This window comes from Rutilus rutilus (genome assembly GCF_951802725.1).
Source record: "Rutilus rutilus genome assembly, chromosome: 2".
Classification (NCBI taxonomy): Eukaryota; Metazoa; Chordata; class Actinopteri; order Cypriniformes; family Leuciscidae; genus Rutilus; species Rutilus rutilus.
The window spans coordinates 27,941,828-28,086,006 of NC_140210.1; the positions used below are offsets into that span (position 1 = coordinate 27,941,828).

The 144,179-nt window shown below is 39.4% G+C and overlaps 3 protein-coding genes across 6 annotated transcripts; 2 read left to right on the forward strand and 1 right to left on the reverse strand.

Moving 5' to 3' along the window:
- The first annotated feature begins 4,756 nt into the window (after positions 1-4,756).
- On the forward strand, positions 4,757-38,557 carry anos1a (anosmin 1a). Of its 2 annotated transcripts, none has more exons than XM_084402835.1 (14): positions 4,757-5,159; positions 8,877-8,924; positions 17,627-17,689; positions 21,659-21,881; positions 23,324-23,508; positions 23,922-24,051; positions 24,223-24,419; positions 26,371-26,512; positions 26,654-26,770; positions 28,588-28,676; positions 29,170-29,341; positions 32,679-32,899; positions 37,649-37,793; positions 38,131-38,557. In XM_084402835.1, exons 1-14 carry the CDS (start codon positions 4,980-4,982, stop codon positions 38,178-38,180), a joined length of 1,962 nt encoding a protein of 653 aa, XP_084258961.1. In that variant the 5' UTR covers positions 4,757-4,979; the 3' UTR covers positions 38,181-38,557. The 2 variants fall into 2 exon arrangements, with proteins under 2 accessions (XP_084258961.1, XP_084258960.1); XM_084402834.1 differs by having other exon boundaries at positions 4,932-5,159; positions 32,682-32,899.
- Positions 38,558-82,064: 43,507 nt separating this feature from the next.
- sts (steroid sulfatase (microsomal), isozyme S) lies at positions 82,065-114,717 on the forward strand. Its single transcript, XM_084402838.1, has 10 exons — positions 82,065-82,513; positions 83,043-83,196; positions 83,511-83,632; positions 84,569-84,691; positions 95,664-96,078; positions 104,601-104,737; positions 109,385-109,522; positions 109,680-109,839; positions 110,131-110,252; positions 113,181-114,717. Exons 2-10 carry the CDS (start codon positions 83,051-83,053, stop codon positions 113,552-113,554), a joined length of 1,737 nt encoding a protein of 578 aa, XP_084258964.1. The 5' UTR covers positions 82,065-82,513; positions 83,043-83,050; the 3' UTR covers positions 113,555-114,717.
- A 10,072-nt stretch (positions 114,718-124,789) lies between these two features.
- On the reverse strand, positions 124,790-135,943 carry pnpla4 (patatin-like phospholipase domain containing 4). 3 transcript variants are annotated; one of them, XM_084402840.1, is made up of 8 exons: positions 135,857-135,941; positions 135,702-135,765; positions 135,399-135,580; positions 132,870-132,964; positions 129,287-129,422; positions 128,159-128,224; positions 127,259-127,411; positions 124,790-125,167 (listed from the first exon to the last, which is right to left on the reverse strand). In XM_084402840.1, exons 2-8 carry the CDS (start codon positions 135,706-135,708, stop codon positions 125,036-125,038), a joined length of 771 nt encoding a protein of 256 aa, XP_084258966.1. In that variant the 5' UTR covers positions 135,709-135,765; positions 135,857-135,941; the 3' UTR covers positions 124,790-125,035. The 3 variants fall into 3 exon arrangements, with proteins under 3 accessions (XP_084258966.1, XP_084258968.1, XP_084258967.1); XM_084402842.1 differs by lacking the exon at positions 135,702-135,765 and having other exon boundaries at positions 135,838-135,943; XM_084402841.1 differs by lacking the exon at positions 135,702-135,765 and having other exon boundaries at positions 135,766-135,943.
- Between the last annotated feature and the right edge of the window lie 8,236 nt (positions 135,944-144,179).

Here is a 144,179-nt window from a genome sequence, read left to right on the forward strand (position 1 = left end):
AACTTAATTTAAAAACTCCACTATTATGTGAAAATAATAATAATCATAAATATAAGAAAAAAAATCACAGACACAGTGCAGTAGTTCTGAATATCAGATATCAGCAGATGTAGAAATGTCTCTGCAGTCAATTGTGTCCATCAAATCAATTATCATTTCCGTTAATTATCAGGAGATTAACTGAGTTGAAAAGATTAACAGGGCATGTGATAAAGTTAAGTTATTAAGTGCTCCTCCCTGACTGTGATCAAGATATTGCTCTTTGGATAGATGAAGGACATGGAACTGAATCATGAAGATCCCAGCAGATATACTGTAGGTTGCCTTCTCACACATGTATGTAAATCGTCACAACTATTGAAAAATAAAGAATGTGAATACTGACCACAGATCATTGTCTATGATGGTTGTGGCCCTGAAGTCAGATGCAATTTTACTGTTTGTTCAAACTAGAATGAAACTTCTCTTTCATATACACAGTATTAAAGGGATAGTTCACCCAAAAATGAAAATTCTGTCATCATTTACTCACCCTCAAGTTGTTCCAAATCTGTATGAGTTTCTTTGTTCTGCTGAACACAAAGGAAGATATTTGGAAGAATGTTTGTAATCAACAGATCTCGGTCCCCATTGACTTCCATAGTAGGAAAAAATATATACTATGGTAGTCAATGGGGACCGAGATCTGTTTGGTCACAAACATTCTTCCAAATATCTTCTTTTGTGTTCAGCAGAACAAAGAAACTCATACAGGTTTGGAACAACTTGAGGGTGAGTAAACGATGACAGAATTTTCATTTTTTGGTGAACTATCCCTTTAATATTGATAAGAAAAAAGGTGAATAAAAAAATATAAAGCATACCATCACAAACAATGCTTATTTTTGGGAACATTTTAGATCAGAGACAAAGGAAATGTTGCTCCATGTATTTGAATTTAAGATCTTCCAATTTTTCAAATGATTTTAGATTCTTTGTTGTGTGTTTTCGACAGCAATGTTTTCAAATAGTCTAGTTCTAAATTAAGTCCAGACTTCATTGTCTCAGTGATCTACAGACATCTATGATGACTTGGATAATGGAAACCTTAGAATTTATGGTCAATACTGCATCCATTAGTGACTGCATCATAGTGCATTGAGGGTTTTGCTTTCATTTAACTGATTTTGTTTCACTGACAGCATAACCGGTCCTCTGGAAAACATCAAAATGTACTTCTGTAATGGCATTAATGCCCACCAGATGTCAGCAGAGTTCTTAAACAAAGACGACCAGGATCTCCTGTCAGGCCTAATAACCAATTCTGAGCTGACAGACCTCAAAATGTCTTGCTTTAACACAAAAATGAGTTTCCTTGTGCCACTGCCAAGATTCCATTTATACTTGATCAGAATATAAATAAATCAAAGTGGCTATGATGAAATCTCTCCCTACCTCCCCTCGTTTATTCCATTTTGATTTTATCATAGTTTTCACTTGCCAGATGGTGAGTAGTTTCATCATTCTGATCAGTTTAAGAACTGTACATTCTTCATATTTGAAAAGCAGTTCATTTTCATTATAATGCCGGTTAACTTTAGACAGATTTTTTGCTCTTGGGTAAATGTGACTCATTTGTAAGCTGACATCAACATGTTCATTCGGTTTTCCCAAAATAACACAATAAAAAGTTATTCAGGCATATTAGCAGGTTGTTTCCTAACGCTGAGGAAAAAGAGGGAAATGACAAAATCAACCTACCTCATGCTCCCCTACTAAGCCCAAATAAACTGCAAGGATCTCCCTGTACTCCGTATTTACGAGCTGGGCTCCCCAACGGCCGAAGCATTTCCCTGGAAGCACAAGGGGGTTATGGGAAATACCATTCAGTAAGGCTGCAGGAGAAAAGAGGACCCCACACCAACATGTTTTCCATGTGTACACACACACCAACCACCAATACTACACACTATCCTGCTGGAGTACACACACTTGTATAGACGCTTACATAGAAATTCACAGCTGTGAGGAAACCACAAACACGTCACAGACGGCTAATTTTATGTGTAAGTAACATAGACTGATGCTTAAAGGCTTTTTTAGGAGGAATGACTGACACCTCACCTCCTAAATGTTATGGTGTGTGGTTCGACCACCAGGAGCACCAATCTGGCCAAGTGAAATGTTTCTTTTATTCAGAGAATACTCGCATGTGTAGTGTGGAATCACAGGCTGTATCCAAATATGCATACTTCCCTACTATACAGTGGGCAAAAACACAAGGCCATAAGGCCACAGGAAAGAGTGAAGAGATGCAACTGACACTGGTAGGTCAAATGAAAATAGCAACGTGACGAATATAGCATGTCTGGATTACATTCAAATTACACACATTCACACGATATCGAACACATTCTGAAATGGTTGCGAAGTAAGTACATATTTAAAAAAATTTACCCCTCAGGGTGCTCCCGAGTTCAACAGTCAGGGCACTGACCAGGAAGTCTGGCATTTTATGGGTTGTCTCAATCGCAAAATTCTTGAGATTGAGACAACCCATAGAAAATCGCACCATAGAAAATCCCACAATGCACCACAAAAACCAAAGTATCAATGCTCATTATGTTCCTTTAACGGGAATTCTGAAGCACAAAACATAACTCGCACGATCCAATAAACAATGTGACGAAGATTTGAAAAAATAAACTGTTAATTTATTATATGTCAGTATAACATCGCTAGACATGTAATGAACACAATATAGTTCATATATTTTAAAAAAAAATACAAATTCAGCTAAAATGTTGCAGGAATATGTAACAGAACAATCCATGAATTTTTCATAACGTACATTAAACAGTGATAAAAAAATGTAAATAAAAATGTCAGAAAGATATCGGTCCTGTCTGTTCTTGATAAATATGAGTGGTGGTGACATTTTGCAACGCAAGATGTCCCAATACCGACACTTGCAGTATTGAGAGTGTGTGCACGTGACAGGAAGTGTGCAAGACTGTCCCAGGTCTGAAAAATGGCAAAGCTAAAAAAAAACCAAAAAAAAAACCACATTATTCATCTCGCTCAGAAATTCACCCCAAAATTGCAAGATTTAGAGGAAAAAAAGGACTGTTTTTTTTAGAAGCAAACAAACATTTATAAGTTTATTGTAAAGCACTGAAAATCAAAATGTGTAAATAAAGCTCAACAAAACTTTACTTGAATTTTTACAACACTATGCACACTTCCGGTCTTCATGTCCACTTGTCCACTTGGGCAAAATACAGGAAATTAGTCATGTAAGTAGACAAGTTGTCAATTTCAAAGAACGCAAGAGTGGGTGTTGGGAAAGACCCAATGTGCAGTGAGTCAGGGTCCGAACCCATGTACACAGTGTCCCGATTCATGACCTAGGGAGCAAGTGGGCTGATTTCGACGCACCCACAATCTTACACAGCATGAGATTAGTAATCAGATGTTGATAATTACTACTAACTTGATGTCAGCTCAGCCTGCTAAAGGAAGCCATTGTGATTCACCTGTTAAAAAAAAAAGACCTCCAAATTGCTGACAGCACAGCTGCCAAAACACCAGGAAGCTTCTCTACTTCATAAAACCCAGTAGGGAGGAGGACGGGCGTCTCGTTAACACCCTGGGATCTCCCTTGTGAAGCACAATCCATTACAGCAGCTCGCATGACAGAGTGAAAAAAGCACATCATTTAGTTCAATATTTCCAACACGTCATATTTTCTCCATTCCTTGGGCGAGGGACCAGTGCCAGTATGTTTAGAGATACCTTGTGGTATATGTTAGTGGTCGTTTTAAACGCTCCGCACATAAAACTGTTGTTGTTCTCAGCTACCAGTGAAACCTTTTAATAGTTGTGGGGTTCCCTGGATGCTTCCTGCTCCCCTCCAGATGGGCTCAGGGTTTGGTCCATGATGTTGTGGGGTTTCTATCGGACACACACGTGCACAGCTGCATTTCAACAACACAGACTGAGTGGAAAATGTGTGCATTGGATGGCATGTTGGCTGAGATTTTAAAAGGCCTGGTAAAAATGAATCTAGTACTTTGGGTGAGAAAGTCAAGGGCGAAAAATCTTTCATCCATGATGACAAAATGGTAAGACTTTCTTTTAGAAAACTTTCTTTCTGTAAATACTATGTTTATACATACAAAAAAAGAAAAGAAAATACTACTACTAATAATTGTTGTATTTATTGTGTTCATGTTGTATTGCAAAACACATTTGCTGCTATTGATGTGGGATACGGGTAGGGACAGATTAAGTGGTATGGGTAGGTAAGGGAAGGGTCAACATTGTAATTATAGATGTAATTACAGATGTAATCACATGAAGGTATTTTTTATATAAAAAAATTACAATAAGTACAATGTAAAGTGCATTGTATCAAATTATTAATTTAAATGTTAGTACATAGTAAGACACTTAATATAAAGTGGGACCAATTAAATAGATAGATAATGTGGACCATTATTTCTGTATCAAATAAATTAGTTCCATGTGCTATTTTGTGGTCTACTTGTGTCACCAAAAGATGGCAGCAATGCCAAATGTCTCTAACTTATTAATGCTAATTAGTTTGAGATGGACAAATCAACATAACATATAACCAACAAACTAGTTGATGTAATGTTTGATGTCATGTTTTATTTGTTAAAATGAATAATACCATTTCACTATTGCTACCCTGAAACAATGTCACAGCCAAACAGTTGTGTTGTGTTCAGCCATGAAGTGAGCAATCCACAGAGAGCATTAAGCTGTGTATCTTCACTGAGCAGCTGCTGCGTGCGCTCGGTGCACCTGATCCCGCGCGTCTCACGGGCGCAAACTCTGTCCAATAGCAGCGCGCGTCTCTGTGGAAGCCCCGCCCACACGCGCTCATTGAACTTTCATTATTTGCATCAAGCACCCGCACATCCACTTTTTCTTTCAAGCTCTTCGGTTCAACAGGGCACTTTCTGTCCGTCAAGATGCGCGACGCGCTCATGGGTTTGTGCATTGGGATTATACTGTTATTAAACAGCGGGTTTGTAGTAATGAGGAGGCAGGACTCGTCTTCAGCTCTTGGCAGTATTTTCCGTACGAGGTGCGCCGCCAGGTGCCTGAGCCTTCACAGCACGCGCATCGCTCTCACTCCAAGACATTTCCAGGTAAGTAAGAAAAGAGTTGACAAGTAAATATTTATTGTGTGTTGTACTCAAATGTACTGCATCAGACAGTCCCTTGTAAACGAGTCAGTGCCTTTTATCCTGCCTTATTTATAAAACAATACGCTTCATTATTACTAAACTTATATTGAACTTCATTTAACTAAACTTATATTATAAAGCAACATCTTGTTTTTCTCACAACGGATACAGATTGTTTAGCTTTATTGTATTGCTTGTTATTCATATGTTATTTGTATTAGTATTAGCCTATTGTTTTAATTCTGCTTTCGAATCAATAACCAGCAGGATTAAATTGAATGAAAACATAATAAGCATATTTATTATTATTATTGCCATTATATGTATGCAAAGTAGATTTGGGATCTAAATAGTCTCAAATTCATCAAAATGGCCAGGAAGAGTAGAGAATAAATGACTGTAAAAGTACAGAAATTATACAAATAATATATTAAATAGCCTAAGTTACTTTTCCTTTCAACCTTTGTTGTTGGGTGCCATTTTTTTCTGTACAAATATCATCAAATCGATTATAGGTTGATCTAATAATAATAATAATAATACATTATTTATTAATTGTAATATTTAAAACTCCAAATAGATCATTCAGTGGCTCTATTTGATAAAGAAATGTTTGTGTAAATGTCCCCAATGTCCCATCACTTTTGTTAGTTAAATGACTATAATTTTTTTAGTGCTATATCTTACCCAGTGAACACAAGCAAACTCACTCATCAGCTCATCCATTTCAAATTCCTAACCATTCACCCAGAGGAGTTCTATCTATAAACAAACAAATGCATAGAATTGGAAAACTGGAGACACAACTGTACAAATCTCTGCCAGCCTCAGTCTCAACACTGCGGTTGGGGTTTTCATTAGACGTTTTAAGTTACTTGCTTCTCTGTTTATGTTGGTTATGACAGACCATGGGAGGGTTTGGGGTGGGGGGGTGTAGAAGAGGAGTGTGTTTTAGAGACTTCCTCTGTGTATGTGTGTGTGCACGCCTTATATGTTTATGTGTGTTTGTATCTGCGCAGAGGCATGTGGAGGGGGATCTTTGTGCGTGTGTCTGCACTTTTTGTCTGCTGTCAACAAACTCCCTTGTTACCGTGATTATATTCATCCTCATGTCCTTCCTGATCTTTATCATGAGTTTGCACCGACATCCGACCCAGAAACAGACAGCTAGATAGCCAAATTCATTTACAATTGTTTTGCGAACCTTTAGTAGGAATGATAGAGAAATTATGTAACACTGCAGGAATTTTGTTCAATGTATAATATAAAAAAAAAAGATGATTTAGTGAGTGTCAAACATTATTCAGCATCAAAAGGGGTTTCATGAATAAGCTATACTAGTTCACAGTAATAACAACTTAAAGATGTTTTTGACATGGGCTATATAATGCATCAACATGAGAAAACATGTACTGTAACTGAACCAATGCATGTAATTAAAAGCCCAATGCCCATTCAAAAGTCCCCAATACAAATCATCCAGATCTATTTACCCATTCAAATTAAATCATCTCCTATCTTCAAATGCCCTGTCTGCTCATCACAGTGACGGCCTTGTTGTTATCTAATCCAGACATCAGTGCAGAGGGAAGCTATGCACATCAGTCTCTTTTATCAAATGCTTTATTCTACAGCAAGCTGTCCATCTGGAGATGCTATCAAATTAGACACTGGTCTAGAAGTTGTCTCAGCACCGATTCCACAATGGGTTCAAAGCGTTCCAGAGCTCTCCGACTCAAACAGCAGCTAGTGTTCCTGAACAGCTGCTGTCATTCTGATGTCCGAGCAGGGAATAAACCAGAATGAACGCTTTTCATATCTGCTGATCATTGTCTTCGTGTCCACATCCCTAAAGCCCACTTACGCTGTCTCCCGAGGGGGGAAGCCATTTTGGCAATTATCCCCCTTCCTCTAGTATCAAATGGAGACCGGGGTCATGGGTTAATTTAGACGGGCTGAGCTGAATGTCAAGTTATGTTGTGGCGAGGCATAACATCGAGCTATGAGGAGCTATCACTGATGATTAATGATTATGGGAAATTAGAGAGCATTTGATGTGGTTCAGAGAACGTCTGATCTGTCAGCGTTATGCAGACAGTTACGGGGAAATACACAAATCTTTCAGCTGTCTCAATATCCTGTTTGACTGCCATTGTTTTCTTTGATCGTCAGTCTTTGCCTCACAATGTCTTAAGTTTTTCCCAGGAACCAATAGTTATTTTGAAGTATAGTTTTATTACTTCATTATATAAAAAAGGATAGTATAAAATGATTTAATTCATTTAGGAATTGGTTAATGATGTGACACCTTTTTCTGCCCCATTCATTTATTCAAATAATCAATAAAACAATAAAAAAGAATACACTTGAATATTTATTATTATTATTATCGTTATTATTTTTTAGAGGGACAAAAATGTCAGGGTTATACAACTGTACTGATATCATAAAAAGTGAAAAATCCTAATTAAAAGAAGGACATCATATAAAATGTGTCTGCCAAATCAAAATCATGTGGAGAGACCAACGAAGTCTTGTGATCCAATCAATATGAAGAAACACACAGGAAAAAGAAACGTAGGAAATTATATCATACGGAATTCAGAATTGGATTTTTTTTTTTTTTATATGACAAGACAAGGTTGTAAAATGTCATGTGGTGCAACTTCCACCAAAAATGGAATTATATTTATGAAGTGATTCATAATAATTGTTTAAAAATACTTTTTTTTTTTTTTAACCCTCTTTTGTTTTGTTTTACGCACATGTATTCAATGTGTAAGGAAAATATATATTACTTTTTGGTTACATTACATGACATTTTAGAGTCATTAAATGTAAAATTTCTTGATAATGTTAGAAATGTTTATTAAAAAAAAAAACATACAAGACCAATATGAATACAAAGTAATACAAGTACGCTCTTGTATTACCCAATAACAGTTCAAATTTGTCTCATATACCTTTAGTAATGAGAATAGGTTTGTGTTGCTCTGATGTGAGCACTTCCATAACGTGCATGTGAACTAACCATGCTAATGCTGCCGGCTTGATCCATTGATCCCACCACAGGCCAAAATAGATTTGTAGCTCTATTCCCCATAGTGGCGTAGTTGCAAGATCTGGTAGCGATAATATTGTGGTTACTTTAGAGTCCCCACCATGTTCAATAAAATATACAGTGCACCAAAAAGGTTTTGCCCTTTCTTTGTTTTTGTGCTATTCAATAACCATTATTCGGAAGACTGGCCAGGGGCGTTATCCTGTGGTCTGCCAATCAAATATCCTGCATAAGCTTAAAACAACTAGTTGTTATTCAGATAAGCAAAGCGCTGTGACGATTCCTGACACGCTACAGAACATTCCAAGATCTGCTATGCAAACAAGTTGTGTGATTCCAGGTGCTGATGAGTGATTTCTGATGTTTCTGTGCTCAGGTGCCCCGGCTAGTCTTTTTAATAAGGGAGGGGGTTCTGGTTTATGAGCAATTTCACATTACCGTAGTCAGGGCAGTGTTTTTAAAAAAGAATAATGCGTTCATAATAGGAAATTTCCTTTTTAAAGCCTCTCTGCTCAGCAGGGGCACATTAAAATAACACGATTCAAATGAGCCTGTCTGATGTGACTGGTGATTACAGCATTCTGACACGCAATTCCATCTGTCTCTTCTGTCCGCAGAGTAATGGATCCCTTGGATGGTGTCAGAGCCATAAACAGTGTGCAAAGGTAATTTCTGTCAAAATTACACAGCATTTCACAGCAGCTTGACATAAAAGCCAACACAGATCTATCACTGTAAAGCATTGGTATGCCTGTGCACCTCCCGTAATGACATCATACATCATCGTAAAAGCTACTGTATTTGTCAGCTATCGCCTTGGACTATTATATCCATGCTAGCTTGTTGTCATACAGAAATGAGATTATGATTCACTAGCAAAGCTAGAGGTCACATCTGTAATGAGACTGATACAAATGGAGTAGAAAGGCTATGTGTTTTGATTCACATTAAATTATACAGCCGGTGTTATTTTTCTTTTTTCACTTCAAGGCAAAATGCTAATTTCAGTAAAGAACTCAACCCACTTTTCTTAATGAGGACATTAACATGCTCTAGCAGCCTAGTCATTAAATAACAATAATGTGCCAGTAGCACAGGGGGAATTGAGCTGACATGTTGCCAATGCAGATTTTCCACACATTTCACTGTGGTATTATGTAAAGCTCCCTTTGATGTATTGTTCAAGAGGGCTGCTTTCCTTTCAATGCTCTGTGCTTGCATTCCTTTACATATCAACCAGCTATTGCAGTCCGCACAATGACAGTCTGTAGAAAATGTTCTTGAATGCACATCTGGACATTTTGAAATATTTCAAAACAGTTCATGATTGTACATGTTACAGTTAAGCGCCTAAGCAGACTTTTCATGGCTTGAGGGGCAGCTTTAGGGATTTGAGATCTTTAATGCATTGATGTATGTGTGCATATGGTTGGAAATGGTGCAGCACGTGTTTTCATATCACCCTCGGGGTGAGTTCACTGGAACAGCCAGGGTTTTGACCTCTCTTCTACGATCCATGAAAACATTTGGCCAACTGGTTCATGGATTTTTACTGCATTCTCCAGAGAGTTTCTTCATTGGCTTCAAACAAAGACAGTACCTTTTAAACTCTTTCTTCTCATTATACAGGATCCATGCACATTCAGTTAGAAGTCCAAAAGCTTCAGGACAATGTGCTTTTAAAACTCTCTGTCAGTAATAATGTATTAAGTAATACTCTAACTAAATAATGCATGTAGTCTTCATCATGTAGCAGGAATGTGCAGAATTACATATTGTCATTATCAGTTAGTCTGTGGGTTTTCTGAGTGTGCAGCTTTTCAGTAGGATAACTAAAAAAAATTGAACAAATATATAAGCAAAAAATTGGGGATGTCCAGTATATGTTCAATTACAAGCACAACACACTGTCAAAAATCATTTCCAAAAACCCAAGAAAACTAATCCCCTTGAAAGTACTGCAGTTTAAAATATTAATCCTGTCCTATCCTTACAATGCAGACACATCTACATCAGTCTAAAGCAAAGTAATGAGTCCCTTAATTAATTGTTTCCTTGATTAAATAAATAATCATAATCTCTTATTGAAATATGGCCCATGGGAATCATAGGTTTGATAAAGCTAAACTTGTTTATCAGTCTCTGTCCGGGATCCGGGATAAGATGGACTTCCCTGCATAACATCGGGGGTTTGCGCTGGAATTTTAGACTGCGTTCACTCCTGTTGGCTTTCATGCCACGTTCAGGTGACCAGGCCTCTAAACGTAACCAATTCTTCAATCTCACTACAAATTGTGCACATCTAATTAAAGAGCTGTATCATAACTGCATACAGTACGTACACAAAGCAGACTGCAGCTTTTGTTTTACTGACCTTGTTTACCATACATTCCAGAACTAGCATTTGCATTCAGCTTGTGCACACAAACATCCATTGATACTCCTAATAGAGTGTTTACCAACTAGACATGTAAATGAAAATGCCATCTTGGAACTAAAAATATCTTAAGGCCGGAACACAATAACTGCAAGCGTCCGTCGGGCTAGTTTTTGCAGTGTGTTCCACATGTAGGCTCTCGTCAGGCTCACATCGGCGACAGCTTACCCGATTCAGCATGTTGAATAGGCGTCGGGGCCGTTGATGAGAGTGGGAACTTGAATGTTCAGTTTAGCGAAGGAGTCAGTGCACAAGAATTAAAGCGAAAGTGATGAAAGAGAGCAAGTAAGTCTGAAGTAAGACGGCACAGACAGAAGGCTAATCTAATGTTATGTTATCCTACCCGAGCAATCCAAAACGCAAATATTTTCATAACAACATGAGCCGCTTAAAATGAAGAAAGTTATCACCATAACTGATATTCAAAATGGTAAGCAAGCGCTGCATTGTTAAAGGGTTAGTTCACCCAAAAATGAAAATTCTGTCAGTAATTACTCACCCTCATGTTGTTCCAACCATGTAAGTCTTTCGTTCATCTTCGGATCACAAATTAAGATATCTTTGATGAAATCTGACAGCTGTCTCACTCCTCCATAGGCTTTCAGAGGGACCGAAACTCGCCGGCCCAGAATAGTTATTAAAAACATCGTTAAAATAGTCCAAATGACTACAGTGGCTATACATTAAGTTTATCATGCGACGACAATACTTTTTGTGCGGAAAAACAACAAAAATAACGACTTTATCCAACTATTAGTGTTCTTCAATGTGGGCCTCTGACGAGAGTTCACGGGAGATGACGTCCCGACATCATCGAGACCTAAATCACAATAAGTGTCGAATTCAATAGCTTACATACAGCACGCGTCTTCCTCTGCTTATAAACAGACCGTTTTGCGCTTCCGGCAATGTCGGGACGTCATCGTGTACAGTAGATGGCGGTAATACTCCCAAGGAGTGAGCAGCCAGTAACAAGTAAGTTAGTAGTAGAAGAAGAACGCCGTAATCTTAGTTCTCGCGCATGCGTCCTGGCGCTCCCGTGAACTCTCGTCAGAGGCCCACATTGAAGAACACTAATAGTTGGAAAAAGTCGTTATTTTTGTTGTTTTTCCGCACAAAAAGTATTGTCGTTGCATGATAAACTTAATGTATAGCCACTGTAGTCACTTGGACTATTTTAACGATGTTTTTAATAACTATTCTGGGCCGGCGAGTTTCGGTCCCTCTGAAAGCCTATGGAGGAGTGAGACAGCTGTCAGATTTCATCAAAAATATCTTAATTTGTGATCCGAAGATGAACGAAAGACTTACATGGTTGGAACAACATGAGGGTGAGTAATTACTGACAGAATTTTCATTTTTGGGTGAACTAACCCTTTAAAGTTTTGTATATCTGCATATATCTCGTATGTAGTTGTTTCGGTTTCTCCTTTTGAATAGATGAAAATAGACTATTGATACGACTTATATAGACAGTTAATTCCTTACATGCAGAACATACATGCTAGTTTGCAGTCGGCTGTAGTCTGTGCTATGTGTTCAAGCACAGCTTTTTGGTCCAGACGCAGCCGACACAAGGCGACAACACCGTTGGTTTTCGTCTTCGCTAGTTCATTGAAGTCGGCTTGGTTTGTCCCAGGCTTTAGATGTCCCTGCTCTGAAGCTAGTTAGCTTCCAAAGGCTGTTAACTTGATACTTCTTGTTTAGGCTGTTTGCCTCAAATTGACTGTTAACCCAGTGGCCTCCTCTCATCGGCACTTTTTGATTCATAATAACTATACTCAGACAGCACTTGGAAAGCTCTTCACTTAAGTACTCTTCAAAGCGATTAGCATGATAAAACTACACCAATTCCTCAGTTTTCGAACGACGTCTACAAAAATGTTAAAGTACACAGGCGGCCCTCAAATCAAAGATCTGCTCTTGAATATTATTATGCTTCTGCAGCACATGGCCTTTAGGCATTTGATATTCAAATGCCAGAGAAATAATTAGTGTGCCTTGACAGTTCTCTTAGCCTCCAGTTTAATTGCTGGTTCAAGTATTAGTGCTGTGGCACCAATGCAATTGCAAAACCGAGAGTGCCAGCAATTTTCATGACATGGGCAAGATTTCAATTACAGTTGCTCTACATAATTTGCTGAGGCTGGCAAAGTGAGTGTCTCAGTGGTAGATTAAACAACGCTTGGAAACTCCTTAAAGCAACTACAATTTGTCCAAATGTTGGGTCCAGACATGGGTGGGATTCTTGCATTCCGCCCAGCATTTAACACCCAAAGCATGCATTATCCAGACTCACTTACTCTTAAAAATAAAGATTCTAAAAGGGATTTTTTTTCTTCTTCTTTTTTCGCAGCGATGCCATAAAAGATCCATTTTTGGTTTCCCAAAAGAACCTTTTAGTGATCAGTAACCATTTTTTTTTCTTCTTAGAGTAAAGAACAACCTTTTTCCACTCTAAAGAACTTTCTGTGCAATAGAAAGGTTCTAAGGATGTTAAAGGTTCTCTGTGGAACCATCAGTGCTACTAAAGAACCTTTATTTTTAAGAGTGTATGGAGGGAGCGGTCTCATATTTTATTCAAAAGAAACAGGTCTTATTTTTTTACGTAATGCTAAAAAGTAAAATATTTGAATAACTGTTTCCCGGTTTGTGTTATTTGTTCAAGGGCAGTGCATCTTAGCTGAACTGGAACTCACCCAAGGCTTCTTCTCAGCTCAATCTCCATGTCCGCAGCTCTTAAATAACCTTTATTTTGTACGGTGGAAGGGAATGCTTGATTTGAGACTGAAATGGGGCGGAAAACTAACTGGCGCTGGGGTATAATAAAGACACTGGGAGAGAGCGCTTTCATGGAGATTACAGGTGCCTCACGGACAAAAGCGGAGTGGGTTTGGAACAAGCCAAAAGGTTGCTTTAGAAAGGTGAAAGCGATTGGATTGAAATACTTTAAGTGATTTATAGCTTAGATCTATGCTGTGCTTTTTCCACCAACATGCAATGCATCATAAAGGGCCGTTACACAAAGGGCCATTGAGTGCTGTATTTGAGAGACTGATAAATGAGACTAAGGTTGTGAATGTGGCGTTCCTCAAAACAAGCTATTGTTTACAATGGTTGAGGTTTAAGGGTGAGGCTGAATGAAAATGTATAAAGAGGACAATGAATCTACTTGTCATATAAGATATGAATAATATCTGATCATGATCAATTATAAAATATGTGGGTAGGAGGTCATTTCCCTGCATCGACTTCAGCATCGCACAAAAATGCATTACCTGCAGAGTATTGAGCGAGGAGACATGGGTGTTTATCAATAGATTGCATCATATATCACATCTATCACATATAATGCTGCATAATCAAGGAAGGACTCTCCAATTTTTAAGGGTATTATTTGTTTTAAGACTAAATCTGGTAGAAAATAATAAATGGCAAAGTTAATAATTATGTTAATAATTTATGTGTGGGTCAAGGACAAATAATGTGTCCATGAAACCGAGTCTACAATAAAGAAAAGGAAGCATTCTGAAAAACTTTTATACCATTTGCATCAAAAGTTTTAATTTAATGACTCAAAAGATTTAACGTTGTGTAATCTTCAAGTAAAATGTAAAAAGGTAATAAAGTGAATGTACACATCCTAAAAATTATTTTCACTTTTTTTTTAATTTTTATGAAAAAGTATATTTTTTTACAAATAGGTATACATTTGTAGATAATTATTAATAAATAAATATCATTATGTTTTTTGATATTTTAAGGGAATTACTGGCCTTGGAACAAATATCATTTTCTGTTTTATTTATTTTTCCTGCAAATGGTTTTCCTGGTTGTACCACATGACTTTGTTGGTCGCTCAACATGACCTTGATTTGGCAGAGAAGCAGTTTTATTAAAATGTTTCTAAGAAGTAATTATAAAACAATATGCTATACTATTTAATTAAGTTTTCTTTTCAATGAAGGCATTATGCTTCATTATGATATTAAGAAGGAAGACATGAAGGAAGGATAAATAAATAAATAAATAAATAAATAAATATGGAAGTAAGTAAATAAATAAATAGTCACATGTATTTACACACGCGCTTTATATAATATAGATTGTTTCAAAGAAGCTTTACAGGGAATTGGGGAAACAGTGTCAATGTTACAATATTCTTCAGTAAGGAAACAATACATTTGGTAATCTCCCAATTAAAACTTTAATTTCAATAAAGCAGCTTAACGGGAAACAATGGTATGATTATTTTAGCTCAATTCAATTTACTTATTTTGTGATCTGTTAAGTATACAGCTAAATTGATTTTATTTATAAGTATTAATATATTAAATGAAAATAAAAAGATAAATTAATAGATCTGGACACACTAATGCAGTTTATTCACCAGTCATTTAATACAAATTTCTTCATGTACTACAGTAGTACTGTACAAACTGTATTGTAAGTTAATTAATTATACAATGCTTGTTTTATTAAATGTGGCATAATGCAGTGTGCATGTTGAGTTGATATTTTCGTGCATGGGAAATAGAAGCAGGCAAAGCATAATTCTCTCAGCTGCACATGCGACTCTGAGACAGCGTTTCGTGTGTTAGAGCACACAAGCTTCAGGCGATCTCAGCAGGGCTCTGGCCATTCTGAGCTCCATAAAACTGCCTCCTCTGCCGCCTCTAACTGCCCTTGTGCCTCTTCCATTATTCATAGTTTCCGACGACTGCACCACCCCAAGCCCGCGCCGTCTTTAAAAGGTGTGCGTTTTTACTGCCCTCCCAGATAAATGTGTTTCCCACTCTCATTCTTACTCAGAAACATTGCCCCAGGATAACCTCAGTTTCCCCAACACAAACACACATATATTAACAATTTACACAAACACGCACACACGCACACACACACACATACGCACACACACTAACGGAAATGCGCCTCAACCTTATCGTTTCCTCCTGATACTAAATCCCTGGATTAACAAGCATTTTAATGCGAAACTTTCTAACTGACGTCTGCAGAATCTTTCCTTCTGAAGGAAGTGTACGTTTTTCCCAAGCTGGTGGTAAAGGCCCATTCATGCTGTTCTGAAAATGGGACCATTGGAGTAAAGACAGCTCCTAGATCAGCATAATGTGTAATGTTCACATCTCTTCCCAGCATACTCCTGCAGAGCAATGTTTAGCCCCAGCACCACAGTGACCGCTGTGTCTCATCATGGCATGAAATTGGAAATGCGAATTCCCCAGAGGCAGCCACGCTCACTCATGCAAGGAATTGAAGTGTCAATTTTAAGGAAAGGAGAATAGAAGATGAGAGAGCGAGTGAACGAAGAGAAAGAGCCAGGGAGAGAGTCAGGTGTACACAATAAAAGGAAAGAATTTTGGCATGTGATTTAAGTGCTGAATGCAAATGTCAGTGATCAGAATACATTCAGGGATCTCTCCGCGGACTTTTCCAAGTTGCAGAGAAGGTAATGACAGACTCTGCTGACAGATCAGCAGAAACAAACTATTCAAAACTAGGGCTGTCATTATATCAGATTTTCACTAAACAAGTATTGTGGCATAAAGAATTCACAATAATGATAATATCGAGCTCCCTTTCGAGGGAACTTGTGCTGTATGAAAGCGTCTGAAGCATGTGTGAAACTAGTCCAATCTTAATGGTTCTGCGTCATGACGTGGCATGTGAAGGCATACACGGAAGCTACAAAGGGCTACAGAGTTAGCTTCTGGCCAGGCCTGCATCCACATCCACTGAGGCGGTGCGGCATCTCAGGTCGTGGGGATCGCAGATGGAGCTAGCAGAGGCACTCGACACTTTGGGAGTCTCTCAGTCCTCATCGGGCAGCTCCGATGCTCCCAATCGCGACGCAGAAGCCCGTGAGACGGTGGAGTCGATTGGCGAGAGATTCGGCCCAGTGGAAGTGTATTTGTTCGCATCTCAGGAGACGACCCACTGTCCACTGTACTTACTCCAGAATGGGGTGTCTAACACCCCACCTTTTAAACTTTTCCTCATACTGGCTAATCATTTAGTGTGTTTTTTTATTTTTTTATTTTTTATGACAGGTGGCAACCAGTGTTAAGATGAACCTCTATGTTGGAATGTAAACCAGATAGTTACCAGGGCTAGATTATTTATAATAATATTGTATGTGTAGCATTAAAGATACATTAGGTAACTTTTGGCCTTCTAATGGTTGAAGCAAAAAAACAACATTGTTTTGGTCATTTTGTGAGTTGTGCTTTAGCTCCTTTATTCTGCGCAGACGAATCTCATGGTTTGAGGTGCACAGCTGTGCCCATGGTTACAGATGTGTGCCTTATAAGTGTGAATGTCACTAACTACATCACTATCTACTTTCCCAAAAACGAACGGTGGATATCTGAAAATTCCCTTATGAGCGGTTAAGTAGCTTATGACTCATTGAAATCAATTGTTTTAAAACGATGTTAAAAAAGATTGGCAACGCTGACACTAGGCATAATGATTGCAAATTTGAGGTACAGTTGTTGTAGCTTCAATCTACTTCAACTGCATATAGAAGTAGAGGCCTTCTTTCCTTTATTAAGGGATATGCTGTAAACACGCACAGTTTCTCAGGAAATCTGTCCCGACAACTCTAAAATATAAACAATTATTATAGGCTTACCATTGTAATTTAGGGTAAGACAAAAGCACTGTTTGTAAGGTTTTGTGATGTATTCACTTGTTACTTTTGAACTAATAAAGTTATAACATGATATCAGTATTTATTTATTTTTTTAAATATGATGGTTATCATTAATATCTGTATATTGTAACATCCCAACTCAAAGCAAATGCTTTTGACTTTAACATATTTGGCTGTGATTGTTTGAACCCCCCCCCCCCCCTCCCCCTCATTTGAGACTGCTTGCTGATACTAAAACTTCTGCTGTCTGTTCACAGTGCCTGGAGCCATGCAAAGACTCCTGGGAGTTGAAAGATGGACCTTGTCGAGATTTATGTGAGGTACAGACCACAGCATTCTTAACAGATCTAGTAGTTTCTGGGATGTGTTCTTAACAAGAAGATGGCTGACCTTGATGTTCTGGTTTTCCAAATATTAATCCTCCATTGTTTTTCTTGACAGACTTGGCTACCATATATGTGGTCTACTATTGTTCAAAATGATAATGTTCTGCTCTGATCTTCTTTTTAAACAGTCTTAGAATATCTTTGAACATTTCCATTTGATCTTGAATCCTGTTTCTGTGGATTCTCTACATTTTAAAACTCTTGGCCTAGTAACATCTAGTTTTTCCTGTTTCTTTGGCTATAAATGCAATGTTGAGGGCAATGGGGACTTAAAACAATGAATATCGTTCTTTCATTTGCCAGCACTGATCAGGACCTTCATCAATCATTTTAGACTTATATAAGAGTAAGAAACATTAAATCATTCACAACTCACGTAAATGTGAAATGTTATAATCATCTTGTTTTGAACATAGTGCCAAAAGCAAGAAAAGCCATTCTCTGAGGCCAGCTGAAAAACAATATACACCTTTCATATGGGCTTAAACTACACATGAACATATAGGGCCCTATCTTGCACCCAGCGCAACTGACTTCGTACACCGATGCATATATCATTCCTATTTTGCACCCGACGCACAGCAGACTTTTCCCTCCACAGACGCACGTCAGTAAATTAGGGAATGAACTTGCGCTCCCGGGGGCGGTTCAGCGAAAAAGAGGAGGCGTGTTCCGGCGCAGACGTTCCCTGGTGCTATTTTGCAGTTCCAGAAAACAATTCCGCCACAGACCAGGAAAAACCTAGTCTAAAGTCAGTGGCAGATGCTAGTTATTCAGATGCTATTTTAAGGGCGCATGCTTGGCCATAATGTAGCGTGTGCACAACGCACATACACTTTGCTTCTCTCATCTACACAGACGCAGCAGTTGCCATTTTGGCAAACCATACATAATTACAAGGAAAAATATTCCACATGAGGGAAATCATTGTGGTGTCCATGAAGATGTGAAGAAATAGGCATAAATCTAGCTTACACATTTACCAAAATTATTATTCGCCTGTTTAACCGAAGCTAATTTGGGTGGGTTTCTCCCATCCCCATACAATGTCACTTCTCTGTCTTTTACAGCCCTGATGAGAACATTTGTCTCCTCGGCTGTGAAGCGCTCCTGGCGTGCGCCTGGCAAATCCACCGTTATAATAGCAATCCGCCATGGAACAAGTGCGCCTGCTTTTAAAGGGAATGTGAGATGACGCTCTGATTGGTTTATTTCACGTTATGCCCAAACCACACTATGAGTAATGTAGCTACTTCAGACCAACCCATTTTAGATTTGGGTCGGGCCCAAGAGTTGTTTATCCCACCGGTATAATAGCAACAGCGCCCAAGATCCGCCAACAAAGTTACTTGCGTTTCGCGTTTGATACTTGTGTTTCAGATAGTTAAAATAGGGCCCATACTGTTTTATGCAGAACTTATCCTATATCATATTATTTCCCTGAAATAAATAAAACTTATAGTATGGTCACATAATTATTACATTTTCAGTAATATAATTGTAAATAATTACATTTCTAATATAATCTGGGATAGGCTCCATAATCCCTGCCCTACAAAGGACAAGGGGTTTGGATGGATGGATGAACATTTTGAACATATTATATTATATTATATTATATTATATTATATTATATTATATTATATTATATTATATTATATTATATTATATTATAACAGTTCTTTCTGGTTCTCGAATCTGATTGGCTGAGAGCCTTTTCCAGCCGTGCATTATTCACCCAGTATCAGCACTCTAACTGTTTCACCGTTTGTATCACTCCGCTTGCGGTGACTGTCATGGCGGTCCACCATATTTAAAGTCCAACTGAAATCAAAATGGACCCTATTTACTTTGTTAGCGCATATAACTAGTCGTGTGGTGAACAATTAATCCGTGCAAGTTAAAACACAGAAAAACATTTTTGGCTTCGTAATCTTTAAAGGTGAACTAAGTAACTTTTTTACCTTAACTGAACAGCTTCGGAGTCATTGGAATGGTTATATTACTTATTTCGGGTTGAATGGTGGTCGTTTCGCACCCCCCTGGTGCCCGTGAGCGGAAAATACGCACTTGCAACTTTGGGGTGGCGGGCCGCCGCCCGCCGCGTCAGGAAGTATCGCGTGATATCAGGTCTCGCGATGTAAACAATTGCTTTACGGCCAAAAGAAATCTGCTAAAATGCCGTCATTATTGCGCTCCCTCACGCTGTTCGAACCCGAAGGAAGAAGACGTTTTAAAGAATATCCCATCTGCTTTGATGTCGTTGATCTACTAGCCTCTGGTGTCTGAGAATAGCAAACGAGTTTTTACAACAGTGTTGTCAAATATCTTTTCCGAAGCTGTGGGGGGAGCTCTAGAGAGAAACCTAAGAGCAAAAAGCGAGAATACAGCGAAGAAATCCCGAAGTTACTGAGCCCCGCTTTAATCAAAATCTAAAAATGCCCCTCCCCTCTGCATTGAAGGACCTTCCCTGATGACGTAGGTTTGACGGCTTGGTTTGGGAACGCTTAACCACTCCCCTCAAACCGTTAGTCTGTAATGAGCGAGAGATGGAGAGGAGGAGCGCTAGAGTAAAACCCTGCCCTCTGTTCAATATTCCTTTTCACTGGGAAACACGTCACAGCACTGGAGAAAAGTCGTTTGCAACTTCCGGTTCACGCGGACTTTAAAAAAAATACTACTGTTGTTGTGTCACGAAATGTAGTTTTAAGAGTTTTTAGGCGCGAATGTAGTTATTTAGACCTGAAATATGCGACTAATATATAATCATAGTGCCTGTTTTACAATATGTTTAGACGCTTTCGCAGATGTGAGCTTCAGGCCATCAGCGGCTGTTCAGTGCTCATGTACCCGCAGAGAACAGCTTCATCAAGGCCAGTCCTTTTGGAATTTGCCACTGGCTCTTATGTAGAAAGTGGTTAAACGTGGGATATAATTCATTTGGGGTAACTTATATCAAACTGGCGATCTTTTGTCTTATTAATCTATTACTTGTTCCAGAGCAAATCGATTTTGGCTAAGGGGAAAATTAATCTTATTTAGGTTATATTTAATTTAAATCCTGTACTGCTGCTTGTAAGTTTGACTAAGTTGTTTGCTTGTGTTTATTACCAATTGTCTTTATAATGGCTATTGATGTTAATTTAAATGTTGTTGTTCAATAAATATTATTTTATACAAATAATACCTATGCCATGTTTGGTATAGAGAAATGGTCCGTTAGTGATCATGATACAACTTAGTCAAACTTGACTTCAGTGAAGGTTACATTATTTTGCCATTAGATGGCGGCAAGAAAGACTGTCTTTATGAGTGAGTCAGAACAAGGAATTTGTTTTAACTCTGTCTTCAGCGGATTTCACACTCTGTGATTACCTACGACCGAATCACAGCCGTGCTGATATACAGCCATATCGCACGCTACGAGTACCACATGAGTAGCAGAGCAATATCACACGAGTAACAGTGCGATATGGCTGTATCAAACAATATATAAATTAACAACAATAGCCATTATAAAGGACAATAAAAAATAAACAAAAGCAAACAATTCAGTCAAACGTACAAAAACAAAACAGGATTTGAGTTAAATACAGCCTAAATATAAGCTTCATTTTCCCCTTAGCCAAAGATTATATTATATTATATTATATTATACTATATTATATTATTCTTTTTTCATGAATTTATAATTTTTCCATGATTTAACTATTATATAAACATTGTTGCGTATAAAGTGCAACGTTTCATAAATCAACGTTTCAAATGGTTAGAGAGTGAGACCAAAAGTGTGTTTTAAAAATCCATAGAAAAATGAATGTCACATAAATGAATTGTTAGAATCTATAAGCTTTGAGTTACAGGTGTTAAACTTTGCTCCTGTACACTATGACATCTCCTCAGCATGCGTTTCCCAAGCGTCATGGGGAGTGTGTGACGAGCTGTGAGTTCCTGCGATCAGTGATGGTGGTGAAACAGGGTGACTGTCCACCACCAGAAAGAGCCAGCGGGTTTGCAGCTGCCTGTGTGGAAGGATGTGAGGAAGATGGAGAGTGTTCAGCCCAGAAGAAATGCTGCCCAAACGGCTGTGGACACACATGCCAGTCACCTAAGAACCTCTACAGGGGTAAGACCTGCTACTGAACCTGATGGTAAACAGCTGGTTTAACCCAGTTACCAATTCATTTTTAACCTCTAATAACTGTACCTTTTTTTCATTTTAACCCTTTCACCTGGAACGCCTAGCTTATTAATTAAAAACCACTCAAATAGTTCAAAATCTATTTTGACTTCATCATGCATATATGGCAGTGGTTCTCAACCAGGGGTCCGGGGCCCACTAAGGGGCCTCACCAAACTTCCTGGGGGGCCCCAGTAAGTCTTAAAGGGATACTCCACTTTTTTCGGAAATAAGCTCATTTTACAACTTCCCCAGAGTTAAACAGTTGAGTTTTACCGTTTTAGAATCCATTCAGCCGAACTCCGGGTCTGACGGTACCACTTTTAGCATAGCTTAGCACAGATCATTGATTCTGATGAGTCCAGTAGCATTTCTTTCAAAATGACCAAAGAGTTTCAATATTTTTCCTATTTAAAACTTGACTCTTCTGTAGTTAAACCGTGTACTCAGATCGACGGAAAATGAAAAGTTGCGATTTTCTAAGCCTATATGGCTAGGAACTACTCTCATTCCGGCGTAATAATCAAGGAGCTGTGTGGCTGTACCATGAGTGCAGCAGGCGTAATGATATGACGCAGCGCCTGAAAATAGTCCCCAGCTCGGTAACTTCTTCCAACGTGACCGGGACTAAGTTTGTCTAACCTATTAGACCTATTTTCAGGCGCTGCGTCATATCATTACGCCTGCTGCACTCATGGTACAGCCGCACAGTTCCTTGATTATTACGCCGGAATGAGAGTAGTTCCTAGTCATATAGGCTTAGAAAATCGCAACTTTTCATTTTCCGTCGATCTTAGAACACGGTTTAACTACAGAAGAGTCAAGTTTTAAATAGGAAAAATATTGAAACTCTTTGGTCATTTTGAAAGAAATGCTACTGGACTCATCAGAATCAATGATCTGTGCTAAGCTATGCTAAAAGTGGTACCGTCAGACCCGGAGTTCGGCTGAATGGATTCTAAAACGGTAAAACTCAACTGTTTAACTCTGGGGGAGATGTAAAATGAGCATATTTCCGAAAAAAGTGGAGTATCCCTTTAATATGATTTAAATGTAGTTATATTATATTGATCTTAATAAAAAAAATAAAAGCATTACAAATAAAGATTTGTACCATTATCAGTTTAGATAGGAGAGCCTTCAAATATTGTCTTGGACAAAGGGGGCTAATATAGGACCTGCTGCTTTTTAATTTTTAATACTTTTAATTTATAAAATACAATAGAATACAACAATCATAGAGTACAACATATTTGTTCTGAAAACTAAAGCAAGTATGAATAATACATTATACTTGATAGACTACTATAGAACTATAGAACAAAGGCATATCCAGATTGTTCTCTTAATTTTAGATTTCTATTCTATTCTGTTCTCTTGATCTTCAGGTGCTCCTCTAAAGCCCAGGAAGGAGCTGGTCTTTGAGGAGCTGGAGTCTGGTGTGCTGGAAGTGCGCTGGTCCTCCAAGTTTAATGTGTCAGCGGAGCCGGTGCTGAACGTTCTGCAGAGGAGGTGGAACTATGGCATTCACCCCAGTGAGGATGGAGCCACTGAGTGGCAAGTGGTGGCACGGGTAAGTGTGAAATAATATAATATAATATAATATAATATAATATAATATAATATAATATAATATAATATAATATAATATAATATACAGTACTCAACATTTGAAGTGGATCAAAAAAGTTAATCAAAGTTGTCCTAAGACACGGGTATTGTTCAAAATTCATGTATAACTTTAATGAAAGGTTTTAATCCACTTCAAATGTTGACTACTGTAATATAATAATATTTGCAACCATAAACATCATAACAAAGTTTGTAAATACATTAATATGATGTAGGCCAGACATAAAATGAAATGATTAACTTCACTTGGGATCCTTGAAGTATGATATGTTCAGTCAGTAATTCTTCCTTGACTCCCTTCAGTGTTTTATATGCTCACTCCTACTCTTATTCATCTGTGGTTCTGTACTGTAGACATCAGAAGAGCGTGTGTGGTTGACAGACATTCGACCCGGTCGCTGGTACCAGTTCAGAGTGGCAGCAGTCAATGTTCATGGAACAAGAGGATACACCACCCCCAGCAGACACTTCAGATCCTCTAAAGGTTGGATCAAGAGACTGTAATCTAATGGGGATTCTAATGGGGATTTTAGGAAAATAATAATAATAGTAATAGCATTTATTATTCTTTCTCATATTATTTAGATTAGAAAAATGTCTATACTGTACTGTTTTTGTACTGTAAGTTTTATTTCTTTATTTCTCCCCATCTCAGATCCTGCCCCTCCCCCGGCTCCATCTGAACTTCATGTCAGCGACATGACCTTTGGTGCAGAACGCTCTGTGTCTGTCCGCCTCAGCTGGAGTATGTCTGCAGATTTAGACATTCCTGTTAACCATTACAAACTCTCCTGGAGCTGGTCTGACCACACAATGCCACCCAAACTCAAAAGGAGACAGACTGCAAATGGGGTAATTCTGACTTGCCCATGCCTCTGCACATTCTCTTTTTCTCTCAGTCTTTCACTATTTAATTTTCTCATACACTGGATTGTTCCCAAACCCCTCAAGGGTTAAGCTTCCCAGCCCCTTATTTCAGCAAGCCACAACAAATTAGATATCTTAGTGCAAATAAGTGCAAGATAAACAACTCAGGATTGGGCCTTTGATCGCACCAAGCCCTAAATTTGAGGGCTTCAGACACCAAACTAGGGTGGTACAGCATTGCATCACCGCTCTTGGCAAATGCAAACATTTCTGGGTGCCATTTGATATACAGCCAAAAACAGCATATCAATTCTAGTTGTCTTGAGAAAAGGAAATCTCTCAATAACAGCTGAATTGTTTTTCTTTGAATGAGATCATGTTGAAGAGTTTATTTTTTCCTGCTTTAGGAATCCAAGAGATGGCAGTTGTGCCTTTATATTTTTGAAGGCTTTGTCAGCTGATGGACACTTTCCTCAGAAAACTGGGGAAATTGATTTTAAACAGATTACTCTTATGCACAATGATTCTAAGATTATAAGAACACAATCTGCATAAAAATTCTGATAACACTGAATTTGGCGTTCTCTATTACTATGATTTATGTGATTAATAGTAGTTTTATTATTAACATGTGACTCAGCTACAATATCAGATCACATGTTATTGGATTAAAGCAGGGGAATCTAATATGGCCTGTGGGATATTTTGGAGAAAACTTGCAACTGAAATATGCTGAAAACATTTGTATTAATTTTATTGGTATGATATTTCTATAATATTTAATTATCTACAGCAGTTGTATATTATACACTACGGGGTTGGTACAATTGTTAAAAATTATTTTGAAAGAGGATTCTTCACACAGGAGAGGATGTTCACCAAAGCTGCATTTATTTGATCAAAAATACAGTATACTATTGTGACATGTTTTGTATCAGTGTACCAGTCTTTACTGTCACTTTTGATCAATTTATTGCAGATTTGCTCACTAAAAGTATTCATTTATTTAAAAAAAAAGACTTCTATCCACAAACCTTTGAATGGTAGTTTGTAGTTTTCATATTTAATTATGAATGGCATTCAGCACTTTAGAATCTTGTTGAAACTAAATCTATGAGTGACTCTTTCCCAGGGCAACCCAATTCATTTTCCCACTTTGACGTTTGTCAGAGATGCTCACAGCAATAATGGACCATATATAATGAAAGATTTTTAGTGGCAAAAAATTTCTATTATTAGATACATATAATGCACTAATACTGATTTGATGCTGATGCCGTAAATTGAAATGACCCCAACACTCTTTATTGACATCTAACCTTTAACGTCCACAGTACCTATCCATTGCAAAAAAGGTTCTTTATAGTAGAAAAAAAGTTCATCAGATCATTAAAATGTTCTTCACACTAAAATAAATAATGGTTCTTTTTAGAAGTGATGGCCTAACTTCATTTTCATGTTCAGTTATGCTTCCAGAGGCTTATTAAATCTACTTAAGTTATCCAGGTCAGACCAATGAGTGGGTTTCTCTTTTTTTTATTTGATTAATATTCCCTAATTATTTCATGTGCAAAGTAAACTCAAGGTCTCTGGTGACTGAAATCAGTAAATTGCTCCCAATATTGGTTAATAAAGCAGCTAAATTTGATTCTGGGTTATGTCCAAAAGCACATATGCTCTTTTTGTGATTGGGCTTCATCAAGGTTTAACAAATAAAATATTTTTGGCTTGCATGCGTAAGGTGACGTTTTGTATGACCCTCGAGCCTCGACGTAAAATGAGTTTGACACCTCTGGATTACTGGGTAGTTAAAAATTGCACATGGGCTTACCTTCTATTTTCATATAGGTACATTGTTCATTCCTTTTTTCTTTTTCTTTTCTTTTTGTGTGACTTTTCAAATGCATCCCTGTGGGTTTTGTGTGTGTGTGTGTAGGACTCTACCTATGCTGAGCTGGATGACTTGGGAGAGAACAGAAGTTACACTGTGGAGTTGCAGGCAGTTTCATACTGGGGTCAGGTCCCCATCAAGAGCTCCAAGGCCATTCTTCAGTTTACTACAAGCCAAAGACAATCTGGTACAAAACTATTTAATTGCTGTACATTTGTACTTGATACATAACAGCACTCATTTGGGTGTTGTGAAATACAGTGAAAACAGCTGTAAATGTTTTGAATTTGTAACGTTATACTTTTCCTCCATATTTGATGTCATTCAGATTTGGAACCCACAGTCAGCACGGTCTTTATAAAACCCCAGTCAGATCTATTAGACGTGGGCACTCCATTCTATCAAGATGGACAGCTTCAGGTCCGGGTTTACTGGAAAAAGAAAGGTATGACAGATGCAATATACCATGTCTTTTATCTGGGAAACAGTCCTGTTCTTTCTTTTTCTCACAGCTATGTTTTGTAATTATGTAAACATTGTGCTTATTAAAGAGTTAAGAATCAGAATATGTGTAATTAAATGAAGAACAATAACTCTTTGTTTGGGAAGAGATAAGAACTACTGAAGTAAGTGAGGACCTGTTTGTGTGCTAACATGAGCTGACGAGGCATGTCTCGGCCTAACTTCGAATGCTGCAAATTACATTTAAACTGTTTCGTTCTGTCAGTGAGTGATGAGTTAATCCTACATTAAACTCAAAAATGAAAACTGTCATAGAAACGAAAACATTTAATTCATGCCAAGCCATGCAAAATGTTGCTTGAAATCTTCTCCTTGACCAAGGATGTTTTTATTTTATTTATTTCAATAACTTAAGACTCACACTGGCCACATGTCAAATCCCTTAATCTCTCTAATGGATGTCCCACAGATTTACCTCATACTAATCTGTCAGGCACATTATCAAGATTGCTTTGCTTTGCATATTTTGCTTGGTTTTGCATATTTTCTGGATGCATAGCAAGCATGAATTTCTACTGGGCGTATTACTGAGCACTGATTACTTGTAAAGTCTAAATAGATCATTACTGATGATTACCAGTGAATCATTAACCGTTCATTAACTGATACAGACAACAACAAAAAAATGTTTTAGTTACAATGGAAGGCTTATCCATGTTTTTAAATATTTTGACCCTTTTGGTCCCACTTTATATTAGGTGTCTTTAACTACTATTATAACATTTAAATTAATAATTTGATACAATGCACCTATTATGTACATACATGTTTTTACTTTGCACTTATATTGTTATTATTACCTGAATGTATTTACATCTGTAAGTAATTTCTGGAATTACATCTATAATTACACTGTTAACCCTTCCCTTGCACCTTAACCCATCCTTAAATTTACCCATACCACCAAACCTGTCCCAAACCTTATCTGTATCCCACCTCAATAGCAGCAAAAGTGTTTTGCAATAAAACATAAGAACAATCCATACATTGTACTTATTCTTCGATGCAAGTACAAAATAGTTAAAGACACCTAATATAAACATAACTTCAGATGTATTGAAAGGGATCATTCACCCAAAAATGAAAGTTCTGACATCACTCACTACTCATTACTCACTATGTTGTTCCAAACTAGAAAGTCGTTTTTTTTTTCTTTTTACACAAAAGAAGATATTTTGAAGATATTCAAAACAATGAAAGCCAAAAACACTGCTGACTTTCACTGTATTATTATTATTATTTTTTGTATGGACAACACACATGAACAAAAAAGAAAATATATATTTTTGTGTTCAACAATAGAAAGAAATGCATACATTTTTGGAATGACATGGGGATGTTAATTAGAATTTTTAATTGTTGCATTAACGACAGTATCATACAAGAAAACAGCGCTGATATTCAGTACACACTAGAACAATTGGATGTGTGAAATTGCTGAGATATAAAATAGTAACAAATAAATAGTATAACATAAACAAATTAATAACAAATAACTTATTTTTCAGACAAAATTTGGCCAGTTAGATCATATACTGTAATCCTTCTCAGCCAACCCATAGAAATAGTTCCAAACGAAAGCAAAGCATCAAGGTGTGTCACCAAGCAAAGCACAGACTGGAAGCCAGTCTGGAACAGCATACGTGAGTGGAGCAAACTGACAGAAACTTCCCTTCCCCCACTCAAAGTGCTCCATAATCACATTTCGGAATCTGGCATTTATCTGTCTCTCCTTTTCAGATCCCACTGTGAATCGTTACCGTGTGCAGTGGTCTCCAGAATTCTGCAGTCACAATGGATCCAGAACCCAGGAGAAGCTCATCACCCAGGTAACCAGTCAGGAATGTGTCTTCCATCCTCCCCTACAGGTGCGAGGCCACATTCTGACAGCTCATACATAAGATGAATTTCCGGGGAGAGGGTTCGTGTGGTGTTCATTGATCATTCATGGCAGATAACTCACCATTTTGAGGCACATCCAAATTCCAGAAAGATTTATTTCCTAAATTGCAGAGAAATATGAGACAAAGTATTCTTTTAAACATCTTTAATATTTAGATTTTCATCAGTGTGATTGTGTCTTTTACAAAGTAAGAAACTTTGTTAAAATCTATGACACACTCAAAGGAGAAAATGTATTTTTTCAGCATGAAAATTAATCTTTCTTGACATATAGAAAACATGAACTATAGATTTTCCCATTGAGGCCCACAGCTATGCTGGATGTGTTGATAGGTGATCAGTCATCATATTTCTTCTTGAATTCTTTTCAGTGGAGTTGGACCAAAGAATAATTTTTTTTTTTTTCATATCACTGAACAGGAGAATTTTGCTAGCCTTCCTGGTCTTCAGTTCTCTTGCAAGTATAAGGTGATTATTCAGCCTGTCGGAACAAAGGGTCGAGCCCAGGCGGAAAGCACAAACTTCTACACCCCTTCCTGTGCTACCATCCAGAGCAAGAGTCCCAAACCCATCCCCTGCTCTACAGTCTCAGGTGAATCTGAGCTTTCAAAAAATATGAGGACTGTATTGCTACAATTCATTAGCGTAATCTGCAAAACCATTTATGAGATATGTTGGATCAAACTTGTAGGTCGATGTATAAGAGTGTCCATAATATATATATATATATATTGTCTCATGTTACGCATGTAACCATGGTTCCCTGAGAATAGGGAACGAGACGTTGCGTCCCCTAGGGGAATGCCTCCGGCATGCCTCCGGGAATGCCTCCGGCATAACTGGTGTCTGAAGCACGAGTCCAAACATGACAATGAACTTGACATTGGCAGGCGGCAGCCTATGACATCACCACTGGTGTGACCGTGAGTATAAAAGGGCACCTGAGAAATACTTTATCCACTTCTTGTCTGAAGGAGACGTGTGCAGGAAAACCGGAATCATGGCAAAGGGACATGGTCTCTTTCCATATTGTTTTAACCATGGTTCCCTGAGACGTTCCCTTTTAATAGGAAACTTGCGCTGTGTCCCCTAGGGGTCGCTATGGGGAACGGCATACCCATGCTGCCATGCTGAAGGGATGAGTGCCCTATTGGCTGAAAGTAGGTCTCAGTATGACGACTATCTAAATCAAGAGGAGACCTAACAATGCCCTTCGCTCAGGATATCTTGCAAGGAGACTCACAGAGAGCCTTCCACTTGCAATCGCTATCGTAGCAGAGCTCAAGAGAGCGGAGGCCTCAATAAAAATAACTCTCTCTAGCAAGAGGAGGCCTATCAGCGCAGTAGCCAAAGAGGCTCACAGAGAGCCTAACCATTTAGCCTATGTCTGAGCTCATAGGATGAATACAGTACGTCCTACCTCTGTCAAGGAAGCTAAATAACAGGGCTAGCAGCCTACCACAATAATGGGAGGAGCTCAGAGGAGCGGAGGCCTCTAATAGAATGACTCTCTTAAGTGAGAGAAGACCTAACAATGCTCTGGTTCAAGAGCAGTGACCAAGGAGGCTTACAGAGAGCCTAACAAATTAGACCCAGGCTGAGCTCGGATGACGGAGGCCTTAAGATAATGAGCTAGGAGGCCTAGTTACATCCAGTGCATGTCAGGGAGGCCTAAAAAATGCATAGCAACTTGACACTAAAATAACAAATGGAGCTCAGGGGAGCCTACAATTCAGCGCTACTGCTCAAATCTGGTTCAGAGAACAGAGGCCTCAATATGCTGACTCTCAAAAAAGAGATGATGCCTAACTACATTCTATACCCAGGGCAGCTCCAAGGAGGCTTACAACGAGCCAACAACTCGGAATATCTTTTATAAAAGCAGTATCCAAGGAGGATTAAAGGGAACCTAACGACTTGACAACACTGCCTACTAAAAAGCAGGGGCCTTCTCATAATGAGCAGCCTAATCAATTCATACCGAATGTAGGTGAAGCTCAAAAGAGCGGAGGCTAAACCCGAGGATGGAAAACCACAGTTTACGCACTGGTTTCCTACAGTCAGGTCTCGCTTCGCTCGGGCCAAGGGCTTGAGACGGCGCTGCCGCCCCATGGCACTTCCTAAAGGCAGTGGCCAAGGAGGCTCAAAAGCCTGACAACTCAGCACCACTGTGTGTAGGAGCTCTGCGGACGAAGGCCTTAACATGACAACTCTCTAAAACGAGAGGAGGCCTAGCAATATCCTAAGCAAAAACACCAGTCATAGCGAGAGGGCATAACATGCTCCATAGAAACTAAGGAGGCTCACTGAGAGCCTATTTCTTAATAATCTATCTGGCGTGAGACAACGCATTCATAACCAGCTTCCTTTTGAAAGCAGTGGCCAAGAAGCCTCGCAAAGAGCCCAAACACAGCACTACTGCCTGCCAAGCTCTGGGTACAGAGGCGTGCTACGCTCAGAACAACTTTCCAAGGAGGAACTCATACCCGCTATTCAGCGGAGCTCTTGGGAGCAGGGGCCTGAAAGAGTGACTCTCTGTATAAAGAGAGGAGGCCTAACAACACTCCGCTACTGTAAAGGCAGTAATCAAGGAGGCTTACAGAGAGCCTAACAACCTAGCGTACTGCCTAGTTGATCTCTAAGGACAGCATGATGACTCTGTCCATAAAGTCTGTCTCATGAGCCAATAAGAGGTGCCAAAAAAGGAAACATTCTGTTCAACTAGTCCCTGCTCTGTCTACTACCCCCATGCTAAATCCCGCCTCACCGTAATGGTGGCCACGGAACCCAAACAGCGGAGTGCAGACGCTCAACTCTCCTCCCTCAGGAGAGAGTCAAGCCCGGGTGGAACAATTACTGCGACGCATAGCAAAAAGCGCGCATTTGACCCCCTGGAGAGTCAAACGTGCTAGTTCACGCGTCAGATTCTATCACTCTGAAAAGAATCATAGAAGAACAGAATACATCGCTATGAGTGCCTTAAACTCCCTTGAGAGCAGCCGAATGCGCTCGTGCAAACACTAACTACTATCCCTCAGGAGACAGCAGAAAAAAAATAAATAATTCTTACCTGTCTCTTGTAGTCAGTCTTGTGAATTGATCATACTTAGCGCATCCAGCTTCTTCGAAGAGAAGACAGCATTGCACCCAAATGCGCATCCCACATCCCTCTAAAATAGGTACAGCGCGAACAGAGCTTTTCATTGAGAAATCCTCTCTATAGTGAGATGAGACCCACATAATGCACGCATTCAGCTCCATCAGGAGCTAAACGCGAATGCTCCTCCCTTATGTCCAAACAAACAGTCTCCTGAAGACAAGAAAGAGGTTGACAAATTTCACATGTGACCTTTTATACTCACAGTTGCACCAGCGGTGACGTCATAGCCTGCCGCCTGCCAATGTCAAGTTCATTGTCATGTTTAGACTCACCCTTCATGCTAGGGGATGCAGCGCAAATTCCCTTTCGAAAGGGAAATATATATGTTCAGTAATATATATATATATATATTATAATTCAAGTACTAGGAAATGTTTATTAGCTCCTCTGTGGGACTCCAGACTCATGTCACTCATCCACCCTACCTCGCTCCGCTCCCACGGCTCTCGGCCATGCTCTGCTCACTATTTACTGCATATATATATACATAAACAACAGTTCGTTGTGGCCTTGGCCTCGTGCCTATGACGTACAGGCAGCCATATAATTTTTTTTATAAATTAAGAAGCAATGAGGCAGTTTTGTTGAAAATATTTTGTTTTCTAAGAAACAATAATAGATTATATCATATTATATCACTGTGACATATTTCACTTTATGCACCCAAAACAATCCCAAAATGTTATCAATACAGGGAAAAAAATTGCATCACTTTTTATTTGTATATGGTTTTATGTTTCTTATATGATTCTTTGTTTTGTCAAATCAGCAGTGGTTCTTCCAAAGGTCCTGGTCAGGGCAGAGAACCTGACGGCAGCGTTCTCGGTCTACATGGGGAATGTGACAGGCCTGTTCTCATGGGTGGTGGCCATGCCTCAACCACCACAACAGGTCACAGGGTATCAGGTCACATGGGCAGAGGTCATCACTGAGAGCCGCATAAATAATCTGCCCAACAGCCTCATATCCCAGTCTCAGATCCTACCTCCAGTAAGTCACGTTCAGAACAATTGGTCACAAGCATACAGTATGTTCCCTGGCAAGGGATCCTGGTCAACCAGGATATGTTTCATTTTAGGCTCTAGCATGCAGGTCCAGCAGCTGGATCACCAAACCAGCATAAACTTCATACTGAATTGGTTTCTAAGCTTAATTCTGTTCTACACTTACACTGTAAAAAAAAATGACATCCCCAAGTCAAAAATTTCAAGTGACCGATAACATCTAAATTTTTCAATTAGTCTGACGTATTATTTCTCATTGAGCCAATGTTAAAGGTATAGCGGAGGATCTTTCCGAATTTTAGATAAGAACCGCCCTCTCCACTTTTTGAAATAATGCACATGCGCAACACTCTACCTGCTCCCGAGAGGGAACGCCTATTAAACGTGTGTGAGGTTCTCCTCGTGCACGCTCTGTTTACAAGTTGCTGTCGGCATCACTCATACAAGATTACTTTCCAAAAGATTTGCACTTTTTCTCCAAATAGCATGCCAAACTTTACCTGTCGAGTAGAAACTTCGAAACTGAGGCATCAGTGGGAAGCCCGTGTTTTCAGCGCACGCCATCGTGTGAAACAATCTCCCAAAAACACTCTGATCTTGTTTCTCTCTTCTGAGGCCTTTCTCTTCTTCTCATACAGTTCGTACAAACTTTTTCTCTTGCGACCCTCAGACATTTTCAAAGGACCCGGTGAAACGGCGAGCTTCAATGAATGGCCTAAACCGTAGCTCTAGCTCACCACCACACAAACACCTGAAAGTGCGCATGCGCAGAAAGCGAAAACTAAGGGACGAGCACGTACGACGGCCTTACGTAAACATATCACCAGAATGATTGACACTTAGGTGGACCAATAGTTTACACTACCCACCCGGAAAAAGAAAATCCTCCGCTATACCTTTAACAGACTATTGCAACAAGAATTTCACTTGGGCCAATTGAAAAATTTAGATGTTATCGGTCACTTGAAATTTTTGATTTGGGAGGGTTAGAATTTTTTTACAGTGTAGTTATTACTGTTCTTATAACATGTGGTTGCTGTAGTAAACGCACAACAATGGTGGTTTCACGAGTTTGTTTGCCTATATAGCTATTAAGGTTAAACGTATTTGGCTTGCTGTCCGCAGTGGATGGGCTCTAGGAAGCAGCTTCAACTCAAGCTTAGATATACCACCCAGTGGGACCACTAATGTTTGTAAGATGAGTCTAGTAGCAAAATGCCTAAATTATGTTGGTGGAGTTGGGGAGGTGGAGGGATGCCAAAACAGCTGATGCAGATAATTGAAAGATTAGATGGGTTCACTCCTCCCGAAAATTAAGTTTAAGAACTTCACAAACAAATAAATAGTCTTCAATAAAATAAATAAATCCTAAAATGGAACACTCAGGAGATCAAAAGGATAAATATAACATGGAAAAACCACATAAAAAACGAGACCGAACACTGAACAGAGGAAACTAAGGGCTTATAAACAGGCAGTAATTAAGAGAAAACAGAACAGGTGTAAAGGGCTAATCAAAATCCATAGTAACTAATAAAGAGCGGGAAACCAGAACAAAGGAAATATTTCAGAAAGCAAATTTATCTTACCGTCAAACATACCCTTAACTCTCGGCTGACTTACCCAAACCTCGGCTGCACTTACTCAAGGTATGCTGGTTCCAAAAACTCGTTCGGGAGTTAAGCAAACTCTGAGTATGTTTTCAACAGAGTGACGATTTGACAAGTCACCATGGAAATGAACGCTAAGAAAAAGCATGCCATTCTACTACTTCTTTTATTGAATGGTTATTTACATTCTTAGTGCATATCGCTATCTATTTGGTGGTTGTGCAATCATGTTTCAATATTTTCGTTTAATAATTTTTAATCACTGTGAATAAGAACTATTGTTTGTTTGATGCTAATTATATAATAAAAAGAAAGACTCATTAAACTACGTAAATATCAGTCTGTGCTATTATAGAAATACATTATAGCATAGAAAACGTCCTGTTGCAAAAATAAATAAATAAATCTTCTGAATGCAGATCAACGATTCCACTGGAGCTTTATCAATAGAGCACACATGCACTGAACACAGGGCCGGTTCTAGACATTAGGAGGCCCTAGGCAAAATTCATGTTGGAGGCCCCCCACCCCCAATAAACAACACTTGAAACAAATATGATTCATAACCTTTTTATTTATACAACATTTAATTTTAAATTTGGTGTATTTTTACTTACACAGTACATTAGTTTGGACACATTACTATTTTTACTGTTTTTGAAAGAAGTCTCTTATGCCCATCAAGCCTGGATTTATTTGATCAAAAATACAGAAAAATAATATAGTGAAATGGTATTAAAATGTAAAATAATGGTTTTCTATTTTACTACTTTAAAATATATTTCTGTGATGCAAAGCTGAATTTAGTGTCACGTGATCCTTCAGAAAACTTTATAATATTCTGATTTATTATCAAATGTTAGAAATGGTGCTTATTTATTTTATAACCTGAGATACTTTTTTTCAGGATTGTTTGATTATTGAAAAGTTGTTTTAAAAAAGTTTTCACTGTCACTTTTTATATATTTAACACATCCTTGCTGAATATTCCTGTTTTTTTCTGTATTTTTTATCAAATAAATGCAGGCTTGTAGAGCATAATAACAAACTTCTTTCAAAAACATTAAAAATAGTAATGGGTCCAGACTTTTTACCAGTACTGTATGTACATATTAATCAAACTTTATCTAAGGTAATCTCTTTTTTTTGTTTAATGAAGATGTTATTGGGTTTTTTTTGTGTGTTATTTTGCTGTTTTATTTAATTTATTCACAGTTCCAGAAGACCACTTCAGTAGGTGAACCATAAGTGCTTTTATCATTTTTTTTTTCATAGCTGCGGTATGGGCAGGATTTTTCCTTCCCATTTAATCAATATTGACTGCAGATATTGTCATATTATTAATATCAGTAATATGATATTATGTATTGCATTGTTACCTTAAATATGCCATACACAAATCAAGTGGAAGAGAAAGACACGATTGCTACTGAGCAGAAAAAAAATAATTCTAAACTGATATTATTGGCGTAAGTGGGCTATGATGTCAGGGTATAATCTAATCATCAGCAGGATAGACCCATAGATATGAGATCCTTTATTTGAAACATTTAAAAATGTTGTAGTGTGTTGGGTTTTTAACTTTGAATACAAACGTCTTGTATTTTACTTTTGTAGCTTTTATACTAGTCAGCTCCCGACGCGATGTTATTCCTTGTACGCGCAAATTCAAAGCGTCGCGTCTGGGCACGTTAATGACGCTCGCGCTCTTTTAAACTCGTAATAAAGCGGTTAATGATTTTTCCAGAAATGACGCTGGCTGATCTACAGTACAAGTTTATATTTAGAACACATTGCAATCACTCCAAAATAGATGACGACAACTCACACACCTGCATTACGAGCTGTGCTTCTTTGCGTGCCTATTTAGGCTTTTGCTTCGCAGCACCTGATGGATGCGTTCGCTCCACCAACTTTCAGAAGCCGGCACCCGCTTTGAAACGGAAACATTAATTGGTTTAACTGCAGTTGAGTGACAATTCAACAATATCCAATGAACAATGAGGCTCGTATTTCTGCCCGTCTTGACTGGTGGACTATAGGGGATGTTAAGGTTATGGAGGCCCCTCCTCAAAGCCCGAGGCCCTAGGCAATCGCCTGCTCTGCCTATAGCTAGCGCCGGCCCTGACTGAACACCTCTGAAGTAAACTAACCATGGAACAGAACCTGCTTCGGAGCGGGTTATGTTCAGAGATTAAGTTGATATGGCTACTTACCCTGAAAATTACCTCCGTTTTTGGAACTGAAAGTTGAGGTAAACCACTTACTTACCCTTAGTTCACCCAAAAATGTAATTCCTGTCATTAATTACTCACCCTCGTGTCATTCCAAACTCATAAGAAATACATCTTCGGAAAACAAAAAAAAATATGTTTTATGAAATCCGAGAGGTTTCTGAACCAGCCGTTGCAACTTTCAAGGCCCAGAAAGGTAGTAAAAACATTGCTAAAACACTTCATCCTTAATGTTATGAAGCAAAAATAAGGACTTTATTCAACAATTTCTTCTCTTCTGTGTCAGTCTTCTAAGCTGTTCATGTAGTAAACAGTGGAGCGCTTCTGGGTTCTACGTCAGAACATGTGTCGTGGTGCTCACGCGAAAAGCGTAGGCCAATAATGAGCCGGCGTTCTGATGTGTTTGTTTTTTGCGACCAAAAAGTATTCTCGCCGCTTACTCGCAAAAAGTATTCTCGTCGCTTTTTGTAAAGCAAAAACGTGCATTACAGTTTCCACACAAATAATATGCAGCTCAACTGTTTTCAACAATAAGAAATGTTTGTTGAGCACCAAATCAGTATATTATAATTATTTCTGAAGGATCATGTGACACTGAAGACTGGAGTAATGGCTGCTGAAAAAAAATCTGCTTTGCCATCCCAGAAATAAATTACATTTTAAAATATATTAAATTATAAAACAGAAAAAAAAAAAGTAATAATATCTCACAATATTACTGTTTTACTGTATTTTTGATTAAATAAATGCAGCTTTGAGCATAAGGGACTCTTTTTTTTTTTTTTTTTTTGAATTTTTAACAACAGTGTATTTGTATTTTATTTCTTTCTCAGATTCAAATGATCTTGATTAACTAAAAAAAAAAAAAACCTTCTCTTTCCTCACAAATAGGAGCGTAATATCCTGGTAGTTTCTGGTCTTCAGTTGGCATCTCTCTACAGGCTTGAGGTGCAGGTGATCACTATGGGAGGACAAGGCCCAGCAACATCCAGAACCTTCCAGACACCAGCTCACAGCAGGCCAGTCCTGCACTACAGTAAGCTCTTTAAACTTATGAGACCCCAACATTTGTGTACCAAATCACATACTATTTAAACATAGCGTGATCTCTTTTTTTCGTAATCTTTTGCGGTATCTCTATGACACTGACCTCACCAGCGCAAAAAAACTGCAGCCCAACCCTTAAATCTTAATAAGGGAGAGCTGACAAGACATTCTTGTTCATCGGAAGGAAAAGGTCATATGAGGGTATATGAGGTCAAAAGTCTTGTGCAAGTAGCCCCAGCTCTTGATGTCGAGGTCAACCAATAAATCATGTAATTGAGATGAATTGCTTTTCCTCTCCTGACTCTAGTGTATATTTAACTTTGCAGAACCAAGGATTAAGAAACACCATCTAAGGTCGGTGATAGAACGGCACTGAAGACCACACTGCAATGAATCATCCTGGACCAGAACTGACTCCTCAGGAACACAGAGTGTCAGAAGAACCAAAGAAAAGTTAATTGCAAATCGTGTTTCAGCCTGAGCCAGTCAGTTGCCTCATATAGTAACTCAAAATGGGGACCTGCTGTAATCTGAAGATCAAATTGTGATTGACGTTATGATATTTAAAGACCCATTAATTTCCTGTAGGGGGGATCGGCTTCCACAAACTAATTAGTATTGAATTTGCAACAAAGACTTGGGCATCAAAAGCAAAAGGCATAGGATAAAAAACAAAGTGCAAATACGAAAAAAAAAGAAAAAAACCTTTGTGGTTAAATGCCTAAAAGGCATGTTTTGAATTGCACCTTCCCTAAAAAAAAAAAAGAGAAAGAAAAAAAGTATTTCTGGTTACACTCACCCTAAGCGCTGAAATGGACCCTCTTTAATCCAATATTGCATGTGATGACTAATTTGGTTTAACTTGTAAATAAGCCTTGACTCAATACAACTGTTTGTGGTTTTGCATGTGTTCGTTAAGCATGGAATTTTACTGTTTGTATCCCCATTGTGTCAATAGCAACAAATGAGGAATCAATGAAAAATATTCCTGCTCTTTAAAAGGAAAATGCCATTTCATTTTATGAGAGTTTTGTGTGGTGCGTGCTCAATTTGCTGTAGAGATATTTGTTTGCAGTCATGTAATTCCTGTATATACTGTATGTTTGTTTTTTTATTTATTTATGTATGCAATACAAATGTGTTATGTGGATTTGTAACTGTCTGTCTGTGAGTGCATGAATGTGTGTGTGTGTATGTGTGTGTGTGTGTGTGTTTGTGCGGGTTCCCCCAGCATCATTCACAAACTGACAAACCCTTGAAAGGAGATTTTGTATAAATATATTTGTAAATTCCCATGGATAATGAATATTAATGTACATATTTTATATGAATAAAGATGTTAAACCTTGTTTTCCCTTTACCATACTGGTTGTGTGTTTTGTAACAGTGCTACCAGGGTGAATAGGAAATTAAATCTATCATGCCACACAAGCAATATTCTCTAAAATCATGTATATTTAAAATACACACAATCAATACAAATCAGTATAAACATGCACATAAATTTAATCTAATTTTACTACTAAAACACACTACAAAACAGTCAAGGCAAGGAACTTTTCCACCCCTTGACACTAACAAGAAAACAGTATACGTATACAGTATAGTTGTGTTTATTTTTCATTTCGATGCAAATGTACACATTACTTAAAAAAAAAAAAAAAAAAAAACATTGAGATTGAGAATAATGAGATGTTCTGTTGATGCAGCTACATTGTGTTCTGCTTCTATTTCTGTTGTGGTTAAGTGTGTGTGTGTGTGTGTGTGTGTGTGTGTGTGTGTGTGTGTGTGTGTGTGTGTGTGTGTGTGTGTGTGTGTGTGTGTGTGTGTGTGTGTGTGTGTGTGTGTGAAAACAAAGCATTAAGCCCAATGGATAAGTGTGTGGTTACTCAAACATACACATATGCAAGCAGGCAACTCTACCCTGGTAGCTCTGTAGTCACTTTCATTAGAATTCAACTCCACATCTGGCCCTAGTGTTACAACATAAGTGTGTGTGTGTGTGTGTGTGTGTGTGTGTGTGTGTGTGTGTGTGTGTGTGTGTGTGTGTGTGTGTGTGTGTGTGTGTGTGTGTGTGTGTGTGTGTGTGTGTGTGTGTGTACGCCTGTTTGCTATATGGAATATTGATGGCCCTGTTGCCATTACCCCTTCAGAGAATGTCTGACCAAAAAGACAGGAGTACCACAGGACAGGAGACAACAATATTTGTTTTTGTTGATCCTCAGTGAGATTCAATTTAGTCCATTCTACTATTGCAGGTCACACAATATAATGCACCACCAGAAGATTTTTAAGCAGTATTGAACAAGCAGGTCTGTTATTGCCCTGTATTCCCTTACAAAAAGTTATTTTAATCTTTTACGTTAAAAATAAGAAAGTATACTTTCAGTCTAATTTTTATATACTTCTCAGAAATATACTTTATGTACTTATCAAAAATATAATTAGACTTTTCTGTCATTATGAGTCAAGTACACTTGTGTAATTTTAAGTATATTTGGCCTATACTCAATCTTTTGCTCGGCACCTGCCCCTTTGCCCCTTGGTGCCCAAAGTGCCCTTTTGTCAAGGCAAAATTTCCTCTCCTTTTTTTGTAATTAAAGGCCCTTTTGTGGATGCCTGCCCAACCTAACTATTAGTAAAATTAATAAATAATAATTTAGCCGTAAATGAAATGATCCACATGATGACCTTTCACCTGACGAACTCATCCGGAACGATTCCTCACGCTGCACGCACATTCTTTAATTTCGCACGGCTACGCGCAATACCAGAAGATATCTTAAAATCTGCGGCTGCAATAAGTGGCGTTTCATTTTCAGCGAAGTGATTTTGATGTTTGTTTACTTATTATTATTATTTTACAAGGACGACGTGAAGAGAGCATGCAGAGATGTTGTTTATATTGCAGTGTGTAGGCTGTAGAAGTAACTGTTTTCCTGAATGCCATCAAGATTAAAACCGAGACTGATTTCATAACAGGTCAATAAACAAATAGTTAAAATTAAGTCACTTACATTTTAGACGCAATGACTGTTTTTGTTCTGTTTCAGCAGCGAAAATAGTTCCAAACAAATATCACCGCAGAACCATCGCGCATCTCACAGCAACACTTGTTGCATTACTGAATGATTCAGCATTTTGAACGAATCGGTTGAGTCAAAGATTCAATTACCCATTCATAAACTGCCTCATTCTGAATAAATCAGCCGATTGAACGAATCGTTTGAATGAATGACTCAATGACTCGCTCATTAAAACGGTCGCCTGCCGCCTCCTACTGGCGGTTTAAAGTATCATCTTTTCAACATTCCTTATTTGTATATTCAAAAATATTTAAAATAATCTAATTTAATACAGTTATAATTTTTCAATGTAAAGTATTTAATGTGATTGGTAACTATAATATAATAACTATAATATATTGATCAAATTTAAGAATTTGAAATGAAAGTTGGAGCATAGGCTACATTTAATAAAATTAGGGGAAAGATGCCCTTTATAAAAGATACAAAAGAATTAGAGATTTCAAACAGTGATGTAATGAAACATTGACAATTTAAGTTTGAAGGGAGAAAAGCCTCTGTTTAGGCTATTAAGGAAATGTAATTTTGCCAAAAGAAGAACTTTTATTGTATATAAATGTTCATTTTAAATCAGCCTACTTCAGTGTGATATGTTACCATACTATCATGCTTAACACTAAGAATTTGAATAATTGTAATGTGATGATCAGATGCAGATATCTAAATCAAAGAATATGGGCGGTTTGCGGGTGGATTATTTATTTTTAACAGTGGATTCGGGTGACTCAAAGTGCACCAGATTAATGAATTTATCTTTAAAATGTACAAAATTTTCTTACGGGGGGGGCATGCCCCTGGACCCCCCTAGAGGTACCAAGCTCCACCCACAAAAATGATGTGGGAAACACATTAGGCTATATGATGATCTACAAAAAAATTCACATTTTATTATCTTATTATTAAACTACATTATTAGGATTTTACCACCTCCGCCTCATTTTAAGCCAGGAAAAACACAGCCCCATTTAAAGCCTTGTTCCATGTGCCCCCCTTTTATACTTTGAGCACCTGCCCCTCCAGAGGTCTCTGCACGGCCCTGGCCTAGGGTGACCAGACCGAAAAATTCGGGACAGTCCCGAAATCTAAGCTGTTGTCCCGAATTCCGAAGCTCTAATTGTCCCGAAAATTATACTAAAGCAAATTATTGAGTAGTTATTGTCTGATAAAACATTAAAAACTGTCTTGAGTCAAAAAAGGTTGAGTCATCCTGCAGCCAGCCCCTGCCGGCTGCTCATTGGCTGCAGCATCTTTTTTGTTTATGTTTAAGTTCTACAAAGATACAGTAGGCGCGAATTTAGATATGCATTGATAAGTAAGCAAGTTGCCGCAGCCACATGCTGAGTTACACAAATCAAATCATCTACACAATTATTTACTTTTCTTATTTAATGACCGACAATTTTGTTGTGATAATTTTGGCATAAGGCTTACTAGCATTAGGCTATAGGCTGAAAGGTCTGATTACGCACTATTACAACAGTCTTTTTTTTCTTTTTTTTTCACAATGACATTTTAAAGCGATGGCACGCGTTTTTTAGGTCAATTTTTTTTTTTGCCACATAGGCTACAGCAAACATCTCCTCACTATCCGCTAGCTGCCTGTCCCCTGAACACACTGTAAAAAAAAACACGGTCTCTGTAGACAGTCCAGGCTTCACAAACGGCAAGAAAAAAACAAACTGGCCCAGCCTTGGCCACGAAACATAACAAACAGTGTTCCAGCTAATAACCGACAAGAATAATTTTGGGTGGGGGTTGCGGGGTTAGTGCGTGTGCACATGAAGGGGGGGGGGGGGGCGGGATGAGGATGAGGAGGAGGGAGGGTCGAGCTAGCCTCCGTTTTGTTTGACAATACTTCGAACATCAACAAGAAGTAACGTCAACCAACATCGCTTAGAGCACCTTTAAGTTTTTTTTTTTTTTGTGGCAGACTAAAGACTAATGACAGACTGTTGATTTTTGAATAAAAATATGTTTGGTTCAGGTTTGAAATTCATTTTTTTCATTTTATTATTATCTATATTAGCATCATGCTTTTACCTATTTTCACAATACAACTTTTAACACACTTTAAAATAATTGTACTTTAATATATTTTCTAAAAATATATTTTAGAAAAATATTCTTGAAGTGAAAATTCAGTTTATTTTTTAAAAGTGTATTTATTTGCACATTATTAAAAATATATTTTAGGAATATTTTAACTGTGTGCTGGAAATGATCATTGTAACCATGCATTGAAAGTATACTTTCAAAATATATTATAGTATAGAATAGTATTTTGTACAAAGTATAGCTAAGTTTTATTTTTCTAATAATGTACATTTGTTATTGAAAACAAAGTATGCAATTTGTAGTATTTGGAATAAGTATTTGGAACGTTTTTATTCAGATATATCACACCACGATATTCTTGAGGGCAAGTGTGCCGACATGTGCTTCGGGAGACCCTAGTTCGAGTGCCGGCTCGTAGGCCTTTCCTGATGTCCCGTCATATCCCAATTAAAGGCAAAAATATATATAAATACACTTATGGTATATTGCTTGCATGTCTCAAAGACACTCGTAATGAATTTGTAATGTACTTGTAATACAAATAAAGTATACTTTAATATCACTAATCAAGCATGTAATTAGTCCCTACACAGGCATAAAAAGTATACTAAGTATACTTAAAGTTGGTCCAATTTAGTTCAGAAAAGTACAATAAAAACACTTAAAGGTATGCTTTACTACAATTTAATTACAACTAAAATAAACTTAGTGCAAAATTCAAAATAGCACACTTCAAGTTAACTAATCATAAACACAATTAAAGTATACTGATAATTAGTCTGGCTGAAAGTATACTTAGCACTTTTTTTTCTTTCACCAGGGTGTGTGTGAGCCTTGTTTAAGATGAGAATCTGACGTTTTTATGGTTAGACTCTAAATAGTTCAAAAAAATTAAATGTGTATCTTATCTGTCTGAACTCCCTGAAGGAGTGTCTGAAAAGTTGTTGTTTTGTCACATTGTCTAATAATGAGGCACATCAGTATCAACCTTATTGTTTAAAGTAATCATTCTCTTGTCAATGATGCCTCAATGGATTTAGTTAAGTAGAAAATATTGCTAGCTGTTTGAATCCAGGCCTAATGTTGGTATGACTGATATAAAGGCTGTCTGAATAAATAGATGGAGCTCTGCATGATGCAGCTGGAGCGCAGTGAGAACATAAGAGAATTAAATGGCCTGGTTGGAAGTGTCTTCTTGCTTCCTTGCTGAAGTGTTGAACTGTGCCTCAGGATTTATGAGTGCTCCTGGACTCTGGTGACCCAGAGACAGGGATTTAGAAGGAACAGAGAGAAGGAATGGTGGGGGCAGGAGAGTTTGGGAAGACTCGATCCGCTTGCAACACATTTATGATGCTCCAGAGAATGGCCGCAGAATGGTACAGAGAAAGAGTGTGAGAGAAAGGGAGACTAAAAGGGAAGCAGCATCAGGAAGAAGGAAACCTAGAGGGGAGAGAAGCAGATGAACCAAAGGGGAGAAGAGGCAAAAGAGGGACAATGAGAGAAGGAGAGAATAGATGACTTCAGGGACTGAAAGTGTGAGCAGATGAAATATGTATCAAAATACTTCACACTTTTTAAGCCAGAGGGAGATATGATATTTCCTCCTCCCACTTTCCCATGAGCCTCCCAGATGAGTTGCCTCACAACTGGCCAATCCCATAAGAAACATTTTCAAAAAAGATTGCTCTCTGGCCTGTGTTCTCGCTTACACCATTACAGCTTCAATTCCTGCATAATGGTATCTGACAAGTAGCTTCTAGCTTTGAATCTGATAAAGAATGAAACTTGGTTCAGTGAGTGTCCACTTTCCATTATCTTGTTTTTTTTTTAAGTAAAAAAGCAGTTTTTCTTTTCAAGAATTTAATCTTTTTCTTCATTCTTCACTGCATGTATGAATTGCATATTAATGTATTTTTAAATAAATTAATAGATAAAGACTAAATCTGAGCTGACATTTCAAATTAATTGATGAATCAATATCATGGATCAAGGTTCACTGCCAAATTTTGTTTCACTTTTCCAAACTGAATCAGCATGCACCATTATTTCAATGTTTTACTATTCTCACAGGTATATTTAGTTAATCTTTAACAATCATTTAGTATTAAACATTGTTTAAACTTTGTTCCAGTGTTTGTTTCAACTTTTGTGCAAAATTCAGCTTTCAGTTTTTTCAACATTGAAACAACAACAATGCCTCGGTTACTATCCCCTTGCTCATCCTCTGCTTCAATGTTGGGGACCCCTTGCTGGGTGACCCAAAGCAGACAAATAGTTAGTCTGATTTACGCCACATGGCAGCTCTATGGATGTAAGCATTTAATGCCCAACCTGGACACAGCAGATTATTCCTTTCCTGGTCTGAATCCTGGAACAGAGGAGGATAGAAAACCTGCAGCACAATAGATCTAGCCACATTAGTGGGGACCTTGGGAATGTAACTTGGCCTAGGGTGAAGGAACACCTTTACCATGCCAGGTGCAAATTCCAAGAACGATGGGGCAACCGACAGAGCTAGCAAATATTCTGTCCTTTTAAGAGAAAGAAGTCAGAAACTCGACTGGAACCTCTTCAATAGGCTTAAAGGGAGCCAGGGACAGGCCTTGGAGCAGCACTGCCAAGTCCCAAGTGGGCACCCTAGTATGTACCGCAGGGCTCAGCCTCAATGTGCCACAGAGGAAACATGTTACCAATGGGTCTCTCCTGAAGGACATTCCACCCAAATAAATGTAGTAAGCAGCTATGGCCGCCACATAAACCTTTAAGGTGGATGGGGATAATCCTGCAGTGAATCGCTCCTGTAGGAACTCCAGCACTGTGTCAACAGGACAGTTAACTGGGTCTAGCTGATGACCAATGCACCAAGAAGTGAACACTCTCCAATTCAAGGCATATAATTTCCTCATGGAGAGAGCTTTGGAGTGAAGGATGGTCTCAACAACCTCAGTTGAGAGACCAGAGTATACCTGTCACTGTTGTTCTGTGATAATCCACACAGTGAGATTTTTGGATAACACAAGGAAAGCGTGCCCTTTCTATGGGAAAGGGGAACGCTCTGGAAGCCACATTCTTCCAAGGAGTTATGTGGGAAATACATATGGACTAGCCCGAAGGTTGTACTGCATATGAATACTGTCTGACTTAGCCCAAGGGAAAGACACAGGCTTCGATTAGGAGCAGCCGTGGAGAAATACACATATAGGATCCCTGTAGGGTCACACATATGGGACCCAGCCTAGACCCGGTTCTCAAGGATTCAACGGATAAAGGTCTGGCACCGGACGTTCTGCCACGTCTGGGCCAAGGGTGTTGGAGGACTCACAGGTTTTTCACTCTGGAGCAATAAGGGTGTAGCAAGCCGACAGAGCCGGGCCTCTCAGTGCTTCTACACATTTATGGCGAGAACATGGGAGGAGACCGGCTCTACATCTAGGCTATAAAATCTAGCGAATGTGTTAGGTGTCACCCAGCCCGCAGCTTTACAGATATCTGTTAGCGAGGAGCCACGTGCCAGCGCCCAGGAGGATGCAACGCCCCTCGTGGAGTGGGCATGCAAGCTGAGCGGGCAGGGCACGCCTTGTGCTTGGTAAGTCAAGGCGATGGCATCCACTATCCAGTGGGCCATCCTCTGTTTGGAGACAGCCTTTCCCTTCTGCTGGCCTCCGTAACAGACAGAGAGCTGGTCTGAGGTCCTGAGACTTTGGGTTCTGTCCACGTACAGACGCAGAGCGCGAACGGGACAGTGCGAGGAGATTTTAACCGTCTAGCCCCCCTAAGGAACCTGACGACCAGGTTGTGCTTTCCTACTGACTTGCCATCTATGTGGTTTTGATATGCTGAGTAGCGGCAGCATGTACTTTGAGGGTGAAGGGAGACAGCCTTCGCTCCAACCCTTGCTGCAAGAAGGAAAGCACGGACCCTATCGAACATCTTCAGGGGTCCTCTCGGCGAGAAGAACACCAGTCGACGAACAGGTTCCACTTCAAGGCGTTCGCTTGTCTCGTGGACGGCGCCCATGCAGAAGTGATGGTGTTAAGTACCTCGGGTGGTAAGTCACCTAGAACCTCTGCGTCCCGTCCAGGGACCAGACATGGAGTTTCCAGAGGTCCGGACACAGGTGCCATAGTGTGCCCTGTCTCCAAGTCAGAAGGTCCTTCCTCAGAGGAATGGGCCAGTGAAGGACTGTCACGAGGAGCAGGTCCGGGTGGGTCAATAGGGAGCCACCAGAAGGACCTGCTCCTCGTCCTCCATGACTTTGCGCAGGGTCTGCGCAGGTAGGCCAGCTAAGTGCCAGTGCATCCGTGCCGAGTGTTCCCTCAGTCAGGGAGTAAAACAGCTGTGTCGAGGAGGAATCGAGACATGAAAGTACGCGTCCTTCAGGTCGATCACTGCAAAGCAATCTTGGGGACGGATGCATTCGAAAATGCGTTTCTGCGTGAGCATTTTGAACGGTAGCTTGTGGAGACTCCGATTCAAAACTCGCAGGTCCAAGACCGGTCGTAACCCACCGCCTTTCTTGGGTACAATGAAGTAAGGACTGTAGTACCCTGGCCTCATATCGGCTAGAGGGACCGGCTCTATTGCGTTCTTCGCCAGTAGGGACTGGGCATCGGCTGCTCTCACTGTAGTGGAGTGGATGGCCCAAAACTTGGGGGGACGCCGGGAGAACTGAATCGCATAGCCGAGCCTGATGGTATGAATGATCCAGCGAAACGGACTGGGGAGCGCTAACCAGGCTCGCAGAGACTGTAGAAGCAGGACCAAAGGGACCGTAGGCGTACCCGTAGTGGGGCAGCGAGGTGGAACACAAGGATGCGGCTCAGGAGGCTCTCTCTGGAAGGCGGCGTGTAGCGGAGTCTGAGTGTGCTGAGCAACACTTACCTGGTTCCACGGGGCAGGAGGTGCAGGAGCGAGGACAGACGCAGAGAGCCGCCCCCGGCGACGAGCAGACTGTGGGGCCACAGGCGGTGGGGTGGAGACACCCCCTGACCACCACTGCAAGATGTGTTTGATGGCCTCAGTCTGCTTTTGTACAGCCGAGAACTACTGGGCGAAGTTCTCGACCACGTCCGAAAACCGAAGAGGCCAGTCTGGGACACGGGGGAGTTAAGGAACCTGAGCTTGTTGGTCTTCCTCATGTCGGCTAGACACAGCAAAAGATGGCGTTCCTGGACCACCAAAGTGGACATCGCACGACCCACTAACGAACCGCGAGGCCCGTTGCGGCACGAAGTTCCTGGAGAACTTGTGGATCGTGACCACCCTTGTGCAGTTCCTTCAGTGCCTTGGCCTGATGGACCTACAGCAACGCCATGGCATGCATGGCAGAGGCGGCATCCCCACAGGCCTTGTAAGCCTCGAGGGCTGGGGACACGGTGGAGGGTTCCACACGAGCCCGATCCTGTTGGCAACCCAGGAAAGCATAGCCATCATCTCCTGGTCCAAGTCGGGCACCACTGGCACACCCGAAGAGGCAGCAGCACCGAGTCATCATCCGCGGAGAGATCTGACCCAGCCTCCGATGCAACGATTGACATCTGTTCCTCGTGGGGAGCACCCAAGGAAACAAATGGTACACACCTCAAGGATGGTCCAGCATGTTCCGTTGGCGGCTCTACTTGCTGAGGAACGTGAGAGGGATGAGGGTTCCTAGGGGGTTGGTTCCCCGAAGGAAGCGTGCTCACTGTAAAAAAGATTGTAGGCTACACCTCAAGGATGGTCCAGCACGTTCCGTTGGCTGCTCTACTTGCTGAGGAACGTGAGAGGGATGAGGGTTCCTAGGGGGTTGGTTCGCCGAAGGAAGCGTGCTCACTGTAATCCTCAGGTCTCCTGTGTCATTGCTCGAAGCAACCCTCTGGGTAGGGTTAGACTGAGGCATAGGCATGGGACTTCACCCTTTGCAAGAACGAGAGTCTCGACCACAGCTCCGCGATGGTCATCTTCCCACAATGGGTGCATGACTCATCCATGAAGACTGCCTCAGCGTGTTCAAGGCCCAGACACACGAGACAGCGATTGTGACCATCCCGTGATCCCAGGTAGCGACCGCATCCAGAAACACACAGATAGAATGCCATCTTTAAAAAGACATGTTCTATCTGTGTAAGCTCTTTTAGGGACTGCTCTCCTTAATGCTGAAGCACGAAGGGGACCGCGAACATAGACAGGAATGTGCACCTGTCTCTCTCTTGCTGGTGTGGTCTTACCAGCCGTCAAAATGGCCTTTGAGCACTCTCACTGCGCACCAGCTGTGAGAACAGCTTTTGTTTGCTCAAGGAAACAAAAAACGGTAAACAGAAAGAAGAGAGAGAGAAAGACCGCTCGCACTGCCGTGCTGTGTCGCCCGCACCAGGGTGGAGAGGTCCGAAAAAGGCCCGCTTGTGGTTTCACAATCTTTTGTAGAGTTTGTAGAAAGCATCGAAGTCCTTCGCTCCAAAGCAAAAGACTGAAGTGCAATCGCACCTGCTGCTCATTTTATACCTGTGCTGCATGGCTGAACAGCTGATGCAAATGATTGCACGCCAATGTGCATTGGCTTGTTTAGTTTCACTCAAAGTAGATTGGCCTCTCTAGCGAGATTCCTATTCGTCGGTCACGACGTACGTTGAGAGTGACCGACTGATATGGAACTGACTTGAAGATGAAAGTCACATTGTTTTTATTTAGCAATTTCTCACAAATTCTATACCACTGACCTTTTTGGGTCTCCCTGAACTCTCAGTGTTTTATTCAGAAATGATAGATTTATTAGGTGTTTTATTTAATCCAACCTCTTTATATTGATTTCGAATTCCCTCTGATGTGTTTATGTCATGTCAATCAGTTTATGCTCAAATAAATCTACAATTTCAGAATGCAGAGGAGGGAGACATTTTATAGCTTGTTTGTTTGCAAAGAGCTGCTTTGATTACTCAATATGTATGACAATTTGAGCTGAAAATCTCTGGGACCCACAAGAAGAAGAAAGGCTCATGGAGTTGAATGACAGTCATTTCTCAGAGCAAGAGCTATTTTGCACATTGCACTGAAAAGAAGGCATATCTAGCTCATGGATTAATTGAGTGACTTCACTCAAGGGCATTGGACATTTGACGTTCATAAGCTTTTAAACCCTGAATGTGTGATAAATGTGCACATCACCACAGATGCTTTTGATTCTTTTTTATTTTATTTTTTTTTAATTCATTTTAGCAACATTTAAAGTGCACATTTTTAAAGGTTCAATGTGTTCTTCCAAACTTCACAATATAGTCCTTTCGTTTCAGTTGATTATAGGCCCACAGGTGAGTGCTGTCAGAATAAACCATTATTTATGGGGTTCAAAGGATAATACTTATTGTATTCTCTGCATTTGAAATGAAAATGAGTCTTCTGCATTCAGTACGCTTTTGTAATGACATGAACTTTGAATAGGACCTTTAAATAAGATTTAATAAAAATTGCTTGAACAATAATGAATTCAAAGTAATGCGATTCTCCAGTCTAATCTAATAGGATGCGCTCTGTATTGTAAAGTGGGTCTTGCTGTACTCTAGGGAGATACCTTTTGGCCATTACTGCAATGTTGTTTTTGTCCAGTAATGGGGACCAATGAGAAAGTAGGACATAGACAACTGAGAAAACATCTTAGATAATGTGTGTCCTACATGGATTTACTACATTGTATGCATATGTTTGCTATGGTAAGCATCTATTTAGATTACATGAGTGTGTGCAAAAGTGCATGTGTTTTGTGTCTTGAGAATAGTGAGCAGATGTTCAGTTATTACTCAAAATTATATGGCACATGGCTGATGCTGGTTTCTCCCATCAGCACCTAGTATGGGGAGCCATTACTTTAGCGCTGTATATTTGATACTATCCCATATCAGTCACAGTGGATTTGATTATGAAGAAATGTTCACTCCATTAAATTAGATCCTACAAAAATTTATGTTACAGGCGATGTTTAAGGGAAACCTCATGAGATAAAGAGATTATAGCCCCATATGGACATCTGGAGGCCTTGATTTCTTCTTTTCCATGTGGATTAGTGTTTTGAAACTTTGTTTTTGTGGAGCACAGCGCTGCATTGCGGCTGCTTTTGTTTGTCAGGTTCCTTTGAGGCTTTTTTCCGCGTCCAAATCCTGTTTAATATGGATTATGCATGTCGTCTGCACTGGGATTACTGGGGATGAATTCCATAACAAAATAGCAGCAAAACAGGATATTTTTGTCTCCTGCTTTACAGGCACCGCATGAAGTCTATGTCAGTTAAGTAGATTATTTGTGATATTAAAAAGGTGGCTGACTGGACTAGTGCTAGTAGAGCTGACAGCAAAACAGAGCACTGCATTTTTTTTTTTTTTTTTTTTTTTGCAATACAGTTCTACTCTTATGATAGCTTAAAGCAAAAATTCAGCTTTTACACACTCATTTAAGAGATCCACTATGACAAAGTACCAGATTAGCGATTGTGTTTTTCTACATCTCTTCGAGGATTATCTCATCACATCAAATTAACTGGAATGTTTTCATTCATATTTTGAATTATTTATGTTCCCACGACAGTTCCCATGGCAACGTCTTGTTGTATTCCACCAATGATACATTAATCACCAACCCAGGCTCACTGGAAAAAAACTTGCCTGTGGTGATATTTCTGCAAAATATGACATTGCTTCATGCACATTTCACAACACTCTCAAAGAGAAATGTCCAGTGAGTGGTGCTAAAAAATAATTAAATTATATATGAAACAGAAACATGAATCTGGAAATGATTTATTTTGCTGGTTGTGTGTATTGCAGCAGTTCAGAAATAAAATGTACGATGAGTGGCACTTAAAGGTCAATGCTCTATCACAGGGCTAGGCAACTCTGGCCTTCGAGATCCACTTTCCTACAGAGTTTAGCTCCAAGCTCATCTCCCTGTAGCTTTCTAGTAATCCTGAATACCTTGATTAGCTTGTTCAAGTGTGTTTGATTAGGGTTGGAACTAGGCTCTTCAGGAAATTGAACAACCATACTCTAAGCAAGGGTACATTTACACATCAACGATATGCTTAATACGGAGAAGTTTTTAATACGTACAGAGGTTTTTTGCCCAATAATTAGAAACTCTGTTTTTCAGAATTAAGTAGTAGGAAATGACTAGTCATCTATATTTTTATATCAGCTATGCATTCCGTTAATTTTGTGAATTATGATTTAAACCATGCTAGTGCAATTCCACTAATGCCAACATAATTTTCGAGTCTATTTAAAAGAATGTTGTGGTCGATGGTGTCAAATGCAGCACTAAAATCCGGTAACACTAATAGAGAGATACAACCATGATCGGATGATAAGAGCAAATCATTTGTGACTCTGATGAGAGCAGTCTCAGTACTATGGTACGGTCTAAATCCTGATTGAAAATCTTCACAGATACCATTTCTTTCTAAAAAGGAACATAGTTGTGAGGATACTGCCTTTTCTAGTATCTTTGACAGAAAAGGTAAATTTGAGATTGGCCTGTAATTGACTAATTCTGTAGGTTCAAGTTGCGTTTTTTTAATAAGAGGTTTAATAAAAGCCATCTTAAAAGTTTTTGGTACATATCCTAGTGACAAAGATGAATTAATGATATTAAGAAGAGGATCTATGACCTCTGGAATCATCTCTTTCAATAGCTTAGTCGGAATAGGGTCTAACATACATGTTGTTGATTTAGATGATTTAACGAGTTTAGACAATTCTTCCTCTCCTATAGCAATGAATGAATTAAATTTTTCCTCAGGGAGACCACAATGCATTGTCTGATGCGATACTGTAGTAGACGGTTGCATAGTTATAATTTTCTCTCTAATATTATCAATCTTGTAAGTAAAGAAGTTCATAAAGTCATTACTGCTGTGCTGTTTGGAAACGTCCGGTGTTGAAGCTTTATTTTTTGTTAATTTAGCCACTGTTTCGAATAAATACCTAGGGTTGAGTTTGTTTTCTTCTAAAAGTGTTGAAAAATAAGCAAATCTAGCAGTTTTTAGGGCTTTTCTGTACGCAATCTTGCTCTCTCTCCACGAAATGTGAAAAACTTCTCATTTTGTTTTCTTCCAGCTACGTTCCATTTTTCTGGCTGCTCTCTTAAGGGCCCGAGTGTGCTAGTTGTACCACGGTGTTGGACTATTTCCTTTAATCTTCTTTAAGCGCAATGGAGCAACTGTGTCTAAAGTGCTGGAAAAGAGAGAGTCAATCATTTCTGTTGCAACATTGAGTTCTTCTAGGCTATCTGGGATGCTGCCGAGATGAAACTGATCAGGAAGAAAAATTGCGATCACCGACGTATTGTCTTTTTCGCACTAGAACATGATGGCCTCTGAGGTCCAGAAGGAAATATCTGAGAGCCAGAAATACTGGCAACATCTCCAGGCAATTGATGTGCCACGAAAGATGGTGGTCCTTCCATGGACCCCTGTTGTAGTGGCCCTCCATGACTGCTCCCCAGCCTGTGAGGGACACATCCGTGGTCACTATTTTTCAAGGCCTTGGGACAGGAACCATGGTTTCTTCCAAATGACCAAAGGCATCTGCGCGTTACTTTGATCGTGCTAAATGGGTTCCCCCTCTGGGAAAACCCCCTGGTCCTGAGCCACAACTTCAGGGCCCTCATGTACAGCAGGCCAAAAGGTATTACATTGGACGCTGCTGCCAGAAGACCCAGAACCCTTTGAAAATGTTTGACAGTGATGGTCTGGCCTAGCTTGATATTGGTGACTGTAGTCAAGATGGTGTTAATACGAGCGGGAGACAACTGTGCCCGCATTGTTACTGAGTCCCACACTAGCCCCAGGAATGAGTCTCAACCCCAAGCACCTCAGATGACATAGAACAACATCTCGATTTTGAACCGCCATCTCCTGTGACTGTGCCAGAATAAGCCCGTCGTCGATGTAATTGAGAATATGAATGCCCTGAAGTCTCAGTGGAGCTAGAGCAGCATCCATTACCAGGGGCGCCCTCAGAGGCCTGCGCATCAGGTCAGGACCTCTTTGCCGAAGGCTTCCTCGCCGGAATGACTGTCCTCAGATCTGTCTTCGGTTTTGGAGGACTTCGACTGAGAGTGTTGTCTCTGGCCCCAGGCCTTTTGTGGGGGGGCACGAGAGGCAGCACTCTCCCTTTGCTGTTGCAGGTGCGAGGAGCTGGCGGCGGCCTCGTGGGACTGCCCCCGGGCAGCAGATCCACGAGATCTGGAATGACGGCGGGGGATAATCTGTTTAAATGCAACTGACTGTCGCTTCGCCTCCTGAAACCTCTCGACGACAGTGTCGCCAAAGAGGCCAGAAGGCGAAAGCAGGGCATCGAGGAGGAAGGCCCTGTCCTTCTCCCCAATGCCCGACAGATTCCGCCACAGATGTCTCTCCATAGCTACTAATGCTGCCATGGAGCGGCCGATGGAGGGGAGCGCCGGAGCTCTCAGGGATGATGCAGCGTCGGACGAGAGATAAGATGCTAGTGTCTCTTCTACCCACGGCATCACCCCATAGCCTTTCTCTTTCGAGCCCACAATGGAAGAATATACGCGGACATTGGGGCTCGATAAACAGCTTACTCCACGATCTTGACACCTCGGTGTGGAGATTGGTGAAGAAAGGAAGGCTCCAGAGCGAAGGCTGTGACCGGGCTTGCAGGAAGCGTTCATCGAGTTTACTTTTTCATTCAAGGGGACGCACACTGCCTATATTGTTTCTCTTTACTCGCCTTACTTTTATATATATATATTTGTTAATGAGTGTGAGAGATTTCAGGCCTACTATGATATTAGACTACATAGCCTATAATAAAATATAATGAATTTCAAACCTGAACCAAACTTATTTTTTTTCAAAGATCAACAGTCTGTCATTAGTCTTTAGTCTGCCACAAAAAAAAAAAAAAAAAAAAAAATGTTTAGTGTTCTAATGTTCTAAATTCTAAATCACACATTCTAATCGATTATCCACCTTGAATGAGTGGGCGCGGCCACTTGTAAATTGAATGTGTTGGCTTCCGGTGTCATTCGCTTCCAGTTATTTCTAGCTGTACAAAAAAGCTTGTTATGCTGTTTAATATTGCATGGTATTTCTTACCCTATTATTTTAATGTATTGTCATTGTAAACACACTAGTTTGTATCTTAAATAGTTTTACATTTTATAGCATTATTATTTATAAAACTGTTATTTTCTTGTTATTTCCCTATAATCGAAAGTCTCGCACATTCACAGAAAATAGCTTATATATATAATAAGGTGGATAGCGCGAGCACTCTTTAGTTAAAGGGTTAGTTCACCCAAAAATGAAAATTCTGTCAGTAATTACTCACCCTCATGTTGTTCCAACCCCGTAAGACTTTCGTTCATCTTCGGAACACAAATTAAGATATTTTTGATTAAATCTGAGAGCTGTCTCACTCCTCCACAGGCTTATGGACACTATAACTTGCTGGCCCAGAAAATGTATTAAAGACATCGTTAATATAGTCCAAGTGACTCCAGTTGCTCAATCTTAAGTTTATAAAGCGACGAGAATACTTTTTGTGCGCAAAAACAAACAAAAATAACGACTTTATTCCACTATTCATTTCATTCTCTCTCTGTGCCTCGAGTTAGTTTACGTAGTGTTTTTGCGCAGCGCGTCTGTGTTGCACGTCACCACGTAGGCTCACTATTGGGCGATGCAGGTAATGTGTGTGATGCGTGGTGATGAATAGTGGAATAAAGTCGTTATTTTTTTTGTTTTTAACTAACAAAAAACAGTTTTTTAACTGTTAAAAATTAGACATTGTTATTGTTATATAACTCATATTAGCAGAAACGTAAAAAAAATTTTTGACAAGTAGAGGGCTTGTGAAGTCATACAGCTCCGCGACAGCCACCACAAGTTTCTCCTCCATCATTGCAGTTTCCGGATGTTTCAAGCAACTGTAAACTTCCGTCACCACAACGGAAGGCCCGCCTCTCCATTCATTCGACTGGACAGTGGAATACTAGTGGAAATGGACGGCACTTGATTGAAAAGAGTTGATTTTTTTTTCAACTTCAGGCACTCAGAGCGCTCCTACAAAACAGCACGCAAAACGCTCCCTGCCAATAGAAAACAATAAAAAAAAGTCTCTCTCACTGCAAAAAACATGCTCTGTCTGATCGGGTTGGATATAGATCCGGGTCGCTGAAGACCCGAATATTTAAGAATGATTGGCGAAACATTCATGCATTTAAAGGGGAATTGTGCAAGGACCAAATCTGACCCGTATAATTTGTGTTGCAAAGAAATAAAAGTTGTTGGTGTTTTACTGCCACTAGTTTTTATTTCAGGTGAAAACTGCAGTGAATTATATATAATTAAGTTTTGTGAGTTTTGTATTTTATGTTAGAGGCAAGTTTTTCCAATGAGCCTATTGCTAATCACAGCTGATGCAACTAACATGATTTGTTATATTTTTGTTGAGCTAATAAGAGTATGACAGTAACCACGGAACAACAACCTCAGCGTTGTTTGGATTATTAAGTCGTTCAAACCGAAACCGAGCAGTGTTCCAAGATGAGACTCCGTTCTGTGCCAGACAGCCATGTCGACAGCAATCAACTCTTTTGGTATGACCTCGACTCTTTATCCAGACTCTCCCGAATGATTGCCGACCTCGCTCACGGCCAAGAGGGAGATATATTTCCTCTGTGGCCATATCTGTGTATGTGTGAGTGTAAAGTGAACATGCTTGTTTGCGTGTGTGGGTGTTGCTGACAGCCGGAGAGATGGCTGTTCTGATAGTGCTGATGAGGCACACATCGGCGCTTAATCAAAAGCAGAGGCAGTGGAATCACACTCCGGAGATGGGAGTCATAAATTTACAGTGAAACGCAGAGTGCAGTTTTACAGTGCAACTCACGGCGCTAAAAGCACAGCGAATGGCCCCTTACGGCACCGGAGTGTATTGTGCACTTGTGTGTGGAGTGCACTTACCACTTAACTGATGGAATTAATAATTCTCTCAAAATAATGTACTGTAAATCGGCAGGCCATAAAAGTGAAATTGTATACCTTGTTGGCAAGATATTGTATACAAATACAGAAGCTTAAAATATGCCAAGTACAACACTCAGAGCTTTGAAATGATAGTTCAAGATCTTCAACACCCCGCATAACATTTTACATAATAATGCAAATGATGAGCACACTGGTTTCATAAACAGACATCTGCACTCCTTATGAGCAGGCGTGATCACATTTCTGAACTCTGAAGAATAAAGTTGTGTTTAAATCATACAAATAAAATTTAATATGACCCAGATTTTGGATCATTTTGTCAAAGGCCGCTAAACAGATTGACATAGGCTTTGAAGGGACATTGGCAAACACAAACCACGACAGTGCAATCAAGATGAGTCTCATTAAAAAGAGCTTGATGCCTGCTAAAAAAAGAAAATCAATATATAATCAAGGATTCTTTCCATTGGGCCACAGACACATCTGATATGTCTTATAAAGAAACCCAGTCAATCAATATTCTCTGTAATGTTTAATACACAATGTCAACAATCAACTGTTTAATGGCTTTAAGTTGGTAAATATAGGCTACAGTGACCTGATTTTATTGGTCAGAGATTTAATAATATATTATAGAGGCATATTGTATCTCAGAAAGCATATATTTTCTGTATGAATCAATGTGTGATGAATAAGAGTTTTGTCAGCTGATGGAGTTTGGACCAACCTTGAAAGCATTGATTCATAGACCAATTTATTTTACAACCAACAAACAAGGCTGCAAATCAATTTTCAAACCAAATGATATGGAGATAAGTATTGATCGGTGGAGGTGTTGGCAGACAAAAAGCACAGTATGAGGCAGCACACTGTGTGTGTGTGTGTGTGTGTGTGTGTGTGTGTGTGTGTGTGTTTCCATGGTAATGGAAAAGCTGAGGAATATGTGGAGCTGAGTTATGTTGCCCTGAAGAACTTGAAAAATAAACACAGGTGCCAGTTATCATCAAGTCTTTGCCAGTGGGACACTGACATTTCATGGCCATTTCATGATGTCATGAAATATACTTGAATGTTTCTAAGTAATTTCAGGTTTCAGTAAGTTCCATCAATGGAGTTTAGAAATGAAATCATTTTAACAAAGTTTGATGTTATTCATGCTAAAAACAATACAAAATAAATAAAATAAACAAATAAATAAGAAAAATCAATAAAAATGTGGAAAAATAGAGGTACACATTATTTTTATTGTGTCATTTCCATTTAAGATGTAATTCTTACAGATTGTCTAAAAAGTATGAAAATGTGATGTACTTATATTTAAAATATTAATTTACTTGTGATTGTGAATAGAAAGTTCAAAAGAACATCATTTATTTGAAATAGATAATTTTATACATGTCTTTATTCATGTCTTTATCGTCATTCAATTTTATGCATTCTTACTGAAAAAAAAAAATTTAATTTCTTTAAAAAAATCTTACTGAATCCAAACTTTTGTAGTAGTGTATAGAAACAGTAGTGTAAATTCTTACTGTATATTTCAGATCAGATTGACAGCACATTTTATATAATTCCCAGACTTTTATTCAGCTATATTCTTTAGTATGGTGATTTTACACACACAAGGCAAGGAAAGTTTATTTATATAGCACATTTCATACACAATGGTAATTCAAAGTGATTTACATAGAAGAAATTAAAATAATCAAAATAAATAAGAATAATTAAAACAGTTTAGAATAAAAAATATATATAAAATACAGTACAAACAGTCGGACGAACAGTGGCACAGTGCTCATTCAGTAAATGCATAGCTAAAAAGATGTGTTTTGAGCCTGGATTTGAATGTGACTACTGTAGGAGCACATCTGATCTCCTCTGGAAGGTGTTTCCAGCTGCGGCTGGCATAATAGCTAAAAGCGGACTCGCCATGCTTAGAGTGAACCCTTGGTATTTCTAGCTGATATGATCCTAATAATCTGAGTGATCTGTTGGGTTTATATTCAGTGAGCATATCTGCAATGTATTGAGGTCCTAGGCCATTGAATGATTTATATACCAGTAACAATACTTTAAAATCAATCCTAAATGTAACTGGGAGCCAGTGTAAAGACCTGAGGACTGGTGTGATATGTTCATATTTTCTGGTTCTGCTCAGAATCCTGGCGGCAAGCATTCTGTATGAGCTGCAACTGTCTTATGGTGTTTTTTGGAAGGCCAGTGAGGAGTCCATTGCAATAATCCACCCTGCTGGTGATGAAAGCATGAACAAGTTTCTCTAAGTCTTGACTGGAAACAAAGCATCTAATTCTTGCAATATTTTTCTGATGATAGTATGCTGATTTAGTTATTGCTTTAACATGACTACTGAAACTAAGGTCTGACTCTAGAGTCACACCAAGATTCCTGAATTGATTTTTAGTTGTTTGACCCCTAGAGTGAAGGTATGCGTTCACCTTGAGAACTTCATCTTTGTTTCCAAATGTAATGACTTCAGTTTTGTCTTTAACTGAAGAAAGTTTTGGCACATCCAACTGTTTACTTCATCAATGCATTGGCACAGGGAGTCAATGGGACTGTAATCGTTAGGCGATAGGGCTAAGTACAGCTGTGTGTCTGCATAGCTGTGGTAAGCAATTTGGTTCTTTCTCATTATTTGGCTCAGTGGGAGCATATACAGGTTGAATAGGAGTGGCACAAGAATTGAGCCTTGAGGGACTCCGCATGTCATGGATGTCCCCTCAGACTTTTGGTCTCCTATACTCACATAATAACCTCTCCCTCCTAAGTATGACCTGAACCATTTTAGGACTATCCCAGAAAGCCCGACCCAGTTTTCCAGCCTGTCCAGAAGTATGTGATCGACAGTGTCAAATGCAGCACTGAGGTCGAGTAGTACCAGCACTGATAATTTGCCTGTATCAGTATTTAAGCGAATATCGCACACACACACATACACACACACGCGTGTTGGACATTCCATCCCTAGAGAAATTTGAATACCAAAATGTATTTATTTTATGCTAAGTATACAACAAATACATTTACATTTATGTACTTAATATAAATACCATGCAATTGTACTGTTGGTATACTAAACTGATATACTTAAAGTATGGTAAATTGGAACAACTAATTTTGTATTAAATTCACTTTAGTTATCTGGAAATAGTGCTGAGGAAATAGTGCTAAAGATTACTTAAGTATATTTGATTGTGCTAAAATGGAACTATTACTAATACATTTTAGGTACATTTTAAATTTCTTGTATTTAAAGAATGATATTATACAGTGATCATACTATCCTTACTAAATGTGATATTAAAACACATTTTAGGCTTAATATTAAGAAATGTGCATTGTGCAATAAAGTCTTGCAAATAAAGTTTAATTATAATATGTGAGTAAATATGTTACAGTTTTTTAATATTGCTCAGACACTAAAATTGGAACTTGAGGCCAACTCAGTGAAACCATTCTCTCATGTACCAAATCTTCAGCTCATTTGTTTCATTTGGGAAACAATGCCATTTAAATTCCACAATCATTTCCCAATTACCTACACCCAATGATCATGTCTGAAAACACTTATACATAATTTGTTCACTTAAAAAATCAAAACATTTGTGTTTTGAGAAAGAAAGAAGTTATTTTTACCCCCTTGCATTTCTGTTTAGAGTGTAAATATATATGTATATACTGTATCAACCAGGGGAAAATGAGGTGTGAATGGATTATCCCGCAGCACACTTGCACTGCTATGGCAGGGAAGACAAGAGGGTCCAAAAGCCAGGGAAAAAAACACAGTGCTACTGGACCCCTAGTAGCTGAGGGTAGTCAGGCAGAGGAGAAGGAAGGCCCCGTGGAGGAGGAAGGCTTTGACACACATCAAAGTCCCCTGAAAAGACAGAGCTAAGAAGCACAGAGTACCATCTAGAAGGAACAAAATCAAGTGGCCAAAGACTAGTCTGTATGTCAGAATTTGGACTTAGACCTTAGCAAGGTTCTGCAGAGGTCACTGCGGGGGAGTTTGAAGTCTAGGCTCAACCTGTTCGGAGACATTCTTTACCAGGAATGCAAAGACAGGTTTTGGACATTTACCAACAAGAAATCTGCCATGCCAAGACAAAAGGGGAGGCGAGAGAAAAAGATCGAGCAGCTGGTTTAGCAGCGGCGTCAACTCCATAAATGCTGGAGGAAAATAAACCAGAGAGGGAGGGTCTCAAAGCCCTGTGGACTGAGATCAGCAGGAGACTAGCCAATATGCGGAGGGCAGAGCGTATCTGAAGGAGGCGGAAGAGGAGAGAAAAGGAATGAGCCAAATTCTTTAAGGTTTGCTAGGCAGCTGCTGGAGGAGGCTAAGTCTGGGAGTTTGGAGGTCACTAGAGAGGAGTTGGAAGAGCACATTAGGAGGCAGTATAGCGACCAAGTGAGAAATGAGTCCTTAGGTTCATCGAGCCACTTGCCTCAGCCAGGTCTCCCTGTATCCAAGTTCGACACCCTCCCGCCAAAGCTCAGTGAAGTTCGACAGGTGGTGAAAAAGGTCAGATCCATATCAGCTCCAGGTCCCAACGGGCTACCTTTCAAATTATAAAAGAACTGGCCGGTAATCTTGAAGCAGTTGTGGGTCCTCATGCAAGTCGCCTGTAAAAAGCTACCCATCCCAAAGGCATGGAGAAGTGCTCCGTCTGTCTTCACCCCCAAGGAGAAGGACTCTAGGGAAATTGGCCAAGTTCTTAGCATAGCATTGCTCAACGTCGAAGGCAAGATTTTCTTCTCCGTCTTAGCAAGAATAATGACCAACTTCTTGCTGGAGAATGGGTTCCCTGGCTTTCCAGGGTGTGTGGAAGCTGTGATGAAGCAGCTGACTGACAGCCTGACGACTGACTGATGCCAGCTCCTGGGAAAACTTAAGGCCTGGTGCTACCACACCACACTTTACCAGAGGATAATGTGGCCACTTAAGTTGTGTGAGATTCCAGTATCCATGGTAAGCAGGCTGGATGGAAAAGCCAACTTGTTAATTCGAAAATGGCTGGGGGTACCGCGATGCCTGTTTGAAACCGGTCTCTTTGGAAGAAACATGCTACAGCTGCCCTTACAGTCAATCACATTGGGCATTCTCCAAAACAGGAGAAATCCAGGCTTGTGATGTAAAGGAGTCCACTGCTCAGTCAGTGAGGGATGCCAATGTCACTGGCCGTAAATGGAAAGCCCATGCTGAGGTCGACCAGGCAATAAGCAGGCTGCAGCAAAAAAAAAGATAATCGACAGAGTTCAAGCAGGAAGGGTAGGCCTTGGGCGTGAAGAAGTCCCAAAGTCCTGGTCCAAGGCAAGCAGGAAAGGGAGGAAGGAGCTGGTCGTTGCAGAGGTGACGAACATGGAGTATGAGCGTCAAAAGATCAAGGCCATAGCTCAGGGGGAATGGATGACATGGGAAAACGTGGTTGCCAGAAACATCAGCTTGGCAGACCTCTGAAAGATCCCGCAGGAAAGGTTTAGTTTTTTTATTAGGGTGACGTACGACACTCTTCCCTGTCCGCGGAACTTAAGCTTGTGGTTTGGCAAGGAGGAATGCTGCTCTCTTTGTAAAACCCCAGGTGTAAGCCTCCACCATATCTTGTCAGGCTGCAAGACGGCACTCTCCCAAGGCCGCTACAGATGACGGCATGACCAGGTCTTGAGAAGGCTGGCAGAGATTCTGGAGAGACAGAGGCAGGAAGCGAGCAGAGGGCACTTTGCACCAGCAGACCATTACATCCAGCTTGTTCAAGAAGGTGGAGGGGGTACAAGCGCCACTTCGAGAGTACCACAGAGATTGGCCCGCTTGATTCAGGACTGCAGTATGAGAGTCGACCTTGGCAAGAAGCTCCAGTTTTCCACATACATCATGAGCACAAGACTGCGTCCAGACATCATGATGTGGTCCAGCAGCTCTAAAGCGGTACTCCTTGTTGAGTTAACCAATCCGTGGGAGGCAGGGGTGGAGGCTACATGGGAGAGGAGGAGGCTGAAATATGCAGATATTGCAGATGAGTGCAGGTAGGCGGGATGGAGAACCACCATTTACCCGGTAGAGGTGGGATGCCGCGGCTTTGTGGGGACATCAGCTGTCCACCTCATGAGAGATCTGAGAGTGTCTGGAGCAAGCCTTCACAAGGCTCTAAAAACTCTGGCTGAGGAAGCAGAGAAGAGCAGCTTTTGGCTCTGGCTAAAGAGGAAGGAGATGTGTACCTAGCACCACCTAGCACAAAGGCATACTGCACTCCCTATTCCACATCGACCATGGTCACACATTGGCATTGACTTCATGACCAACCTTCCCAAGTCAAGAAATCACACCTGTATCTTTGTCATCGTTGACCGTTTCTCAAAAGCCTGCAAGTTGATTCCACTACCCGGACTGCCCACTGCCTTCGAAGCCGCAGAGGCTCTATTCCAGAATGTGTTCCGAAACTTCGGTATTCCTGAAGACATTGTGTCTGATCGAGGTCCCCAGTTTATTTCCAGAGTGTGGCAAGCCTTTTTCAGACTCCTGGGAGTCACCGTAAGCTTCTCCTCAGGTTACCACCCTCAAACTAACGGCCAGACTGAGCGCAAGATCCAGGAGATCGGGAGATACCTGAGATCATATTGCCACCAGAACCAAGACAGCTGGACCCAATTCCTCCCCTGGGCCGAATATGCACAGAATTCACTCCGTCAATCCACCACAGGGCTCACCCCCTTCCAGTGCATCTTGGGATATCAACCACCGCTGTTTCCCTGGTCAGGTGAGCCCTCGGAGGTTCCAGCTGTCAACCACTGGTTCGAGCAGAGCGAGAGGGTATGGGACTCGGCTCACGTGCACCTCCAGCAGGCAGTGTGGAGGCACAAGATTCAAGCTGATCGTCGCCGTACTTCGACCCCGCAGTACCAACCTGGACAGAAGGTTTGGCTCTCCTCCCACAGATCCTGGTGTTGCCGACGTACCTCCTCCTCCCAACCTAGTCGAAGAAGAGCCCATCTACTGAGTTCACACCATCCTGGACTCACGGCGATGAGGTCCCCGGATTGAATACCTCATCGACTGGGAGGACTATAATGGTCCTGAGGAACGTTCATGGGTTCCATGTGATGACATCTTAGATCCAGGACTCCTCACCCAGTTTCACACCGAACATCCAGATCGACCAGCTCCCAGAGGTCGCGGTAGACCTCATCGTCGTCAGGAGCCGCCCATGGAGGGGGGGTACTGTCAGGGCTTCACCAGATCTGCACACTCCGCCCACTCGTTCACTCTCCCCTGATTACTGATTCACCTCACCTGCACCTCATCATCATCAGCTCCCTGTATAACACCACTTCACCATCAGTTCACTGTCTAGTCTCATCTTTACCAAGACACGCAAGACTCACTCCCAAGACTTACCTGATCTACTTACCTGCGATACTCATCTTCAGTCTGTGTTCCTGTTTACCATCTGCCATCACTGCTGATCTCCTTCATCTTCCGTTCTCCAGCCTGGTCTACCTCCATCTGCAAAAGACATTCAGTTATTTCTCCAGCTAAGTTCTATATTCATTTCCACATTGCCATTATCAACTCATCTATACATCTGATGGTTCCATGCTTCTGTTCTAAATAAAACTACTGTTTATTCTACTCACCTGTCTGATTCATCTCTAAACCTGACAAGATGCAAAAGCCTCTAAGTGCCACCTGAAATTTTCCTCTAGAATGATCATTTTTATAAAGCTTATATATTTAAGTTAAGTAATTTCACTTAAATTACAATTAATAGGTAATTTGCATTGCCATTTAAGTGAAATTATTGAACTTAAATATACAAGCTTGATAAAAATGATCATTCTAGAAGAAAATTTCAGATGGCACTTAGAGGCTTTTGCATCTGAACTCTTCATATATATATAAGTCAGAAACTAAAGCGCTTTATTCAATACAGATTTCACAGTAGCTTCACAAAAGTAACACATTCCAATTCTGCAGTAAAGCAGCTCTAGCGAGTGTCATTATACAGCTCAAGTCAGTTTAGTATTGATTCAGTTCAGTTCCATACCTGTGTAAAATACATAAATTGTGCATACATACAGTATACAGTGTAATTGTGCATATGACAAACTCCGGTACACTCCATTGCACACTAAACAAGCAAAAGACACAATATATTAGTGTTTTACATTTTTTACAGGCGTGTATGTGGCTAATCATTTGATATTTGTAGATAGAGTTACTACGCAAAAACACAATTTTTAGAAGAGTTAAAATAGTTTTGAATGAAGTGTTTGCTTTTGAAAGATATGTGTCACGACTTGTGTGTAGTGTTTTGAGAAATGGAGCAGTTTCAAAAACTGTGTGTAAGCATTTTTAAAGAAAAATGAAAAACTGTAATGGATTTGTAGTATACCTAGTATGAAATAAATATATTTTAAATACAATTTGGTATAGTTTTTTTTTTTTTTTTTACTTTCTGCAAAAACATAATTTAGTATACTTTATAAGCTGTTTTGCTCTTGGGGACCAAAAATAAATAAATAAAAATGTCCCCACAAGGTCAACATTTCTGGTATTACTATCCTTGTGTGGACATTCGGTCCCCACTCCACAGGGTTTACCAGGACCACACAAACAGAGGAGAGAGAGAGAGAGAGAGAGAGAGAGAGAGAGAGAGAGAGAGAGAGAGAGAGAGAGAGAGAGAGAGAGAGAGAGAGAGAGAGAGAGAGACCATCTGACACACAATCCATCTCCCCATGATGCTCTGGATTTTATCAACACTGCAGCAGATGGGCTGTGAACAAGAACAGAGTGATATGTGTTAAAGCGAACACTGACGCGGATACACACACATTTCATGAATATTGCGTGCTTTGACTCATCGGAGACCCCTACCTTCTTTGAAATAAGTCTTCGACTTTGGCAATCGTCTAGATAGTCATCCAGACTTCATGGCAAACCTACCGAAAGCACTCCTCTGGGGAGTTTCAGCTCCAGACTCTGAAGAAGTGAGTGAGGGAGAAACTTTGCACTGAGATACTCCCACTGCACATCTGCCCCCAAAGCCGGGGAAAATGAACAGTGCTAAAACTAGCTTATGAGACAGCATGTGAGCGTCTCAATTTCACAACCACAATTGACATCTGACACAGTGTTGGAAGGCTGACATCATTTTTCCATTTAATTTTAGAATGTTGCATTTTTCCATTATATATTCCAAAAAATTGCCTCTCACAAAGTTGACAACAAAATGAGAGATAAAATGTATAATGTGCAAACTAATCATGTGTAAATAAATCAACTACATGAAAATGTAGACAAAATGGTGGAAGCTTATTTCTGCTATTGAAATAAAAAAGCTGAGTAAAAAAAAAGTGACACGTAAAGTCACAATTCCAACTTTATTACGCGCAATTCAGCATAAAAAGTCAGCATATAGTTTTGTATAACTGTGAGATATAAACTCCGCAATTGTGAGAAAAAAAGTCAGAATTGTGAGATCACAATTATCGTTTAATTTTTTTATTCCGTGGTGGAAACAAGCTTACCAAACACATATGACAAGTACATAAATTATATTTAAACATAAGTCAGTCCAGCCAAATTTTTGCTCTGTTGACCATAGCATAATTTATCTCCTCTGAGCCTGCATGTCTGTCAAAATATTGACGTTGTGTACCAAAAACAAATCATAGTTCACAAGTGTGGCATATCCAGATGGTGATGAGAAAAGGGATCAAATTTGTCTTGGTTCATCATCAATCATTCTGAACTGCTGCCGCTGTCAGACTTTTTTTGATTAATGATTCTATGATTTTGCTCTTTATTTCTATTTCCTGTATGTTAATGATGTGGTTTAATGTTCCACTTCTATTCAAAGACTTTCTTCTTGACATCCATCCAAGTTGACCTGATTTCTTTCATCCTGAACTCAAAATCCTGGTTAAACGATTTGATGTTGCCAATCCAGGCGGGTTGAAGGTTTTTACTTTTTCAAGGTTGACTGACATCAATCAAGACCAAATAATTTATTTTGTACAAGTCAATATTGGTTACAGAGGTGGATATTGATTGAAGGGTCAATGACATGCTCATTTTTGTCTGAATCTGAAACTTGTTAAAAAATACATAGAGTATTCATACAAACAATGCATATTTTTAATTTCTGAATTATTTTTAGACAGTATGTGTTAAAATCAAAAAGTCATACAACTCTCCTGATATCATAATGCAGAAATACCTCATTAAAAGAATGAAAACTATTTAAAAAAGACCTTATTAGTTTGGCATGATCTTTTATTTCTGTTGTCTGTTGTTTGTTTTTCAACAAAACTGCCTCACTGCTTATTAATGTCTGAAAAACCTTTGTCCACCAAATCAAAGTCATGTGGTGCTGCCAACATGAAAAGAAAAATAAATATGAAACAGTATGAAATATCATAAAGAGGACCCCGCAGACCATCATAACTGCATGTCAAAGTCAGTAAGTCTCTTAAGATATCAAATAATTGGAGCCTTTTATGACAAAGCAAGGTTATTAAATGCCATGCGGTGCAACTCCCCTAAAACATAATAACATATGAATTAATAACTGATATTTGCGTGACATTTGTAACACTTTTTTTTTTTACTTCAAAAATGTATTTTGAAACATTTTTTTTTTAACTAATCATTAATACATGTCACAGTTATGCTAAGTTAAGTCTGTTTTGTTTTGTTTTCAAGGACTTTTAGTCCATTTATCATGGTTCCTGTTTGCTCCTTAGTTGTCATGGCAATTCATTATTTGATTAATTAGTGCACTCCCTATTTCTGTTCATTGTGTGGTGGTGTTTGTGTTTCGTGCACACTGCTACGTTGCCTTTCTTGTTGGAATGATGTTTCTGTTTTTTTCAGTTTTTTATGAACTCAATCTTCATCATCTTTATCTTTATCGTCATCTAAGTAGCATAATGAGACTTATGCTACTTTATCAAGGCCACTTTATATATATATAAAAAAAAACATATATGTGAAGAAGAAAACAACACTTGCCCTAAAACAGTCAAACTTGGAAGATGTGTTCTCAAGGGTGTGGTTTCTTTTCAAAATCTTCAGAAAACAACAGCCTGATAGTGATGATACTGGGATTACTCAGAATCAACTTAAAAATGAAAACAAGTCAAAGCTGCTGCCAAAGATAGCCTCACAACAAATAACAGATCAGCTTCAACAGAGGAAGAGCTTTCCAAAGACATCAAAGCATATACAGTACACCTGATAGAATCGATGACATCTGCGAGATGTTTAGATGGTGAAGGGCACCTGGTCCTCTCCACACCTGTACGATTGTTTATAGAATTGCTAAACCTGCGAGACAGAGGTTTGAGGTGATGAAAACATAATGCTAGCACGTCAACGTGTGCCAATCATCCCTCAAAACTGGCATTTTCTGTATACTGTCCTAGTTAGAATTGCTGAAGGCAAAAATGTGGTCAAAATGAAAACCAAGAATTCAGCAACTACTTCTCAGGAGATTAGACAAGCCACCTTAAGGGAATTGCAGCAATGATTCCTCAAAGTAGAGCAGCAAAGGGGGAGAAACTAAATACGACAATGTAGTCAACATTACGGCATCATGGAGACAATGTTTTAATTTTGCTCTAACCATAAATTACAGACTTCAATGTGATAATGTAGTTATGTAATTCTGAGTGAAATAATTTTTTCAGGCAGTTAATCCCCCTAGACACCATGTCACTAGTTTTCTGAAATGAATTTTTCTCTGCTTCTAAAAAATAAATAAAACACTTGACAAGTTTCACACCTCAAGCAAAGCGCACTGACAATTAAAGAGTATTTATATAAAACTAACAAAGAGCCCTTTGAGTTTAGCAGACCTCGATGGCAGTTTTCTTTGGATCAATTCACAGTGTCTTTGAGAAACGATTAAGTTGTCAGTAAGCTGCACAGTGCAGAGATTCTCTGATCACATTTGGCTCTGTCACTGATACAGTAACACCTCTGAGAGATGGAGGATTTGAAGGTTTAAAAGAAATGTATTTTAAATTGAAAAATAGTAAAATAATAATTAAACCTTTGTTGTTTGCAACATATATTTTATGTATTTTAAAACTATTTTCTGGTCAGAATGTTTTTTGTTGCCATATGGGGTGTTTCATTACTGCATGAAGACCCTGGCCAGACTGATGACAAAAAACATACGCTGCCATTTAACCCTTCAAGGTCTAAGGGGTTTTAAGTCCGCCAGGCACTATGTTAATATTTTGGCTTCTGGAAGGGTCAATTTTCATAGCAGAGTGAAGAGAGTCATATTTCTGGATTCTATAGACCCTCAGCTATAAGGTGGATGCATTGACAATACACTTCTTGAGACACTTGTATGGGTTCTGATGTGATATATCACCAAGAAATACAAAAAACGGAAGTTCAAATTTTTGTTTTTTATTATATAAAAATAGTAAACCATAATGAATAAGGGATTTTACATCAAATATTGATTCCTAAAAGGGTTTAGAACACCTGTAAAAAATTGGGTGAAAAAATATAAAGAAACAAAATAAATATTTACATTTCTGTGACTGTAGTCACCATACGTTTTTTGGGGAAAAACAGAATATTAGGTTAGGTTAGGTTAGGTATACTTTATTGTCCCAATGGGACATTTGTTTTGGGCTCACGAATACAGCCACTGCATTGTCAAACATATAAAACAAACACATAATATAATAACAGAGAAGAAAGATACACATTTACAATCAAGTAATTGGCCAGAAGCGGTGCTGTGTAGAAAAGGGCGAGCGGTCTGGGTCCTGTGTTCAGCAGAAGATGTAGGCTACTCGGCTGCTCTGGGGTTTCCTGATTTAGACTAAAACACACAGATTTTTTTATTAGTTTACATTCCCACATATCAAAAGTTGTACAGCCTTTAGTACAATGTGGTAAATAAAGATTAGCTATTCATCATCATGTGTGTATTTTTTACATCAAGTAAAGAGTCATAGAACTTCTAACTACAAAATTAGTATTTCTATTATCATAGCAATGATGTAAAGTATGATATTAGTAGGCTATCATGTAAATGACACTACTTTAGTAAAAATGATGTAAATGAGAAAATATGAGTAAATACAATGTCTAAACCAAACCCCCTCCCCATTTCAGCTTTATGTAGACAAATAGTACAGGCCTTAGATAAGGCTTACTGCACCATTATTTCTGAAAAGCTACAATAAAATTTCCCTAAAAGCATTACAATAAAATAGACAAGCAAAGTAAACGAAATATAGCTTATTACTATGCAAAAAATGAAGATGTACTACATGCGGCCTAATCTGCAATCTCATTTTAGCAATAAGCTAATGTACTACCGTTTATGTAGCAGACAAAGGCCCATGAATTTGTAAATCTACTTACTAATAGTAATAGCGCACATTATTTGATTACTTCACCGTTATTTCTGACAATAAAATAATTTTAATAAAAAAAAATGACACAATACATATTAGACAATATATTATCAGCAATATTGCCTTCATACTTACTCCTCAAATGGATCGATTCCGTCCAGAATTTTATCCTCTTCATCTGAATCATATCGGTCTGGATCAGATCCGTTATCACTCTCATCGCTCTCAAAAAAAATCATTGCAGCAGCAATTGCTCGGCACGAGTCGGCTGTGAATCTTCGTTTGACCATGTTGATTTTCTGTAAAATCTAACCAGTACAAAAACGTCTATCTCCACAGTAACCCAAATGTATCATGTCCAAAAACCGTATATAAAATGATTGTGTCTGAGAAGAAGACGCGCGAGATTTATTACAAACCCCTCCCTTTTTTACGTTCCTAGGACACTGTTTGTTTTATATGGGTCTGTGATTGGTTCACACACCAACAGCATTATATATCATTTGATAGGGTAAAGTACCAGTCCTCTGTTTTGCGGTAAAATGCTATAGATTTGCACTCAAATACGGAAGGCTTAATTTTTTTTTTATTTTTTTTTTTATTAAATGCTTGTAGAAGATCGGAAGGCTTATCATTCGCGGAAGTCAACACAGTTTACTCATTATTACGCAGACGAATGTCAGCTTTTTCATAGAAAAAAAAGTAAGTTAATACCTTATTCCATTCCGAAGCTATTAATAGATATGTCAGGCATGCGCACTTTGACGCTCTAGAGCGTCAGTCGACTTTGAAGGGTTAAAGGGAGTGTGATTGCTTCCCAAGGCAACATTTTTCAAATAGTAAAAGAAATAATAGAGATTGTCACTGCCCGCTGTGTTAGTGGTTTCCATTTTCTCCAGACTACAGTGCGGAGATTGTGGCACGGCTCTGTGGAGAGGGATCAAACCGCTTGTTTTCAAAGGGATGTGCAGGAAATGACTCTTCAAGTTAAGTGGTTCTTTTTGGTTGATGCTGGATGCGTGCAGGACATGGGGCCGCATCGACCTTCAGGCACGTGCTATGTTTCTAGAGCATTACTGGACTGTGGGGGACTCACACTTGCAGAACACACACATGCAGACATAGCTCAAGGCCACGTCTTTTGTGTTGTGTCTAAACAATATTGTGGATTTGAAGGTGGGAATATGAATTCTGCAGTACACCACAATGATCTAATTCCTCAAGACCACACAAGAAGGTACAGTGATGTTTTGTTTCTTAGACCTGGACTTAAACTGATCCTGGAATAATTGGACTTGTTAATGTGAAATATCCAGTCAGTTCCATTTCATAGATTTTCAGGTCTTCAAATTAGATTGGCCGAGTGATTGGGCCTGAGACTGTTTGAATCACTCTGTTTGTCCATGTTTGTATTGCAGAGAGAATATTGCAAGTTGGCAATTTCGGAACTGTAAGAAAAAATTTTGAGTAAAATTTTTCAGTACAATCAACTTGGATGTTTAAGTAATTTCCACTTAAATAACATTAAACTGACTTTTAAAAAATGAGTTTCAATCTTGTAAAATGTATAAAAGTGAATAGACTGGGTAAACTCAGCTTGATCTGCCGGTGATTTGATTTTGCCCTGCAGCTCAGGCTGGAAACCTGTACATATATCTATCCTGCTTCCTTTACAAATTTGCGGGAACCAATCACAAACTGGCTTATCCACCTGGCGCGCTATTGGTGGGTTTAATCCAATCCAATTCCAGAGCCGTTATGCCTCTGTCCTTGTCTGGCTATCGCCAGACCAAGCTCAATCTTTTAAGACTGAACATTGGTCTGGGGAGTCCGCTATGTATTGTCACGGGGCGAGTGAGCGAGAGACGAGGATTCAAGTGCAGAGGAAATTTAATTAACAAACACAGACAAAAATACAGAAAACTCAGAACTCAGATAATCAACAGACAGGAACATCAAAGACAGGTAACTCGGACAACGAACCAGCACAAGACTACAAACACAAGGAGGCTAAATAGGGGAACAACAAAGGAGGGTAACGAGACAGACAGGTGGGACAAATTAACCAATAATCAGATAACAAGATGGGAGGGGCTAGACAATAGACAGGAGAGCACATGGCACAAAACAACAAACACCCATGTGCAGCACAAGACAGAACAGACACGTGACATTACCCCCTCCTTAAGGAGCGGCTACCAGACGCTCCACTAGGGACGGGAGGGACAGACCAGGGCGGGACGGGAGGGACGGGAGGGACGGGGGCCAGGTCCAAGAAGGGAAACAGAAACAGGGGGTAACAGACTCAAAGGGGCCAGGGTGACACAGACAGTACATCGGGGGAACAGGGCGAAGCAAACAGTCCATCTGGTGGCCGGGCGAAACAAGCAGTACATCGGGTGGCCGGGGCGAAGCGAACAGACCGTCGGGCGGCCAGGGCGGAGACTTTCCCTCGGGCGGCCAGGGCGGAGACTTTCCCTCGGGCGGCCAGGGCGGAGACTTTCCCTCGGGCGGCCAGGGCGGAGACTTTCCCTCGGGCGGCCAGGGCGGAGACTTTCCCTCGGGCGGCCAGGGCGGAGACTTTCCCTCGGGCGGCCAGGGCGGAGACTTTCCCTCGGGCGGCCAGGGCGGAGAAGACCCCTCGGGCGGCCGGGGCAAAGCGAACAGTCCATCCGGCGGCCAGGGCGGAGACTTTCCCTCGGGCGGCCAGGGCAGAGACTTTCCCTCGGGCGGCCAGGGCGGAGACTTTCCCTCGGGCGGCCAGGGCGGAGACTTTCCCTCGGGCGGCCAGGGCGGAGACTTTCCCTCGGGCGGCCAGGGCAGAGACTTTCCCTCGGGCGGCCAGGGCGGAGACTTTCCCTCGGGCGGCCATCTTGTCCGAAGACACAGGCTCGGCAGGCGTGACGTGAACAGTCTCTGTAGCGGCCATCTTGTCCGAAGACACAGGCCCGGCAGACGTGACGTGAACAGACTCGGCGGCGGACATCTTGTCCGAAGACACAGGCTCGGCAGACACCACCGGAACTGGGACCACCGGAACAATTATGGAGGGAACCCTTCTCCTCCTCCTGTGTCTTGAGACCACCGGAATTGGGACCACCGGACTCGGGACCACCGGAACTGGGACCACCGGAACTGGGACCACCGGAATAGTCACAGAGGAGGTCTTCCTTCTCCTCCTCCGTCTCCGGACCACCGGACCACCTCCTCCGATCTGATCACCGTCTGACATGGTGCTCTCCTCCTCCAAAGTCCTCTGAACACATCTGGAGAAATATTCAAATAGGGAAATGGAATTTCCCTTCTCCTCCTCTGAAGAAAAAATCTCGCTCCGCTGAATCCACATTTTGGCTGGTTCGTTCTGTCACGGGGCGAGTGAGCGAGAGACGAGGATTCAAGTGCAGAGGAAATTTAATTAACAAACACAGACAAAAATACAGAAAACTCAGAACTCAGATAATCAACAGACAGGAACATCAAAGACAGGTAACTCGGACAACGAACCAGCACAAGACTACAAACACAAGGAGGCTAAATAGGGGAACAACAAAGGAGGGTAACGAGACAGACAGGTGGGACAAATTAACCAATAATCAGATAACAAGATGGGAGGGGCTAGACAATAGACAGGAGAGCACATGGCACAAAACAACAAACACCCATGTGCAGCACAAGACAGAACAGACACGTGACATGTATTTTCTACTGCACAAGAGGCGTGATCAACGCCAACAGCGATTGGATAGTCCTTCAACCAATCAGACCAATGGTCCGGGTGAAGTATTTTGCAGAGCGGCGTGAAAACTCCAGGCAGGAAATGTGTAACCAAACGTGTTGATCAGCAGTTTGCAGAGGCAGCAATGGAATCGAGCGATTTCTGCAGGTTGTGCAAAAAAAAAAACATGAAAGTTAATGGTATTTACACCCACTCGAGCGATTTGTTTGCTAAAAAGAAGCCATTGAGCATCGTCGAGAGGTTGAAAGGAATTGGAAAAATCGCTCGCTTCCATTGCTGCCTCTGCAAACCGCTGATCAACACGTTACGTTTGGTTACACGTTTCCTGCCTGGAGTTTTCACATCACTCTGCAAAGTACTTCACCCGGATCGTTGGTCTGATTGGTTGAAGGACTATCCAGTTGTGTACAGAGTCATTTGAACTATGCCCGTTGATCTTAATCTTGTGCAGTAGAAAATACATAGCAGACTCCCCAGACCAATGTTCAATCTTAAAAGATTGAGCTTGATCTGGTGATAGCCAGACTAAGAAGTTAATGCATAACTTTAGTCATAACTTATTGATTATATAATTTTTTATAGTGTTTTTGAACACGTATTAAAAGTATATGTAGATAAAATATCACCATAAAGGTCAACCCCTAAACCTAACCCTTACGGGTGCATGCAAACATCGTACTAAAAAATGTATGAATAATTCAATGCTATCTCACGACCAATTCGTATGAGCGAGTAAAAGGTGGCTAATTCGTACGACCTCACTAGTACGAATTCGTATGCTTTATCTAAACCCCAGTGATGGGTAGGTTTAGGGGTGGGGTCAGGGGTATGCAAAAATCGTACGAATTCGTACGAGTGAGGTCGTATGAATTCATACGAATTAGCCACCTCGTAAAATTCTTACGAATTGCCGTGAGATCGGGTTGGAATAATTCATACATTTTATCAACCAAATAATTAGTAACTCCTTTAGAAGGATGTAGTAACACTTGAGTCATTAATTTCCAAAATCTTACAAAAGAGTCAGAAGCTTAGTGACTTCAGTAATTACTAGAAAGTTATCAAGCTTTTCTCTTTAGAATACTGATTTTGAAGGATGTAGTAACACTGGAGTCATTGATTATTAGTGGGTTACCATTACCTTATACTTTACATTATGCATTGTTCACATAATTATGAACCTGAATACAGTAGTTCTTAGTAGTCCTCTGTGAGTTACTGATTAGCTAATAGTGAACTACCACATTCAACTGAGCGCTATTACTTACTAATTCATTAATCAGAATTTCTTGTTAGTTAATATTAGTTACTAGAATGTTAATAGTGTGTTACTCATTTGTTCCTGTGTAGTTATTCATTAATGACGGAACAGTATTCAAAGTGTTACCAACTATTTTTCAAGGTGACAAAATCGTATTTATTCGTACGATGTCATTTGAATGGAACCATCGTTTTTTTTTTTTTTTTTATGAAAAAAAAAATGAAGGTCCACCCCTAAACCCAACTATCAGTAGGCAGCAAGTAGAATGTATGGAAATGAATGAATGAGATCATATTCATTTAAACCAATTAGCCACCAATTCACAAATATGGTCATGAATTAAGAATTCACTCCCACTCCCAAGTTTAATGAATTACCATGGCCATTACTTAACTAAAACGAGGTAAATAATTAATGAAATGCGGCAAGGAATTAATCAATTTTGGGAACACATTTTTAATTTGTGGCCACAATATCTATATTTTCTTCTGCTTGTCATGTGTGGGGCTCTGCAGCTCAACGATTCACATTATTTTTACTATTTTTGGAACTATTTTGGCAGAGAAAAAATAGACAAAAAACTGGCAACATTATGTCTAAAATGTAAAGGACCAAAATGAATTTCTTATTTATTCAACAATTGTCTCCAAACACTCCAAATCATGCTGTTGGTTGTAATATCAGCATATCAAATATTTAGAGAAACAGCACTCTTGCTTGTGTGATATTGCTTAAATATATAATTTGCTCATGTAGACTAGACTTGCTCAGAATCTGTCCAGTTACATTGGGTTGCACAAACTAGCCTTGCTGATTTGTTTGGATCAAGTTGTTTTATAGCATGTAGTCGTAAAGTGACACAACTTTATATGTAAACCATTTTACATGACAACTGTAGGACTACATGAATGTTTACAGTTTGCAAAATATTTAAACATATTTGGGTCTCAAAGGGATATGGTAATAATATCCACAGAATAAGAAATGAAAAACAACAAGAGATGAAGAGAAAGCAGGAGGGAGAGTTCAGCACAAGCAGAATAAACAAGAAGCGACAAGTGATGACATGACGTCTAATAGAGAGAGAAAGGCTGTTCTTGTCACAACCTTATTTTTCGTAGAACTACAAATAGAAGAGAAACTGACTATGCTTGTTGAAATATTTCTATTATAATTTACCTCAAACAAAATCTGACATTCAGTGACAGTTGTAATTCAGTCTTATAATTCATAATTCAGTCTTATACAAGTGTAGTTTGTTACACATAACCAGAAAAATGCTTGCCTGCAAAGTGTTCTGTGGGCCTACAAAAAGACTTTCTTTGACTGTCTGGTAATAATCCACAATTTCTGTCTACACAATTTTGAGTGGTTACTACTTGTTCACCAAATCCTCTGTTATAATAAAACTCAATGGTCAGTTGCCTTTAATGGTCCATGCTTGCGTTTCCTTTGAATCTGAGCAGAAAAGATGATTACATGTCACCCTTCGTGAGATGTTTGCAGAAACTATATAGGCATTGTTTGTGGTTTTTGCACCACTGGAGAGGGGCAGACAGTTTCTCAGTCAAAAAAACAAATCATCCAATTTACTAAGCTCATCAAGTAAATTGGCCATTTTGATATTGTATTTGTTGTAAAAAAAAAAAAAAAAAGAAGAAGTATGAAACCACTTAAAGCAGTTTGTTCCTGGTCCATGGGACTCAAGCCAGTATGTGTCTACCAATGACAGAGCCCCAAACACAACAAACAGCTCTGTTTCCCATGAGAGCCCTTTCAAGCCAGAAAGCCATTGCTTGTGCAATTTATTTTAATAGAACAAAATGATCATGCCACAGAAATATGTCCAGTGATTAAATAGAAAACATGGGCCAACATAGGCTTGCCAAAAAAACAAATAAACAAAAAAATTAAATAGCAAACCTTTTAATGTATTTCAAAGTTGTCAAGCAGCATTTTGTTGGTACAAATTGTTTTACTGCTGTTTTTCCAGTTAACAGTTTGCTGTCTCAAATTATATTTCCCAAAAGTGACATCAGATGAAACAGGGAAAATAAGAGGAAATCTGGAAGTTATACTCTTAAAATGCATTCTTCCCCATAAAGCATTTCAGATTCCTTTAAAGAGAACCACCCCACCTAATAAAAACAATGTTTACATTCAAAATGGGATTTCCTGAGACCTTCTTACATATTCATCTTTGAGAAGATACCAAAGCCATTATGTAAATAAGACAGAACTGAATCAAAGGAACAATATGGAGCTATTCACATAGAATGTTTTGTTGCATTTAAAAACAGAGAATATGTGCAGCAGACTGAAATAAACTGTGCTAAAATAAAGTTTAAATGTTTGTCAACGTCCGGTGTTCTCCATTTCGCTATATGCTGCGTCTCACACAAAAATCCATGAACCGTGTAGGCCTAACTGTATAAATGACATTTTTGTGCTAACGTTTTAATAGCGTTATGAAAGACCAGATAGCCTAACGTTTGTCTTTAATGTTGAAAACATTACCCTGTAAGCAGGGATAAAGCTCTGTGACTTGAGATAAAATACTGAAAGTCACAAAGTACATTGACTTGCATATTCAGTCATACATTACATGCTCAACAGATGTAAATGTTGATAAATCTAATAGGCATATTATTAATAATCCAATCAAATACAATTATACATCTAATTACAGGATTAAGGGGGGTCAATTTTATAATTAGGCTTAGATCATTAATATAGATATCACTGTACCCTGAGGTTAAGGACCATATTACTTTCACAATAAGGACATGTTACTACAAGATTGGGGAGTAAACCATTCGGCCATTTCTAAGAGGCCTTTACTATAACACTCTGTGAAGGCTCCTGTGAAGGAACTTTGTTAGATGCTCCTTTCTCTTTTATCTCCCTTAAGGCGTTCACTCATGTTTGACAAATTGTCTTTATTCAGTCATTACAGGAGTGTGGGGATGTGGGCCTCTAGCAATGCACCAGGCAGGCTCGGTTCAGACGGGAGTGAAAAAGTAAGAAAAAAAACATGTTGTATGTTCTATGAACAGCCCAACTGATTACTTAAACACAGGTAATTACTGCAATTTAATTTCCTAAAATACAAGTATTGATAAACCCTGTTTTAAATGTTTTCAAATATCCTGCTATCATTCAGAGGCCAATGCAGGTGTCCTGTCTTTCATAGCCCCTTCATGATAAGATCGACCACCAAGCATAAAAGGTGGGTTCAGGACCCTAACAATGGTCTGTTCCACCTGGGTGGGCCGGCTGTGCTGGAACGCGCCAACATGAGCCAGAGGGGTCTACCTGCTGAGACAGGAGCCTAAGGCTCTTGCTGATAGGAGACCCACATGTGTCGAGTGACGATGGCATGACCTTGGTTGGAAAAGGTGGAGGAACTGCCAACAATTATCTGCATATCTGGTCTGATCATATTACTTGAGTGCCATTTAATATGCATGCTACACTAAAGACAGATTCATCATAATGCCCCTACTAATGAAGAGTTTTTTTATTCAGCTTATTTGATGAAAATTTCCTGAAGCTTAATACACTGTGATCCCCAGCAGGTTCTTTTAAATAAGCTCTTGTGTTGTGCTGTTCTTATTACTTTGCATCAGTGCACATTCTGTGTGATATTGTGCTGATTACAATTCTGTGTCTACACATGGTGAAGAAAAGAGATTCTGATGCCCAAATCAGTTTGTTCAGTGATCCTTAGCCAGCATGTGCTGAGTACCAAAGTGTTTCAGCTTACTGAGTCACGGACATGGCATACAGGCTTTATATGTTACTGAAATTTGCGTATAGTAGGCACTTTAGACTCTACCCTATTTCAGTAACATAATAAAGCTCAGAGGTTAGATAATGGCCAGCAGTTCCAGGACAAGACTATGCAGTGGTCTCTAACCTTTCATTTCATGTCAGAAAGCTGATACTGCCACCAACTGGTCAAGATGTTACATTGAATGTTGGATGCCTTTTTTTTTTTTTTTTTTTTACAGTGACAGTTAAATGGTTACTATGATTATGTGACTATAAATGCATTATGTGTACAAAATTTACAAACAAATAAATTAAATTAATCATTTATCAGCATACCACCATTCAATAGAGAAGAAAAGACAGTTGCAACTTTCCCTCGGATATCGCCATAGGGAAGACTATAGCAAATTCTTTAAAGGGATAGTTCACCCAACAATTTAAACTTGCAGTTAATGTAGGCCATCCAAGATGTAGGTGTCTTTTTTTCTTCAGTAGAACAGAAAAGAAGATTTTTAAGCCAAAACCGTGGTTCTTGGTTATAATGCAACCCAATAGCTACAGTCACTTTGAGAAAAAAAACATATATATACAGGCAAAACAAAATGAATATGGCTCCTGGTGACACATTAAGGTCTTATGAGGTGAAAGTGCAAGAAACTGAACATGATTTATTTACAACAATAATCCACAGCCCCTGCATCACGACAGTCTTGAGCATGAGCTTCCTGATGCATTATGACGTATGCGCAGGAGCACAGCTCACACATGAGCTGACGCTGTGTTTGTCGAACGCCAAATGGGTTAGCGGTCAAAAACACGCTAATTCTGACCCATTTGGTGTTCGATGTTATGTGACAGGAAGCCAGTTTGGCCTTTTATAGAGAAAATAAACATGCTTCAACAAAGAAAAAATTGGCTTGAAAATCAGAATCAGCAATGAAAAATCATGATTTCCAAAGGGGGATAATTGCTGTGTTGCATCTATCAATAACTCCCCAACGCATTTTTACTTTAATAAGAGAATCCATTATCAGTCTTCAGCTTTTAATGCAGTTAAAGTAATGTGTTGTTTATTCAGATCTGGATATGAGAGTAAATGAGACAACTTTTTTTCAAAAATGTTACCTGAGTGTCAGTGTCCCAGAGTTGCATGAGGCCTTTGAAGGGGAGCGATTAACAATGACACATGGTAATGTTGTAAAACAGTGTAATGTAATGTCAGCATAACTGCTTGTGCACTGGTGTGCAGCGGTAACAAGCCAGGGGAATGGTGCTTTATAGCTTACCTACACAATTAATCAGGGAATTATGTCAAATGGTAAAGGCAGCTGGCACGTTTATGGCCATAGGCCAGATTTTTGCATATCAAGCAAACCTTCAAAATGGGCTGAAGTAGTTTTTCCATTTTTATGTACTGTAGTGTGAAGTGTGTTCATCACCAACTGCTAGCTATAGCAACTCGCAGAGCAGTCTGAGCGTTTGAGTGTGAATGTTAGCAAATGACCCCCAGATGCCCCTGGTGTCTCAAAGTTTAAACAGAAGTGTAATGCAGTTAACAAGACTGAATACATTTTGTGGAATAAATGCTAGGCCGTGTAGTCTGCTAAACAGTGTGGGTGGATCTGGCTGACTCGATGGATAATTAATATAGAGATGCTCTTGAAAAAGAATGGTTAAAAGCAAAAGAACAGAGAAATAAACAAGCAATGGAAAATTATGCCAGGTTGGGAGAATCAGAAAACAGACATTATTGGAATATTAATAATGTATATTTAATTAATAATATATTATATTTAATTATTTAATTAATAATATAGCCTAAGGGATAGGGATAGTTTACCCCAAAATTAAAATTGTGTCATTATTTATGTTCCAAACCTGTATGACTTTCTTTCATCTGTGGAACCCAAGAGAAGATTTTAAAGAAAACTGAACAGTTAAATGAACTTTATTACTATACCATACTTTGAAAAAAGTTACGTAAACTCAGTAACTGATCATATTAAGCTAAACTTAAACTGAATGAGCTGCAGCAGATTTCTAGTTCCCAGCATGCTTTGTGTCACACTGTATAAGGAAGGTTTCTGTTAAGTAGTTTTACAGGGGTTATATGTGGTAGGCTAAGGTCGAGGAGGAACTGCAGCACTGTTTGACTAAAAATGCAGTATGATGTTTAATTGTGTAAATGTGTGAAGTGATAATATTTTTGCTAATTAATTACATTAGCACATGCATGTTTTTGTTAACTAGCAATATTGTTAATATCTTTATGCAATCAAATTATACAAGTTTGTTTAGTCAATCATTCAATTTAATTAAAATTAACATGTGTATGTTATGTGCTTTTAGTCATTGTTAGGCAATAAGGTGTCAAGGCAGTTTAACATTTATGAATTGGCTCTAGTCACGAATTCCATTGTTGCCTCCTGTAGGCAGTTTTTTTTTTTTTTTTTTTTTTTGGTAAAGGAAAGAAACTAACATTTTTTGGTTATCATTACAGAAATGATGTTGATTGCTGAACCCAGAATATTCCTGAGCTGAACAGCGTGAGACTGGTGCAGTTTGCATGAAATAGATCTGTTAGGTTGACATCGCATCCTGCTATGCTTAATATAAAAGAAACTCTAACACATTCCACTGAGGGAGCTCATTCTCCTTCAACGCACATGATCCCAGCACAATGAGATAAACCTCAAAAGAGCTAATTTTCAGAGCAATTTCTGTCAGTTTCTTATGTGCGAGCTTTAAAAGTTAAAATTTAAATATTATGCTAATATGCAGCGGGATTGTCGGTTGCAGACGGTGTTTTGACAGGCTTCATAGCATGATCTCTTCTCCTGTCATGAAAACGGTAGCCCACCACGCACGCAAATCCGTATGCAGAGGGTGCAGTGACGTCCTTTTGTGTTAAAAATGAGCAAGAGGTGGCGCTATTTCACTGAAAATCTATAATTATAATCTCTAAGCATGTTGCGGCATGCAAACAAAAACGAAAGTCTTTAGTCTTACAAGTAGCTATGTTATGCTTGAACCAAAGAACAGTTGGGGAGAAAATCACTGCTGCTAATCAGAGAATGCATGGAAGAGGAAAAACATCGCAACTGCGTGACATTTCCGGGTCCTTCGTGGAGATTTTATTTTAGTTTCAATTCAAATCAAGCTAAAAGTGCTTTGTTTTGGACACACTGTACAGAAGATTTGGTCAAGTGTGTTATAGGTTAAAAACACGTTTCGATATCAGTTGACCAATCAATGCTTGAACATGCAAACACGTGATCTTGTGCTCAGCTTCCTTGTGAACCTATAATGTTTGTTTACACTGGACAAGAGCATGTTATGCATTAACTGCCATCTGTAGAGTAATGTTTCTGTCAACCGTCAGATGATTTCTTTCTCGTCCCAGGTGCAGCAGGTAGGCCACGGCAGACAGTCTGTTTTTAGGATGAAAAAAAATAAATAATATATTTAGTTTATTCACAATGCATTGTAGGCTAGTTCATGATTTTAATATTTACGAATGCAAAAATTGGATTAGATAGCCTAGATACAAGAACGGACATTGCACTCGTGCACTCAGTTGTAACTGTTATATTTGTTTCATAAACTCATAATGTTATTGACTACCATTCATCTGTTTTTTCAGACCCAATGTTGCCATGTTAACAAAAACTAAAAGTATAAAGTAAAATATAAATATTAGACTTGAACATAAAAAAACTAAAAAAAAACAAACTTGTAGAACTCAAATATGGATTTGTTTGAAGACATGTCAAATGCCTTGTCAACTAACTGAAACAAAATAAGTACAATACGTTACCTCTTTGGCTTAAACTAGACCCCATATCTAATTTGTAGTTTTTATTCAGTTTAAACATGTTGAAAGACACAAAATGTTCTTTGTTCATCTGTTTTCTGTTTTTGTTGACTTCTTTCTCTTTCAGGGTGTATAATGAAATCTCTTCTATGGATCCTGTGCACTCTTGGCCTGCTTCTCTGTACTGATGCAGACAGTGGTACAAAACCTAATTTTGTCTTTATGATGGTCGACGATTTGGGAATTGGAGACCTTGGATGCTATGGAAACACAACCCTCAGGTAGTTTGTTACTTTTTTGTTCTACGGGAAATCCACACTAGCTTGCTGCCTATAGACATGTTATCTGAATATCTCTTACCTTTTAGCCGTTATGTACTCTGCATATGAAGTAGTAGGCCTATACATTAATGCCATCAGTGTCAAGTCAGTCCCCACAGAATAAAAAGTTGCTCATGCAAGCGAAGTAGATTTTACATGCATGGGATTTTCCTTTTGATGGGTTCATATATGTTTCAAAGATGAAGAAAGTTTTGATGCTAGATGAATAGTCATCTCTAATGAGACTGTTGTATTGTGGTTGTCCTGGCCTGCAGGACGCCTAACATTGACAGACTGGCCCTGGAAGGGGTGAAACTGACCCAACACATAGCTGCTGCGCCGCTTTGCACTCCCAGCAGGGCAGCCTTCCTCACAGGCAGATACCCTATCCGGTCAGGTCAGTCCTGGAGTTACTGCTGAACTAAGCAGTATGTGCTGTTTTTAAAGCATTGTTGAGATTGTGCTTAAAAACACTTCTGTATGTGAGAGATTTCTGCTAAAGAGCAGGACTATTATTATTATTTGTCCTGTTTATCAGGAATCTCTCATATACATAAGTGTTTTTAACAGTACAGTAAGTTACAATAATAATAACTGTTATCACTGCTGAATTGTCAAAATTGTAACGTTTGCTAACATTTTTATTCGAAACCGTGATTTCTTGATTTAAAAATAATAAAATCGTGGCAAAACATTAAAAAAAAATTAATAAAATAAAAAATCTGATAAAAAACGCCCAGCCCTAATGACACTTTATTAAACAACAACTACAGCTCGTTCTGTCCGTTATACGTCATTACGTACTGTTTCTACTTCATTGCACATGCGCAAAACATTACAATTTCGGTTTTCAATTCAATCAAGTGTTTACATCTGTCCTGTCGAACTTAGAAAAGGTTTAAATCACCCGTTACAATCCAAATCGGATTTGTTTCATTCCGATTGACGTGGTTACATGTGACTTTTTTCATTCTGACTGTGCTACTAGTCTGATTACAGTTGGATTATCAGGGTCCATGTAAATGCAGCTACTGTTAGTGTACTTATTGTGTTCATGTTGCATTGCAAAACACCTTTGATGCTATTGAGGTTGGATACGGATTAAGTTAAGACAGGTTTAGTGGCATGGGTAGGTGTAAGGGAATAATCAACAGTGTGATTATTGATGTAATTACAGAAGTACAGTGTAAAAACATGTGCAACATGCACACAATAAGAGCACTGTATCAAATCATTAATTTAAATGTTAGTACATAGTAGTTAAAGACACTTAATATTAAGTTTTTCAGTTCATGTGCACATTATTATTTTTTCTCTTTTTTTGATGGCATAGGTATGGCAGCAAAAGGCCAAATGGGAGTTTTTCTCTTTACTGCATCGTCAGGAGGACTTCCACAAGAGGAAATCACCTTTGCCAAGGCTGTCAAAGGGCAAGGCTATTCCACTGCTGTAATTGGTATGTTACTTTCATAACCCTGGTTATCTAGTAACAGAGTCCTGTACAGTATATCACTGTGGGAAATGCCTCAGACGTGATCAATGACACGGTGACTGACCGACAGGCAATGACACTGAGGCCCCACCTCCTGTCCCTGCCGTCACCTACCATTGCGCAATCCTTAGCATATCTTTTCTTTGTTCTGACTGCAGCTAAGGAAGTGTTGTGAGACCAATATATTAGAGAACTGGAGTTACACCGTTAACCTTAAAGTGTAATTTCGCCGATTATCAATCCGCTTTGTATTTTTACAATGTCGGTAGTATACATGGATTTCTCGGTGACGTCATCACTGCTTGCGCACGCAACCAGGAGGCAAAAAGTCCCGTGGTCTTCGTACCGGAGTAAAGGGTTTAGGCTAGTAGCAAAGTGGTGGTGTTGTCGCTAAGTCAAAATGCCAAGGAGTTGTTGCGTAATTTATTTACATGCAGGCCTATCTGTTGTGTTTTATCTGCTCATTTAAATTATACATGTTGCATGTAATTCCAAATCTAGGCAAATGGAAGAGTACGTGGCACAGAAGGAGGAGGTTGTATGTTATATTCTTTCTATTCATAATTTGACGAGCTGCACATGACCACATAGCACTTAGTTGTATGCATCAAGGGATTTGTACGCTCTAATCATTTCTCTTGTATACACTTGGTGTCTGAATAAGATAATTATATATATCAGGCCATACAATTGCTGGCCACTTCTTGTCATCCACAATCCAAAGATCGTCATGTATTGCGTAGGGATCCGGCAAGATCTCACCATTGCTGAGAGTACGTTTTTTAATATAATCGCCACGGTCGGAGGTACTAAGGCTTCCCACATAATCCATCGTCAAATCTTTGATTTACAGTAAAGTAACGTTATATGTGTGCAGTCATGAAATGTTGCTGGTCGTAAAGTAACGTAAACAAGGTTAACTTATATAAAAGCAAATTCGGGCTCTATAGATGCTGCACTGCTAACATTGGCTATTACATTACAAACTTAGTCTAACATGATAATTCATACATGCATCACAGTATGTCCGGATTTTGATTCGTAAACAGTTTTACATAATGTTATATTAATATGAAACACAAACAAACAGATCCAACTCTGAAATTGCAGTTTATTATTGAGTCAACAAGAAATTGCAAACAATGCGAAATCTACGTTAATTACAATGTTCTTTTACAGAACTCGGCATAACAGATAGCGGTTTTCTGCCTCCTGGATGCGCGCGCATCCGGTATTGTTTGTATACAAGAAACCTGTGTATATGTAAACGAACAATGTTTACTCATTGTCTGTGTTACCTGGGGCTTGATGTATAAAGTTGCGCACGCACAAAAAAAGCTTTAATGTCCGTATGCAATATATCAGAATTTATTAAAAATTAACTTTACAATATGTGCGGACACTCTCTAGAGTCTAGACCATGCGCGGCCTGTTGACAAACCTGTACAACCACTGATGCTGGAGGCGTGCTGTTAATATATCATGTATCAGTATGATGACTACTGATAACTCCTGTAATCTTACCAACATTATGTAAACAAAATGTTGTTTTTTTTGTTTCACAGATATTTTATTCAGTTTCAATCAGGGCTGGGCGATAAAACGATAACGATAATTATCGCGATATAATTTTTCTCGATAAAACGATATCAAGAGTTCGATAAATGTTCCATAATGTTTATGCGCCAAAAGCGGAACGAAACTCATTTGAACAGCGCGCCACACGGACTATTTATCCGCTCCGCTCAAAGTCCAAACGGCAGCGCAGCGCGAGCTCACTAGAGCAGATGCGTTTACTCTGATCGGTCTCGGTCACGAGATCCAGTGAGAAGCGCTTGAATTCAGCGAAGAACACAAATGTCTCAGTGATTTAAACCAGTTTAAAGGGTAGATGAAACAGCGCTGACAAACAGGAGAAACACTGTGCACAACGATACTGTCAGAAGGCTTTTCCGTCTACAAATTCCCATCATTTACCATGGATTTACTGTAGCGTTAGCCTAGTAATATTAACTGCACCATGAAATGTGGGATATACATATTGAATTGTATTATATTATTAATGTAGACTATGTATTAAAGGACTAATGGAATATAATTACAGTATTTAATAATGTATTTAGGCTACTGTTTTTCATACAAATACCATAGAAACCATAAAGTTACATTTTGCCATGATAGTGAGGTGCTACAGGCTATGCCTGGTTTTATCTGTGGTTATCATGATCTAAATGCATGATACTGGATGACCAATGGTTAAGTTTAATAAAACTCAAAGTCAGAATATTACATTTTACCAAATAAAAATGAGCACATGCAGAAACTAAGAAATTAATTGTCCAATAAAGATATTTATTTTGTTAAGGAAAAATGACAAATGTTTGAATGTTCTACCTCAGATTTGTGAAATGTTCACCTGTTTGGTAAGTGTCATGATATGTTCTGACAATAAAGAGTAGTTTAAAACCACAATTAACGCTCTTGTTTCTACAACTTTCACTTAGGAGGAAAAATCTGCCCTTAAACTTGAAAGAAATAAAGATTTGATTTTTATCGTGATAATTATTGATATCGACTGATAAAAAAAAAAATGATCGTGATTTTTTTTTTTTTGCCATATCGCCTAGCCCTAGTTTCAATTTATATTTGCATTAGTTTCTTGAAAAGTTACTTTCATTATTATTGGCACAAAGGTAATTCCATATGACTTGCTGCTTATATCTTTGAACTGATATAGCACCCATAATATAATGATTGCTTCCTTAAGCCTTCCTGGGGTTACAAGCTCACTCTAATGTAATTGGTATAACTGATTCTTGCGACATGGGACAAAAGATGTCCAGCAAATTTACAAGCTATTGATTTAAAAAAATACCAAAATTACCACTCTGAAAAAAATCCAAGATTATGAATAGAATGTTACCACACATACCATTTTTTTTATTTTTTTTATCAAAATTGTTACATCAATGCTAAAAATACTGTGTTCTCTTTACACAATTTAATACTTCATATAGATTTATTAATGTCAAGATTGTGTGTGTGTGTGTGTGTGTGTTTCTATCTATCTATCTATCTATCTATATAAGAGTTCAGATGCAAAAGCCTCTAAGTGCCATCTGAAATTTTCTTCTAGAATGATCATTTTTATCAAGCTCATATATTTAAGTTCAGTAATTTCACTTAAATTACAATTAATAGGTAATTTGCATTGCCATTTAAGTGAAATTACTGAACTTAAATATACGAGCTTGATAAAAATGATCATTCTAGAAGAAAATTTCAGATGGCACTTAGAGCAAATTTGCATGTGAACGCTTTGTATAAATACAATATTAGGTAGGTCTAAATCTGGGTAATCACTTATATCAATGTTATATATATCATCATATCTTCCAGCCCTAAAACTTGTATAGTTTTTTGTCAGTGTTTATTTAAAAATCCAATTATGTAGAATATGCGATGGTAAATATTTAATTGATGAGTTAATACAATATAATATATAGGGTATGATTTTACCGCTAAATTCAGCATATTGACACAAAATGATAACTGCAAATCCAGCTTTTCCATGCTTGGAGTCCAGTTGTTTCTATGAATTGCAGCGATCCATTTGCTTCTCTGTTTTGTAGCTTTCGGCACTCTGTAAAAATATAGCCTACCTCAGATTTCTTGTCAAACCTAGTTGTACAGTCAATCGCAAAGCTCTCTCCTGTTTTAGATGTGTTTTGTGTTTTTTTCTGTCTTTCTGCCACTCAGTGGGCGTAACCACAGTCACTCCCGCCAACAGTGACATCATGGGCATACCCTCTATTATAGATATTTATGAATCATTTTAATATGCATTATTTAGAAACATATTCAAAAGTTTGAGGTCTGTAAGATTTTTTTTAAATATTGTCTCTTATCATAAAGACTGCATTTATCTGATCAAAAATACAGTAAAAAAGTAATAGTGTGAAATATTAAAATAACTGAAATATGATTTTTTTTTTTTTTTTGGATATATTTTAAATGGGTTACACTTTATTTTGATGGTCCCTGTGAAGGCCTCCTTCTCTTCCCTTTACCTCTGTACAGATGAAACGTTGTCAAAATAATTCCAGTTCACATCTATGCGGAAGCGATTAATAATTCTGTATTATACATTTTGAAGGCCAGACAAGTAATTTGTTGAGGTCAATTTCTAAAGAAAGACTACACGCCTGCGCACATATACAGTATATTAAAACGCACATACCTATAGACTAAACACGTAATACGCATGTGCACGCCGTCAGCGTTTTTGAAGTTTGCGCAGAGATAACTTCTTTTTTTTTTTTAAACTTGCACCTATTTCAAGGTTTGCGCTCTCGAGCCACTAGGCACTGTTGTTGTGCGAATGAGCGGGCCGGAGCGCGTTGAGGGTTTTCTGTTAGAACGGTGTCGTGTTAGCAGCCCCTAGGTTAAAAACTAATGATCTTTGCAACGGAAGTGAATCAATCAAAACTAACTTTAGCTGGACAATAACTTTATTCTAGAGCTGCTGTAAAGCCCAAACAATATCTGTTACTTTAATTTCCTATTATCATTGTAAAGCTGCTTTGAAACAATCTATATTGTTAGAAGTGCTATATAAATGAAGGTGACTTGACTTGACTTGACTTGACTTGACCTGACTCCTCTTTAAACATTCTGCTGACTATAAGTAACGTCACACCTACATGTCTACTAACTTTCATTAGTGTATTAGTTGACTATTAGTAGACGGATATAGTAAGTAAAAAAAGTTGACATTTACTTGGACAGTTATTATCTGTAGAATGTCTGTTGGGGGACCATCAAAATAAAGTGTACATCACTGGACCCCATGCAGTTTGCCTATAGAGAAAACATGTCTGTGGATGATGCAGTCAACATGGGACTGCACTACACCCTGAAAACATCTCGACAGACCTGGGACTTACGCAATGATCTTGTGGACTTCAGTTCGGCCTTCAATACCATCATGCCTGATCTTCTCACAGCTGAACTGACCAAGCATTACATGCCAACCCCAATCTGTCAGTGGATCACCAGCTTCCTAACAGACAGGCAGCAACTATTGAGACTGGGGAAACTCACATCCAGGACTCTCACTATCAGCACCGGTGCTGCTCAGGGTTGCGTATTCTCCCCACTGCTCTTCTCCCTGTACACAAGCGACTACACTGCACCCCTCTGTCAAGCTCCTGAAATTTGCAGATGACACAACAGTCATCGGCCTTATCCAAAATGGTGACGAGTCTGCTTACAGACTGGAGGTTGAAAAGCTGGCTGTCTGATGCAGTCATAACAACCTTGAGCTGAACACTCTCAAAACAGTGGAGATGATAGTGGATTTCAGAAAAAAAAAAAAACAGCACTGCCTCCACTCACCATCATGAACAACACTGTGGCAACAGTGGAGTCATTCAGGTTCCTGTGCACTATGATCTCTCAGGACCTGAAATGGGACACTCACATAGACTCAGCAGAGGTTACTACCTTATACCTTAGGTATACTTCCTTCGTCAGCAGAGGAAGTTCAACTTGCCACAGGAGCTGCTAAAACAGTTCTACTCCGCTGTCATTGAGTCTGTCCTGTGCTCATCTATAACTGTCTGGTTTGGTTCCAGATGGCTACCAAATCAGACATCAGGAGACTACAGCGTACAGTCAGGACCGCTGAGAAGATTATTGGTTCCCCCTGCCCAACCTCCAAGATCTTTACACACTTTGGACCCCACACACCCAGCCCACCTTTTCTTTGAACTGGCAATAAAGCTCTCTCTGGTTCTGATGTTGAAAACAATTGTCCTGCTTTTGGGAACTGCAATTCACTTTTGTAGTTTGTGTTTTGCCCTGTGTATCAAAATCAGTGATACACCATGATATACCACTGGATCAAAAGCCAGCAGCAGCTAAAGACTCATCTCAGGGACAAATGTGGGTTCACAAGCAAGTGGGGTACAGTGACAGAGCATGCAGCTCGCTGACTCACTTTGCAGGAAACAGTGCGAGTTGTAAAGCTGTCTTTGGGAAAAGTAGATGCTTTTCATCTTTTGTGGGAAATCAATGTTTGGTTCAAAAGGGGATTGAGAGAGTGTGTTTCACAGTTAGATCCCAGGATGGTTTTAGTGGTTTTTAAATTATGTGCATCCTTCACAAAATGACATATCCGTATCTCTCGCACACTTGAGTCACCAGTTGATTACTGTCACACATAATGAATGGGAATGTGCATTCCTCCACTTAACTGCCAAACTGTGCAGCTGTGGCAAGTGGGTGTCCCCCTGCTGATTTATGCATGCCTCCGCTGTGGTGTTGTCTGATCTGACCAGAATACAGTGATTTCAGTGAACCAGAAACAAGAAGAAATATAGCTGCAAGCAGCGATGACGGGCCCCAAGCGCCAGCGCCACCGCCACCCCTGTAACTTCAGGGCAACTGTGTATGATGAGCAATATGCATTTAAAGCCATAAATGTAAGAAGACGGGACTAGTTTAACATGGAGAGGTGGGGTAATGTAATTTTACCACAGGACGTCTGTAATAATAATGGCCAATTCGCACGGGATAAGATGTCTCAGTAAAACTAGCAGAAGTGGGAGGAGTAACTCGAATGACGCACCACCGTAACCTCCCTATTGTCATGTGCGTATTACGTTGCTTCCTGATATCATGTTGTGCGCAAACACATATATATATATAACCTAAATTTGTATAGGCCTAAATAAAACAGTTAGGTCCGGTTGTATGTATTAAATAAATTCAGATTGTATTGTGTTGGTAATAGGTACTTATCTAATGCTAAAAGCTAATGCCTCTAAAAAGTGCTTTGACCTCCTTTTGGATCTGAATGGTGTGTGTAAAACACTTGAGTTTTGCTACAGACTTGACGTCCCACTGCCTAGAACACAACTGAATGCTTTTTCAAGCGCCTCCATACTTGGAAAAAACGCGGAAAACTACTTTTAAATAGGAAATGACGGAATATTTACGTACATATTTACAGTGGGTCTATTCGCACGGGATTAGTATTACCTGAGGTAATTTTTTCGGACGTTTTTACTGAAGGTAAAAGTCTGCGTAATCTTTACTGATATTGTCCGTAATGATTACTGAGATGGCACATTCGGACGGGACTAAAATCACTGAGAAGCTCTGGTAATTATTACTTTACCCCAACTCTCATGTTAAACTATAGTCCCGTCCGAATAGGGTTTATGTCAAAGTCATTTGAATACGTTACATTGACTGCAGTCAGCTGGTGCCACTATGACTGTGAACCACATCCATGAGATCATTTAAATTTAAATAAACTGCTTGTGACAGGATGTCATAGGGCAGTTTCAGGTGATTATAAATGTATCATTTGCATCTCAAAATTTTGTACTTCCAGGAGGATTTATGTTAAGGTATATTTTTATATTTTTATTAACCTAATACGTAAACTAATTATATAAAATGATATTGTCAGGGCACTACAAATTAACTGGTTATATGCCCTTTTTTGTTATTAAAATTTATATTAAAAGATAGGGCCTACGACATTTCTTATCCTGAAATGCAAGCAACTGAACAGACAGCAATGAAAGGGTTAAACTCTAAACCAACAAGAGTGTAAAATAGACTTGGATTAGCGAAACATTAAAGGGATACTTCACCTCTGGGAAGATGAATGTGTATTTAAAATAGGTCATTTAAGTAGAAGAAATGTGAAGAAATTTTTTAATTTGGAGCTTTCTAGACTGAGAAAAGCCAGAAAATGTATTTTTGGCTTATGTGGATGAAAGACAACAACTCCCAGAATGCACTTGCTTCGCTGCCTTAGGAGGCCACGCCTACCGGTAAGAGTGCGCAGATGAAAACAACAAAGCTAGCCTACGTGATGAGTTTGCGAGGGATTTAGAGATCGTCCAAAATGTCCGGGATTCGGCATTTGCGTTCTACAGTCGCCATTCATCATGTTTACTGTGGCGAGCAGGACGAGGCTGACGGCCGCGGGAGAACAGCGCGAGGCCGGTGGCGTGATTACTGAGACGCGCCGGGTCTCGCATCTCTCACGGAGGAGCGGGAATTTTTCTTAGCAATGGTAAAACGCACATCAACCGATCACTTGTTTAGCGTTCATGTAAACACTACATTCAAATTCACCAATCAGAATGAATTCAGTTAGATTGAAAGGTGTGCATGTAAACAATGAATGGCGACCGCAGAAAGCAAAAGCTGAATCCCGGACATTTTGAACGATCTCGCCCGCCGGACAAGTCCGGGAAAAGGAGGATGGTTACTTACTCAGCTTTCTCCTACTATTCAGCTTTCTCCACAGAACAAGAGCCTGCTAGCTTAGCTTCCAAAGAAAGACGGCTGACACTGTGTACATTCTGACTGAGTGAGATCCCACCCTGTATGGGCGGGCTGAAAACATGCGGAACAACGCCATCTACTGGCTGTAGTCTTTAGCCTCTGTCCAGAAAATCCTCCGATGACGCAAAATGACGATTTTTGCGTCATCGGAGGATTTTTTCCAGACAAAAAATACATAAATCTCTTGTCTCAGGGGGATATGAGGGTGGAAAGCATGGTAATTCGAAAATACTACAGGTTTTCTACTAATACAAAGCTTAATGCTAAATCCTGAAGTAACCCTTTAAGTTTATCTGCTCCAAGAATAGCGATGTGATTATCGCGCTAGTGAGATATGTCATGTAAGTTGTTAAACTATATGTCATATAAGTTGCTAAACTATTTTACTGATAAAATCGTCAGAGCAGCGCTACCAACAGGTTTCTGTGCAAGTGTGTGTCTGTACTGTATGCGTGTGTGTGTGTTTTAGTGGGAGAGAGCTGGAGAAAGAGAGTATGTGCTTTCTGTACATAATAAAACATAATTTTGTGGCAAAAGAACATGGAAATAATTTGTCGTTGTTTACTATTTTTATTTGCTTGGTCAGTGTTGTTGTGGGTTTTGGTTCTTTTGCTGTTGTAGGCTGTAAGGACCTTTGAAATAACTGAAATCATTTGGAGAAGTGATATGGACATATAATACTGTCAAGACCTGCCTGGAACTACTTTAGCCGTGCGTTTCCCTGAAAATAATTGCACACCTCAGAACGTTTGTCAACCAATCATATTCAAGCATTCAACAGTCCCCTAGTAAAATTCAAGATAATTCATTTTTCTCCATTGAAATTATGGGGGTTGTAAGCTGTTCACTGTTCTGCCCTCAAACTCAGGCTCTCAGCAAATGAGTGAATTTATCGACTTTCCTCAGTGAAACTGGCCCTCACTAGATTCCAGTTCTTATAAATAAGGGGTCTTGAATGCAGACTAAATAACCTATCAACTGACAGGTGAGGTGAGGGTGGGCACACAAATACTGTGTAGCTGTCCAGTGCAGAAACTCTGTCATTTGCAATAACCCCTAGAGATTAACAACCCATGTCGAGGCCATTGGGCCCAACAGACAAAGGCACATCCTGAAGGAATCTACTTGTCCCTTTCCTGTTCTGAGACAGAGTGCAGAGAAGCAGATTGTCTAAATAAGCAGACACTCTGAAATCGACATTTCTCAAAGCCGCCTGTAACACCCAAGGGGCGAGAGAGAGACCAAAAGGTATTGTTTGATATTTGTGAGTCTGTTGTCTCTGGCAAACCTGGGAAATGTATTGTTTGCAGGTAAATGTCTGTGTGAAGTTGGTGAGATGAATACTTTGCAGGTGTGTCAGAATAGATGCAAGTTCATGAATCAATCTGTTGCACTTTGAGAGCAAAATGAATAGTTTAATTTAATTTAACTCCTTTTCGATGACCATATTGAAGGAGTAAAAAATAAATAAAAATATTGACTTGTGCCTGGACTTCTTTTAGTTGTGATAGCATCTCAGTCCAACTTATTTTCACACTGGTGTTTTTAGGAAGCCAAACAATTATATTATATTATGAACATTATTTATAGTGGCTCCTCCTTCTGCATCTACTTTTTCTTAGTGATATTTATTGCCATTTTATCAGGAAGTGACAATTTTGTTCTCTTCGACTGACTGGATGGCAACGGTGCTTATTCGCAAATGTTTTATGCGATATTACAATTTTGCAAATATGCTAAATTCGCAACTTAGGATGGAAACATAGCTACTGATGTAACAGCAGAAGTCTCATCAACTCTGCAGAGAACAATGCGGTCGCTCATGACTGAGCCGTTTTCCACAGTGAGATATTGGCTACGCACACACTGCCAGTTTTTGGGATTGACAACTGCATTTACTTACAGGTCTCATAAAGTCTCATAATGTTCCCTTCAAACAACATCTTACAGTAGCATCTCAAATACTGTCTGTATGAACATGCAACGGGAGTCCATAAAACTGAAACGTCTTATCACTTTTGACACGACAAGAGTCCAATCGAGTTGTGATTTCATCCGTCAAATCTTCATTAACCGACAGCAGCTTTTATATCTGGGTGAAGAGCAGAGCATTTGAGTTGCGTGTAGGTAGAACAAAAAACTGGCATGAGTAGCTCCGGTGGAGAGCAGTGACTGGGTCTAAAACCTTCATATGACCCTCATATCTCCATCGCTGTAAGTTACCAAAAGCGAAACCACACACTAAAACCCGCAACACACGGTAGACACATGTTTGTGCATTGCAGAGCATCTCTCTCGGACTATGACGTGACAGACAACTAGTTGTCCAGTCTGGTTGGTGAGTCCTGAAAATTTACAGGTGTGAGTTTGATTAAAGAATGTTGTTGTCACTCCCATAAATAACTGAAATGTGTGTGGACATAACCGTATTCAGGACTCAAATACATAACTGACAACCATATTCTGCTGCTGTGTGAACGTGGCAATTGGATGAACGTTAGAATGAGAAACATTAAATTCTATGCATTGTTTTTTTTTCTTTCTTTAATGTATCATTTTTTTTTAGGGAAATGGCACCTGGGTCTCAACTGTGAAGATAGTGCCGACCACTGCCACCATCCTAACTCTCATGGCTTTGACTACTTCTACGGCACCATTATGACGCACCTTCGGGACTGCCAGCCTGGACATGGCTCTGTCTTACATCACGTACATGCTCACATCCCATACAAGGCCCTTGGCATTGGTCTGGTTTCCCTGTTGTTACTCCATATTAGAGGGACAATAACTGTGACCAGGAAAGTAGTTTTTGTTTTTCTGGTCCTGGTAGGGGTGTTTGTGAGTCTCTTTGGTGTGTTGTTGTACACATTCCCCAATCTAAATTGTTTTGTCATGCGAGGGGCGGAGATTGTAGAGCAACCATATACATCAGAGAACCTCACTCAAAGGATGACCAGTGAAGCCATAGAGTATCTGGAAAGGTATGTGTCTACTTTTTATGTCCATGTTAAAGTGTAAAACGTTTTTTTAGGTACCCAGTTTGAGCTTACAAATGCAGTTACTGAACTAATATCAAGGGAAATTGCCAATCCAGTTTAGAAAGGTCTGTATTGAAATTGAAGGTCTTGCTTAAGCCTTTGCATTATTAATTTGATTAACCCTCTGAATTTAAAGGTAGACAGATTTTATAACACTAGGATTCATACACTTGCTGGCTTAAAAAAATGGTTATAGAGGAAAAACTGGGCTAAAAACTGCACTAAATGATTGAGGATTACACATGTCCAGAATTTTAAGTAGTTTCGAACACAAACTCTCACACAGAAACATGCACCTTGTTGCTAGGAGACAAATGACAAAAGAAAACAGTATGTGTTCTAAAATTGTCTCAAAATATCAAACACTTTTGAAATTCTCTGTCTGAATGGAATCAGTCTGAACCTAAAAAAGAAAATGTCTGTGCCCATCATACACTCAGGGTCGGCCTTAGTATTTTGGGGGCCCTGAGCAGATTTTCAAAATGACGCCCACCTACCTACAGCAAATTTGACTTTTTTTAAAGCAAACTTTAAGTTTATTTTTTCCCTGACTGTATTGGCAGATAGGTAGTTAAGCATAAAGCTCACTAAATTGATACATTTCTCTGAGACATTGTATGTCAGTTTGCTTCTCATAAAAATATATATTATTCTGAAATATTGGTTATTGAAAACATAATAATAATATGATTTTTGTAGCTTGGGACTGCAGCTTTCTGATATTGTATATTAGCAGGGGCATGTGGTCCATATAAGCTGCGAATGCTCTGCATAAGCCATTCATGGACTGATTAGTATTAACACTATAAATTACTATAAATTCCCTTGTTTGAGGTGTATCATAAAGCTTAGATAATATAATGTTAGTAATACAGTACAGTAACTCTCAGTTATTTATTTATTTGCCAAACGACGGTTGCCATTTTCTTCAAATCTGCCACTAACTGATAGTTCCGGGTAAGCCGATTCACAGCAGCTTTGGCTGTTACGCTCTTGTTATGTTGTTATGTATCGTCATCACTGTCCCGCGTTCTCATTGGTTTGCTGGCATATGGGGGATTTAATGTGCAGGGTAAGCTGTCCGCGGATCGCTCGCCCAAGAGGAAAATCTGCTTTTGCTGCCAGATCTCAATCAACGAAAATTATATTGTGTTTGATACAAGACTAACTATACAAAATCAAGTAAAAAAAAGAAAGGTCATAACGGAAACTATTTCATAGTATTTTATTTTCTCCATAGACATTTATTTTTAACGAAAACGTATAAACTGTTATAGACAGATCTACTGTAAGCAGACCTGTAACTGTCCAAGGCTGTTAATCGTAGTCTATGCGCTTGATACCGTCATCATTTTGCATTATTTCAACTTATTTTTAAAATAGTAATTTTATTATATTATACTTATTTTTAATTGTTAATAAAAGAAAAACCCTTCTAGCATACATTTGAATTGACGCCTGCCATGGTGTTTTTTAGTTGTCATCTCTGATTTAGCCTAATGCACGATGCACCATACCGTTAAAAGGTGAAGCATGTAGTTTCTGTGACATTAGTGCCACCTAGCGGAATAACAAAAATACTGCATATTTTGCACACCACCCTTTCGTGCGTCGCGCTCGACAGCTTTTACGGGTGCTTAAGGCATCTACAGGTAAATGTAGGCTACTTTCAATAAATGCTCAAATATAGGAAACTTTTAGCTGTGTTGCCATGTGTTATGAGTAAACAATTGAGCAGCGAACACTGTCTAGAACAAACGCGCTTATTACAAACCCATCCAACATGCACCAGGTGCATTTTTGACATAGCGCGACACCCAGCATTCCCAGTTAAAAAAGTCACCGCTTGCCACTGGTATATAGAACTAGTATAAACCTAATGTAACCCCGCTCCTTTTCAGCGCTGTGCTCGTTGTCTTTTGTCTTCCGGTCTGTATTTTCACAGTGATCTTGCGTATTTATGAATGATCGGCTCGTTTTAAAATCTTCCCGGTCTACTGACATTTGTTAAGACATCTGCTTTGAACATTACAATCCTCGTGATAACTTTCGTTAACTTTACAGTAAGTAAATCCACTTCAAAAGCTAATTAATCCTGGACAGCAATACCATAGAATTATACAGAGCAACCGCAAAAACAGAAGTTCAAAGACAATGTTCTTAAAATGGCTGCGCCCTCGTTTCTCTGGCGCATAAGGTCTTATAGAAATACAGCCAGGCACAGTTATGCATTTTCTGCTGATACTTTTATTACGGTATGCTATTGAATTTCATTACAAAAACACAGGTTGAAAAGATAAACTTAAGTGTTGTCCTCTCAACAAGTTATTTAAATTTTTTTTCATATTGAGAGTGATGAGTTGTCATCATGGTACAGAGCCCCTCCCCTCGATATCACGGGATCTCGCGGGATCCTCACCCTCTCCGCCATGTTGGCAGGATTCCGGCGGCAAAACATGATTGTTTACGTGTGTTGTTAACTCGGTAGTAGAGGAGGTTCTCGCAATTCCGCACTGTTTTACCATGCCTGGAAGTCACTGCTGCGTTAAAAACTGCTCCAGTACCTCACACGATACATATGGAAAACATAGGAACGATGGAATACAGTTTTTTAGGTTACCGAAATGGACACAGCATCAGGGAGAGCAAGTCTCTGACCTGACGAGGAGACGCCGGATTGCTTGGTTGGCTGCAATAAGAAGAAAGGACCTTACTTTCGATCTCACCCCCCAGTCGATGAGAGTGTGTTCTCTGCATTTTCACTCGGGTACGTTCTCTAAAAAATGTGTAGGTTACCTAATGTTGTTGCAAACCCTGAAGTGCATCTGAAGTTGCTGCCTAGCTAACTATCTAACAAACTGTTGCCTCTTCGAAAATGCTCAACCATTAATGTTAACTAAAAAGTAGTTGAGATTCTGCTCATGACATTATGCTACCTTGTTGGTGGAATATTGTTGGTGGAATATGGTCGCTGTAGTGCGTTTGTCTCTGTCTCTTTGTTCTCTACACCAGTGGTCCCCAACCTTTTTTTGTCTTGTGTACCCCCTGAGCCCTTTTGTCATACCATGAGTAGCGTTACCCTCTCAGGCTTTATCTTTATTTTGCATGTGTTCTGCGATGGATTTGCCAGTGTAAAGCATTGATTACATAGATTTTTTCAGAATCTAATTATTCTGTTGTAGGTAAACCATTATATGAGATTATGAGATGACTAAAAAATAGTTGAGATTCTGTTCATGACATTATGCTACTTTGTTGCCACTTTAAAGCATTGATTACATAGATTTTTCATAATCTAATTATTCTGTTGTAGGTAAACCATCATATGAGATGTTGGAGAACCACCCTGACTGGACACCATCCCTGCGGTTAGGCCACAATAATGTTAAATAAACAGATGGAGCGAGATATCAGCTGCAAGTAAAGCGCAGGACGCAGCATCTGGAGCGGCCGCCACCGCCAGCCCAGGACCACCAGCAGCCGCCATCGCCAGCCCAGGACCACCAGCAGCCGCCATCGCCAGCCCAGGACCACCAGCAGCCGCCACCGCCAGCCCAGGACCACCAGCAGCCGCCACCGCCAGCCCAGGACCACCAGCAGCAGCCGCCACCACCAGCCCAGGACATGGAATGTGGACTCTGCACATCTAGACGAGATGTTATTAACAATCTTTTGGAAGAAAACAGAGAGCTGAAGCGGGAGCTTGATGAGTACCGGATGAATGAGAACTTTCTGAGTGGTGATGATAACACAGTGAAGTATTACACGGGGCTTCCAAACTTTGCATTGTTCCAGACACTTCTACTCACCCTTACTCCATATCTGCCTCAAGGTAGGATGAAGAAGCTCTCACCCTTCCAGCTTGTCCTATTGACTTTAATGCGCCTCAGACTAGACCTTCCAATACAGCACCTCAGCCATCTGTTTAGAGTACATAGGACAACAGTCGCCGATGCCTTTCACCATACCCTTGAAGTGATGTACGCACAGCTGTGTCCATTGGTGCACTGGCCAAGCAGGGAATGCTTATTGACCAGTATGCCACACCAGTTTGTGGAGTCATTTGGGAAAAAATGTGGCTGCCATTGTGGACTGCGTCGAGGTGTTCATCGAGAAACCCTCAAATGTACTGGCAAGGGCACAGACTTTCTCTCAATACAAACACGCATACACCATGAAATACCTAATTGTGATCAGCCCCAGGGTGTCATTTCCTTCATATCGAACGGGTGGGGTGGGCGCACAGGTGACAAGCATATAACTGAGCAAAGTGGTTTACTGAACAAACTGTTACCAGGTGACATTGTGCTGGCAGATAGGGGCTTTAATATAAGAGAAAGTGTGGGCATGATGTGTGCTGAAGTGAAAATACCTACATTCACAAGGGGTCGTGCACAGCTGGAGGCGAAAGATGTGGAGGAGACTAGGGCCATAGCACATCTCAGAATTCACGTTGATTGGTATTGTGCGCAACAAATTCAAATTCTTACACTCAACTGTACCTGTGCACATGCTTGTCAAATGTGAGGGTGAAAACCTAATGCCTTTAGATAAGATTGTCACTGTTTGCTGTGCCTTAACGAACATGTGCAAAAGTGTTGTTTGAGTGCCTTGTTCATTACTTTTTAATTTCTTTGAAATAAATGCTTGAAACAACTTGATATGGCTTAACAACATTTATTGAGAACTGAATATATTATTATTTTTTTTTGGGGGGGGGGGGGGGGGGGGTGGTGGTAATCTCTTGGAAAAGTTAACAGTGCAAAAGAACACAAAAACAGTGCAAAAGAACGTGTGCATTCAAAGTATAAATATTTCCATGGACAACATAAGTAATAATAATAAAATAATAATACTGTTATTAGTGCAAAAGAACAAAAAACATACAAACAAAAAAACACAAGAAGGGCAAAGCACAAGAAGGGCAAAATCATGGCGTGTCAGGGGAGGGTCTGTCCACAAGCCCCACACAACTGAAGTGATACCACTGGACTGGACAGTTCTCATTGTCACAGGCCACCATTTCACCCTCCTCTGGTCCGGCACAGAGACACCACACTTCCTTTGTTCTCTCGGCTGCTTTATTGGCAGGCTTCTTTCTCGGCCTCTTCCCACCTACTTGTTGTGGCTGTGGCTGTTGTAGTTCCCGTAGCACACTGTGACCAGATGATGGTTGAGAGGTAGGTGGGATAGTGAAATATTGCACAGCAAGTTCAGGGAGAGCCACCTTCACAAAGAAGTCCTGTGCCTTTTGTAGTCGTGCATTCCAAAAAGCACTATCTGGAGCTATGCGCAGAATCACAGTATCCTTCAAGGTCCACACTACAAAGTCGCAGTAGGAGCTCTCTGTCACAAACAGTTGGGTCTGGACTTGTGTGTAATACTGGTGATTCTTTTTAAGGTGCACCTGACCATTGACTACATGTAAGCAGAAGTTGTGGTCATCTGATGAACAAGCTTGAAGGATTGTGCAGTCCTTGTATTTTGCTGGGCATTTCACTTCCACGCAGCCTTTCCCACAACAGGTGCAGGTTACAATGGCATCTGGCGAGGCTTCTACCTGTGGGAAGGCCGGGTTGACAAAAAAAACACAGGTTTGCACTTGTCGATCGGTGTGCTGGTGTGCTGTTTGGGCAGTGTATGCCTGCCTCGCTGTCTCCTCGTGTCTGATTCCCCAAATGGTGGCAGCTGTTCCTGGCCCACGAGTTGGGTAACACACCCTCTTTACGATGGAGAGTGCTGGAGAACTGAGGTCTGTTCCATAGACGCTATGCATCGAGGAGGCCGTGACTCTCCCTGCCCGTGCAGCAAATCAAAGGGATGATGTGTGCTGTCCCCTTGTCCGTCTCTCCATCTGCACTGCCTGTTCCTCAGACACATCTGCAATGATCTTTATGGTCTGACAGTGCTGTTGCAGCACAGGTAGGTCACTCCTATTAAGGCCAGTTCCATTAACCAGAGACTGTAGGCTCCGAACAGGATCTCTAAACAGCTCACAGTAGTCAGGGAGCACACTCAAAATGGCAGATCCTGTGCCTGTCATGCTGATTTGCCGGTAGAATATTGCCAGCTTTTCTGGTGTTGGTGTTGTTTTGGCCATACGTGTTCTCTGCTCTGGACTATTGTTGGTCTCACCATCAATTTGTCTGTCCAGAGATCTGCGTTTGGCTGCTGCAGATATAAAATTGATCTGGTGACCAACCTCTGGTTGCACCTTGTTGATGCTGCTTGGGAGCTTCCAGTACGCCGGCTCATCTGTGACCGTGGCCTTCTCCTTTAGCCGGACACAGGCATCGACCATGAAGAGCAGGGCTCCAACGTGGGTGCACGACTCCGCTACGCCGGCCATACAGGTGCAGTGGGCCGAACACACTTGCCCCAATGGTGTTAAGATCACCCATGGAGTAAGAGGAGGCTCACTGAGCCGCCGTGAATGCAGGACCTGTTAAATAAATAAAGGTAAATAAATTAGGGAAACAGTAAAAAGCATTTAAGACAGAAAGTGCCCATTTTTATTTCAAGTTACAGTTTACACTTTAGATTACAATCTGTCTGCAGCCTCGTCTGAATCTCATACACCTTGCATTCACACTGTTAATGGCTTTAATCTAACCAGGACATTTACATCTTACAATCACACATTTAACTACCCTAGCCAACCCAGAACTGGCTTGTCCACTTTGCAGCCCCCAACACCCAACACAAAAACCTGGTACAGTATGTGTCATTGGGCTAAAATCAAATTACAACTAAATACCTAAACATACACCGCTTTAGCCTACATCAAAACATGTTGGAAACGTTTGTGTACATTGAACATCTCGTTACAATCTAGTGTTTACGAAACAGTCGCAGTTAATTACTTTGCATTTAGCAGACACTTCTTGACCAAAATGACAATGTAATTACAACACACTAAAACGCATGTGAAGAAACGTACCTTTGCCAGTACAACGCTGTTTTCACCACCTGGAGTCTTGTAGATGGCCATGTCCTGCACCCAGCCACAGCAGAAACCCTCGTAACTTTCCAAAGACTTGTGGCTTTTAAACTCCTGCATTGTGTTGTAACTTACACCAAAAACAAGATAATTCACGATGTCCATATATGTGCATGGAGGTAAATGGTCCAGGTCTCTGTGCCATTCCGCTGCAGGGAGCTCGTATGGGTCGATATTTTGGATGCCTGAGAGCTTCTCCAAATACCGCTGTTTTGCGCTTGGTGTGAGCTTGTTCCTGTAAGGTCCCTTTTCTTTCGCCTTATCTTTTTGCATTGCTTTAATTTCTTCCTTTTCTTTCTCATATTCGTAGATCCGTCTCTGTCCCGCCGAAATAATAAATGCGCAAAAATTAAAGAGCTCTGGAATGTTTAGTCGCACCTCTGTGAAGTTCTGAAGGCGTTGCCCCTGGCAACCGATAGCGTCTCCTACCGTCATGGCCGACCGGCTCAGACCCCGCCCAAATCAACCCAAATCGGCACGTGACTCCTCACTCTCAATATAGAATTTTTTCATAAATATATAGTTTGATGTGCTGCATGTTTCAGAGTGGAGCACAGCACTGTGTTCATTTTCTAATCACAGTTAATGTTAATTAAAAAAAAATATATATTATTAGTATTACTATTAATAGAAATAATAACAATTATATTAATCATTTGGTTATAACATATATCATGATATAAAATAACCTTGAACATTAAAGTGCTAAATTAAAGTCTTTATCAATGTTATTATTAACAAATGTTCCTGTCTGAACCCCTGGCATGGGGTCCCCTGAAATCTGTTAATTCTGACTGCCCCAAATCTGCAAAGTCTCTATTCCAGCCTTGAGGCTTTCAAGATTCTAAAAAAGACACGAAAACACCATAAACATGTAATTGTCAGTGAATAATGACCACAGTTTGGCTTCAGGAGAGCTGAAATAGATTTGAAATCATATGGACCACTTTTATGATACTATAATGGTCCTTTTGTGTCCTTTGAAGTTTAAACACATCAGTTCCAATTTATTTTGTGAAATAGAATAAGTACAACTGTTCAAATTCAAAATGTGTCATTTTGAGCTCCATAGAAGAAAGTCAGTCATAAGGGCTTAAAATGGCAAGTGGGTGAGTAAATAATGACCGAATTTTTTATTCCTTTAATTAGAATACAGTATCTCTCTGCCTTAATTCTTAGCTGTATCAGAGAATCGGTTTATTGGGAAATTGTGGTTTTTATCTGTAAAACCAATAATAGATTCTTATAGTAATGTTCAAGTTTAAATTCTCTCCTTGCACTATTGTAAGACATGTCAACAAAGCCTTATGAAACCTCACATGGAAGCAAATCCCTTTCAGCCAGACTCTGATCCCTAATCTGATGGGATAATACAACCCTGCAATTATGTGCTTTGTGTTTGTCCAATGGTAATGCAAGATGGAACATTAAGGGTTTTCTGTTTGTTTGTTTGTTTTCCCCACAGGAATTCACAGAGTCCTTTCTTGCTCTTCTTCTCATTCATTCAAGTCCACACTGGACTTTTTGCCTCTCCTCTCTTCAGGGGGAAGAGCCAGCATGGCCTCTATGGTGACGCTGTCATGGAGATTGACTGGAGTGTAGGTACTGAATGACTTTTGACTTTGCCTTGTCACAAAAACATTCTAAAGATAAATTGATAAGTTTAAAAGCAAGTTCGACAAAAGTATGTGGACACCTCCTTGACTACCATGCTTGAATTTGTGCACCCCATAGCCTATACAAGACCCTCTCAATAGTTCCATCAGACTGTTATCTTAAAAGGGATAGGTCACCTAATAATGACATTTCTGTCAGCATTTACTCACCCTCACTCCATTCCAAACCTGGCTGAACTATCCCTTTAACATCCCTAACATGCTGTAAAATGAAAGGGATAGTTCACCCAAAAATGAACTTCTCCACCCCAAATTAAAATTTCTCTCAACTTTTACATATCATTTTCCCTCATGCTGACCCAGTTATATATGGGTAATCCATCTCTGTGAGTCTATATAATGCAAATGTATGTAAGGGCGTTTTCACACCTGAAAGTCCGCACCAAGGTCCGAACCAAAGTTCATGTTTTGATACATTGTATTCGGTTAGTTTTGGTTTGGTTTCAAATTGCAATTATGCGAGCGCACTAAAGAACTTTACATGACGTATTTGCGTCCTGTCTTCATCATCTATATGGGCTGCATCTTGACATTGATTGGTTTGAAAACGGACGTGCGTCTGCGTGTTGTCAATACGGCGGGTAGCTTTGACAAGAATGAATGAACAGAATCAACAGATGCATATCGTTGTCACTACTTTTATTATTATGGCATTACTCCCTGCAGTACCAACTATACTCGAGACTAGTTCAAATTCGCCAAATTAACACGTGTCCTCGTTGTGCAAACATTTGATAGTCGCCAGCAGGACGCAGGAAAAATGTGTGTGCGTGCGTGCGTGCGTGCGTGCTGGAAGAAAGCTGTGGGCAGGACTGACAGATCTGAACATAAATATTTCACAACATGCTGACGTAATGCTTCACGGCACTGTCATGACAGCTGTGTATGACAGTTGACCGGAAATTATGGTTTATAGTTAAAAGTTTCGATTTTCTTACACATGCACCTATCATTTGGCTTAAGAAGACATTGATTCATCAAATTAAGTTGTGTTGATTCCTGTCATTTTTATTTTTGTGGTTTGAAGCACAACTTGCATAATATGCATTCATAGAGATGGATTATTTTTCTCAAAATCTTCGTTTGTGTTCTTAAGAGGAAAGAAAGTCAAGACACATGGGATGGAATGAGGGTGAGTAAATAATGAGAGAATTTTCATTTTCTGGGTGGAGTATCTCTCACAGCCCTAGACACATGTGCCTGTGTCTAGGGCTGTGTCCGAAATCACCCCCTATACCCTTAAATAGGGCACTATTTGAGGGGACAGCCATTTGTAGTGGTGTCCAAAACCATAGTGGACGTTATTGAGTGCACTCATTCAATTCCACAATGCACGGCAACAACGAGTGTACAACCGATGTACGCTCAACGGCTAGAGAATACCCATAATGCACTATGAGAGTCGCACACTGAATGAATTCCCGAGATGGAGATTGCGCCGCAGCTGAATCATCCATCCATTTTCCAAACCGCGCTGGTCCAACGTAATATACACAGGTATAAATTCCTTTTTTTTTATTTGTTACTAAATTGATTAATTAATGTTTATGTTAGTTTCCATGGCAGAGTTCAAGATAAATCTTTTCATTACTACTGGATCTGCCAGTTTGCTACGTTTCAAATTATTATTTTTAAACAGCAAGCACAAACTATGCAAAATCAGCAGCCCTCAGTGTCTGAATTCACTCACTCGTTTTCATTCACTCTTTCAAGTGGAGTAATGTAGGGAATAGTGAATGAGGGTTTAGGGGGTGATTTCAAACAGCAAATTATTTTAGTTTTTAGCTCCAACCAGCTCCAGAACACCTGACTGGAAGCTTCTAGTAATCCCAAAGACCTTAATTAGCTGGTTCAGGTGTGTTTAATTAGGTGTGCCGTCCTCGATATGTTAACCTAATATCCTGACAGCCAGCTAAACTTTTTCCCCACACCAAGACTCTGAAGATTAATTCTTAGTTCCACAGGTTTATTGGAGTTAAGGAAAATAGTGAAACTGCAACACACAAAACAAATTACACATTAATAAAGGCTAATTTGCACGATTACTGTTGCATTTTTGTTGTACTCATTTTAACACTAATAAAGAAATACATGTGAACTACATTCTGGTCATTATAGCACCTTTACTGTGCAGCTCGTAACAAATTAACACGTGAGAGCTAGCATATGCATAGCCGACGTGAGTTCAAAACCATCGGCAGATTACACTCTACAAACTTACAATTATTGACAAAAATAACGAATAATACTTCCAGAATAATCTCACAAAACAAAGTATACATACCGACGATGCTATGTCAGACATGAGAAGTAGGCAGATGCGATTGAAGCGCCATGAAAATAAACTCGAGCAAACCGCTGAAACGCTCATGAAGTGCGTGAGTATTTACTTCCCAACTACGGATCGCGTAATAGGACATTTAGCACAGCGCGATCTTAAAGTGACCATGACCTAAATACAAACATGTATGCAATGCATATTCCTGGAACACATTAGAACTCTGGAATGCTGACTAAAAGAAAAGCATGTTTATGTAATGTAATGCTTATTTAAGATTTCTTACTCATAACATAACATTAGGGTTGGAGCTAAACTGTGCAAGACAGTGCCCCTCCAGGAACTGAGTTTGACACCCCTGCTTTGGAAAATAATTTTGAAATGAAATGATCAACAAACACATATAGGTGTGGTGTTTGGAAGTCAACATACATTTGGCCTTACAATGCAAGTCTTGGTAATAAGCTATTATCTCGAACTGAACTACACCTTTATGCTTTTTCTTGCCTTTAATTAATCAGATTTATCAGATTTGCTAAATTTATCTTCTGAGGTAGCTGAGCCGAGAAAGAATTTATCACAAACCAATGAGAGTGTCCCTTAAAAGGACACAATGAATGGGTTCTAAAAATGTCTATGGAGTTTTTGTGTGTGAGTATAGTTACCATATAAATTTAGTAAGGCCATTGTTTATAGCACAGAATGGTTACTCTCATCACTGTTGTGCAAGAGCGATCATTTTAAAGCGAAGGACAGTTATCTTAGTCATACTTGAGTATTCGGGAGAATAAGCAGAATTAATTAATTGATACCAGCTGTCACGGTCACTACATTTCCCATCATCCTCCCTGGCCCTCACTTGCATGCTCTTCCTCTGTTCATTGGTCAGGTTCTAGTCTGAGTTAACAAGATTTTTTTGGGAATTTATGTCTAGACACAATTTTTTTTTTTTGTCTAGTATTATTGAAGTATTAAAGCATGAGCTTTAATGTCTAATGGTTTTTAAGATCATAACCTACATTTAGTCAGTTGTATCAAAACATTTGACTGGTAGAATAAAAAAAGCCTGAAGGCAACAAAATAAGTGTTAAAGGGTTAGTTCACCCAAAAATGACAATTATGTCATTAATGACTCACCCTCATGAGGACATGGACAGTATACCGTGTATACCATGTATACCATGTTTCTGGACATGGACAGTATACCGCACATACATTTTCAATGGAGGGACAGAAAGCTCTCGGACTAAATCTAAAATATCTTAAACTGTGCTCCGAAGATGAACGGAGGTCTTACGGGCTTGGAACGACATGAGGGTCATTAATGTCATAATCTTCATTTTTGGGTGAACTAACCCTTTAATGTTTTGTTTAAATTTCTGTGTTAATGAAGTTGTGTATCAGAACTTTTGTCTATTTTGCAGTGTAATGGTGGCTATAGAGGGTTAAAGGGATAGATCACCCAAATGTGACAATTCTGTCATAATTTACTCACCCTTACCCTTTTCCAAACCTGAATGAATTTCTAAGATATTTAGAAAAAATTCTCACTTTTCAGTTTTTCATTCACATAATGGAAGTCAATGGAAACCAAAAATGTTTGCTTACCAACGTTCTACAAAATAAATTTTATAAAGAATAAATGAGATAATTTAAATTTTGGGGTGAACTATCCCTTTAAATACCTCAGATGCATGAAAAAATGCCAAGTACAATTCAAAATGCAAATGCATGGAAAAAAGACGGTATGCGGATTTTACAAGGACGCCAGTTATCAATGAAGGATATTTGGAATGCATTCTTACATTTGTATTATAGTAGTAGTAGTATATACATCGACAAAACAAAGTTCGAATAGAGTCTGTAGTGCATGTTAAGTGGTTTGAACTGAACTGGTAGAAAAAACTTTCATCATCCACTAGATCTGCTAATACTGTCACAACCTTCAAGACACAACTGAAGATACTCCTCTTCGGCATCACTTAAACTTAAATCACATAAAGTGTAATCAGAGCATTTACTATAAACCCAAAAACTGCAATTGTAAATTGGTTAAATAAAAGTGTGTGCTACATGTAAATGATTTAAAGTTTATACTTAAGTGTTATGGGTTTGAACAAACCCCAAGTGACAGTGTTTGAGAAATCAATTCAGTACTGCATTGCACTGGAAGATTTAGCTTTTTAAGTAGTTAAGATAAGTAGATAAGCTAAATGTTGCCCCAGGTTGATTGTAGTATTTTAATATTGATCTTATTGTCGGTCTGACTTCTCACTACGCTGTTGCTATTCTTAGGTCAAATCATGCAGACTCTGGAGCGCTTAAACTTGAAGCAAAACACTCTGGTTTACATGACTTCAGATCAGGGGCCTCACCTGGAAGAAATTTCCATTCACGGAGAGATGCACGGGGGTTATAGCAGCATATACAAAGGTATTCTGTCTGAGGGTTTGCCCATAGAATAGTCCTGAGGGCCAGTTTATCAACCCTTGTGAACAAAGTATCACATTTCAGCATTGTTTTCAGTTTAAAAGTTGAACAGTCACTGCGATTTCACTCCCTCTGTTTCTCCATACCCTCACTGGAGCAGCTGGCAAGTCTACCAATTGGGAAGGTGGGATTCGGATACCGGGGATTCTTCGTTGGCCAGGTGTCTTGCCTGCTGGGAAGGTCATTGATGAGCCCACTAGCAACATGGATATTTTCCCCACGGTGCTGAATTTAGCTGGTGCTTCCATACCTAGTGACAGGTCTGTAGCCTAGCAACAAGATCTGTCAGTCAAGAATTTGGTTACTGAGACAACAGATACAAGATACAGATATAATAGATGCTAATAATCAGGAGATACATTGAAATATTTGGATATACAGAAATCAATTGATTAGATTGTATTTTCAGTTACTTAATAAGATGAACATATGCCCAAATTAGCTAATTAGTATAGAATAATGATGTTTTGTGTTTTGGCCACCCAAACTGCTAAAAAGACTCACTAAATAGGCTAGTAGTTGCAATGCATTACAACTTGTTTCCATTTCAGAGTCATTGATGGCCATGATCTCATGCCTCTGCTGCAAGGGCAAGTGGAGGATTCTGAACATGAATTTATGTTTCATTACTGCAATGCCGAACTGAATGCTGTCCGATGGCATCATCCTAACAGTGAGTCCTAATTTCAATGCACCTATCTTTCTACACTCTCATGAAGCAACTAATAACTATTTTGATCATCTAAATAATTACTTTTATTCTGTTAGTTGTAAAGTAGACCTTTTGCTGAGTTGCTCTTCAAGTGATTCAAGATAGATAGATAGATAGATAGATAGATGAAAACTGATGTCCCTGACAAAGATGTCCCTACGGACACACTGAAGCTTCAGTTGCTATTTGCTAATTGCCAGACTTTTTACATGGAATGCAAGAATGCAAAAAAAAAAAAAAATCTACATAAATGTAGATTTCAAACACTATTAAAGTCAAGGAAACAGTCTATAATAAAATAAGAACAAATAATCAAACTATAAGCAATAGCACAAATAAAGAAATAAAACAAAGATGCAAATTAAATAAACAGTGCTTTTCAGGTTTCACAGGTAGATCTAACAGATACAGATTAGATTAGGTACAGATATTGGATAAAGTAGCCTAATCAAATTTAAAATAACACTGCATAGACATCAGTGTATAAATTAAATATAGATGAATCCTTATTAAAGGGTTAGTTCACCCAAAAATGAAAATGATGTCATTAATGACTCTCATGTCGTTCCAAGCCCGTAAGACCTCCGTTCATCTTCGGAACACAGTTTAAGATATTTTAGATTTAGTCCGAGAGCTTTCTGTCCCTCCATTGACAATGTATGTATGTACGGTATACTGTCCATGTCCAGAAAGGTAATAAAGACATCATCAAAGTAGTCCATGAGACATCAGTGGGTTAGTTAGAATTTTTTGAAGCATCGAAAATACATTTTGGTCCAAAAATAACAAAAACTACGACTTTATTCAGCATTGTATTCTCTTTCGGGTCTGTTGTCAATCCGCGTTCACGACTCCGCAGTGACGCTTGCTGACGTAAGACGCTGCGGACATGCACACTTACGCACCATTTTAAAAAATATAGCAATACCAAAATACAAACAATGTAGAATAGCTTGAATACAGCGTGCGTCTCCCTCAGACTGTAAACAAAGCTCGGGCGCACCAGATAACACGTCAGCAGCGTCTTACGTCAGCAGCGTCACTGCGGAGTCGTATTACACCGTGTCATTATTTATTTAACAAAAACTAGGCCAAAAATGGAAAAGCTACTAACTTCACCCTTATTGCTTCATAGGAATTAAGAGGGTTAGTAGAAATCAGACGCTGCTAATGAAATGTCTTTGATTAATTGATCATCAGCAAGTGTGATCCTCTCTATAAAAGCAGCAGTTTTGGCAGTTTGCTGGTCTGGAGCATTCAGGTGTGTGTTAACACAATGCCAAGGAGGACACCAGCAATGATCTTGGAGAAGCAATTGTTGCTGCCGTCAATCTGAGAAGGGTTATACTGCCCTTTACAAACAATTTGAAGTCCATTATTCTACAGTAAGGAAGATTATTCACACATGGAAAACATTCAAGACAGCTGCCAATATTCCCAGGAGTGGACATACCAGCAAATTTCAGACTGTGCAATGCTCAGAGAAATCGCGAAACACCCAAGAACTACACCTCAGACTCTACAGGTCTCAGTTATGGCAGTACAATTAGAAGACTGAACGGGTATGGCTTGTTTGGAACGGTTGCCAGGAGAAAGCTTCTTCTCTCTAAAAAGAACATGGCATCACGGCTTAGGTTTGCAAAGTTGCATCTGAACAAACCACAAGACTTCTGGAACAATGTCCTTTGAACATGAGACCAAAGTGGAGATGTTTGGCCATAATGCACAGCACCAAGTTAGGCGAAAACTAAACACAGCATATCAGCACAAACACCTCATACCAACTGTCCATCACGCTGGTGAATGATTTTTGGCTTGTTTTGCAGCCACAGGACCTGGGCACCTTGCAGTCATTGGTATACAGAGGAGTTCATGGTCCACTCAAAGTATTCTAGAGTCAAATGTGAGACCATCTGTCCGACAGCTAAAGCTAGGCTGATATTGGGTCATGCAACAGCACAATGATCCCAAGCACACCAGCAAATATACAACAGAATGGCTGAAAAAGAAAAGAATCAAGTTGTTGCAATGACCCAGTGAAATTCCAGACCTCAACCTGACTGAAATGTTGATGCGGGACCTTAAGAGAGCTGTGTAAATTTTTTTTTAAAAAAAGCCCACAAACCTCAATGACCTGAGGCTAAATTGCAAATCGTGGCTTAATGGTTAAAGAGTCAGACTGGTATCCCTAAGGTTGTGGGTTCGATTCTCAATACCGGCAGGGAGTGACTGAGGTGCCCTTGAGCAAGGCACCTGACTCCCAATCGCTCCCTGGGCACCACAGCATCACCACAGGCTGCCCACCTGGTCTGTGTCCACAGTTTGCAGTGTGTGTTCACTGCTCACTACTCCTTATGTGTGTGCACTAACTTTTATGGGTTACATGCAGAGAACAAATTCTGAGTATGGGTTACCATACTTGGCCTTCACATGTCACTTTTTTTTTTAAAGAAGAGCAGGCCAAAATTCCTCAAGAATGATGCGAGAGAGTGATACTGTCATACAGAAAAAGATTCCTTCAACTTACTGCTGCTAAAAGTGACTCTACAAGCAATTAAATCATAGGATGTATTTTATTTGTCACCCATAGATTTTCCATTTTGGCTTTATTTTTGTTCAATAAATAATGACACAGTGTAATATGTCAGTTGTTGTTGTTCATCTGAGGTTGTATTTAGCTAATTTTAAGACCCGCTAACGACCAGATGATTTTTAGCATGTTCTGATACGTAAAACCATTAAATTCTAAAGGGTGTTTTTTCTTTTTCACATGACTTTTCTATGATCATAATCTGTGTAAAAATACTATTTTACTGTATATTGAGAAATGGATTGATAAAGGAGATGATGATTCTTTGCATTTGAAAACAAGATTTCCTGTGTTTCCAGGTAGTGCAATCTGGAAGGCCTTTTTCTTTACACCTGACTTCTACCCACAGAACAGCTCTGCGTGCTTCCACACTCATATCTGCTTCTGCATCAAGCCATTTATCACGTTCCATGACCCTCCACTGCTTTATGACCTGTCAAGAGACCCGTCAGAAAGCACCCCCCTGAGTCCAGACACTGAGCCCCAGTTCTACTCAGTTCTAAAGGTCATAAGGGCAGCAGTAAGCCGTCATACACAGAGTCTAAAGCCCGTCCCATTACAGCTTTCCCCTCTGCAAATAGTATGGAAGCCCTGGCTCCAGCCCTGCTGCTCTTCTCTCAGTCAGCTTTGCAGATGTGAACGAGATCATCAGATAGAGAAGCTACGACATTAGCTTTAAGAAAAATAGTCCGATACACAAAATCATGTGGCTTTAATGCACAACGAGAGGGCATGTAATACTTAAAGCGATAGTTCACTCAAAAAGGAAAAATTGCCATAATTTACTCACTTTTTTATTTACAATTTACTCTAGAAATTGAAGTTGTACTACTAGTTAAAAGCAACACTGACACTGTTTTTTTAATACTGTAAAGCTGCTTGCTTTAAAGCAATCTATTGTATGAACTACACATAAATGTAACATGAAGTGACTTGATTGGAGTGCCGAATTGTAGACCTGGTGCAAACATAACCACTCCGCTATGAACTCTTCCTTAAGTGCTGTTTTCTCACCGCTGTCATTTTTGTTGTGTGTTTATTTTGCTATCGAGAGGTAAGCGCACAGCACATTTTAACATATCTAAACGCTGCTTTCTTTTTAACCCCTAAGCGAAAAACGAAAAAGAAGGGAAAACAATACTGCACACATTTTTTGCGTATAACAAGATCTAAGGTCATTTGTGGCTGGAGTGTTTGTAACTGCAGCCAGATTCTCTGTTCTGAGTTCTGTATTCCTCCTAGTTTGGAGATGCATCATCCTGATTCAACAGCGGAAGTTCAGGGATTTTGTGAAGCTGTAATTACTACCTTTATGCTCGTAAGCTTTGATCTCGCCTGCAACCGGTAACAACTCAATACCCATAATGCCTCTTACAGGCTTTGGTGTTCTGAGGGTTTTTGTAGTATTTTTGGTATCCAATATGTTTTGCTTATTTTTGTGACTAATCAGGCTGCGCTGGATGGTTTGCCAGCCTCAAGAGGCTCTCCACGCTCTCAACATCATGTTCATTACACTAATCTCATCACATTTAAAAATGGTCTGTATCAGGAAATAAAAAGATGTTTTGCCTAATTTTTTAAGAGCCAGATGTGATATTTATTGAAATTATGCTGTACTTCATGGCTTGATGTATTTATCACTGTTTCTGCAATATGTAACACATTTGCTAATCAGATATTGATAGTCATTTAAATGAGGTAAATTTCATATTTGAGAGTGTCAGCTCTATGAGCTTTTGATCATTAACTAATGTTTACCATTTGATACAGTATCATGCCTAATTTCCTCAAGATTCCATGATTATCCACAGTCCTGAATAAATAGTGCAAGTTCTTAAAATAATTTCAAGTGGGTGTTACTTGACATGATCAAATAACTCTTACTAGCATCTTTCTGAATACAATTGAAAACATTTTTGACCACTTCTTACAGCATATCTACTAAACTGAATCACTTTTATGTGAACAGATACTGACTTAGACTGACTTTAAAGATAAAGCTAAAAGAGCAGATGGCGGTACCCAGGGGAGCCTTAAAAGCAATTGAAGCATGGGTCTCCTCAAACCGAAAAAGATCTAGGCCTATGTCAAAATAGACAAGTTCAATCATTCTGATTTTCCGGGTGCTTTTGCAAAGGGGAGAGATCAATCAATTGCATTATGGAAGGCCTGCTTGGCTTAAATGATCAAAGGCACAAGCAGAGAACATATGCTGTGCTTAAGGATAGGTTTCTAAAACCTATATAAACTTTATTTGTAATAACTTTTTGGAAATTGAAACATAAATATCTTTAAAGCTGCACTCATATAGGGATGCACTGAGACCACTTTTTCCAGAATGAGTCCGATACCAATACTTTTATTTTTGGTACTTGCCGATACAGAGTACCAATACCTGTTTATTGACTGCATTTGTCATTTTTAAATTATTAATTATTAATCTTATTAGTTGGCTTAATCTATCCTTCAGTTATTTTCATGCTTACTTAATCCTCCTCAAATGTATTGTATGAGCTTCTGTTACTTTAACTGTTCATTCTTTTGCTCTATCATATTTTATCTTTCATTTGCACAGCACACATTTAGAGATGTTCAAATATTTAGATAACAGTGAAATATCACAATATCAATTTTGATGCTAACTACTAGCCTAATTAATGTAAATGTACTATTGTGCCAACTAAATGTAATGTTTTTAAATATATATATATATAAAAAAAGTTATAGTTTAAATTTATATGAAATGCAATTATTGAACTTCAGTGGCCTCTCATTCCTTACTGTTGTGTTTCAGCTAAAGACTGCAATGTTTATGACTCACACAGCCATATTCACTGTTCATCTGAGCACTGAAGCAGATATAATCAGCTCTGTCCTCTATTTTGACATTAACTGCTGTTAATTTTAGTCAGGTTTTGGCGGGGCTCCTATGTTTTTATGTGTTTGTCCTGTTACCACTTTCAGCCTCTGGCAATTTAGCCCAAAATTATCATTAACGTGACGCTTCCTGACAAGGCAAATTATCCCATGTGGACTATAAAGAGTCGCCTTATTCACTGCACCTGACACCGCAGAACCCTACCGCTGATTCTAGGTATGTTGTTGTGACGTGGGACCACTGATATACAGACATTAGACGAATATGGATGAGGAAAAACAGGTAAAACTATGGTTACAGCAAGGTGACAGATGTAATACCAGACTAGGTTTGACATTCACAGTAGTGCAGAAGAAAATGTACATCTTGAAACAGCCACATTTGAAACCTCGGTGTGGCTTGTATACTTTATATAGTGGATTACACTTTAAGTGTTATTTATAAAGTATTCTGTTCAGTGCAAAAACAATTTACACTATTATATAGTGTATGTATAGTGTATACAAGATCAGACATAAAATCAAGAGTCTTCAGACAGATGTATAAATCCTAACAAATGGGCAAAGTGGCTCCTTTAAAACATATGCCAGATGTGTAAAGGTCAAATTATCACATTCATGAGTTGCACAGAAAAGAAAAGTCAATAAAAAAGCATAAAATCATCACATTTGCCAAGACATGAACAAATATGACAGGTACTGTAGATTTGATCAAGATTGCAGAAAACTACTTGGTGACAATTGTGTAGCATCCATGAATCTAATTCCTATTTGTCCCATCAGCGAGCAGGTGTGCTGTGTGGTCTCTTCAATGCAATCAAGGTGTTCTTGTATGTGGGTCCCTGCCAAAGACAAAAATAACACTCAAAGTCAGCTCTCCAATTGGCTGTCTTTATAATAGTTTTCCACAATACAATCAACCCAAATGGCAATATTTTGAGCCAGACAATAGGTAGTGTGACAAAAATGTCCAAATTGACCTTTTTAAAGACGACAAGGTGTTGTTCAGCATGATATGAGGACATCTTTCAAGGTCTCTTGTAGCCTTGTGGTGATGGTGGAATCAAATCAAGGAGGAGAGGAATTGATGCAAGATCGCTGCCCCATTCTAAATAACAGATGTGACAACTTCAGCAAAAAATGCATTAATGCGTATAGATAAACTTATTCTGAACTATAGTCTAACCTGAATCGTCAGTTTCATCATCTTTCACAGCAGATTCTGCAGAGTCAATCAGGTCCTTGACGGTCTTGGGAGAAGCCTTTCCTGGAACTTAGCTGAGGTCTTCTAACCAAAAATCAAAACAAATAAAACAAAAACATCATCAAACAGTTACATAGCATAATGACAACCATATCTCTCAGGAACCATTCTGTTCAGATGATTGTGTAGTCACAGAGTGGTGCCGTTCACACCTGGCATTAACATTCATCTTGTGTGTCAAAAAACAAGTGAACAACTCGAAGTACAGGTGTAAACGCTGACGCATTGAGATTCTACTGTTCTGATGAGGTCTAGGCCACATTCTTTTATTAAAGGGTTAGTTCACCCAAAAAATTTAATTCTGTAATTAACTCACCCTCATGTTGTTCCAAACCGGCAAGAATTTCTTTCGTCTTTGAAACACAAATGAAGATCTTTTTGATGAAATCTGAGAGCTTTCTGTCCCTCCACTGACAGCTACGCAACTACCACTCTGACGCTTCAAAAAGTTCATAAAGACATCTTAAAACTAATCCATATGAACCAAGCAGTTTAGTCCAAATTTTCTTTTTCTTCTGTTTATGTTTGTTGATTAATGTTTATATGTGAATAAAAGTCTAAATTCAATCTCAATCCATAGACTCTTCAGAAAATTTGGACTAAACCGCTCAATTCATATGGGTTAGTTTATGATCTCTTTATTAACTTTCAAAATGGAAGAGTCAAAATGGTTGTCGTGTGGACTGTCAATGGAAGGACAGAAATCGCTCAGATTTAAAATATATTAATTTGAGTTTCGAAGATGAACGAAAGTCTTTTCGGGTTTGGAATGACACGAGGGTGAGAAATGACAACAATTTTAAACTTTTGGGTTAACTAACCCTTTAACTGTTTTAAGTTTAATATCTTGAATTAACACAATGACATAGTGATTGATGTCTCATCATGAATTATGACAATCAAGACACATCAATCGCCCAAGACACATGTAAATTCCAGGTCTGAACAAAGGCATTGTGTGGTTGCCCAGTTAGGTTTAAATTTTCATGTTCATTTGTCATGTATTAAAAGTTGTGCTGCACATAGAATAACATATAATGACACTCACAATTCTGGATTCATCTTCTGCATTCTGTTGCTTTCTTCTTCATTTCTGTTGCTTGCTTTCTGTTGCAATCTCATGAGAGGAGCTTCCTTCACTTATGAAGGATATTGCCAGCAGCCATATCACCCTGTAGCCCAAGACTGGTTGCCCGCTGAAGCTAAGCGGTGCTGAGCCTGGTTAGTACCTGAATGGGAGACCTCCTGAGAAAACCAGGTTGCTGCTGGAAGAGGTGTTAGTGAGGCCAGTAGGGGGTGCTCACCCTGTGGTCTGTGTGGGTCCTAATGCCCCAGTATAGTGATGGGGACACTATACTGTCAAAGAGCACCGTCCTTCGGATGAGACGTTAAACTGAGGTCCTGACTCTCTGTGGTCATTAAAAATCCCAGGATGTCCTTCGAAAAAGAGTAGGGGTGTAACCCTGGCATTCTGGCCAAATTTGCCCATTGGCCTCTGTCCATCATGGCCTCCTAATCATCCCCATACATACTGATTGGCTTCATCACTGTCTCCTCTCCGCCAATAAGCTGGTGTGTGGTGGGCGTTCTGGCGCAATATGGCTGCCGTCGCATCATCCAGGTGGATGCTGCACATTGGTGGTGGTTGAGGAGATTCCCCCTTCCGTGTAAAGCGCTTTGAGTACCTAGAAAAGCGCTATATAAATGTAACGAATTAACGAATTAATTCACTTGACACTGCAGGGGTCTGGGCCAATTCTATTGAAAAGGGATTTGAAAAAAAAATAGTCAGTTGAGGCTAATATTTCCAAAATTCAGTAATACAATACAATTTAAATTAGGGCTGTAAATATGGTAAAAATAATTGTGATTACCCTTAATTTAGATTATGCTGAGAGCGGTCTATAAAGCATGGGTGTCAAATTGTCAAATTATTTATATTCACATATTTAATTTTAGGATTAATTAAATCACTGTTACAAGTTAATAGCCACAAAACCTTGTGCAATGTTCACATGGAGGCCTGAAACAGTTTAAATATGCATTTCATCTGATTATTAAATACATTTATTACATGGCTTGGTTGAATTCTAATGTAGAATGCAGTCTGTTATTTCTTGATAACAGACCGCTGCTAAGTATAACACACCGTTGCCATGAAAAACAGAGCGTTGCTATGGACGCAGGATTCTAACCGTAGAGACGGAACAGACTATTTTCTTTAGCGGAAGCAATACAGTCGTTTTTAAATCAATAAACTCCTTTTTAAATCAATATTTTGTGTCAAATTATTGATTTATTTGGTAGGTAGCCATGTAATAAGCGGGATAATGTAGAGCGAGGCGGTTGTTATGTCGAATACAACCCCGACAGGCTGATCAGGACCCCTTCGCGTCGGGGTACTGATCAGCCTGTCGGTGTTGTATTCGCTATAACAACCGCCTCGCTCTACATTATCCCTTACTTATATCATTTAAATTAGTAAAGTGAGTAATAAGGCATGATCTTAAATTGAACAATTATGAACTGTCATAAAAAAAACTTGATGGTAGTAAGTTTGTGTCTTGATGCAGAAACGACGACATGATATTCAGTGCTAAGAACAAGCAACATATGCAGATTATGTAATTCACACTTAAACAGGGCGAATAAAAAGTTTTTAAACGCTTCCCCAGCTCAGTCTACAAAAAGACTGCATTTGTTGTTTGCACTGCACACTACAAGATACTTAAAGGGGCTATGTGTAGTTTTTCTACTAAAACTGTTGGTCATAAAAATTCATAAAAATATTACTGTTGGGGGGGTTGGTGTAGTCCTACTATGATATTAGACATAAAATGAATTTTCAAACCTGAACCAAACATATTTTTATTCAAAGATCAACAGTCTGTCATTCATCTTTAGTCTGCCACAAAAAAAAAACAACAACATTAAAATCATGAACTCAAATTTCATTGTGACCAAAAAAAAAAAAAAAGACTGTTGTAACAGTGCATAAATCAGACATTTCAGGCTATATAGCCTAACACTAATAAGCCTTATGCCAAAATTATTATTATGACGAAATTGTCGGTCATTAAATAAGAAAACTAAATAATTGTGTAGATGATTTGCTTTGTGTAACCCAACATCAGACATTAGGCCGAAGCATTTTTTTGCACACAGTGCCGCGACCAATCAATCACTTTACGACTGGCTGCCTGCACATTCACTGTACTCGCGGCTGCGGCAACTCGCGCTCGCTTATCAATGCATTTAAATTCGCGCCTACGGTATCTTTGTAGAACTTAAAAAAAAAAAAAAAAAAAGATGCTGCAGCCAATGAGCAGCCGGCGGGGGCTGGCTGCAGGACGACTCAACCTCCACGGACAGTTTTTAATGTTTTATCAGACAATAACTACAAGAATTTGCTTTCGTATAATTTTCGGGACAATTAGGGCCGGATTCGGGATTCGGGACAACAGCTTCGATTTCGGGACTGTCCCGAATTTTTCGGGACGTCTGGTCACCCTAGTGCCAGGCTCGTCGTAAAACCAGGCCTCAGCAGGACTGGAGGCGGGAATGCTTACTTTCATGAAGGCTGTCAACAAACCAAAATTAAAGAAGCTAAAAATATATATAACATGTGTAAGCACATTCCAACAAATTTATTTTAAACGTAAAATCGCCTTCATCCAGGAAATCCAATCGACATGAGAAACTTTCACATTCTTTTGTACATCTCTGCATCTCGTGAACTTGACAAGCTTCCTTATATTAATCCTGACAAAAACGCAGAGTCAATCATTTCTAAATGTGTTCACCACCATATTTTACTAAAAATGTTAACAAATATATTTATTTAAAGAAATTCAAACTACCGTCTCGATCGCATGAAGATAAAATGGCATCGTCAGCAGTCATCGAGGGGCGGAGTCAATATAATTCGGCGTGTTTTTTTTTTTTTTTTTTTTTTTTGCACTTTCAGTATAAAAATAAAATTACACTAAGTAGCAGCACCCTGTAACTACACTGAAGATGAGTACTTTTTAACATTGTAGATTGGTCCATTGTTTGGATTGGAAGAATTCACAGATTGAGCTTCCAAATCCCCAAAAAAGGATCCTTGGAGTTGGTGGATGTAGCAATAGAAAGGGGGGGACACCGTCTCAAGCTGATTTAAGCCACCATGCTGCCTCAGCAGACATGGAATCCGAATCTGTTGGCTTCCAACAATTATGAAAACGTGATCATCAAGAAAGAATTATAATTTTTTTTCGCTATTATGACGAATATCCGTGTGAAACGGCTTCTGAAATGAGACAAAAATGTAGGGTGGGGCTTGATTTCGTCCTTTGGGAATTGATTGGATCGTTTGAAATTGGGCGTATTTACAGGACGGCCTGTAAGTGGATGGCCCGTAAGTCCATGGTGGTAGTAAAGTGACAATTGACCAAGGGGGAGCCGATGGGACGAGGAAACCCGGTGCAGCCGACAGGCCCAGATGGAGCGAAGAGATCAGAGGCTGGAGGCAGAGCCACAAGATCCTTTCGCACAGGTGCTGCTGGTGGATGCACGGCCTGCAGCTCGACGTCACAGCAGGAGACGGCGCAGGGCTGTAGACATTCTGTAGCGGCGAAGTTGGAGGACTGGCTGAGTTTTCGCGTGATGGTGGCAGTAAGAACTCAGTTCATATCGTCTTAAGTGCTGTCTAGAAACAGCGATGATGAAGGTACCGGGTGGGAGTCAATACCTCCGTGTTTAAGTCCTTCAGCCAGTCCTCATTTTCCACGTTAACTACTCCCTCGTCCGCTGATGTCGCTGACCCCTGGTCAGACTCACTATGGAGCTCCACTTCCGGGGCGAGGGTCAGCCCTCTTCTCCTCGGACTCTGGCTGATGCGTTGCGGCGTGCGGTAGCTCTCTGTCTATAGGATCACTCCATTCTTCAGTGGTTGAAGGTGGTAATTTGGACTCTGGGTCTGGCTGTGTCCTGGATCGGGGAAGGATGCTCTACAGACACCAGATGATGGCTTCCTTCCAGTTCAGCCCAGTGGTGTCTGCGAGGTCAATGGGATTATGGTAATTTGTCCCGATCCAGAACAGTGACTTCAGTGTTTCTTCGTCATAAGAGCAGGTGACGGCAAGACGACAAAAACAGTCAGTAAATTCCAAAAAGTTGTGGAACTTTGCGCTCGCTTGGTGGTCGGTCCGGTCACCATTCTGATTGATATATTTAGTGATACTATTTTTGTCCAGTATCCAGTATCTTTCCTATTGTGTGTTTGATGTTATCTGTTGGCTTGTGTAGCATCTAGACCAATCAGACACACACAAATTATTCCTTATATTTAAAGAATAATCCAGCAAACTCACTCTCCCAACAAAGAAACTAACATCCCAAATGACACACTAGCAGAACCCGGTGTCCTGTTACAGGACACATTAAGACTGATAAGACTTTTTACGACCCCCAAAAGGAATTTGCAGAGAGTTGTGACTCTCACTTAATTATTGCTGAGAAGGAGAAATAAACCCTTTTAATCATATATATTCTATATATAACCACTTGAGAAATGTATAAACATGTATCTAATTTTCCCATCTAATGATTTTCCTTTTATGTGGTTTGGCCTATGTATTCATTCAACTCTTTTGGATAAATATTTCAGACTTGCATACTATGGTTAACCAAAATCATGTGTAGCATGTTTAGTCTCTATAAACGCCAATCTCCGTCCCCCATTTATTAATTTACATTACATTTTGCTAACTTCGTGATACATTAGCATTATAAGAATCTTGAAGATTATTTTGTTAAACACCCAATCAGATTACATGTTCAAAGGCCTGCTTGAACAAAAGGTTGTTAAGAAATTCCCTCCAAAGAGAACAACTTCTTATTGGCTCACACACCTCCAGAGGGTGTGACATCTTCACGCTTTAAAAATCACTGATCACAAGATCACGCCTTTTACTCTCATAGTTCCTTGCTGAAATCCTGATGTGAAGATGATGCTGAACTAGACATTTTCTAAGGACCCCCAAGCTTGTGCCAGACTGTGGCCTTGTCTTTCCATTCACCAAAGATCCTCTGACTCACACTGGTTCTCTCTCATCAAGACAACATCAGGAAAGATCAACTGGAGCCTCAACAAATTGCATCAGGACAGTTTAATTCAAATAGACGAGACATGCAAGTATCAAACTCTTTCCCTTGGTAAACTGTATGCATGTGTATTAGAGTAGTTTAAGTATTTAGTCTAGTTAATAAAATCTTGTTCATGTCACACGTAAAGTTGTCCGTGTTTCAAGCTCATATATACTAGAGTCCCTAATCATGCAGATTTTGACTACTTGCTCTTAGTAGTACTGTAAAGTAAGAAAGACATTTCCCATACGCCGGAAATGTACATTTCTTAGAATTAATAAACAATTAACACAGAGTGTTCACGGGACAAACAGGTTAATTGACATTAAGTTAATTATATTAACTGATCCAAATATTCATAATCAATTATAACAAGTTATGGTTGATTTATTAATATTTATTTAGAACTAATTTGCTACACTTGTCAAATTTTTTTAACTCTTTTAATTATATTAATATTCTAATGTTTTCAGTACTTGCCATTAATGTCAATCATAAACCATTGATTTAAAAAAAAAAAAAAAAAAATCTCAGAGCTTAACAATGCAAATTAATACAGACTTGATTTGTCAGTAAATAATGCAAATCCGAGTCAGGCGTTTCTCCTTTCTTTGTGAGGTGTCAGATTCACTTTGTAACAGGTCTATGTGAAGGCATTCTAATTACATTATTAATGCAGCTATTCAAAGACACATCCCGCCGGAGTTAATTGCACAAATAAATTCACACACACTTAGACAAAGTACATTGAAATGCCATATTATTTAACATAACTTTTACTTTAACATTCATTTAAACAATACTTTCATTTAAACAACCATTCACTCTATTGATTACCAGGTAGTTCAAAAACGCTGGTTCAGCACTGAGGGCAAAAAAATATGGGGGTCTTATTATAAATAATAGATCAACCCATATGACCATGTGCATCATTTAAAGACTGACGTAAATTACCCATGCTGCCACGGAGCTATACACTGAATAATCAATTTTTATCAAGCTAATGGTGCTCCGCTTATAACATTGCTCTTGCTTCTAATGAAGACCAATTACAATTGATGTAATTTCACATAAGCAGTTCTTATCATCTTTTGACAACACTAACTGCTCTATAAATCAATAAGTCAATAAAATTGCTTTTTAATTGCAAAAACTTTATTTTTTTTTTTCATATAATTTGATAACTCACATGTGTGTGTGTGTGTGTGCCAGCGCTCTGTTTCTCTCTACAACCACATCATAAATACCCACAAGCCTTTGCTAATCCCCAAACCTTCCCCAGAGAGACGTTCTCACAGACAGAAAAATGATCAGAACGCTCTCGCGGAATCAAGTGCAAGTAAACCGATAGTTCTGAGAGTTGAGGAGACTCATGGAGTTCAAACGACCTCTCTTGCGGCTTAACTTCAAAGGCTTGTTCTCCAGTGTTGTCCTCAAGGACCTACAAAAAAACGCTGCATTGATATGTGCAGCAAGTGTAGGCAAAAGAGTGACTTTTTGGTCTTAGGATTGACTGAGATTTTAAAGGCCATTAAGAACAGATTCCAACAAAAGGAGTTTCAGAAATATTTAAACACTTTGTTTAATCATTCTCAAAGAACACTGTAGTGCTGTCATGGCTCTTTACTGAGAGCAGTGGTTTTAAAGCTGTGCAATAGAAATGTTCTTTTTATAACAATGATCATTCAGCCTCCTGAAATACATGATGCATTTTACTGTGCTTTTCATCTTGAGAATGAAAGTAGATGCCAAGTCAAAGTATGATTATTACACTGAGCATAATATTGCACGCCACAAATGAATTGCTATGAAAATTTTCTTGGTGTCACTATGCCACATTTTAGACATTCAAGGTGTTGAAAGTGCTAGAAAGGAGAAAATCAGTTATTGCATCCATCCATCTTTCTTTAAAAAGTGAACAGCATCCTGGTATCCCTCTTGATCCAGTGCCTTGAGCCTGGGTAACGGAGGAGGAAACAGGGCCTGGTTCAGCCTTATGATGTTATCCTTGGAGAACTAAGGGTGGAAAACGATTGAAATTTCAAAACTTGTCAGGTTATGACATAACAGTTTGGAATGAGATTTATATTTTAAATGTTTCCAGTTAAGTAGTGTTGTACAACTATACACTAAAACTAAACAGTTTTTCTCAATTGCTAAAACACAATTTCTGAAACCTTGCTCCATTTTCTGAAAACATTAAACACAAAACCTCGTCTTCAAGCACTATTTACAAAACCTCTGACTCCTCTCGCAAAATGAAACTTTCACCTCAAAACAGTTTTACCTGTGTTCAAAATCAAACACTGTGTCATTGTCTTGATGAACGAAAACATGTTCTATCATAGTAGCTCAAAATTGATCAGAAATTACTGCTCTGCTTTGCTCTTTGCAATTTTCTTTTGTTCTTCCTCCTCCTTGTACCCCTATTTTTACAGTACTGTACCCTGCATCTCACAAACTTGTCCTTTGTCTCTGTGATACAGTAATTCTTGTTCTTTGCAACCAGTCAAAATCTATTGAGCAGTCAGTAAAATGGAAAGCACAATGTTCAGGGCCATACAATTTGTTCATTGTACAGTATACAGCCTACAATGCACTGTACTACAGTATACAATACTAAAAGGGACAAAAATCAAAGGAGTAAACATGTGATCAGTGTGCTTCTTGTCTTTGGGCATCATTTGAAACAGGTTAAATCAGTTTTGAGTGGTTGTGTTCAATCAATAAAATGTGTTCTCTATTTGTATTTGATTGTTGCCACTTGTGTTTACCAGTATGGATGACGTGTGCATTAGAGTGCAGAATGTGTTTTGAGAATGAGAATGTGTTTAGAGCTTTGCTGAAAAGTCTAAGTGAGATCTGCAAATTGTGTTTTACCATGTGAAATGGTTTAAAGGGACACTTCACCCATTTGCATTAAGCTTTGTATTGTTAGAAACCCAGTCATATATTATAATAAACGTGGATTTTTCGTTCATTTTTCCCTGAGATGGGAGAAATAAGGATTTAAGTGTTTTACTTCCTGCTTATTATGACGTAAAAATCATCATTTTGCGTCATAATAAGCAGGAAGTCACATTTCATTGAAAAGTGTAGAGACTACAAACACTAGCTCCTCATTATTCCAGGGGGCGGGACCCGCTCACGCTACAGACCTATTACAGATCAGTGGGTGGGACTTCACTTTCTGAAACTGAAAGCAATATCCTCCATCTTGTTTGGAAGCTAAGCTAACAGGCACTGTGGAGCCAGCTGTGAAGATATGACAATAGCGGAGGGTAACGTTACTCAATATGATGTAGAAGAAGAGGATTTCGGAAGTCTGCTGCTCGAATCGGGTGTTTGTGGCTACCTTTACAAGCCACATTATAGCGAAGACCGGAAGACCTGCCTGTCGCGGACGAGAAGCCCAGACTGGCTCGAGTTAGGGCGGACTGGTGGCGCCGGTGATCTCACTATGCAACTACGAACCGCTACGAACACAGAGATAGAGTCCGTCTGCGGCAAAGAATTTCTCCTAGACGAAATCTCTGAATCAGACGAGGACACGGACGTTTGTGTTGTGAACCATCCTAGTTTCGCACGGTCGCACCGCATCTGACTGAACATCCCGGTAACGTTACCATGCAATAATTCACCATTTCGAAAGAAATACAAATGAGGAGTAATTCATTAATGAGTTCGCCAAATAACTAACGTTAGACATTTTGTGTGAAATGAATTTCAAGCTCCGGTTGTAGGTAGCTAGCCTTATGGACGGATGAGTGATTCATATGCTGTTCTGGATTAGTGGGAGTGGCTTGCGCAGCTGTGCAATGTGGTGCATTGTGGGAGTTGTTGTCTTTCATACAAATGCGTCCTGAAGTTACTTTCTTTCTTTCCTCGGTCAAGAAGGCACCAAATTCAAAATTTATTTTACATTTCGACTACATATATGACCCACTTTCAATGAAGATCAATGTTCCCATGGGTGAAGTGTCCCTTTAAGGTATTGACAACAGACTGCACAATTAGCTAAATGAGTTCAGGCAACTGAGAACTTTGTTCAGCCAATGAGTTTTAGTGTTTTAGCAATTGAGAAAAACTGTAATGCTAAAAACTTACCACAACGCTCATGTTGGCCAATCTGAGGTGAAGCTTACTAATGCCCTTATGTGCTGGGGAAATATCCTGGGGGCCGCTAAATGGTGACACTGTTATTGTGCGTCCCACAGGAAGAACAGGGAGACTGTCTGTGAATCCGCCATCTATCCATTTCTGAGGAAATCAACATTCTTAAATAACATATACACTCTTATGCTCTCTATACACTCTCATTTTTGTGCAAACTGTGATACATTTAAATTTTTTCTCTGATAAATAGAAAGTTCAAAACAGTCTTTCTTTGAAATAGAAATCTTTTATTTCTAAAATTATTAATCTTCTATAACATTATAAATGTTTTACTGACACTTTTAATCAATTATTTAAATTGACTAAACATTTTAATGATTAATATTTAATTGAACAACATGCTTATAAGCAAATTAATCACTGTATATTAATATTATTTGCTGAGAAAAGCCCAGAAAATAAATGACTGCATTCTTTTCAGCCTTTCTGATTTAATAATTCATGCAACAGAGAGTTAAAGGTGTTTAACACATTTTAAGCTTTGTTTAAATTGTACTATGCCAGCATTACAAAACATCAATATACAATTTCTGTATGCCACTTCAAAGATATGAATTTCTAAGTCTTCATTATGTTATTATACAGTAATACAACTTGATGCTTTCCCATGACACACTTGAACTTCACCAATGCAACTTCATAATTACTTTGGCTGAAAATACCACCACATTTGGCTGCTAATGTAGTTTTATCAGACCTCTGTCAGTGTAGGGGGCAAGCAGAACCAAAGAGTTGGTTTGCTCATTCATCTAAATGAAAACTAAACATCAGCTCTCAGCAGTCACAGACAGTACTGGAGCCAAGAGAGCTGGTCGTATAAGACACCATTACCTGCCCTTGGAACTCCACTGGCTTCATTCCAGCATAGACCGGCACAAAGCAGCTGGCCAAGAGTACCTTTTAAAACAATACCGTCATAATACATCAATACAATGGACAGAGGAATAGAAGGTTATAAGTCTAAATGATTTATAAGAGTGCCCGTGATAAAGAAAAGAAAAATCTTTAGTTTTACATGTGTGGGAACTTGCAGTAAAAAAAAAGATTTTTCTTACACCTTGTATACAGGTACACATCTTATTACTGCCCCAAAAAAGTTTTATACACACTAACGTCCAAAACATTTTTAAAAAGTTTTAGAAAGCCTCTCATTCTCAGCAAATCTGCATTTATTTGATCCAAAATAAAGTTAAAACATATTTTTTTAGGCCTATTATAAACGGTGGTGTGCTTAATAGTTTTGTGGAAACAGTTTTTTTTTTTTTTTTTTTTTGATTTCATTGATGAATAGTTACAATTTTCCAGCACTTTCTTTTTTTACGAAGTTAGCCTGTATTGTTGCTTATGAATTATATATATATATATATATATATAATTTATTTATTTTTCTAATAAATCGACCATGCTTCAATGTATCACCCTGAAATTTTTGACAATGCACCCTAAAAATATATAAAAAAAAAGAAAAGAAAAAGAATTCCATTAAAAAAAAAAACATCATAAAAGAGGTGTATATATATATATATATATATGTGTGTGTGTGTGTGTGTGTGTGTGTGTGTATATATATATATATATATATATATATATATATATATATATATATGTGTATATATGTATTTAAGTAATTGTATTAATTATCTGCAGGTTTTTTATTTTGTATTAATAGTACAAACAAATGAATTGCATCATTGACCCTCAAACAAAAAGAAAAGGATGCCAGAAAAGACAGTTTATATCATTATGTTAGATGGACTACTGAAGTACCAGCGCAATTTGTTCACAATTTCAGATGGGAATGAATTAATGAACTCAGCAGCAATTTTCCACAGCAGTAACTCTGTCAAGTGACGGCACTTATGATGTGTCTAATTGAATAGGCAAGTTCCCTTTGGGTTGTGGGCATCACTCTGGTAGTTGAAAGATAAATCATTGTCCATTGACCTCAGGCATGCATACCTTAATTAGATCTTCCCTTGAGGTGAAGCTGGACACCATTCTGTTCTTGTATGTCTTCAAGTGTGTTATTGAAACATGGAGGCGTTCATTGGCCAACTGGTGGGCATTGGCTGGGAGCATCTCTTCGATGCCCTCCCTAGAGGAAAACCAAAGGACAGATGCTCATTTGTTGTGTTTGCATAATTAACAACCTCAGTGAAATCCATTTTTCCCTCAACATCATATCGTAATTACACAATCTGTTGGCTGAACCACAGAGGTAACGCAGGAGAAATAAGGAAAGAAAAACCCACTCAACGTTCCATTCTAAGGATATTTCATCAAAATGAAGCCTGCTATCCGCTCCAAGCGGTATGTCAAGATTATCAGAAGCCCTCAGAGGTTTGTGCACATCACAGATATTATTCCCTTCAACAGAAAGAGAGAGAGAAAAAAGTCTCTCCGTTTCATATGCCAGCAGTATCTGCGATTTCACAAGTAGCACTGAGGAGGTGAGACATTTCTGCATCGGAACGGCACTATCTACAAACCGTTCAAACCTCATTCTACTGGAGCCAGGAACAGTTCGTTTTTTGAACAGCTGTGCGAGGATATATATATACACAGACCCTTTCCAAAAAATTTGAATATCATGGAAAAGTTTATTTATTTCCATAATTCCATTCAAAACGTTAAACTTCCATAGATTATAGATTCAGGGCCCACAACTTAAACGATTTCAAGTATTTAGTTGTTTGTTTGTACATAATTTGGGCTTTCAGCTCATAAAACCCACAAAAACAGGATTTCAAAAAATTTGAATATTACATGAAATCACACAGTAATTACACAGTGATACCATGGTCATTGAACCAGGTTTTGGTTATTTTGGCAGTGTGGGCAGGTGCAAATCCTGCAATTTGAATATATATATCCCTGTACGTGTGAAACAAATGTGTTTTTGGAAAGCAAGGTCAAGGTATTTCTTCAGCTCTCTCACATGAATTTACACAAATACTTCTATTTGAAGAGAACTTTTAAGTTAATATTGGAAATTATGTTTAATACTCACAGAGGCCAATCAAACAAAAACGCAATGTGGTCTAATCATCCGCTTACATTTGAAACTCTCTTAAGAAAATTACTGCAATAAAGAAGGACATTTTCAATGGAGCTTGTGCGTCTTGTTTAAAAGAGATTGTACTCACTGATTAGTGATCTTGGAACGTTTTTACACTGGCACCATTCTTTCATCTAATTTTTTGAAATGTATGTTAAAGCGGGGCTCAGTAGTTTCGGGATTTCTTCGCTGTATTCTCGCTTTTTGCTCGCAGGTTTCTCTCTAGAGCTCCCCCCACAGCTTCGGAATAGATATTTGACAACACTGTTGTAAAAACTCGTTGGCTATTCTCAGACACCAGAGGCTAGTAGATCAACGACATCAAAGCAGATGGGACATTCTTTAAAACGTCTTCTTCCTTCGGGTTCGAACAGCGTGAGGGAGCGCAATAATGACAGCATTTTAGCAGATTTCTTTTGGCCGTAAAGCAATTGTTTACATCGCGAGACCTGATATCACGCGATATTTCCTGACGCGGTGGCCGGCGGCACGCCGGCTCAAAGTTGCAAGTGCGGATTTTCCGCTCACGGGCACCAGGGGGGTGCGAAACGACCACCATTCAACCCGAAATAAGTAATATAACCATTCCAATGACTCCGAAGCTGTTCAGTTAAGGTAAAAAAGTTACTTAGTTCACCTTTAATAAAGGGAGGACCAACATCATACTAATGTATAGCCTATGCATAGAGAATGCAATGTCATTACAGTCCCTGTTGGAGTAATGGTCAGGTGTCCCAAAACTTTAGTTCGAAGGACAAAGGGAAAAAGTGAATCTTGATGCGACACTTCGTTGGAAGTGGCTAGGGAAATTTACCCACCTGTCATCGTGCATCACACCAGTACTGCAATAAGTTTGACTAAAACATACACAGTGAAAATAATTAGTCCCAGGTGTGATTTGTATGTGGTTGTTTGTGGGAATAAAGTGCAAAAGACACAAAAGTTACAATGCAACTATCATGATTACAGTTACATTTATTTTCATACTGAAACAGACATTTATCATACAGTTTAGCACTATTTATATCAATTAAATTAATGTATATTTATTTAAATACACATGTAGACTACATTACATGAAAGTATGGGAATTTATACTGCATTTATTTACAGAAGGATATTATGTTATTATATCTCAAACTCCTCTAATATGCGCGACTCAAGTGTCGTTTATGTTTGATGACCTTGCAGGGTGTTCAAAATGAATGCATTTTGTCAAGCGAAGTGAACTTCAACAGATATCCCATTCTCAGAGAGAAGGGAGCCGTGAACACTGCGTAGGGACCCTAATGATCAGAATGCAGCATGGAGCTTTCAAGCTTCAAAAAGAATGCAAAAGCACCCAAACAAGTACCATAAAAGTGATCTATATGACTTCAGGGCTATAATCCAAGTCTTTGATAGCTTTGTGTATGAAACAAACCAAAATCGTTATTTAATTCAGTGAACAATTAATAACTGCAAATGGATTATTGAGTCTCAAGAACTAGTTGAGTGCGAGTTGTGAATGAATCGTTCAAGTCAATTTTGTGCTCCAGATAAACAGATTGAAAGGGACAGACTCAAGAAAAAGGTTAACTAATGTGTATTGTGTGAAAATATAGCTTCATATAAGCTATAATTATATCTACAACTTTCGATACGTTATGGTGTATTTATCATACTTTTTGACGCTTCTTCTTAATTATCTTAATTACATACACTGAACAGTACATTATTAAAAAAAATCTTCTTTGATGTTCCACGGAATAAGTTCATATATTTGTTGGTCATAATGTTGACTAAATGAAAGAATTTTTGTGGGGTGAACTATAGAGAACTTGCTCCTCCAGCTTTTCTTGTCCACCAAATTATTTTTTAATGACCTCTAGTTTCTACTTGTATTTCTTTTCTTTCTACACATTCTTAGTTTAGGCTATATGTTTTATATGATACCTTTGTGAGATTAATTCAGTTTCTACAATAATAAGACAGAACGGCACCCACTCTTTTCAGCAATAGCTAATGCTTCCACTATAAAAACAATGTGCCTCTTAAAACTGATGCTTCACAGCAAGTCTCCACAATGTCAATTTGAAAAAAAAGGACACCTATTATTTTACAAATGCATTTTATTTAAAACACTGCAATGGCATCAGAGAAAAACATAAAAGCATAACAACAGTAGCAAATAAAAGATACTTTTTTGCTTGCTTTTTTTTTTATATATATAACAAGGTGTTTTCAGTGCAGAGTAATTTTGATCCAGCCTCAGTACTATCTATCGCAATATTCTAACACCATTTTGAAATTTAATTTGATTTGAAATGAGGTGAATATAGTTGAGTGAAAGAAACAGCTGAGTAGGATATCTTACCTAGACAGCCTTTCTGATTAAAATTATGCATGCAGGAAAAAAGGTTGCAAAAAACCCTCTGGCCTTAATTTCAACCTAGTGAATCATTTTAGTTCGATCAAAAAATTATGTCTGAGAGCCGCATTTACCTCAGTTCAAGCATGAAGTCATATCCTGGCGTCACAGCTCCAAATCTCTGACTTCTCACATTACTGGCAAACCTGTAGGTGAATTGCCTACAATGCTGTAAGAAAACACAAAGTCAGAACATACAGGTAAAGAGCTCAGTCAGTTACATGCTTGAGCCTTGGTGATGCAACTGTGAGAAATCTGTGGCTACTACAGATCGGTTGGCTTGACAGGGAGCACATCAATCACTTTCAAGTCTAAACAGGTCAGTCGGTTTTCCCAAGCACAATGAGGGACACTGCTGATATGCAGTCCATTTTGAGCTCTGTTACTTAAAAAATAAAATAAAATAAAAATAATGGATTTGTCTGCGTTTTAGTTTCTCAAAAGGGTACAGCAGACATTCAGATATATACAGTGGGTACGGAAAGTATTCAGACCCCCTTACATTTTTCACTCTTTGTTATATTGCAGCCATTTGCTAAAATCATTTAAGTTCTTTTTTTTTCCTCATTATGTACACACAGCACCCCATATTGACAGAAAAACGCAGAATTGTTGACATTTTTGCATATTTATTAAAAAAGAAAAACTGAAATATCACATGGTCCTAAGTATTCAGACCCTTTGCTGTGACACTCATATATTTAACTCAGGTGCTGTCCATTTCTTCTGATCATCCTTGAGATGGTTCTACACCTTCATTTGAGTCCAGCTGTGTTTGATTATACTGATTGGACTTGATTAGGAAAGCCACACACTTGTCTATATAAGACCTTACAGCTCACAGTGCATGTCAGAGCAAATGAGAATCATGAGGTCAAAGGAACTGCCTGAAGAGCTCAGAGACAGAATTGTGGCAAGGCACAGATCTGGCCAAGGTTACAAAAAAATTTCTGCTGCACTTAAGGTTCCTAAGAGCACAGTGGCCTCCATAATCCTTAAATGGAAGACGTTTGGGACGACCAGAACCCTTCCTAGAGCTGGCCGTCCGGCCAAACTGAGCTATCGGGGGAGAAGAGCCTTGGTGAGAGAGGTAAAGAAGAACCCAAAGATCACTGTGGCTGAGCTCCAGAGATGCAGTCGGGAGATGGGAGAAAGTTGTAGTAAGTCAACCATCACTGCAGCCATCCACCAGTCGGGGCTTTATGGCAGAGTGGCCCGACGGAAGCCTCTCCTCAGTGCAAGACACATGAAAGCACACCTGAAGGACTCCAAGATGGTGATCCATAAGATTCTCTGGTCTGATGAGACCAAGATAGAACTTTTTGGCCTTAATTCTAAGCGGTATGTGTGGAGAAAACCAGGCACTGCTCATCACCTGTTCAATACAGTCTCAACAGTGAAGCATGGTGGTGGCAGCGTCATGCTGTGGGGGTGTTTTTCAGCTGCAGGGACAGGACGACTGGTTGCAATCGAGGGAAAGATGAATGAGGCCAAGTACAGGGATATCCTGGACGAAAACCTTCTCCAGAGTGCTCTGGACCTCAGACTGGGCCGAAGGTTCACCTTCCAACAAGACAATGACCCTAAGCACACAGCTAAAATAACGAAGGAGTGGCTTCACAACAACTCCGTGACTGTTCTTGAATGGCCCAGCCAGAGCCCTGACTTAAACCCAATTGAGCATCTCTGGAGAGACCTGAAAATGTCTGTCCACCAACGTTTACCATCCAACCTGACAGAACTGGAGAGGATCTGCAAGGAGGAATGGCAGAGGATACCCAAATCCAGGTGTGAAAAACTTGTTGCATCTTTCCCAAAAAGACTCATGGCTGTATTAGATCAAAAGGGTGCTTCTACTAAATACTGAGCAAAGGGTCTGAATACTTAGGACCATGTGATATATTTCAGTTTTTCTTTTTTAATAAATGTGCAAAAATGTCAACAATTCTGTGTTTATATGTTAATTGTGTGTACAATAATGAGGACAAAAATGAACTTAAATGATTTTAGCAAATGGCTGCAATATAACAAAGAGTGAAAAATGTAAGGGGGTCTGAATACTTTCCGTACCCTCTGTACTTTAGTGAAGCTCAGGCACTTAAACCTCATTAAATATATAGCTTAATTATTTAAATGATGAAGAACAATGCTATGATTTTTTTATTTTTTTATTATAGTCATGCATGCAATTGTATACCACAAAACATCAGAGAATTCATCAAATCTATTGCCAATACTTCTTTGTGCCTTTGATAATTTAAGTGCTTTTTTTTCTTGCCAAAAATAATGTCACTTCCTCGTTTCAAGATGTCATTAAAGGACTGGCTTTTTTTTTTGTTAAAGGGATGGTCTACAAAATGACAATGAAATTAAGGACATTGAATAAAGAAAAAAAAAAATTTGTTTAAAATATTGAAAGGGGAAATAAGAAAATCTGGAATATTTCTAAATGTTTTCATGTTTGAAGTTGTGCATGCAACTCTTTTAGTAAAATAGGCAACATTTTTAAATGAACGCTGGCACTCCATTTTTAACACATTTTACTAGTTTGTTGACCAGAATACCGCTGTAACATGTTCTGGGTTGTAGCTGAATATCTTTACCTGTAGTTTATCAGGAGCAGTGATAATCACAGTGGCCACTAAAGCACCAGCTGAAGCTCCAGCGCAGGCTTTTAAAGAGGACAGCAGCTTATCTCCGTGTCTCAGTAACGCCTCTGTTACCCCGAGATGATATGCTCCTAAAAACCCAGCCGCAGCAAATGATAAATTCACCACCGTCATACCTGTGTCCAAAAGAAAGAGGCATTTTCATTTTAAAGATTAATATTAAAGTCTGTGTGTTGTTTGGTTTGGAGAGTAGGCTACTGATAAGAGATACACATTTCAATCCATGTGTAACGTTACCCTTCATATTGTCTAGGTGCGACCAACCAACATAACGTTAGTTGTTTAAAACGATCTTCATTACCTGTCAGATTTGATAAAATAAAGCCATTCAGTAAGGTATCAAAAATATGCACGTAACAAATGATATGCCTACTGAAATCATTCAACGTTACTTCTTTTTCAGATATCGGACAACAGTACTTTCATAGGACGAGTTTTGCTTGACAACATAACACAGCGCATGCGCACCCAGCTTCCGCGCTTTAAGTTTCAAAATAAAAGTCATTAGTCAAGTAACGTGTAATGTATTGTCAGCCGGTCATTTTAAGGCTAATTATGTGAACCACCCGTTCGTACTTACATTGGGTATTTTCACACCAGGGGCTTGATAACGTTTATTTCGTTTGTAATAAATAATCTGCATTTTTTGCTGAAATATGATTCATAAACAATAATTAAATATATTAAATTGTAGCGTCTATATAAATATGTATGTAAACAATACAATATTCAGGAACTGTATCTAAAATTACTCAGGGTTGGTAAATATCCAGCTATACTGTAAAAAAAAAAAACAGTAGGCTATAGTTTTGGGGTACAGTATTGGGGTCCGTAAGATGTTTAAATATGTTTTTGAAAGAAATTTCTGATACTCACCAAGGCTGCATTTATTTGATCCAGAATTCAGTAAAAACAGTAATATTGTGAAACATTGCCATTTAAAATAACTGTTTTCTATATTAATATATTTTAAAAAGGCAAAACTTCAGTAGTCAGTGTCACATGACATTTGCTGTTTGAGGGGATTCTATGATTAATAATAAAAAAAAAAAAAAAAAAATATATATATATATATATATATATATATATATATATATATATATACTGATCCCAAAGTTTTTCACACATGCACAAATTACACATTTTATTTGTTCATTGTTCTCTCATTTGAAAAGTTAGTTTTTGTCTGAATTTTACATCTGAATTTTGAACAATATCTCTGTAAAAAAAAAAAAAAAAAAAAAAAAAACTTCTGTCAATCTTGCATTGTCACTCTGTTAGGACACCTGCATAAGAAAAAAAAAAAGGAACCCAAGTACGATCCCCAATACATATGAGACATAATGGATAAAATGTCATGGAGACAATTGTAAGTCCTAAACAGCCTTCACCAACATTAGAGCAGAGAACATTTAGACTGAGTGACTAGCATTAATTCATGACTACAAATTACTCCAGTGTCTCCCCCAGCCTTGCAATAAACAGATGTAGTGGTGTATTATGTAGTGCAACCCCTGAGATAAAGACATCCCATTAGTTATTAAGAAGCATAACCTTGGCAGAGATTGAGTGGGCCTTTGTGGTTTAATTGTTCTTGCCCTGACTTGATTACCTCTTCATTGCTCAAAATCACTACACAGGCATGCTAGGTGAGGGTGTGTGTGTGTGTGTTGGTACGTTCATTGTCAGCCCGTGTTCTAAATATCCAAGGCCTTGTCCCAGATGCCGCACTTAATGTGGACTTTTGATCTTGTGGCCTTCGACGCATGTGTTCTTCAACTCCTCAATGCCACAGGGTGTTTTATTTGCATTTTAGATTTCAGAATGTTGCTTGTGAGCTGTGTTGTGGAAGCTGCTTTGAAAAAGTAGCTTACAAAGCTAAATCTGTAATCAGAAGAGTAGTTAAATACAAATTACTTAAGGGGGAAATATGTTTTTGATAAAGATAACATATCGCCTATAACCAGTAATATAAGTAATGTTATTTATAATTTAATTTAAGTAATATAATTTCTAACAGATGTGCCATTTTATTTGAATCACTAGAATAAATTGGCTATCCCAATAATAGCCTACAATGAGAGACGCGAGATAAAGTGATTCGGTAGAAAAAGAGGGCCTGTCCAAATACCAACACTTGCCATCTTGGTCACTTGAGACTGCGTGTATGCAACAGGAAGTAAGTGCGAAAGTATGTTTGAGGGCTGCGTTCCAGTCCACTTTTAGACACGCACTTGCGCACTTCCCTAAGCACTTCTCCTCGGGGCCCGGGGAATCCCTGCCGCTATTTTGAAGTGTGTTCCACTTCGTGAAGTGGACGAGGGACGTTTATATGGACAGACCCTCGTTCCCCGATTTTGACTGAGGGAGCGAGTCTACTTCATTTGTACACTTCAGTGCACCTATATGTCCCACAGTACGATTGTGACATCATATCAGCAGCTCGCACTCGCAGCGCTTGCACTTCATTTACCCACACCTGACACCTTGCACAGATGATGGAGGGAAAAGTACTTTACACCCAGGCATGTACTGGCCATCGGGACTACCGGGAGATTCCCGGTGGGCCGCGGTCTGTGTGGGCCGGTGCGTGATGTATTTTGTTATTAAATCATTATTAATCGTCAATATATTCGTAAGTATATTGTTGTATAGTCCAATTTCAGGCTTATGTGTCTCTCTCATTGGCTGCATGAAGCTGATGTGAGCTGCAAGACTGACAGGTAGGATAAACGTGTGATGAGCACATGTCACATGTTCACTGAGCACTGGCCAATCAGAATCAAGTTATAGACTTGCAAAGCGGCAGCTTTACAACTGCAGCGAATAGACTGATGTGATGATGTGCAACGATAATCAACAAAATCTCTAAACGTAAAGGAGGGGCCGAGAAGTAAAAAAAAAAAAAAAAAAACGACAAGCACTTGAGGCAGAGGCCACCAAATGTGTGAAAATAAATGAATTATTTGCTGGAAGGCCGGCAAAAGACTTCAGTGAAGATGTCAGCAGGGCGGGCCTGACTGCTGAGGTGAGACGGACATTTAATGATACACGTAGCCTACTGCATTGTTTTGTTTCAAAGTTAAGAAATTGCAGCTGTAATAGGCCACCACTCACTGATCTATATAAATTGTCAGATCAGTGCTGCCACTGTATAATCTCACTGCTATTAAAAATAACGATTCGTTTTCGTGCGCGAGTTATCTTTTGCATCTTCTTTGCGCCCGAATAGATAAATTCACACACAATTGTCAAAATAACTTTCTCGGTGAGAGTAAGTGAATGTAATCAATCGAGAAAAAAATCCCTTAAAGTGACAGGCAGCGCCGCAGCAGCCTTATGGTGCGTTCACACCGGACGCGAATAGCGCGTTAGGCGCGAGTGATTTCAATGTTAAGTCAATGCAAAGACGCGTTACGCGCGTAAAAAAATCCTGCGGCGCGAATGAGGCGTTTAGCGCGGCGCGGTAGACGCAAGTTCGCGTGAATGGCGCGAATTGAGCGTCTGGCGCATTAAGCGCGTTACGCGCGAATGATTTTATTAGTGCTTTTTGTGCATTCACGCGTTTGACGCGAATTCGCGTCTGCCGCCCGAGTTGGAAAATCTGAACTTCTGCGTCAATTCGCGCCACGTTAACCAATCAGGAGCCTGCTTGCTGCTGTCACGTGGTCTGACAGTTTATAATGTTATTTTATGTTTGGCCTCAATAAATTATTTTGTAATATGACTAAAATGCACAACAAAGCAAATCTTTCACATAAAAACTCGATTTCAATATGAGAGATACTCATTTTTTATTGAATGCTATTTATTCCATATCTATTCTAGATTATATGAAACTTTATTAATCTAATGTAAAGACAACAAACACAATTTAGTGTATAAAAACTTTTTAAAAAAAAATCACAGGACAGGTTTCACTTTTGGAGGCTGGCTCCATTTATTATCAAAACAAAAATAAATGGTAAATGGTAAATGGACTGCATTTATATAGCGCTTTCACAGACCCAATGGCCACCAAAGCGCTTTACAATATTGCCTCACATTCACCCATTCACTCACTCATTCATACACCGACGGCGGTGTCAGCCATGCAAGGCGATCCAGCTCGTCGGGAGCAGCTGGGGTTAGGTGTAGGTCAGGTGGAACCGGGGATTGAACCACCAACCTTCCGGTTTGTAGACAATCTACATGAACCACTGAGCCACTGGCGCCCCAGATTAGGTGCGGGCGAGGGTGAACCTCGCGCCGGGCTGTACAGCGCGGGCTCGTCATGCAGCGACCACTCGAGGCCGAGGCTTATACGGCCTACGCTGTCCTCGTCAGCGTCCTTACCGTTAGGTCCACCAAACCTACCTCCTGGGGCAAATTGTGAAACTCCTGAAACCCTCCGGAGGGTCTGGTGGACCCGAGTACAGCGACGATGTCCCCTACGCAGCTGTTTCTGCTCTCCAGAGCATATACGAGCGGTGACTCTCTCGATTAATGCTACTGCTAATGCTCGATAAACATCTAAAAAAGATGGCCGCCAACAGGTTTCGAAACTTTCGCCTCCGGATTTCGCCTCTGACGCGCGTAAATTTCATTTCAAACTTTTGATTTTACGCGCGTCAATTTCGCTCTTGACGCGCGAATTAACACAAAGTGGTCAAGCGTATAACTAGACGCGGCAGGCGCGAATTTGACGCGCTATTCGCGTTTGGTGTGAACGCAGCATTATACCTGCCGCCTAAACGATTACCGAATTTTACTAGAATTGTAATAAGACACGTTTGTAAACCAAAATCAATTTTGATTTTGTTCCGCCAAAATAAAAGCTCGATGCAGTTTCCATCAAAATAAAAGATCATGTGCTTATCACTTTCAAGTATAGAAATTAGTACAAAACTAATTATGAAAGTGTCCTTTATTTCTCAGTGCATTTGTTTTACAATATATGGCTATTACTGCCATGGGATTAATATTATAACTATTATTAGTGTAATGTAGACAGACACTAACTAAAAGAGGTCCACCCACCACAGTTTTACTTAAAATCCTGTGAGAAACACAGGTATTGCTATACCAGTGCAGCTTATAGCTTGTTTTAGGATTCATCACTCTGGAGTATTGTTTTTTTTTATATATATAGTAAATTGTTTTAATAAATGAAAATTTTTTTTTTTTTTTTTTATTTCATCTGTTAACTCTCGCTCGTTCCTACTCACTCATTACATGGCATTAGTGGTTTTAAGGAAAAGGAGTTGGTATACATAATGGCGTGCAAAGATGGGTCCTGTTTATGATCATATGTAGTGGGCCAGTATGGGCCAAAATGCCAGGGCTGTTTTTTTTTGTCCCAGTCCAGCCCTGTTTACACCTGTAAGGGAACTTTTAGAATAGTTTTTTAGCAGTTTAGAATAGTTCTTTTGAGATGAAACAACACAATACATTAACTGCTTATTGTTTAGATTTGTAAAGATTTGTTAATTGTAACATTACATTTTATGGTTGTGTAAGACCCACAGGCTTCATTTGCATAAAGCACATTAATAAAGAAAACTTTATTAATGTGAAATTTGAAATTGCAGTGATAGATTTGAGAAGTTGCAAGTGCCTAATTGAGGTAGTACTGCGAATGTGAATGTAAGATTAAACGCAAAATATATATTACAAGTTTGTGTCTGTCGTTGTATTTCTGTGAATGGCATTTTACACATTTGTGTCTACTTGTCTGCAGCTTCAGATTCAGAATTCAGGTTTGTGACTACTGTATGCGAGTGCAAATTTCAACATTCAACTTCAGATTTTATTTTACAGGTTTTCACATTGAAGCTGTGAGCGTACATGTTCATGTACAAGTACGAATATTTATTGTACAAGTTCTCAAATTCACATCTACGTGCTCTCGAGTTTTGCTACTCTTTTACCTTCATAGAAAACTACAATGTTAATAATAAACCAGCTTGCAGAAAGTGGTTTACATAATTGAACATTAACTACACAGAAATTGTAAGAATGTTTAACCAAACACCCACTGCAAATGTATTACAGCCAAGTGTGTTATAGTATAGGGTCAGATCAAGACACTGAGAAGCTTATTAAGCTTAGAGGAGCAAATGGCAGCCTGTTTACTGGCTGGAGAAATTCTGCCAAACTGGCCTGGGAGTGAGTATTCCTATCAGTAATGTTACATTTCTTTAGCCACATTTGCAGGCTTTTCTGTTATTTTGAAGTATTATGTCTGTTATTCACTGTCACACATAAAACAAGTAATTGTTTTGGAAATAACTGTCATGTATGGGTTGTATATAAACACACAACGAAGAAGATGAATCACAAATCAAGTCTTTACTAGATAATACATAAGACAAACACAGAGGAAGGCAGGAACATAGCACAACATGTATACACTGACAAGATCGGAAAAAGGACTGAAAGACACAGGGAGTATATATACAATAACTAATGAGATAAGTGATACACAGGGCACAGGTGAATGACATTGCTAATTAGACAGACTGGGGAAAACTAGGTCACAGGGACTGAACCAAAAACACACAAGACAGAGCATACATGTAACAGTTCGCCCCCCTACCGGCAAGGCGCGTCCTTGCTCCGTATAAATGGAACTGCGGAGGGTGGGGGCTCTGGAGGAAGGCGAGGAGCAGAGGAAGGGCAAAACAAAAACAAGTCCAAAGAATTAGTCCATGGGGGAGTGTAGGGTGGGAGGAGCCAGGGGACAGCCAGGAGCAGAAGGGGCCTGATGATGTCCCAGGCCACAGTCAGCATGACGTACAGGGAGGGAGGGAGGAGCCATGGATGAAGCTTGGTCGATGGAACCATGGGTATGAACTTCTGCGATTGAAACTGGCCATGATTAGAACCAGATGGAGCCGAAGAGACACGGAGCCAGGGTGACACAGAGGGTCCGGAGGGCCAAGGCGGAGCTGATGGCTCATGAGGCTGAGGCGGAGATCCGGAAGACCGCTGCGGAGACCGAGGATACCGGTGGAGCCGGAGGGAAGGCGGAGCCCGGTGGAGCGAAAGGGATGGAAGGCAGAGGTGCAACCGGCAGACTGAAATCCTGAGGTGGAACCAGGGTGATGCCTGACCAAGGCGGAGTTGATGGGACGAGGGAGCCTGGTGAAGCAGGTGGGATGACGGGTCACGGTGGAGCTGAGGACGCATTGAGCCAAGGCAGAGCCAATGGATCAAAGGACTGAGGTGGAGTCCAGGTCTCTGTGGCTGGAGGCGGAGACAGGGGATCCTCACGCCAAGGCGATGCTGGAAGCCCAGCAGCTGCACAGGGACAGCTGTGGATGAGCAAAGGGGCAAACAGGAACCATAGGGATAAGGGCTGAAGAAATATGCTGGTAAAATAGAGGAGGTGGGAGAGGGAGGCTTGTCGGGCAATCTGAAGACACAGAGGGCACTGGAGATACTTGGAGCACAGGAGATACAGGGGTGATAGCACTAGGCATTTTCAACAACATAGGGGTATCTTCAGTAATCACATCCATAAACCAGTCTATTAATTCCACCTATAAAAGTCCAATAAGTTCCCATAGTCCATATTTACCATACACGCAGCAGCGAGAGTGTGGCCGGGGCTAGTATCAATGCGCTCAAACTCCACAAGGACTCCCTCAGCGACGATCGCTGTAGCCGACTCATGCACCTGGTCAGACATAATATTGGACTCAGGCTCCGGGGCGGAACACGGCTCAGCAGGGCTCGCTGGCTTTTTTTCTGCGGCAGGCGCTGGCTCCGTGTCTGTGGTGGAATCAGGCTTTAGTACCGTCTGGCTGGGTGTTGGCTGACTGGGCTCTGGGTTTGGTGGAGGGGTGCTGGTAGGCTCTGCAAGGCTGATGGTGAATGCCGAGTTGGTGTTTACCAGCACCCACTTCATACATGCGGCGAAATCTTAACGAGGACCGCTCCCTGGGAGGCGTGCCCAGGACTGTCGGTCGGGATAGTGCGTTAGGCACGCCAACTCCAAGAAATCCCTGGTGACTCCAGGCAGCGGTCCTTCTGCTCCAGGCATAACAGGGCAACAGAAAAATTACATTAAAAAAATAAGGTAGCATCTAGCATGTTTATACAATTGTTCTGTAATATACGCTGCTAACATTTAAGTGCTGAGTTGCTGCTGTACACTTTGAAATTATATTGTACAAGTACAGTTTTACAAATTGTAACAGTGTTCTGTTCTTTCAAACCTTATTTGGGAGCCCCATGCATTCCACTATTGGAGCAAGGGCCAGCATTACTCCCCATTTTAATTTCATCTGTTTTGGCAACCCCACCAAATTCAACTAACCAGCCGGTGCCATCCTCTTACATACCAGATCCACCTCCACCTGTGGCCCCAGAATCCCCGACCCACACACAGCCATCAACAGCAGACATCATTACCAATAGCCAATCCCAACCACAGCAATCATCATCATCAGCCTTTGTCACATCAGCCACTGCTCTCTCGCCTGCCTCTCCATCTGAGAAAAAAGTAAGTGAATTATTTCAGTTTAATATGGAACATTTAAGTTTGTGACTTTACATACTTTGCACATGTTTTCTTGAATTAGAAATCAAATAGAAGTCTAAATGTATAATTACCACTACAGTTTTAAACATTAAACTATTTACATGTGTAGCAAATGGTTTCCTTAAATAAACAAAAATGTCATAAATGTATGAAAGAAATACAGTTTACTGCCTACAAGTAGTTGTGGT

Coding starts and splice junctions, on each gene's coding strand:
- sts (XM_084402838.1), top strand. CDS start 83,051: ATGAAATCTCTTCTATGGATCCTGTGCACTCTTGGCCTGCTTCTCTGT. Junction 104,738..109,384: donor GGAGATTGACTGGAGTGTAG/GTACTGAATGAC, acceptor TGCTATTCTTAG/GTCAAATCATGCAGACTCTG. Junction 109,840..110,130: donor GCTTCCATACCTAGTGACAG/GTCTGTAGCCTA, acceptor TTTCCATTTCAG/AGTCATTGATGGCCATGATC.
- pnpla4 (XM_084402840.1), bottom strand. Junction 132,965..135,398: donor CTGCTCCTGATAAACTACAG/GTAAAGATATTC, acceptor GTTTTCTTACAG/CATTGTAGGCAATTCACCTA. Junction 128,225..129,286: donor CAAGGGAAGATCTAATTAAG/GTATGCATGCCT, acceptor TTGTTTTAAAAG/GTACTCTTGGCCAGCTGCTT.
- anos1a (XM_084402835.1), top strand. CDS start 4,980: ATGCGCGACGCGCTCATGGGTTTGTGCATTGGGATTATACTGTTATTA. Junction 21,882..23,323: donor ACCTAAGAACCTCTACAGGG/GTAAGACCTGCT, acceptor CTTGATCTTCAG/GTGCTCCTCTAAAGCCCAGG. Junction 37,794..38,130: donor CAGGCCAGTCCTGCACTACA/GTAAGCTCTTTA, acceptor TTAACTTTGCAG/AACCAAGGATTAAGAAACAC.